At 35.0% G+C, this 144179-nt stretch overlaps 5 protein-coding genes, 5 long non-coding RNA genes and 1 other non-coding gene across 13 annotated transcripts; 5 read left to right on the top strand and 6 right to left on the bottom strand.

Annotated features, from left to right (window-relative positions):
- Positions 1–12805: 12805 nt before the first annotated feature.
- Positions 12806–14748, bottom strand: LOC130469203 (uncharacterized). Its single transcript, XR_008929605.1, has 3 exons — positions 14488–14748; positions 14332–14361; positions 12806–13036 (listed from the first exon to the last, which is right to left on the bottom strand). It is a non-coding gene; the product is annotated as an uncharacterized lncRNA (long non-coding RNA).
- A 5975-nt stretch (positions 14749–20723) lies between these two features.
- Positions 20724–20795, bottom strand: TRNAP-AGG (transfer RNA proline (anticodon AGG)). The gene has a single exon. It is a non-coding gene; the product is annotated as a tRNA-Pro (tRNA).
- An 84-nt stretch (positions 20796–20879) lies between these two features.
- LOC110796911 (uncharacterized) lies at positions 20880–32232 on the top strand. Of its 2 annotated transcripts, none has more exons than XR_008930260.1 (8): positions 20880–21178; positions 21267–21683; positions 22005–23929; positions 24010–24273; positions 24365–24451; positions 30976–31070; positions 31444–31543; positions 31646–31685. XR_008930260.1 is itself a non-coding variant. In XM_056840032.1 (8 exons), exons 1-8 carry the CDS (start codon positions 21094–21096, stop codon positions 32114–32116), a joined length of 3042 nt encoding a protein of 1013 aa, XP_056696010.1. In that variant the 5' UTR covers positions 20880–21093; the 3' UTR covers positions 32117–32232. The 2 variants fall into 2 exon arrangements, 1 of the variants encoding a protein (XP_056696010.1); XM_056840032.1 differs by lacking the exon at positions 30976–31070 and adding an exon at positions 32020–32232 and having other exon boundaries at positions 31646–31712.
- A 2760-nt stretch (positions 32233–34992) lies between these two features.
- Positions 34993–39296, top strand: LOC130470270 (uncharacterized). The gene is made up of 6 exons (XR_008930261.1): positions 34993–35714; positions 36049–36098; positions 36280–36370; positions 36552–36891; positions 38331–38453; positions 38767–39296. It is a non-coding gene; the product is annotated as an uncharacterized lncRNA (long non-coding RNA).
- Positions 39297–40939: 1643 nt separating this feature from the next.
- On the bottom strand, positions 40940–41831 carry LOC130469595 (uncharacterized). The gene is made up of 2 exons (XM_056838973.1): positions 41243–41831; positions 40940–41196 (listed from the first exon to the last, which is right to left on the bottom strand). Exons 1-2 carry the CDS (start codon positions 41829–41831, stop codon positions 40940–40942), a joined length of 846 nt encoding a protein of 281 aa, XP_056694951.1.
- An 8344-nt stretch (positions 41832–50175) lies between these two features.
- Positions 50176–51001, top strand: LOC110796916 (uncharacterized). The gene is made up of 2 exons (XM_022002005.1): positions 50176–50661; positions 50756–51001. Exons 1-2 carry the CDS (start codon positions 50176–50178, stop codon positions 50999–51001), a joined length of 732 nt encoding a protein of 243 aa, XP_021857697.1.
- A 3713-nt stretch (positions 51002–54714) lies between these two features.
- Positions 54715–67349, top strand: LOC110796910 (uncharacterized). Its single transcript, XM_022001998.2, has 8 exons — positions 54715–54902; positions 57941–58345; positions 59031–59151; positions 65385–65700; positions 66558–66630; positions 66711–66801; positions 66878–66957; positions 67040–67349. Exons 1-8 carry the CDS (start codon positions 54849–54851, stop codon positions 67172–67174), a joined length of 1275 nt encoding a protein of 424 aa, XP_021857690.1. The 5' UTR covers positions 54715–54848; the 3' UTR covers positions 67175–67349.
- A 12790-nt stretch (positions 67350–80139) lies between these two features.
- Positions 80140–85332, bottom strand: LOC110796908 (probable 1-deoxy-D-xylulose-5-phosphate synthase, chloroplastic). Its single transcript, XM_022001997.2, has 8 exons — positions 84799–85332; positions 84037–84165; positions 83772–83936; positions 83183–83333; positions 82136–82407; positions 81762–82035; positions 81005–81594; positions 80140–80910 (listed from the first exon to the last, which is right to left on the bottom strand). The coding sequence occupies exons 1-8, from the start codon at positions 84919–84921 to the stop codon at positions 80476–80478; spliced, it is 2139 nt and encodes a 712-aa protein (XP_021857689.1). The 5' UTR covers positions 84922–85332; the 3' UTR covers positions 80140–80475.
- An 11512-nt stretch (positions 85333–96844) lies between these two features.
- Positions 96845–110852, bottom strand: LOC110796915 (uncharacterized). Its single transcript, XR_008930265.1, has 5 exons — positions 110764–110852; positions 110034–110083; positions 109570–109710; positions 109342–109392; positions 96845–97505 (listed from the first exon to the last, which is right to left on the bottom strand). It is a non-coding gene; the product is annotated as an uncharacterized lncRNA (long non-coding RNA).
- Positions 110853–125039: 14187 nt separating this feature from the next.
- Positions 125040–128898, top strand: LOC110796907 (uncharacterized). Of its 2 annotated transcripts, XR_008930263.1 has the most exons (8): positions 125040–125196; positions 125286–125376; positions 126240–126320; positions 126487–126708; positions 126798–126870; positions 126958–127109; positions 128242–128312; positions 128401–128898. It is a non-coding gene; the product is annotated as an uncharacterized lncRNA (long non-coding RNA). The 2 variants fall into 2 exon arrangements; XR_008930262.1 differs by having other exon boundaries at positions 128242–128895.
- Positions 128899–135283: 6385 nt separating this feature from the next.
- Positions 135284–137678, bottom strand: LOC130470271 (uncharacterized). The gene is made up of 4 exons (XR_008930264.1): positions 137534–137678; positions 137182–137429; positions 136462–136526; positions 135284–135438 (listed from the first exon to the last, which is right to left on the bottom strand). It is a non-coding gene; the product is annotated as an uncharacterized lncRNA (long non-coding RNA).
- Between the last annotated feature and the right edge of the window lie 6501 nt (positions 137679–144179).

The following is a 144179-nucleotide window of genomic DNA, read 5'->3' on the forward strand; positions in this document are numbered from 1 at the left end:
GAGTTTAAGTCTGAGAGAGAGAAGTTAAGGAGTTGTAATCGAAGTAGATTACTGTGAGGAACACGAGTTTGAGAGGAACTTGTGTTGGAGAGATTATTGTAATCGAGGCATTACCATAATAAAAGAATTCTCTTCTTGATTAGTATCAAGAAGTTTTCACAATTGTTGTTATTGTCTTCTCTATTCTCAGTTTCTTGATTGTTTCTTAAGTTCCGCAAGAAACTTTATCAAAGTTCTAATTACAATTCACCCCCCCCCCCCCCTCTTGTGCGTGTTCCTACTGGAATAACAGTTGGTATCAGAGCCAGTACTCACCAAAACACAGGAAACCCTGTTTGAGTCAAGTTCCTGAAAGTATGAACTCACAAGAGAAACTGGAAGAAGGTTACTCTACACAAAGGCCACCTATGTTCAATGGCAAGTTCTACTCATACTGGAAGAATAGAATGGAGATATTCATCAAAGCTGAAAATTACCAAGTTTGGCGTGTAATTGAAGTTGGAGACTTCGAGGTAACAAAGACCAATGCTGAAAACGAGGTAGTTCCTAAACCAATGTCTGAATTTTCTAAAGAAGACTTTGATAAATATGAGATGAATGCCATGGCTGTCAAAATCTTGCATTGCGGGCTTGGACCTCATGAACACAACAGAGTCATGGGGTGCAAGAACGCAAAACAGATTTGGGAACTACTTCAAGTAACCCACGAAGGAACTAATGAAGTTAAGCGTTCCAAAATTGACCTTTTGATGTCTAAATATGAAAGATTTGAGATGCTTCCAAAAGAAACTATTCAAGAAATGTTCACTAGATTTACTAACATAACCAATGAATTAGTTTCTCTTGGTAGAATCATTCCCACAGATGAACAGGTAAGAAAAATACTAAGAAGCATGCCACAAGATGATCGCTGGAGAACAAAGGTCACTGCACTGTTTGAGACCAAGGACTTCACCAAGTTCAACATTGAACAACTTGCTGGTTCCTTGATGACACACGAACTGCATCTTGGAGCTGCTGTTCCCGAGAGCTCAAGAAGTCGAGGACTTGCTCTAAAGGCTGAGGAACTCGATGAATCTGAACCAGATGAAGAAGAGGCTGCCATGCTGGTCAGAAGAATGAGAAAGCTCTATAGGAACTTCAAACCAGGAAACCAGAAAGGAAGGAACTTTGCCAAGAAAATCACTAGTTCCAAAACTGAGCAAGGTTGCTTCAAATGTGGAGAAACTGATCACCAAATTCGTGAATGCCCTCTGTGGGAGAACGACAAGACCAGAGGAAAAGGGAAGGAACAGGTCAAAGATCGCTTTAACAAGTCTACCTTCAACAGACCAAACTTCAAGAAGGCCATGATAGCTGCATGGGGCGAAGCAACAGACTCAGAAGACGATGAGGAACAACCAAATGAAGAAACTGCAAATCTCTGCCTTATGGCTAGAACAGAAGGAACTGATCAAGTTCCATCAGAAGAAGTAAGTTCCTCCACTCTTCAGTGTCTCTCAAAGTCAAAACTAATTGAACTGTTGCTAGAAACTCTAGATGATTACAAAAAGCTAAGTATATTAAAAGCACAAAGTGATAGAGCCTTGGAACTCAGTAAAGACCACATAAACTATCTGAACAATATTAGATCTGATGTCCAAGGCAGGTTCTTTGAATTACTAGATAGAAATACCTCTATTAATGAGTCATTCGAAAAAATTAGAAATGAAAACATCCTTCTACAAGTTCAACTCAGTCAATATAAGATGTTTAATTTAAGTTTAGATCCTACAAAGTCCTTGGAAATCAACATGGGAATTTTTAACATCGACTTAGAAAATTTAAACAAAGATCTGATCACCACAAAGGAACAAAAAGAGAAACTGGAAAGGGAACTATCCATGGCCAGGGCACAGAGACAACCACCTAAAGTTCCTCCCAAATGGATTGAGAATGCTCAATCTAAGAGAACAGAAGGATTGGGCTTTAACCATAAAAATAGTCATAAGAAGAAGTATGTGGATCTTCCTAGTGTAAAAGTCTGCTTCTCATGTGGAAGTGGAAGTCACATAAGTACTGAGTGTTCCAAGATGAAGGAACAGGATCAAAGAAACATAAATTATGTAAAACAAAAATGGGTTAAGAAGTCTGAAGTTATAGTTGAAAAGGAACTCGAGGAAACCCGAGTTCCTGTAACTAACCTTTGATCTCTTTACAGATTCTAGTGAAGGGGAACAGCTCGTGGTATCTCGACAGCGGGTGTTCCAAACACATGACAGGAGACAAATCTAAATTCCTCTCACTAGAAGCCTACAATGGAGGAACTGTGACCTTTGGAGACAACATGAAAGGAGAAATTATTGGAATTGGAAAAGTTGGAAGGTCAAGTTCCTACGCCATTGAAAATGTATTTTTAGTCGAGGGTTTGATGCACAGTCTACTAAGCATCTCTCAATTCTGTGACAAAGGAAACTCTGTAAGTTTTACTTCTGAAAACTGTCAAATCATAAACAATAACACTGGGAAGGTTATTTTGGAAGGAACTCGTAAAGGGAACACATATTCTGTGGATCTCAATACAGTTCCCAGGAACAATCTAACCTGCCTCAGTGCCCTTGAAGAAAATTCCCTACTATGGCACAGGAGGTTTGGACATGCTAGTTTCTCGCTGCTTGACAAACTAAGATCAAAGGAACTGGTTCGAGGACTCCCCTCAATCAAGTTCCTAACTGATAAAGTGTGTGATGCATGTGCAAAAGGCAAGCATGTCCGAAGTTCCTTTAAATCTAAGAAATTGGTAAGCACCACAAAACCATTGGAACTCATCCATATGGACTTATGTGGACCAATGAGAATTCAAAGCAGAAGTGGGAAAAAATATGTATTAGTTATTGTTGATGATTACTCTCGCTTTACTTGGGTCATATTTCTAACAAGCAAGGATGAAACGTTTGATGAGTTTGTTACATTTTCAAAGAAAATCCAGAAAACCACAGGTCATCAACTGATCCATATAAGATCAGATCATGGAACAGAATTTGAAAACTACAAATTCGATGAATACTGCAAGGAACAAGGTATGGACCACAATTTCTCAGCTCCCAGAACTCCACAACAAAATGGAGTTGTTGAGAGGAAAAATAGAACCCTAGAGGACATGGCAAGAACCATGCTAATAGCCAGTTCCTTGCCTAGGAACTTCTGGGCTGAAGCAGTCAATACTGCTTGTTACATTATAAATAGAGTTATGATTCGAGCAATCCTAAACAAAACCCCCTATGAGCTACTAAAAGGTATAAAACCCAACATCTCTTACTTTAGAGCCTTTGGGAGCAAATATTTTGTCCACAACAATGGAAAAAGGAACTTGGGGAAGTTTGATGAAAGAAGCGACGAGGCAGTGTTCCTAGGATATGCCTTAAATAGCAAGGCTTATAGAGTTTATAACAAAAGATCTATGTGTGTTGAGGAAAGTGTACATATAATATTTGATGAATCTAACAAAACTGACATAGTACAGGAACAAGAATTTTTCGAGATTGGTTTATCTCGTGCTGCAGAAAATGATGAGGAGTTCCAAATAAGCAAACACACAGCAAGAGGAACTGCTCAACAAAATCAAGAAGTTCCAGTACTAGAGGAACAAGCAGAAAACCAAGAAGATCCAGAAACAACACCAGAGGAACCCCAACAGGGAACTCAGGTCATAGAAGGAACTGACGAAAATGCCACAACACCAGTAGCTCAATTTCAACCTAAACCTTGGAAGCATCTAAAGTCCCACCCAATGGAACTCATTGTGAGTGACATCAGAAAAGGAACTCAGACAAGGTCACAACTAAGGAACTTTTGCGCATTCCACGCGTTCCTCTCCATATTTGAGCCAAGAAATCACACTGAGGCTCTGGAAGATGCTGACTGGATCATTGCCATGCAAGAAGAATTAAATGAATTCAAAAGAAACAAGGTATGGCACTTGGAACCCAAACCAAAGCACCAGAAGGTGATAGGGCTAAAATGGGTGTTCCGGAACAAGAAAGATGAACATGCAACAATCATAAGGAACAAAGCAAGGTTAGTGGTCAAAGGTTATAATCAACAGGAAGGCATTGACTTTGAAGAAACATTTGCACCTGTTGCTAGATTAGAAGCCATTAGAATCTTAATTGCTTTTGCTGCTTTCATGGGTTTTAAACTTTATCAAATGGATGTTAAATGTGCTTTCTTAAACGGTTTCTTAGAGGAAGATGTTTATGTGGAACAGCCCCCTGGATTTGAAAATCCCGAATTTCCAAATCACATTTACAAATTAGATAAGGCTCTCTATGGACTAAAACAAGCCCCTAGATCTTGGTACGAGAGATTATCAAAGTTCCTCCTTCAAAATGATTTTAAAAGAGGTAGAATAGACAAAACCTTATTCTTAAAATCTAGAGGAACTGACTTGTTAGTAGTTCAAATTTATGTTGATGATATATTATTTGGAGCAACTAATGAAAATTTGTGCAAGGATTTTGCAAGCTTGATGAGCAGTGAATTTGAAATGAGTATGATGGGGGAACTCAACTTCTTCCTTGGTTTACAAATCAAGCAAACCGAGGAGGGAATCATGATACACCAACAAAAGTATGTGAAGGAACTCCTAAAGAAATATGAGCTAGAATCAGCCAAAGTAAATCACACTCCCATGGGAACAGCTACCAGATTAGACACTGATCCAAATGGGAAAAGTGTGAATCAAACAAAATACAGAGGTATGATTGGATCTCTATTATATTTAACAGCCAGTAGACCTGACATTTCTTTTAGTGTAGGACTATGTGCAAGATTTCAATCAAATCCAAAGGAGTCCCATCTAACTGCAGTGAAAAGAATACTAAGATATCTCAAAGGAACTGATGACCTATGCCTTTACTATCCAAGAAGTGGATCCTTCGAGCTAAGAGGATATGCAGATGCTGATTATGCAGGTGACTTAGTGAATAGAAAAAGCACATCAGGTATGGTACAGTTCCTAGGTCCATGCATGGTTTCTTGGGGTTCCAAGAAACAGAATACTGTTGCTCTATCCACAGCTGAAGCTGAGTATGTAGCTGCTGCAGCTTGTTGCTCACAAATTCTATGGATAAAACAACAGCTAAGAGATTTTGGTATTATCTATGATTGTGTTCCTATCTATTGTGATAACACTAGTGCTATTTGTATTTCAAAAGATCCGGTTCATCATTCCCGAGTCAAACACATCCACATCAGACACCATTTCCTTAAAGATAATGTTGAGAAAGGTTTGATCAAATTAGACTTTTGCCAAACTGATCACCAAATTGCTGATATTTTAACTAAGCCTTTGAACAGAGAGAAACATGAGAAAATGAGAATGGAACTCGGAATGATCAAGCTAAGGTAATTGCCAAATTGGAGTTCCTCTAAGGCAAAAGCAAAAATCATGGTACATATAGACTATTACAAACACAAAATCTTGTGTGCAAACATAGTTGAAGCTTACCATCGTGGCAAATTCACTCACACTCCAAATGAGCAAGGTAAGCAGTTCCTTTCAAACTAGTTAAGTCAGAGATACGAAATTAAGCAAGTCAAAGTCAAACACAATTTTTTATTTTATTTTCCTTTTATTTTTATTTTTTTTAATTAAAAACCGAATACCCATATTCAAAGAATGTTTGGAACGGTTCCATTGGCAATAAATAGGAGAAACTCTTCACTTTCCACAATCAATCCATGCAACCCCCTTTCTCTCTCTCACACGCCTTCTCCACTGACATCACCTCTCCTTCCACCTATAAAATAAAAAAACCTCAACCATGGTTCTCACAAGCAACAACACTGATCTCACATCCCTCAAACGAAAGAGAAACCCTTCATCACCTGTTCCCATGGATACCTCACCCATTCAATCGCCAATTCCTCTTCGATCCCACAATCCAATGCTCGCAATCACTCAGGGGGAACAAACCAACACTGACATCGAAATGAAATCCCCAATCTCAAACCCTAGATCCTCCACAAGAAAATCCAAAAAACGACGAGTGGAAGCTTCTGGTGAAAACATCGAGGAAACAGAGGAGATTGCTCAAACTCAGGGGGAAGTAAAAGGGTCCAAGAAACTCACTGCAAAGGAAAACAATCTGGTCGAGGGGTTCGCAATCAACTCAACATGGTGTGAAGCCACGAAATTTAAAGAGTTGATGGAAATCCTTGAACAACAAAAGTGGGTAAGTCTGTTGAGTACCTATGCCAAATCCCCCTTAATTCCTGAAGCTATGAAAGAATTTTGCAAGAACTTTGCATGTGTTGATAATGTATGCTCAAGTAAAGTGAATGGAACTCGCATCGAATTTGATGCCTCTTATCTGGAACAGCTGTTTGGTACACCCAATAGGGGTTTTGATATGTGGCTCAAAGGTCAAATCACAGTGACCATAGATAATGTAGATGAGAAAGATATAGTTGGTTCCATTGGAGGAGATTCTAAAGTATCCACCTCCACCTCACACAACTGCTTTTCACCTCTTCAAAAATTACTGTTTAATATTGTGTGGAGAGGTGTAGTTCCTCGAACTCAGAAAAGGAACATAGCAAGTCTGTTTGATGCATGTCTCATGTATTGTCTTGAAAGGAAAATTCCCATAAACTTTCCTGCAATCATGATCAAACACTTATCCACCTGTATCCCCAAATTCAAAATTCCATACTCCTCCCTTCTCACAGAAATCTTCAAAAGCTTCTCAGTTGACCTTAGCCCATACTTTGTGATTCCCTTAAAATCCACCCAAATCCTTCAACTTGAAATGCTCCATCTATTAAATCTTAAAGTGGTTCAGGGTAAAGTCATTAGGGCTGGAAAGGAAGAGAAACAAGATGAGGAAGATCAGGAAGGAATTGCAGTTAAAGAAGAAGTAGAGGAGGAGGAGGAACTCGAACAAATAGAGGTCCCTTTACCTCGAGGGAACAGGAAGAGTGTAGGAAAAAGAAAAAGCATGAGGGTAGCAATGAAGGAGAACAAGAAAAGAGGGCCTGTCTTCATGGAAATAAATGAGGAAGGGGATGTCAAGGAGATGCCCATAGAGGAGGATGCTGTTCCACTGAATCAAGAGGAACTGCCTGAAACTGTTAGGCCAAGAAAAAGGACACCCAGATCCTCCAAAAAGTCCAAAGCTCGTCGTGTTCCATCTGAACCGGAACATGTTCAAGATCATGGGGGTGCCTGGAACACAAAGGATGATCAGATATTGGAGCTAAAGGCAACAGTTGCTCGTCTAGTGGAACTACAGGAGGGAACAGATCACAGGATTAGCTCAATGCAGGCCCACATAGGTGCATTGGTTACAAGTGTCAAGACTCTCCAAAACGATCTTCACCACTACTCAGAACAAGCCAATGCAACTCGTGCCACAATCCTCACAAAGATCAACAATCTGGAATCTTTTGAGGAGACTGTGATAGAAGAAACTGCTGGTTCTGGTTCCCCATCCCAAGCCTAAATCACCCTATCCCATGTTTCTTTTATCTTTTGCCATGGAACAATCTTTTTTTAATTTGCTTTCGGTTTGTATAATTTTCAAACTTGGGTATTTGTTCCATCTTATTTTGACTTGCTTGGTTACACATATCTATGCTTTCTAGTCTTGATCATTACTGCTTGCTTTCAATTTATTGTATGAGTTAGTTTAATACTTTGAGGCTAGCTTAACTTGCCAAACGTTGATCGTGGGGCACTGTGTTTGGAATGGCTATATTTCGTGCTATGCTTTTTGTTGATGTCAACAGGGGGAAGTCATGGGTGCAAACTTCCAAGGCACACTCAATCCAGTTCCTGAATCAATCTCTCTGAATCTCTCTGTAAGCCAAGGGTGCTCCTCTTTCTTCTCTCTAATCTTTCTCTTCTGTTTTTCAATTTTTATGTTCTGTTTCACAATAGTCTGTATAAGTTCTTGTTTGTTTGTACTTACTCTCTTTGTAAAAAGTTTGCAAGTGTTGTCATCACCAAAAAGGGGGAATATTGTTGTTCCTATGTTTTGGTTGATGACACACACATATTGCAAACTTCCTGATTATGGTTGCTAAATGACTTTGAACAGGTATATGCCCAAGTTTCTATTAGGATAGGAACTTGAATAAACTGGTGAAGTTCCTGAGGTACACTTGGAACAGTCAATGGAGTTTCAGAGCTGGAAGTTGTATCTGTTCCAGTTTGAAGTCACAAGAGGAGCAACACAGTTACATATCAAGAGTTCCGAATATCCACAAGAACTATTACAGACTCATAGCCAAGAGTTCCTGTGTTAGCTAGAGAGGAACTCATCAATGTTCCTTGGCTGGAACGTCTGAAGCTTCTGAGTTGCAAGTTCCAGACAAAGGGAAGACATGAAGTCTAGGTAGTCCACTGTACTTAGAATTTTATGTAAATATTAATTATGCTAATGGTATATAGAGTACTCAAGGAACTTATGATTTAATTAGGCCATTTATTTTATTGGAAGCGATTTTTATGGAAAACATTTCATAAATAAAAACAAGTTTTGCATATTTAATATAAAATAGACTTACGTTTTATTTTATTTAAACAAAACTTATTTTCCTAAAAATACTCCTAAGTTTTTGTAGATAAATAAAATCTGTTTTAAAGAAATGTTTTAGGGTTTGATTGAGTCAAATCTCCAACTGCTTCATGGCTGAACGTGGGAAGTGGTCTTCCCCTTGTTCCTCAAGTCAAGGGACGTGGAGACCAAAGTGCTGGCAGTTAGCAGTTGAGGTTTTGAAGGGAACTAACCCTAAGGATAAACACTATAAAAGGGAAATCGTTTTTGGTTTAAAGTACACAAACATTCTGAGAGTTTTTGCTTTCCTAAAAACGTTTTGTCTAAGATTTTCTAAAACAGTTTGTGTCCTAGTTAATTCAAAGTTCCTAAGTTTCTTATATCCTAACAAAAGCATTATTAATATCTAGAGTTATCCAAACACGAATTATATTTTGTATTAGTAAGGATAGAGTTATCCTGTTTAGACTTAGAGTTTAAGTCTGAGAGAGAGAAGTTAAGGAGTTGTAATCGAAGTAGATTACTGTGAGGAACACGAGTTTGAGAGGAACTTGTGTTGGAGAGATTATTGTAATCGAGGCATTACCATAATAAAAGAATTCTCTTCTTGATTAGTATCAAGAAGTTTTCACAATTGTTGTTATTGTCTTCTCTATTCTCAGTTTCTTGATTGTTTCTTAAGTTCCGCAAGAAACTTTATCAAAGTTCTAATTACAATTCACCCCCCCCCCTCTTGTGCGTGTTCCTACTGGAATAACACATTATATGTGTGCTTGTAGGAGGAGGCGATCGACCCTAAGGATGTCCCCTATGCTGACAGGGTTCTCCATTATGTGGACTCAGATGGGGAGCAGGTGGAGGTTACTGTTCCAATGGCCTCTCCTCCGCATCGGACGACGAATGATGTCCTTCCTGATTATTATGCAGTTGTAAGTGCCTTTGTATTTTCTTGAAATTGGTTGCAACTTTGTATCTTTAGAAATTGATCTTGAATTTTGTATGCAGGCACCTCGGGCGAGAGTGCGTCGCTGGATGCTCGTGATTGATTCTTTGAAAAGGCATTGTGTCAGTCTGACCAAGAACCTTGTTGGCAAGAATAGAGAGGTGAGTTTGTTGCCTATGAGGTGTTTGTATTCTTGAAACTTGTATACGGATATATGATGCTTGAATTTTGAATCTTGTATAGGAGCGTCGTCGAGGTCGCAGGGGTTCCGTGGACAGGGGTTCCCCGGTGCGTACTTCGGGAGAGAAGATCGGGCAGAGCTTAGGTCAGGACCCGAGTCCTAGTGTTGGTACCCGTCCGAGGCATTCGGATGTCGATAAGGGAGATGTCCCCATACTTATGCTGAGCCTACCAGGCATTCGTACTCTTTTGGAGTTATGGGCAGCCCGATGCCCTTCACGCCTCCCCCTGGTGCCCATTTAGGACCGAGCAGTTCCCAACCTTGAATTGAATTTCGTTTGCATTGTGTGTGTTTTTGAAATTTGTGGCTATATGTATGCATGCAAAATGAAAATAATTTGCCCATTTTTTCGGGTGTACATACCCACTATAAGCCCCCACTTTGACTGAGGCTTTTTGGTTAGAAAAAGCGCAAGTCAAAGTATATTCAACTTTTGCTTATACACATGCTGATTCTAGCAAAAAAATTACCCATTTTTTCGGGTGTACATACCCACTATAAGCCCCCACTTTGACTGAGGTTTTTTGGTTAGAAAAAGCGCAAGTCAAAGTATATTCAACTTTTGCTTATACACATGCTGATTCTAGCAAAAAAATTACCCATTTTTTCGGGTGTACATACCCACTATAAGCCCCCACTTTGACTGAGGTTTTTCTGGTTACAAAAAGCGCAAGTCAAAGTATATTCAACTTTTTCTCATGCATATTCTGACTCGACTTAGGACGTCGATCTAGGACTAGAATGCTTTGAATTTTGAACAAATTGACCTGAAAATGACCCGGGTATTGATTCGGACTGCTTGAAATTGCGTGGCTTTCGGCTTTTGGAATCTTCAGCATGAATTATTGGGGTTGATCTAGTGCCCAAAGCTATAAAGAGCGTGTACTTGGAGTCATAAAGTGGGCGTTGAGCTCGTCCTTCTTGCAGACCTTGCGTCTGGCGCAGGCTATGGCGCCCACCGCAGGTGGTCCTTTCGAGTACCACCATAAGTGCTGGTTTTTGTATAAATAGGGAGCTTTCCGGATCACATTTCTTGCACCAATCCTTCTCTGCTCTTCTTTACCTTCTACTTCTTCACAAAAAGAAAGCAAATGGCTATATCCTTTGAAAATGCCTTGAACTTTTGGCTTGGTTCGTTAGGCAAACTGGAGAAAAAGGAGTTGGATGGCATGCATCTTGGGGTGCTCGTCTCTTTCCGGTTCGTGAAGCATGACTTGCATTTCATTCACGCTACTTTGGAGGCTTGGGATCCGATTCACCACGTTTTCCGCTTTGGTAACAACGAGGTGTGTCCCGTCCCTGAAGAGTTCGGTGCCATACTGGGGTGGCCCCTCATGATAGAGCCTTGCTTGCCTAGTGTTGAGGAACACTTTTTCTTAGCTTTTGAGAGATATTTGGGCTTGAAGCCCCCACTTTTGAGTGATGTTTTAATGTCCGAGTGGTGAATTTTTCCCTCCTTGTCACTTACTTTGCTGGACTTGATCCCCCCAAGGTCTACCGCTTGAGGGCTTTGAGTTTTTGTATCTTTACTCGCTTCCTTTTTTCGAAGCAGGGGTTTGGCAATGGTGATGCCTCCCTAATTGAGATTGTAGAGCAGTTTGTTTGTGTTAGGGACCCAATGCCGCTTGTGATTGGCAAGACATTGTTGGGCCTTGATATGCTGAAGTCAAACCCCTCTTCCATGCCGCCAGGAAGCCCGGTGCTACTCCAAGTAAGAATCTGGAGCTTTCTTGTATATTGAAATTTGTACTTGTATTTTGAACATTGAATTTTGAATTGCTTTCTTGTATTTTGCCCAAGGTCTGGCTTATGGAGAGACTCATGTTGGTGGCACCACCAGAGAACATGGCAAGCTATAATAGGAAGGGATTCACTGTGCGACCCATGATGTATGGCCAGCTTTAACTGGATGAGTGGCGTTGCGCACTCTCGAGGATTGGATCTTGTATCCGGTTGGTAGTTCCTTGGTGGGGAATTGCTGCTAAGAGATATGCACCTGAATCTGCTGCTTTGAGGGTGTCTAGCCTCCCAATGTTAGTCTTCTACTCACCTGCTCGAGTGATGAGACAATAGGTGTCTACAAGTAGTAACTTGTTAAAAAAAAGCAACTTGTGTTTTGATTAAAAAAATGAAAAAAAAAAATCAAAAGAAGAACTAAAGAAGTAAAAGGATAAAAATAAAGAGAAGGAAAATAATAGGAAAATTTAACCATAATAATGTCAAATGTAGCATGTCTTTTTATTTTAATCCCAACTACAGAAATACGAAGTATAGAATAATCCTAACTATAAGGATTCTCTTCTCAAAACATCTAAAATGATCTTTGAGCTTTAGAACCGGTAAATGTTTATTAATTTTTGTTTTAAATTTTTATTTCTACCGCTCCCTTCTCTATTCTCCCTGTATCAATCAAAGACAAAGCACCATCGCCAGTTCACCACCAAGCAGACTTGTCCTTAGAGTTTTGGTTGCATATATATGCGCAACTAGTCTTATATGCACGCGATGCGTGCGGGATTATATAAAAAACTTAAAATTGTATTATTAACACTAAATATAAATATTGGATAAAAAATTTGTTCACAAAGTTCATATTTAAAAAAATTAAGGTTATAATATACGAGCATACATCTAAATAGTGAAACAAAGTATTCATGCCTTTACATGAGAAAGAATCTAAATCTTATTACAAAAATGAAGAAATTAAATCAATTTGTTGGGAAATGATACATGGAAAGATACAAAATCTTATATGCACACTTCAATTCATTAAATAAGAGAATAGATTTAGTTAAAAACAGAAAAATCGAAATATTAACTGAGTGAGCAGAAATTAGAACGATAGGAACCCATATATCATGTGAAGATATATATCGTGATAAAATGAGTAAGGTACAAAATCTCGAAAAACCACATTTAGAAGGAGAATAAAAGTTTCAATATTGAATAGGTTTATTCCGATTATAATTAAAAGAGTAATGAAGCCTCTTTTATGAATCTATGATGATCATAATCATACGAACATTCAATAGAAATTATATAGTTAGGAACGGGGTAGGCCATGACAGATCACAACAAAATTAAAAGAGATTATGTGTCACTGGATACATTTGACAAAAAGACTGAAGCTAAAATTCTTGAACAACCTATACTTTGAGAAAGAAGCAAAGATGAAAAATTACATCATCCATCAAGGAATCTCTCTGGTTCTCAGGTTTCCTGTTAATTATAACGCTTTAAAAGTTTAAGGGTTATCCCAGTGATCAACTTGGTCGTCATGTATTTCTCCTATGGAATGTTCCTTTTGAGAACCTTTAAAAAAGACAGAGGAAGAAAGAATTAAAAAAAATTAGTTCACAACAATCGAGTACACGAAATATTATACGTTTATACATATTTCTAATCAACCAGAATTATACATGATGTCAGGAAACCTAAAGAAGCAACATAACTTCTCATATTCAGCTTCAGAGGACATCCGTACATAGTCTAACTCTAGACCGGCAAAGAAGTATTACAATCAACAAACCTTTTAGGACACTATAATATAAAATGAAAAGAACAATGCACCGCTTCCGAATAGTTAAAAGCATTGACCATCGCTCGCATCAAAATGGTAAATTCATGTTGGTAGTCAGCGTTTCTAAAACAGTTGGGTCTCAAATACTTACAAAATTATGATATTAACTATTACCTAGTCAATTAAAATATTTTTGCACCATTGGGTTTCAAATATATCTTTCAAAAAAATTCATCTAAGATTTCACACCATTGGATTGTAATTATGTTTTATATATTGCAATTCAACCCATTACCATATATCGTTGAAATTCACTGATTCACATGAAATAATTATCCTATTCCCCACTCCAAAGTCAATCATATATTAGCTCTCCTAGAGTTGGCCTACTCATGCTTGTGACAGTTGGTTCGATCGAGTTCACCCGAAAATCCGTAATGTGGATCAATTGAAACAAAATTAGTTCCATCTAAACAATGACAAACTGCTAAATCATGGGTAACTTCCATAAAAGAAATCAATTGATGGATCCAAATGAAACAAGTTTCATATTCTTTTTTAGGTGTGTAAAATACATTTCTAATCATAAAGCTGGAAAGTCACTAAGTCAGTAATAACAAATAATCAGTCACATCAAATTAAACAATGCGGTTGAGTAGTTGAGAGATAAACCATCAAAATCAAACAAATTTGATTACTATCTAGTCACATGATTCTGAAAATTGCACCTAGAAGCCAAAATGATACTCAATTCCTTCCACCATTTGCATTGATTATTGCTACCCAATACCTCAGATCAAACTCTAATTGACCCTTATTTCCTGATCATTACTCCCCAAGACCTCGGATCAAAACCAAATTGATCCTCATTTCTATTAGATATCACTACCCACGACCTTGGATCAAATCCTTTTTACAACATAGTCTTTTTATGCCTCTTTTCACACAAGATACTGCAAAAAACACCATACATATTTTCTTTAATAACTACCATTCCCATCAAATAACCAAACCCCAAAAGCCAATCAATCAAACAAACAAAAATCTCATCAATTTCAAAATCCAGAAACAAAATTTAACAAATTACCATAAGCTTCACGGTAAATGAACTACATGCCTGAAAATAATCACAAAACGAAAATAAATTTTCAACACCTAATAAAAAAATCCTAATTAATAATTAATCATCAAAACAGGAAAAAAAATCCCCAAATATTTTATTATTCAAATTCAAAATCCATACCTGTATTCATAAGTATCATCGAAGTACTTCTCAGAGTACTAGATCTAACCCATTTTTTTCTTCAATCGCACAAATAAATAAAATTTCTCGAACAAAGCCTAAATATTCCTCTATTAGGGTTTGAGCACCTTATTAAAAACACAAATCAAATACCAATTATAAATACAAATCAAATGCCAAAGCATGTGCAGATTTAAAGAAAAAGATCATAATCAAATCCATTAAGAACAATTTGACAGAAATTTGGTAGAAACGGACTAATTCAAACTCATGATTCTTCAGCTAGAGAGAGAGAGGGAGAGAGAGAGAGAGAGAGAGAGAGAGAGAGAGAGAGAGAGAGAGAGAGAGAGAGGAAGAAATATTATCTTAGCGCTGCTTTGGGACGCGATTTGGTGAGGGACGACGGCGAGGAAGTGTAATCCTAGAAATGACGGCGATTGGGACGCGATTTGGTGAGAAAAAAGTGAGGAGAGAGAAAAGCGAGAGGGGGGGAGAGGATACAAATCGCGATTGGCACGATAGGCTCGGCAAGTAGCGTTAATTATATTTTAGTATTTTACATTGGGGACACCAAAAGTGGGATTACCAAATTAAACTCAACTCTTCCCTTATGTAATAGAGATATAACAAATTAGGGCCCTAGTTAATAGGTAAAGTACAAAATTTGTAACTATATGTAATTTTTCGCTTCGAAATGGAACTTTTTATTACAATAATTAATCAAAAGGTCTAATAAAAAAAAGTTAAATGACATACTAGAAGGAAAAAACACACTAAAACTTAAAAATCAAGTACTAAAATGATCATACTACAAAACGTTGTCTTCGGACATTTCTCGATGCAAAATCACTAATAATAGTGTCTACAACAATATGCTATATCATTTCCTTCTCTACGATAAAATATCTAGACCATTCTACCTTTCTTGCAACACCGACGATCTCAAATAGGTTTTCAATCATTTTAACTTCGAAAAACTTCTTTCACCAAATGCAACAGTCACTGAAAATTTTAAAAGGATTCGATAAGCAATTGAAACATTTGGATAACAATTTGCAGCTTTGACAAACTTGATAATTCTGATGCTGAGATCAACTCATTTACAAGTAAAACATCAATTCTTAAAAAAGATCATCTACATCAACATTCAAAAAATTATTATGAAAAAATACATTCTTAAAATTTGGACTAGATTTTCTTAATTTATCATTATCCAAATATTTCAATCTTTTTATTAAACAAAAATCTAAAAACAATTTCAAAACCCTTTAATTCCTCAAATTTATTTTTCAAAGAAGTTATAGCCATGCATGTCAACAACCACTAGAAAACAATCAACTCTAAAAGATTCTTCGGGTGATTGTATTTCTTCATCATCATTATCATCCTCATCGAATTGTCTTCTTCTAATGATTTGACGTTTTGTTGGAAGTGTTGGCTCAACATTCATATCAAATGCAAGGTTTTTGACAATATTCATGCTAGATTCAAAATCTATTTATATATTTCTAAAAATATGACATACATCTCCCACTTTTTTCATTGTAGCTCCAATGCACATAGATTTAGATAGCAGTTTCTTACTCACAATGTTAAATAGCAAATAAATCTCATACCAAATCACCATGCCAGGCAAAAATTCAGATTTTGATAAGAAAATTAGTTTCCGCTTCAGTTTTTGGCTTGGCATCATCACCACTAAAATCATACAATTCTAACAAAGCTAATCTGATTTGAGGTGCTTGATATCTAACAACTTTAACACTTTTGATTCGACTCTCCTATCGAGTATTACCAAAAAAAAAAAAAAGGTAAACCCATAACATTGTCAACTAAAATTTTCCTTTTTTTAGTAGAATTTGTAAATAATGTATATATGCGTTGAACAATTCCTAAAAAAAGAAATAGCTTTAGTGCAAGAATGTGCCATGCCGGATAAAGTAAGCTTTAGACTATGACAATCACATGACAAATATAAAGCTCTTGGATTTATTTCAAGAAGTAATCTCTTTTGAACCCTTTGGTGTTTTCCTTTTATATTAGAACCATTATCATAACCTTGATCCCTCACGTTATCAATATCTAAATCCAGGGACTTGCACATATTTAACAATTTATTGAAAAGCCCTAATCCAAATGTATCATCTCCTTTTAAGAACTCTAAGAAAAACTCCTCTACTTTTATTTTATTATTTGATACATTTAAGCATCATACTATCATAGTCATTTGTTTTTGATGGCTCACATCAGGCGGGTACATTTAAGGATTACAGAGAAATATTTTTCCCTTTTAACGATCCTTATTATGGCAGTTCTAACACTTCAGGGTTAAATAAGAAATCATCTCGTTTTGAAATTTATGAGCAGGGTATAGTGATGGTGAATTTCTTGGCTTCGAATACGTCTAACATCTTGCATTATCAAATAAAATTCAGCAATCATTTCAACTGCCCACCAAAAAAGTACCATTACTATTCTCATAAAGTTTTTCATTAGGATCACGAAACAACAATTATTTCTTGAAAGACATTTCACAACAAATTTACTTCCTCCGATTTTAGTACTCGCAACGTTTGTGATTTTTACACTATTCACATATTATACTTTGACCAATGTTGGTGATTTATACATAAGATAAAACATTGTCATGTGCGATCTTTTTTGATTCGTCTTAATGTGTATTTTCAAAATATTAACTTTTTATAATTTTTTGTTAAAGAGAATTAAAGATATTAATGATCAAAGTTGTGAATTGGCATGCGTGAAAGTGACAAACGTTGCGAGTAAAAATGAATGGAGGAAGTACTATTTTGATCAAAACTTGTCTCCAACGTTCTCTTTCCTTTGAAATCCATTCTTGCAAATCTTTGTCAATTCATTGATTCGTGTTTAGTCTTAATTTTTCTTCATTCCAAATAATCATATTAGTCATATGCTCAACACTATTCTCATTTTGTTTAAGTCTCTCACTAAGATGTTTCCAATTATCCACCCCCTCATTTGCTATGAGATGTGAATAATTTGCAACTAAACAATATACCCCATCCCCCTTTTTTTTCACCCATTTACTATGGACTCTTATTTCGACCAGTAATGATTGTGCGTAAGGAAAAGGTGAAAAAGTAAGAGAGATGTAATAAATTAATGGGTAATAGTGGGTAAGAAAGAGGGAGATGATAAAATGGTGTAATTATTATGGAAAAAATTGGTAAGAAATGATTGCCAAAAATAGAATAAAGCAGAAGTGCATATGTAGAGGTCATTTCACGCCCCTATCCCATGAGGTCTAATCCTCGTAGGACGCCTTTTGAAAGGCGACTTTGACTAATGAATGTAGGGTTTAACTTGTTTGCGAATGGGTAAATGAATGGGCCAAAGTAGAGAGTTGTCTATGGATATGCCTGGGGAATCCATAAACCTTTACGTGGAATTTGACAAAGGACATTTATGGACAAACTGTTTAGAGACATATCCATATAAAGGCTCTAATATATCAAATTCTAAGAGAACTTGACTCCAAAATGGTCATAAACCAAAGATTGATACGGGGACAAGGTTATAGGTCGATATTGTATCAACCCACCCATTTTCGGTCTCTATCTGATTCACATAACAATTGGTAATGCAACAATTAAGCCTACAAAAATTAATTTAAAGTCCTAACATTAAAGAACTAAGTTGGTTCATTTAACATGTAAACTAAATGATGGTGATCACTTGGTATTATAATTCATTAAAAACCTGGAAACCAATTAAAACTTTATCTTATAAATCGTGATGCGTTTAACAAGTCTTTAATTAGCACAAAAAGTTATAACCCACATAAAGAATGATGCAATCATGATAATATGACATGGTTAAATGAATTAAAATACATTCTACAAAACAAAGGTTAGAATATATTATTCACAATAAATAAAAAGAAGAGTTAAGAAATAAATACAAGGGTATAATGGAGATAGGGATAAAGATTTAATTGGGAGTAAACAAGTGGGTAATTTAGATATTTACAAGGGTATAATGGAGATAAATGTTGGACACATAAGGAAAGATTCCAAAAGGGACTAACAAAAAAAATAACTCAATACGGAAAGAGGACTAACATTCAAGAACGAAGGGAGTACACGAATTGCATAATTTTAGTACAGTGCTACAAAAAAAACCAAGTTAGACATGGACATCTTAATATTAATTATATATGCATATCGTGCATACTGAATTACCTTAACCTATAAAATAAAATAAAAGTTTATATATATATATTTATGTTTATATATATATATATATATATATATATATATATATATATATATATATATATATATATATATATATATATATATATACAAAAAATATACATAAATAAATTAATTAAACTCGAACATTAATTCGAATTTAGCCACAAACATGAGCGACAAAACAGGGGTTCACGCCGAGTCCAAAGTAACCAACCAGATCCCAGGGCACATTGCTGGATTCCAGCGGGCCACACCATAAGCTAGCGGGCCTCGATGGATCAAGCGTAGTGCTGGCGCACACAACCGATCCTACGAGAAACCCTTACTCCTAATTATCGCTCCCTACAAAACACACATTAGTCTTAATAAATAAGATTAATTACACAATTAAGTGCAAATTGATAATTAGCTTAATAAATTGTACCTGCAAAATAATTAAGAAAAAGATTAGCGTTTATTGTATAGATGAGGAAACATTCAGCCTCGTGACATGCAAATTAAGGCCACCATCTTCCAGCATAGAACGCCAGAAGTCGACGACCCGCGCCTGTACCAGGTGCAACACTTTGGAATCCAGTGTGGCCCGCCAGAAGCTGGGGCGGCGCTGGATACCTACGTGAATATTTGTCTCATAATTAATTACGCGAATAAAGCGATTAATACATATTGAATAATTACACGATTCGTGTGTTAATTAAATCTTACAAAATGCAACTGAGTTAATTACACTAATAATAAATGACACACACGAATTCGTGTATTAAAACCTAAAAAAAAACAATGTTAGTAATCATTTAGATAATCGAATTTGTACCTACACATTAAAGCACATGTTAAACGATTTCAAATATTATAAAAAACATGAATTAAATGTACTTAATCACGATAATAATAACGAAGTGAAATGAATTTGATAGAGTCCTCATAAACTTTACCAATGTTGTTTGGTTTTAGGAAATTACGAGCTTTCAATAGAGCGCAATTACATAAGGGACGAATTGAGATTAAATTCGATGAACGTTTGATAAAATGGTTAGTGCAATGTTTAGCATGTAATAAGAAAAATGATTTTTTTTTTGAGAACATTAGTTGAAAAAGACGAGGTTATACCTAACTTCTCAAAATAACAAAAAAAAAACTTCCTAAATACCTAGCCTACTAACTTCTCAAAATAACAAAAAAAAACTTCTTAAATACCTAGCCTACTAACTTCTCAAAATAACAAAAAAAACTTCTTAAATACCTAGCCTACTAACTTCTCATGTAACCATGTAGTCCTCCACCCTAATAACAATCAATCACGTGCATTAACACGAGTACATTCTACAATAAAATAAAAGTAGTTTGCATAATATATAGGTTTGTTTATGTAAAATTTGTATAAATATAATAAAAGTATGGGTACATTCTACAATAATCTATATTATATAAGTGAAAAGGTGAGGTTATTTTAGTAAATCCACTTTTGGTGTCCCCTTGGATTACTAAAATACCATTCACACTTATAGAATAAAGAATATAATGACAACCGTTCGGCTCTATCTACCTTATATGTTTCTTATATTCCACGCATCGCATTTATATTATATTTTTTACATTTAATTTCATATTTAAAATGACATAACACAAATATGTTTCTTATATTCGCAAACATCGCGTGCATATAAGACTAATATAATACAATGAAAGTATGGTACATTCTACAATAAAATAAAATAGTTTGCATAATATGCTTGTTTATGTAATATTTGTAAAATATAATAAAAGTATGTATCTTTTTTTTTTTTTTTTAATTTTCTATAGCAGTAATATTTATGTATGGGTACATTCTACAATAAAATAAAATAGTTTGCATAATATGCTTGTTTATGTAATATTTGTAAAATATAATAAAAGTATGTATCATTTTTTTTTTTTAATTTTCTATATCAGTAATATTTATGGATATCCATATACAATTTTATTTTTAGCAAATAAAAGAAAAAACTTCAATAAACGGGGGCATTCCGAGAATTGAACTCGGGACCTCTCGCACCCTAAGCGAGAATCATACCACTAGACCAAATGCCCTTTGCTTAATCCTAATTAATAAATAATATCATTAATTTAATTAAGGACACTATTTATTTACGACCTTCCCTCCAAAATCTTTCCTCAAGTGCTCAACCATCCCACCGCGGCAACACTCTCGTTCTTCTTCTTCTTCGCTTTGCAGTTTTACACTCCTATCTCCCTCTCTTCTCTCTCCCTTTCTCCTCTCTCCAATTTGCTACTTTTCAAACCCTAATTTGATTGTTCTTCGATGTTCTCGAGGTTAGGGTTTATTGATTTTAGTTTTAAGGATTTAACTAGTTTTTAGTGGAGCGGTATGGGGTCTTGTCGAACTCGTAACCATGAAAGTAGACCAATTATCAAGAATTTGAATCTAAATGTCGGTGGTTCTTCTTCGCCTGGTAAAGTTGCCGCCTTTTTTTCTTAGTTTCGTTTCAAATTTAATTTATATCGTCTATTAGGGTTTCTGATTTTTGAATTTGATATTAGGTGGAAATAAGGTTCCTGTTTGTGATGATAAAATGTTTGGAAATACTCTTCCTTATGAAGACACATTTCGGATTCATGACGAGTTTGACACAGAAGTTATGGATTTCGATGTGGAAACACAACCTCTAGGTTTCGACGACGAGACACAAATTATGGAACTTTCTGGAGAAACTCAAGTGATGGAAGATGACGAGGATGATTGTGTTCAGCATATGGACACTCAGCTGTTAGATATATCTGATGGCGAAGGTTGTGAGTACACGAGTGATATGAAATCCTCTCCAATGGGTTCAATTGATGTTGAGTTACAAGGGAGAAATGGCAACCAAACAAGTGTCTTTGAGGAAAAGGAAACTCCAAATTGTCATCAACAGGATGGAGGAGCTATGCATTCAGATGATGTAGCACAAAGTTCCGGTTAGCCTACTTATTTTCCACTGTTTATCACCTGCATGATCATGAATTCATGAAAGGGGTTGTTTGTTTTTGTGATGCATTGCCTCACTGGCTCATTGTGTATGAGCTATGGTTATGCCAGTGAAGGTAAATTGCTTATAAATTGGTTTCTGGAATTCTAACATTAAGGTGGTGTATGGTGCTGCAAATTCCTTTTCCCTGATTGTGAAAAGTCAACAGATTTGTGACTGGTCCTGCAAGAGTTACTAGTATTTTTTATTTACTGCATTTTATTTATTTATTCTAACTACATTTCTTTTCCTTGATTGAGCCCTTTTTCAGGTCCTGTAAGAAAAGGATTTGCTTCTGTTCGCACAGCTTCTTTACGAGCTGCTGGTCTTGCAGCACGTCAAGCAGCTGTAAAGAATATTGACAGTGGAACTTCTGAACTTCACCCGTTTGATGATAATGACAGAAAATCAATTGCTGAGATTGTTGGTGGAGAAAATGATATAGAAAAATATGGAAAGGAAGGATTAAGTGATGGAGATAAAAGCAACGTTGCCAGATCATTGGCGCGTAAACTTTTTATGGATGAAGATGTTGCTGAAATAGAATCTGATGATTACTTCAGTGATAGAAGGGAAGGCTCGTCTCAATTTCCTTCTTCTGATAACGATGTGGCAGGACTGAGTTATGTAGATTCCCAGGAGCCTGGAGAACTATCACAAGCTAATGCTCTTGAATTTGTTGACAGATTCCTAAACGTTAATGAGTTCAAGTCAGATGAATGTGTAAAGCGTAAAAATGCTGTTGCTGAATTTGTAAGTCCTGGTGCCATTGCAAAAGGAGCACAGAGCATCGCTCAACAAGCTACTCGTAAAAGCACTCATGCTGAAACTTCAGTATATGAATGGGATGACAACCTTGAGGACGAAGGAGGTGGTGATTTTTTCATTAAGAAGAAAGAAGTACTTTATGGGACCCCTAAATCTCATCCAAAACTACGGAGTTTCCAACATCGTGAACTGAGAGGACATCAATCTCTCGGGAAGTTACAAAATGTGAAAAAGAAGCAAAATCTAAATGACTCCAATACAGGCTCTTTTCGTTCTGATTTAAAGTCGATAAATGGTGGAGGGAACTGTAAAATCAAAGACGTGGATCTGGAAAAGAAAAAGTATAATTGCTCAAGCGGGCAATTAGGTTTGGGTTCCTGCAGTCAAGAGACATTAGCAACAGTGCATAATGCTCAATCAGTGGATATGCATAATGTTGGAATTGACACTCAAATGGCCGCTGAAGCTATGGAGGCATTGGCAGCTGTAACTGCATTTGTGGATAGTGATATTGGTATGGCTGATAAGGGTTGTCATAGTGAGAGAGACCAGAATAAAAAAGAAGCTGTGAAAAATGATATTTCAAATCAATGGTCTTCTCTTCAGAAAAGAGCGCGACTTTCTGCAGCAGGAGTTGTTACTAGATCCAGAAGTAAAAGGACTATCAGGACACGTGGACAACCCACCATGGCGAAGTTTGATGTTGGCCTAATTAACACTAAGGCGAAACAGAAAAGGTCAAGTATAAATAACTTTTCGGCAGAGAATAGGAGGAAATCATCTGAAATAGGTCCATTGAGTGTTAACGAGAGTTTGGAACGAATTACTGCGGCTGACTGTAGCAAGGTTGATGGGCCGAGTTGTAGAACAGGAGACATTCAGTGTACCTCTAGCCTGGACCATAGAAGTGGGGAGAAAAGGTATACATGGAGTGCTGACAGGGCCCTGGAAATCAATATGGAATCCATTGCTCGACGGACAAGGGCAAGATCAAGCACTACTCAGTGTGCAGAAATTTCGCAAGATGAGGAAGGTCTATTTTCCTGTCGAATAACATCAGAAGATGATCGCCAGTTGTCTTCCAAGAAGCAGAATGCGGCTTCCCCTCCTGCCAAAGGAACCTTAGGTTCTGCAACAATGCATGGATCGCCCGGAAACTTGCAAAAATCGTCTAACCAAGCGGATACTACCCCTATTAACTTAAGAACTCCTGCAAGTGCAGTTTCGCCCATTTGCATGGGTGACGGATATCATACACCATCTTGTAAAAAGAGCTTATCCCTCAAGAAAGAATTCAACAGCTTAATTGACAATGAGCAGCGAGGCAGCTCTCCCTTTAAAGGTTTGAGGCGGAGAAGAGATATGAATAGTGTTCGTGTTTTGTTTAGCCGGCACTTGGATGATGATACCATTAGGCAGCAGAAGAAGGTATGCTTTTCTTATGGACCCTGGTGTTTAGGCTCGAGTTGAATAGCATTAGCTACAAATGTGTGCCAATCTTGCTGCAGATTTTGTCTCGTTTTGGTGTTTCAGTGGCATCTTCAATTCTGGAAGCCACACACTTTGTTGCTGATATGTTTGCACGCACAAGAAACATGTTAGAAGCTATTGCTTATGCGAAACCTGTTGTGACGCATTTGTGGCTTGAGAGCTGTGGGCAATCTAACTGTTTCATTGATGAGAAAAATTATATCCTCCGAGATGCCAAGAAGGAAAAGGAGCTGGGTTTCAGCATGCCAGGGTCATTGGCACGTGCAAGTCGCTACCCTCTTCTGGAGGCAAGTTTAGTGTCATTTTAAAATTTTATTCTTGTGCCAGAAAAAGTAAATCTACACCAGACTTGTTTACTTATTTGGTATTGACCTGCAGGGTAAAAGAGTTCTGATTACTCCAAATGCGAAGCCTGGCAAAGAAGTAATTTTGAGCTTGGTTAAGGCAGTTCATGGCCAGGTACACAAATTTCACTTGCCACAGTGCTGCTTTGTCTGCACAGCTCCTTAAAAAGAGAATTTTCCCCTGTAGTTATATTTGTTTCAATACGGCATGGCTATTCTGTGTTGGTCTTTATTTGTAAGGTGAATGCTAGACTATGTCTTATCACGCTGAAGCTTTTGACGTAGGTACTAAATAAAAAAAAGCTCAAGGAATTTGGAAAAGAACTTTTGGGTTTTTGTGCTTAAGGCTAATTAGGATGAGCATATGAACTCAGTATAAAGCAACTCGATATGATCAATTTTCAAACATTAGTATAATATAGTCACTGTGTTATAATCCACAAAAGAAAATAAGTAGAGTAGAGAGCAATCTTTCAATTAATGACCAACCAAGTTGAAGGAGCTTTTACATCTCAATTCCTTTATATAGTGAGGATAGAACCCTGCTTTACTCTTAATTACAACCATTAGGTCCTAAAGATGAAGGAAATAAGCATTTAGAGCAAAAATCAAGCCAAAATATCCATTGGGCAATGCAGACTGCAAATTGCTCAGGATCTTCATACAATTTTGTGTTTGACTAGCCCAAGTGCCTTATAATTGCTCCACAATTATTCGTTTGTCAATAGCATTTGGGGCATCCACCTTGATGTATTCCATTTCATCCAGTTGTCTTGCAAGCCTCTTTCGAGCCTTGATCAACTTGTAAAATGCTTAGCTCAATTTCTGAATACTCCTTTGTCTCACATTACTTTATTACACTTCCCTTTTTCATTCGTCCCACATTACTTGTTACACTTCCAAATTAGGAATGACCCATCATTATTATAGTCTCTCTTTTCCCACTAACAATAGTTTGGTCCTCACATCTTCTCTCATTCAATTAAATATTGGCTCCTATCACATCTACTTTTTCAATAAAATAACAATTGATAACCAAACAATCACTTATTACCTAAAAAACTGTGTGCAATGATGAAGGTAACGGGTAATGTGGGTCGGAGGGAGTAGTTAATAGACTTAACGTAGATAAGAAGTAAGAGGTTTGATCCAAAAGTTGTGAACACAAGCCTCAATATCCATCTTTGCGCACAATTTACATCATTCAACCTATGAATATTTTAAAGAATATGCTCCCGCGTTAGTATGGGTATTGGATACACATCAATGCCCAACTTTTAGGACTTGGGGATTTGTTTACGAAATTTGGACATGGGTTGTGGGACCCAACGTATAAAAAGTATTATCTATTGCATGATATTATAATATGACAACGCGTGTATATTGTTAAGTTACAGTTGTTTACTCAAAGGAAGAAAATAATAAATATAAGCCATCTCGAAAGACAAGGAGATTTAAAAAGAAAGCAAAAAAAGTTAGTAGATCAAAATAACGATACGGAGTACTTATTAAAGCATTATGTGTACTAGTTAATTTTTTTAAAAAACTTTTTGCCTAAATAAGTGACTACCAATAATAATAACCATCTTCCCGATATTATTGTAATATTTTGTTTACAAATCTTTTCCTCCGTTTCTCCACAAGGAGAGAAAAGAAGGAAAGAGAAGTTTGAAGATTGAAATTCTTAGGAGAGAAGAGAGAGGAGCTACGAGATACAAAAGGAAGAGGAGGATGGAGCAAAGTGGTGTGTGAATACATACTTTATCCATTTATATGATTGAAGTATTGAACATGGATTTTAGTGTCATGTCACATTGCGTCATGTGAAACAAGTACATCATATAGTTTGTAAGGGGCCATTGGACATTTAGCTTGTAAGCACCTTTATCAATTCGCTTCAGTATTTCAAAGGGGCCATTGGAGAGGATTGAGCTTTCCTTTGCACTTGGAAGGGATTGTTTTATTTTAATTGGAGCTGCAAGCCTGCAACCACATTAGATCATATAACCCTTTTCGATTATTCTCGTGACCTATGGAAACTTCATCTTGGTTTCAATATAATACTTAACTTTAACGATGATCTCACTTTTGGGAAGTAAGGCACCAAATAAAATTGGATGCGAGGAGAGACTATAAACAAACTCAAAAGGAGTAGGTAGTTTTACTTGTTGTATTAATAAGAGACATCTGGTAAGCACTTTAGGTATAATGTCTCTATGTGTATATAAAATCACGGGTTCTATTGCCACAAAGGATGATAGACCTAGCTGTATTTTTCTTCCTTGGGAAAGAGGATATCAATTGTAAGCAATTTGAACTCTGAGAACATTTGATGTCCCTATTCCACATATGCTTACTCAAACTAAGGTTATCATGATTTTGCTCACTTCCTTTGGACTATTGTTTAGACGGGGATGGAAGGCATTAAAGAATAACCGAGTATTAATAATATTTTAAAAGCCTTCCTACAATATAACAAAACTTTTGAAATTTCATGTTACTCAATATATCATGATTTAATTGCTCACGTCCTTTGGACTATTGTTTAGACGGGGATGGAAGGCATTAAAGAATAATGAGTATTAATAAGCTTTTAAAAAGCCTTCCTACAATATAACAAAACTTTTGAAATTTCATGTTACTCAATATTTTTCATAACTCCATAGTGTTTGACTATCTCATGGTAAACTATCGTGGCCACACTGGAAACCTTATCCATCCCAGGACATCAAACAAACTAACAAAGTGGTGATGCTCAATCTTAAACAAATGCTTTTTTTTGTGGTTGGACTTTCTGGCCTTTGTTGTACATGAGGTAATGCAATAATAAAGTCCTTTCTATGCTCTCTCCAACCACAATTCAAGATGGTAAGAGAATCTGTGGTGGTTCTTAAACTATTGATATGCGGTACATATAGAATTGATGTTTTTAACACCTTTAGCCATTAAAAGTCTTCTATAATAACTTTAGGGTCTTTTGATGTAAGAATGTCCCACTAGTCCCCATACTGTCTTGTGCCAATAAAAGTGTTCTTGCATTTAAGGGTCTTAGTCAACCAAAAAGTTCGCTAATTCTCCTTTACTCGGACATTCATTTGGGGAATTTTTTTGGAGAACTTTTCTAAGTAGCCAAAAATGTACGATGTGAATTATTAGAATGGCACTGAACGTATAGAATGGCACATTTGTTTCTTCTTTTGGTGAAATCTTCTTGTAGCACATAAGAACGATGGGATCTCTTTGGGTAAATTTCACCTAAATTTATAACGTCACGTTTAGTGTTTTGCAATTTCGTACAGGAACACTTTAGAAAATCAAACTTTTTATCCACCATATAGAATTTCGTGAAACACAAAGTTACCATGTAGAATTTCCCTAAATTTATTTGTTTTGTGCAAGCTTAGGTACTTTAACACTAAGTACGACAAGTTTACAATTCTTGTAGAAAGAGAAACTGCTACCACAATACTCTTCTTTGTAGAAAGAGGTTTCGTACAAAATGTAAAGAATTGAAGTAAATTATTCATTTGTCATGCCCCACTTCGAGCTTGTTGGAAGCATTGATATATTTCAAGAAAAGCATAAAGCAGAAGTGTTTTAGGACTCAAGTAATCAATAATAAGCCAACTGATCATAAATGGGGACAATTAGGATTTTTTTAATCTTAAGGTGTAATAATTTTGGGTACCATCCGTTTCTTACTATTAGTTGGTGGTAGGTTTTCCCTCGAAAAAGAAAGTAGGTGATTGGTTTAAGCACAATCTTTTAGGACTCAAACAAACAATACTGAGCCCATTAATCATAAATGCGAACAATTACGAGAAATTTTTTATCCTAAGGTGTAATAATTATGTGGACCATCTTTTTCTTACTATTAGTAGGTGATTGGTTGAGCACCTTGTATGAGGATAACTCTTATTCATTTCCAGTCACGTAATATTTTTGAATGGTTTGTCAACACTAGAGAGAGTTAAACTGGGAGCTTTGCTCAATTTCTAGCTATTGTGTGGCTAAACGTTTTCAGGAATTTCTTGTAAAATGATGTGAACCCATGACTCATGTATGGGTGATGCCGATAGGGGTAGGCTAAGATGGATCGTCTCCATCTTGCCTTACCTATTGAGTTCTCATCTCATAAACTTAGCCAATCGTCTCCATCTTGCCTTACCTGTTGAGATGAATTGTCATGTTTGGTTTTGAAACATGGAAACAGAACTCGCCTGTTCAGTTATAGAACGCCCGATTTGTAACGGATTTCAGACCCACCGTTCCAAGAAACCCCGTTACATAATAGTTGAATAGAATTCACACAAAACTCAGCGCATTTCCGTTACACCGTTATGAACCGTTCTTTGAATGGTTCTTTGGCGGTTTTTATCAGATGAACAATTTTGATTGTCGTTGAAGAACATACCTGAATTTTTCGTTGTGTAATTCATGAGTTTATTTAGTTGATGCCGTCTCTTCGGTGTTGTAGATATTTTTAGTCATTGCATGTCGATTTGTAGATAACTTGATAAATAAAATATTAGTGAAGGATGAAGATCTGAAACTTTGAAAGGAAAAAAGGAAAGAGAAATTAGATTTTGAAAGAAAGATGAAGATTAAAGAAGATGATAGTACTGTAGTAGTAAGTACTCAGTAGCTTAGTACCGACTACCTAGAGTAGTCTCTGACTCCCTGTCTCTCTTGGGAAGGAAACTTCCAGCCGTCTCCCTTCATTTATTTTTTTAATTTTTTTGGCAATTAATTTATAAACTTTTTAACAAAGGAATCTTCCAGCTGTCCAACTTATTTTCGTTCATGTTCATGTTCATTTTACTTATTTGTAATTTATTTAGCTAATTCATTTGGTTTTTTCTAATGTAATTAGTGCCGTAAGATAAATTAAACCTTCAAAGGATTCAGTCTGATTGTCTTAGCTAATTAATTCAATGTATTAGTTAGTTGAATTAAATATTTTATACTCCTAGTCAAATATATTAACAGTTTATAATCATATTACTTAATAATTAATAAAATTTTTGTATTTTAAATATAGTGTCCTATATAGAGCATTTACGATAGTTTTGACAATGACATACATATATAAAATATGAGCTTAAAGGCTAAAAAATGACTCGTGTGATTTTTTTTATCAAATTCACGTGGCAAAGTCCGCGATCCATTCTATTTAACCGTTACAAGCGATTTCAGCGACAACGTGACTGTTACCGCGAATGCGACCGCAATTTTTTTTTCATGTTTTGAAAGCTATTTTGCATTCATCACCTTCTTTTTGCATTAGCTTTAAGGGTGCGTTTTTTCACCTGATTTTCAATTATTTTTCTTGAACTTATCTTATCTGAACATATTTGAACTTATCTGAACTTATCAAAAATTCAAAACTTATTTTGGTTATATATTGTACTTGGTTAACCCTTATTTTTCCTGAAACAAATGGAAATAAGGTAAACATAACAGAGTTTAAGTTTGTAACTAAATCTTTCGTTAATATACTTTTGGAGCTTCGTCGAAAGTATTCCTAAAAACAAGTTTTTAGTTCTTAGGTGGCAAACTACGAATCAAGTCTTTGGGAAAGAAGTTTTGTGATATCTTGCAAGTCACACAATATTCTTAACATTTCAAATGCCCTTCTGTGTTTATCAATAGACACAGAGACTTGCCTGAGATCAGGCTATTTTAGATTCCGTTCCTTTATTTGATTTTCTGATTAACAAACCACAAATAAGTGTATTTCGTAATTTTACAATGCCAAGATTACACCGCTTATCACCTTAATAGCTATTATGATCAAGTATGCCATTTGCAGTTCTAAGTTCTAGCCCAATCTAAGTATTCAAGTGGGTTAAGATACCTTCATAGTCATAATGCTGAAACTTGATATAATGATCTTCATCTCTAGGATGTCTCTAAAGTCTTCTTGGACCTCTTCTACCAATGGTGGTCTTTCATTCATCCTCCAGCTCTTGTTGGATGACACAGCGTCACCACCTATCATCTCGCCCTGTAATGCAGATGAATAGTTTACCAATGTTCATAATAACGTCACCACCTATCATCTCGCCCTGTAATGCAGATGAATAGTTTACCAATGTTCATAATAACGTCACCACCTATCATCTCGCCCTGTAATGCAGATGAATAGTTTACCAATGTTCATAATAAGCTGAGCAGCTGAGCTTGGTATATGAATTGATGACTTTCCTTCCTAGCACAAGGGGAAAAGCGTGCCTTAAGTATGGATTCCGTTGAACCAGTTATTGCATAGCAAATGAGTAATGAGTAATTTCTCCTCCTGAGACAACAACGCATAGTTGCATCCTGCTTAAAAACTATCCAATGTGTCACTTCCATTACTATGGACTCAAAGGATACTCGGAGTTCTATCATATTAGAAATTTGATGGTTTCGTGGTCTATCAATTTCAGGAAAATACATTCTTGATTTATCCTGAGACTAATGTCTTTACATCCTCTAGTTTATCACAGCTTTTTTAATCTTTACCTGTAGATATTTCTTGTTATTGACAACAAGTGAGACAAAGGAATCCAGTCGTATTATGATATACTTATTGTGATTATTTATTGTTGGATCATCACACTTACTTAAATACTTTCAAAATGTTTTTTTTTCTAGAGAGAGAATATTGCAAAAGCATGAGGGTCTGATTGGAATCGGCAGACTTATGATATTATGTCTTTGATGCAATAACCAACTTATTCAGGCTGCCTGTAAGTTGCTATTCCCACAAGTTACTTTAACACAACAGCCATTACTCTAATAACATATAATATATAAGAGGATCTGATCATCCACATCCATCGAGAAGGCTTTCTAATATTCCGTACTTATACCATATCTGTCAGCAGAATTGAAGAGTAGCTTTGCATTAGAGGTATAATAAGTCTAGGGCACAATATGTATATTTTGGATCAAAATTTTCTTTCGCTTGATTGTGCTTGCTCAATCATTAAGCTGCTTATAATTGGGTTTATTTTTTTGTCCTTTCTATTAAGTGCTTTGCATACAGTTTCTACTTTTCATGTCATATGGCCACATTTATATTGGAAGATTTACTAAATTTCGACAATGAATGTTTTCCAGGCTGTAGAAAGGATGGGCAGATCCGTATCTAATATCGATGACCTGTTGGTTATATCTTGTGAAGAAGATTTTGAAGTCTGTGTCCCGCTGTTGGAAAAAGGTTAGAACTTTTTACTTAACTTTTTTGTGTCATTTGCAAAAATTGTGGATAGCTTAGTGAAAGAGATTCGAATTTACTGATAAGTGTGATAATTATTTGCAGGAATTGCAATTTATAGCTCAGAGCTGCTACTGAATGGAATTATCACCCAGAGGCTGGAATACGAGAGGTAAATTTTGTTATGTAATTGTATTCTTCTAAAGAATTCAAGTCTAAAAGTAGTCTGTGAATTATTGTCAATTATTGAGAAAGGAAGAAAAAGAAAACAGTAACTGTTGTGAATTTGGCTTGACTCTAAACTCTAAAGTATCTGCAACAAATTCTGTCTACTTGGTGGGTCTGCCCGTTCAATATAGCAAGAAGGCCAAGAACATGCCCTTTTAATTTTAGTTTCCATTCTGAATTTAGTTTAAAGGTTCTTCAGTTCGAATGCCTTTTAGCTATTTGAATATATTGTGTTTTTTTTCTTCTTCCAGATATCGTCTCTTTGTGGCTCATGTAAAGAAAACACGCACAACGTTATGGCTGAAGAAGGGTGGAGAACAATTCCTTCGTGTGACCAAAACTAAGTAGTATTCCCTGATTATGTACTTGTAAATACTTGTTCCATTAGCATGTTTGTGTAGCCATCTGATGTAAGTAGTTAATTCGCTTTGTTTGTTCAAGTTGAAATCTATTTGTTGATTCTTTGTTCATGTCTCATAATAGAAATTTAGGCGAGGTAACCGAGCCATTAGTAGAAAACTCGCCAAGTGCTGCTCATTTAGTAAAAAGGCAGCACTCGAGGGCACTAAAATAAAACTACATTTTCACAAGTGCTGCTCATTTTAGAAAACAAGAGTGTTGCTTGTTTAAAAAAGAGCAGCACAAAAGGTTTCTAAAAATAAACGCAGCACAAAACAAAAGGTTTCTAAACAAGTTTCTCATTTTCCCGCTCCTCCTTCCCCTCAGCAGAAACTTCACAGCACACACTCGCATTCGTACCTTGCCCTTCTCTTCCGCGCTGCCGCCGCGCCTCTGCTCGTCCTCCTTCCCCCGCTGGCGAAGTTCATGGCCACATGCTGCCAATGTTCTCTTTCCTTATCGCTTCTACGTTAATCTAGAAGGGGTCGTTTAAAGAAATTGTAGAAAATCCCAAAAACAACATCGTTCTTTCTTTTCTCCCTCCTTCAATCCTAGAGATTAAGGTAACAAACTTTTTCAGTTCTTAATTTTAATTATTTAATTTAGTTCTATTCATCTTTAATTAATTGGGTGTATTTTCTACTACTATATGTTATGATTTATGAGAAAAACGGCGTCGATCGAGCTATAAAATGAATCAATATCTGGATCGATTAATTTTTGGGAATTTTTGTTGTTTTAATGCTTTATATGATTCTATGTTCATCTTTTCTGTGAGTCAGATTTGGGTTTTTTTGATTTTTGCTGGTAATTTGATATTTAGGTTAAAAATGACTGAAGTGACTAAAAATTACTATTTTGTTGTAGAAATACAGCAAAAGTGCTGTAATTATCGATATTAAAGCTACCAAATTTATTGGGTTTTTGGGGATTGAGCTTAGATGCTGCAGGTGTAATAAATTTGGTTTATGTATTTGAAGAGCTTGCATGCCAGTGGCTAAAAGCTATGTTTTGTTTCCAATTTTGGTGATTTTGCTATGTTTATCAGGGATATATTGTTCTCCTGTCGCGGATGCTTATTTATTTCAAACTGTAAGCATTATTTATAATATATACTATGTTCTTTAAAGGCATCTATTTCAACTTGTGTTGATTGGTTCTCTAGGCCTTGGAATGCAGATACTAAACATGAACCTCAGGGAAGCAGCATGGTTTAATGCTATTCCTTGGGGAGTGATGGCTGTATCGAGCTCTCAGCACCTGATTACTTAACCAAAGCTGGCTATTCCTTATACATGTGTGCAAATGTTGCAGGTAGCTTGTCTCTTCATTCCACCTTAGTTTTAAAAAGCGCGATTTTTTGCGCTTAAAGCCCGAAAGCTCAGAAGCTCACAGCAAAACGCTTCTGCCAGCCGAAGCCTAGCGACATACAAGAAGCGCGCGCTTCCTAGCGCTTCGGTGCTTCTACGGTTCCTAGCGCTTTTGCGTTTCTTGTAGTCTAGGCACATCAGACCCTTCTTTTTTATACAAAATAAAGCCACGTGACTCTAATCTTCTTTTTTAAAGTATCACATGATTTCTTTTTTTTGAAAAGCGAATATTTGGGAAGTTTTTGAAAGCCCTAGTGCAATTTTCTCCTGTAGCCGGATTTCTCTAGCCTTCTCGCTGGATTTCTCCCGTCAGATTCTGAATATTTCTTTCATCGTTTTGATTTCTCTTTTTTTTTTTCCATCTTTTTTTCCCATATTTTCTCCATATTTTCTGAACTTTTGAACTTTTATTATTTATTTCCGGGTGGGCTTCGCCTATTATTTCAAACTGTAAGCATTATTTATAATATATACTATGTTCTTTAAAGGCATCTATTTCAACTTGTATTGATTGGTTCTCTAGGCCTTGGAATGCATATACTAAACATGAACCTCAGGGAAGCAACATGGTTTAGTGCTATTCCTTGGGGAGTGATGGCTGTATCGAGCTCTCAGCACCTGATTACTTAACCAAAGCTGGCTATTCCTTGATACATGTGTGCAAAATGTTGCAGGTAGCTTGTCTCTTCATTCCACCTTAGTTTTAAAAAGCGCGCTTTTTTGCGCTTAAAGCTCAGAAGCTCACAGCAAAACGCTTCTGCCAGCCGAAGCCTAGCGACATACAAGAAGCGCGCGCTTCCTAGCGCTTCGGTGCTTCTACGGTTCCTAGCGCTTTTGCGCTTCTTGTAGTCTAGGCACATCAGACCCTTCTTTTTTATACAAAATAAAGCCACGTGACTCTAATCTTCTTTTTTAAAGTATCACGTGATTCTTTTTTTTGAAAAGCGAGTATTTGGGAAGTTTTTGAAAGCCCTAGTGCAATTTTCTCTTGTAGCCGGATTTCTCTAGCCTTCTCGCTGGATTTCTCCAGTCAGATTCTGAATTTTTCTTTCATCGTTTTGATTTCTCTTTTTTTTCCATCTTTTCCTTCCATTTTTTTTCCATATTTTCTGAACTTTTGAAATTTTATTATTTATTTCCGGGTGGGCTTCGCCTATTATTTCAAACTGTAAGCATTATTTATAATATATACTATGTTCTTTAAAGGCATCTATTTCAACTTGTGTTGATTGGTTCTCTAGGCCTTGGAATGCAGATACTAAACATGAACCTCAGGGAAGCAGCATGGTTTAGTGCTATTCCTTGGGGAGTGATGGCTGTATCGAGCTCTCAGCACCTGATTACTTAACCAAAGCTGGCTATTCCTTGATACATGTGTGCAAAATGTTGCAGGTAGCTTGTCTCTTCATTCCACCTTAGTTTTAAAAAGCGCGCTTTTTTGCGCTTAAAGCTCGGAAGCTCAGAAGCTCACAGCAAAACGCTTCTGCCAGCCGAAGCGCTTCGGTGCTTCTACGCTTCCTAGCGCTTTTGCGCTTCTTGTAGTCTAGGCACATCAGAACCTTCTTTTTTATACAAAATAAAGCCACGTGACTCTAATCTTCTTTTTTAAAGTATCACGTGATTTCTTTTTTTTGAAAAGCGAATATTTGGGAAGTTTTTGAAAGCCCTAGTGCAATTTTCTCCTGTAGCCGGATTTCTCTAGCCTTCTCGCTGGATTTCTCCCATCAAATTCTGAATTTTTCTTTCATCGTTTTGATTTCTCTTTTTTTTTCCATCTTTTCTTTCCATATTTTCTCCATATTCTCTGAACTTTTGAAAATTTATTATTTCTTTCCGGGTGGGCTTCGCCTACTAAAAGCGTGCGCTTTCGCTTTGCGCTTAAGCTCCAGGGCCCTATTGAGCTTTATTGCGCTTCACGCTTTTTAAAACTAAGCATTCCACTCCCAAGTTTACTTTCTAATAGATCATAAACATTTGTGTTCAAGTCTTTAATTTTTGTCTGTTTTTAACAGATCATGCTGTCAGGTTGTAATGTTTACAGTGTATAGGATTTATTGGACCTGGATTATCGTTACTTCGCTTGAATTATGCCAAGTCTCCAGGAGTTGCATCTGTAATTCTTACAGTTGGATTGAGCTTGAGTTCTTTCAGTCAAGCTGGGTATTTCCTCAATACAAGTAATGTTCCCTTCTCTTCTTACAGAAAATAATTTGCTTGCTTGAGCTTGAGACAGTTCTTTCAGTCAAGCTGGGAGCTCTCTGTATGAATTCCTTTATAACGATGGTCTTTGAATAATCTGCTTGCTTAGTAATTATTTATGTGCTAGCCACCTAAGCCATGGAATTTTGAATGACCCCTAGAAAACTAATGCACACGGCGGTGTATCTCTGATATGGTATATGACTTGGCTAGTATTTAGAATCTGCATTTTCTTGTCGTCTACTAAGTATTCACTTTGATAGTTATTTGTTCACTAAGCATATTGGAATTGTCTCATACTTTCACTTGTAGAGGAGCCAGGGAGTTGAGGTCCTTGAGGAATCGGCGAAGTAAATGAAATGGTGACTTTCGAAACTTTATTTTCTGTTATGCAAGTTGTTCCTTGGATTATCAATGTCATAGCGGTAGCCCCTGGTAGGATCCAGCATAGACTACCTATGCGTATTATTGTGTTTTCAGATAAATGACTTCACCTTTCATAGGAGATTAAAAAAAATGTCTAACTTGAGAACTATCTTTCAGAAAGTCATGAGCTGATTCTCGAGAATCTCAACATATGGATTCAGTGTGGATGCTGGTGAAGCTAGAAGGAATAATTTTCTGGAGAATGCTGGTGAGTTTGATTCTTATTAGCCTCATTGGTAAAATGCAGAAGTTTTTAAAACAAATGAAAAGAGGCGCAAACCTCTCCTAGAGTCCTGGGCTTAAGAATCTATTCTCAACATATTGATTCAGGTTATATGTACTGATGCTTAATGTTCTGCATTGATGTTTACTGATCCGTACTGCTGCAGCATACTTCTCTACACTCTGATCTGAACTGCTGCTTCTGGTTACTGCTCTGCTTACTGCTGCTGCATACTGCTCTGCACTCTGATTTGAACTGCTGCTGTTTTGCATCACTTATGCGTCACCAATATGGCTGCTTCTTTCTTTGATGATGTTCGTCTCTTTTAAGAATGAGAGTTATTATGGACTTGACCGTACCTTGGATTTTGGGCTACTACTCAAGACGGTGCTTGCTGTTCTGTTTCTTGTTCCACTGGGCATAAATTATGTTCTCTTAGTTGCATATACTATCGTATTGCTGCAGATGAGGAACTATCTATTTATTTGGAGTGTCTTCTCTCCCAAGTAAGTATCACCCGAACTATTAGTGTTATTTTTTTGTGAAAAAGTAAGTTATGCTAGTAATGGATATAGAATAGAATTACGACCAAGGTACACACTGGACCAGAAAAATAAACATAAAAATAATAAAGCAGCAGCACCTAGCTTGTATTTCCAGGTACATAAGAAAGTGACTTCTTATATTTATACTTTCTCCTTCATCCTTAAGATGCTTTAGAATGGCGCGTGTAGTATTTATTTACTATATGAATGTAGTACTAAAATGTTGCTAGCATGGTAGTTCTCCTTTGGTAGCATGGTATTTCTTTATCTCAAAGAAAGGAACTCGGAATAAAAAGTCACATACACTATTATATCGATTGTTTATACTAGTGTCTAATCTTCGATTTTTGGTTAATAAAATTAGCTATTTACCAAAATAAAAATAACTAATGTCTTTCTTGTTTTGTGTATAATCTTAGGGTTGGGAGCGAAATAAGTCATTTTAGTCAAAATATGATTTGTAATGAGCAAACGAGCCTTAAATGTGCATAACTTGACCGAAGTAGGTGAGAATGAGTCTTAGAAACATTAAACTAAGTCTAATAAACATGTATGGGTTTAAACTACTTATTTAGGTTCATTAGTTGAAAGTTGGGAGTGAAATAAGCCATTTTAGTCAAATATGACCTATAATGATCAAACGAGCCTTAAATGTGCATAAAGTAGGTGAAAATGAGTCTTAGAAACATTAAACTAAATATATTTAACATGAATAGGATTTAGAATATTTATTTAGGTTCATTAGTTGAAAGTTAGGAGTGAAAAAAAGCCATTTTAGGCCAAAATATGACCTATACTTGTGAGAAGCTGCTTCTGTCAAACAAAGTCCTTAGATATTTAGGCATCTAGAATATGGAGTAATGTTGTTAGACGGTCTTTGGGGAACATAGAACGACACCAGCTAAGTCAATAATGGGTTCCGATAGTTATAATATTTTAACAAACGAGGAAAAGTTTATCAAAGCGGCTCAGAGCTGCGGTGTGGTGTACTAGTGTTTCTGGGATGGTGTGGTGAAGATGGTGGCTGGGGAGGTTTGGCAAGGTGAAACTTCCAGAAGGGGTATCGTTTGTAATTAGCCCATTCATTGGCAGAGTCTCAGAAAGCTGTAACTGTTGCCACAAATTATAACAATCGTGTTGTTGAATGCAGACTTGCCACTGTAAGTTAATTTTGAAGTTGACTTATTTCTCTTATTTGCGATGGTTGTAAAATTGTTGAATTCTGCATCAGTTTTATGTTCTCCTAGGCAGTTTTGAACTTATGATGAGATAGGAGCAAGTCGAGCAACCCAAATTAGCCGACGGTTGTTAACGAATGTGCTAAATAGTTTCCTACTTAATGATGCAATATTGTTTTATGCATAGTTATTCTAAGAAATTTGCTTGTTTGACATTTGCAGATTGTGTTGGGTATCAAACTCGGAACGAACCCAAAAGAGGCAGCATCCATTGTCAAAACACTTTCTGATGTTGAAGGCCTCTGTATGTGTCCTTCGCTTGTAGTCATGGCTCCACTGATCAAGGTATGTACCTGTGCATATCTTGCTAACAGTAGTTGTATTTTTATACCTAGTGCATGAAGGCCATGACCCAAGGTTTAGTTACTTTCTGTTATTTTGGGACCGGATTTTATGGAATATGCTTAATTACCATTAAATAGAACGCGCTCGATGTAGAGATAAATAAATTTATTTTTGTGCAAAGTTGGTGTCACATTACGGGTTGGTGTGCACTATGAATTACCTATAGTGTGTAACTAATTCTACTTTTTACTTGGCATAATCACACCTCGTTTTGCCACTAGTATGATGATGCAACCCCTCCCTTTTGTTCCAGGAGTATCTAAAAGAGGAGTCATATACTAGTGAAGATATTGAGAAGATTACTAGTGAAAGTTTGCAATCTCATTATTTAGCAACTCCCCAACTTGTTTAGATGTTTCGAAGGCAGTCCAACACTATAAATTGCATCAGGTAAAATACTACTGATGCAACTATGTTCATATCTCAGATTTTGTCATAGTTGTCAGACACTCGGACATCTGTTTGATTTTATATGTTATTCCTATTTGTATACCATGCTGGTTGTTGCGTATTCAATATTCATGAACTGTTAGCATTTGACCCATAAACAATTTAGATGTAGCTTTGTGGTTGCATTTTATCACATGTCAAGGGTATATTAGGAGTGGCTATTTGACTTTGCTGTCATCATTAACTTTGCTGTCATATCTTCTTTTTCTCCCTCAATGTGCTTCATCAAGAGTGTTATCTCATTTCAAAGACTTGTATAACTGCCTTTCTATAGGTTTCAGAAAACCAAGATCATACTTTTCACATACACAATAGGAATTCCCCTGCTGAACCAATTTGCATAAATGGGATGTTTTGACATGCAGAATGAAATATAACTAAGAAACCACCGAAAGTAATACGAGTGAATTGCTTGAATATTGGCAGAAAATACTTTGAAGGCCAGCAAATGTTTCAGCAAGATAAAAGGACACAGATTAATGACGACTAACACCTGAATACTGAATAGCACTAAATTATAAATGCCAAAACGCGAGGGAAAAATACTACATATAACCCGTGAAGCAATTGTCATACATTTGAAGACATGCACCTATACTTCAAAAAAGAGCAACACAAAAACTGAATAATGTTCCACTGGAATGCAGTAACAAAAACAATCAAGTCACACCAAAACCATATTTCCAATGTATCAATAAATGATGGGCTAAAAATTTGGTTTTTTGTGCTAAACTCTCATGGGTAACTCCAATATTCTCAGATGAGTCTCATACATGGATGGGTAGCTCAAATTTATCAAAGTAATTCAGTCTCATACATGGACGCATAGTTCAAATTTATCAAAATAAGTCTAATAAACACGTAAAGAGTTTGAAATACTTATTTAGGCTCATTAGTTGAAAGTTGAGAGCGAAATAAGTAATTTTAGTAAAAAATGAATGAGTCTTAGAAACATTAAAATAAGTCTAATAAACAGGTAAAGGGTTTAAAATACTTCTTTAGGTTCATTTGTTGAAATTTTGGAGCGAAATAAGTCATTTTAGTCAAAACGTGTCCTATAATGAACAAATTAGCCTTAAATGTGCATAACTTGAACAAGTAGGTGAGAATGAGTCATAGAAAAAACTAAGTCTAATAAACATACACTACATCTGTTTCAAAAAAATCTTTACATTTACTATTTGCACGGACTCCGGTGTAATGTTTGACCGTTAATATATCCAATTCTGTATGACAAAAAATTATAAAAATTTGATATTTATAAAATACATTTTGAGACGAATCTAACAAGATATCTCATGATAATTTTTGATAGATATAATAGTGAGAATTTATGGTTAAAGTTTTGATTATTGGACACTTTTTTCAAAGCGTAAAGAACTTAATGAAAACGGAGGTAATAAGAGTTAAATACTTATTTAGGTTTATTAGTTGAAGGTTGGGAGCGAAATAAGTCATTTCAGTAAAAACATGACATATAATGAACAAACGAGCCTTAAATATGCATAACTTGACCAAAGTAGGTGATAATGATTTTTAGAAACATTTAACTAAATCTAACAAACATGTAAGGTTTAAAATACTTATTTAGGTTCATGAGTTGAAAGCTGAGACCGAAATAAGTCATTTTAGTTAAAATATGACATATAATGAACAAACGAGCCTTAAATGTGCGTAACTTGACCAAAGTAGGTGAGAATGAGTCTTAGAAACGTTAAACTAAATCTAATAAACGTGTAAAAGTTTAAAATACTTATGTAGATTCATTAGTTGAAAACTGAGAGCGAAATAAGCCATTTTAGTCAAAACATGACATGTAATGAACAAACGAGCCTCACATGTAAGGGTTTAGAATATTTATCCAGGTTCATTAGTTGAAAGTTAGGAGCGAAAAAGATCAATTTGGACCAAAGTATGACCTATAATGATCAAACGAGCCTTTTTTGTTTTTTTGAGGGCAAAGATTAGTACACTCCTTAATCAATAGACAATGTATCCATCAGTACATATGGGAAAACCTCCGATGGGCAGTGGTGTTCCCATACTTGGTCAAAACCAAACGACACTAATCTAGCAAGGTGATGGACAACAACATTACCATCCCTTTTGACATGAGACCAACTTACATCATCAAAAGAAGAACCGAAAAATAAAACATCCTCAAGAATTGAGTCTAAATCCGAGAAATAGGTGGTCATTTTGGTTAAGCGAGATATAACACCTTGGCAATTTCCTTCAATAATCACTCTCCATGGCCAGTACTTTCTAGCCAATTTTACCGCAAGCAACACACTCCTGCATTAAGCTTTCGGGAGGCCATTCGCCTCTTGTTCGACGAGAGCCAACGAACACCACATCCCCGTTTGAGTCTCTCGCTACTACCCTCAAGCCAATCCAACCTTGAGCACTTAGAGAAGCGTCGCAATTTACCTTGACAATGCCATCAGGGGGCGGCTTCCAAACTCGAGAGCTGCGACCAGTCGGGACCTGAGCAGTCTCATTGTGGCTTGCAGTGTACTTTCCATGATTTTCGACTAGTCTTAAGACCGTATCTCGGACCAGCAAAGAAGATGGAACCTTCTCATTTCTCCTCCCCCAAACCCACCATATCAAGGAAGCTCCCTTGCGTCTTTTCTGTTCGTCGAGCCCCTGCCAGCGCAATAACAATTCTTTAAAATCTTCCTCTTCGTTCGTGCAGACAAGTTCAGCACTATCACTTTCTTGCCATAAATCAATGGCAGTTGGGCACAAGAAGAGAGCATGATTGATTGTTTCCGTTTTATCATTGCACCATGGGCATCGATCGTTGTCAATCATGTGGCGGCGTTTCAGGAGCGAGTAGCTAGTGTACATGTGCCCATCCTCCATAGGAGGTAGCGCACTTTAGGAATCGTCTTAAACATCCAAATATTGACCCAGGCGTCGTGGTAAATGTCGAAGTTGCAGGACTTTTCTAGCATATAGGCGGTTTTAATCGAATACAGGCCATTGTTGGAGTAAGCCCACGTTAACCAGTCGTCAAGTGCTCCACAACTTATGGGAATTGTCATTATGCACTTGACTTTCTCTCTCATTGAAGTTGGCAGATAAGAACTCAAAATCCCACTCATTCAAGTCATGGTTGATGAGGTCACTTACATAAGTCACCGTCGAGCTCTTTGGTGATAGCACAAAACGACCGAGATCATCTGTTAGCCATGGTTATCATACACATTAATCATGGTTCCGTTACCCACTCACCAAATTAGTCCCTCCTTAACAAGGGCCTTGGAGCCCCAAATACTTCTCCACGAATAACTTCCATTGAGCCCCAAAGAGGCACCCAAGAAATCGCCATTTGGAAAATGTCTCCCTTTCATTACTCGCCCGTAAAGAGAGTCTAGATTAGAAATTAGTCGTCGTGCTTGTTTCCCGAGTAGGGCCTCATGACAAACAACCATGTCTCAAAAGCCCAAGCCACCCAGACACTTTGGAGTGCACATTAAATCCCAGTTGTTTTGCCAATGAACTTTTCTATGTGAGTCTGAGCTTCCCCACCAAAATTTTCCCGTCATCGACCGAATATGATCTATTATTCCATAAGGGATCTTGTAGACCCCCATAACATATGTTGGGATTAATTGCTTGGATAACCAATTTAGTAAGCACCCCCTTTCCGGCTGTCGATAACAATTTCTCTTTCCCCCCTGTAATTTATTCCGGATACGATAATTCAAAGCGGTAAAGACAGAATTTTTCGATCTCCCAATGATGGTAGGGATACCAAGATATTTCTCGTGAACCAGGATTAGTCTCATTTTCATCAATTCAATCAACTCCCCCTGTTTTGACACACAAACACCTTTGCTAAAAGAGACCTCTGATTTTTCGTAGTTAATTTTTTGACCAGAAGCTGCTTCGTAAATGTTGAGAATTTCAACTATCTTAGAGCATTCATTTCGGTTGACTCTAGCAAAAAGCAAATTGTCATATGCAAAAAAGATGTAACTTTCGGCCCATTGCACCCGCACCATGTATACGTTTGTCCTCTGAGGCCTTTCGAATTAGCCCCGAAAAAGCATCTGCAATCATAATAAACAAATATGGTAACAAAGGGTCACCTTGCCTCAAGCCACGCAAAGGAACAACAGAGCCACGGACGCTCCCGTTAATAATGATGAGTACGACACAGTAGATACGCACCCCATAACCACTTTCACCCAACTGGAAGCAAACCCAAGTTTTATGAGTAGTTTTTCCAAGAACACCCATTCAACCCTATCGTACGTCTTGCTCATATCCAACTTCATGGCAATTGTCCCCTTACGGCATTTACTCCTTTTCTTCATTGTATGAAAAAGCTCCATGGCAATAAGAGCATTATATGTAAACAACCTTCCCGGAACAAACACTTTGGTTTTCAGAAATAATCCGAGGAAGTATGGACTTCAACCGCATAATCATAGCATTCGAAACAATCTTATAGAACACATTACACAAAGCTATCTGTAGAAATTCTGCTACTGACTTTGGGGATTTCACTTTGGGGATCAAAGCAATACTAGTATTATTATTAATTGATTTCGGGGAGCAATTACCATTTAAAATACTACACCCGCACCTTTAAACATCGTCACCCACAATGTGCCAAATTTTCTGATAGAAGATGGCGTGAACTCCATCAGGCCCTAGAGCTTTGCAGGGGTGCATTTCAAAAATAGGCGCATATATTTCCGCCTTGTCAAATTGCCTCAAAAGAGCCTCATTTTCACTTGGTGAACCACTGTTTGCACCGCGTTGGCAAAGTACTTTGTTGCAAGTAGCAGATGACGACCCCGTAGATGCAAACATACCATCATAATAATCTTGAATTATCCCCTCAATCACTTCCTCCTTAGTCTACCATGCCCCATTTGAGTCAAAGAGCCCCTTTATTTCATTACATCGTCGTCGTCGAGAGGCCTTATGATGGAAGTATTTTGTATTGCGGTCATCATCCTTGATTTACTCGGGAATGAAGATAAACAACTCTTCAAGAGTCTTTTCCAAAGCCTTACACTCAGCTATACTTTCATCGGACACACTCTTACCTTGGTCTTCTTTTAACGTCCTCTCCACGTCCTCAATTTGTTTGCCTAAATTGGCAAACTTTGTTCCACTCCAGCCTTTGGGCCCTTCGATCAACAACTCAAGTCTCGACATCATAGGCCCACTTTCCGAGCTGACCCATGAGTTACGGACAGCAGCCTCGCAAGATTCATCCAACAACCACGCGGTCTCAAACTCGAAGGATTTTTTGCCTCTGCTCCGTTTCTTCTTTGGACGCTTGAGTCTAGCCATAATAGGTGTGTGGTCCGATTTGAAACGAACTAAGTGCTCAACACCTGAATCAGGAAAGAGTCTACACCATGACGTGTTGCCACAAATTCGATCCAGACGCTCACAAACTTTAGTTTTCTCGGCCAGGCCACACTCCCAAGTGTACAAACCTCCCTCCTAACCCAAGTCTCGAAGGTTGCAATCATCTAGGGATTCCTGAAACTCAGTAATGACTCTACGCTCCGTATCTGCAACTCCCTCGGTCTCTTCATAGGAGAGAATCTCGTTGAAATCACCTCCAACTAGCAAAGGCCCGTCACAGTTCTCACTTAAGTCACGGAGGAGTTTCCAAGTCTATGTTTCCCTACCGTATTCTGCCGCCCATAGATGCCCACAAAACAGTAAGTAATACCGTTCGAAGTTAAGATATCACCGCAAACATGATTGAAAGAAATAAGTGAGAAAGAAACATTTTCACTATTCTAGTAAATACATAAACCACTAGATAAACCAACACTACCCACACCAATAGAACAATCAAAGCCAAACTTATCTTTATAACAGATTTATGGACTATAGTTTCTGAAGAAAAACTAAGTCTGAGGCATAAGTAGAGCACCACCGGCGTAGTGCTCGAACTGAACGAGGTTTGCCCATAACTCGACAATTCCAGCAAAGGGTATTCATTGTTGTTCGTGGGGTTGGCTTGCTCCAAAGCCTGCTACTGCTAATGGAAAGGAATGAATACTGCCCAACAGAGCCGTATAAATTAGATCTTTTTTCGCAGTCAGTCATCACCACATCGTCGTCACATACTGCTGCCATAATACAGCCAACTCGTCTTTTGCTTGACCCTTGTGCACAAACACTGCCTGACCTCTCACCAAGGGCCTTGTGAGAGCCGGGTTTTGGGGTCTCCCATTAACACGAATTACCCGTCTTTTCTTCGGTATCACAACAGCTCTACTGGACCTACATCCACCATCCTTGATTGCAACCTTCTTACTCGAGCTAATCACACTGCCTCCTGCTTCTTCTCTACTCATATGCTTAGAGTTCGCCTCTGCTACGCTGCACATCTCCTTAGGAGAATTAACGACCCCTTCGCCCTTTAACCCTTGGCTCATCGACTATGGAAAAGGAATTGATTACAGGACCTGTTTGACGTTACTCTCTCCAACTGAATGTTCTACCATCTTTTGTTGGCTCCCTAACTTGACAACATCAATGGGTACCTCCCTGAATCCCTTTCTTATGTCTGGAGCAAGTGGGGGGATAGGGGGGCCAGGTTGGTTCACAGCACTTCCCCAGCTCCAAGGAAGCCCTACTCGGGGATGCAAAGTGTAGATGACGAGTCACATCCGGGTTACAATAGGACGATCTTCTCACTTCCTTCTTTGTCGAGACGCTTTCCACCCACTTTCTAGTTTTTTCCCTTTCAACAAAGGAAATGCGAGCTCTTTTGTGAGGTGAAGCTCGAAGGAAAGGCCCATACCTGTACACGATCAGATGCAAATCATCTGAGGGAAGTACGATAACTTGACAATCTCTATCTGGATGCCTCAATCCGCAGAAAAAGCAGTAACCACCAAGCCTCTCATACTTCAGCCCAAGCAATAAGGAGCTATCACGGCCATGGGCAATAGTGCATCCTCTCCGAAGCGTTTCTCAATATCTAGGATAATTTTGATACATATATACCCTTCCCAACCCAAAGGATCAGAGTCATTATAATCCAGGAAACCACCCAAATCTTCCCCAATATCATACGCAAAGGAGTAATTCTTTTTCCCGAACCGGACATCAAGAAGGTGAACCCAGAAAGGGGGATGATCAAATGATCAAATTTATTTCAGACGGTTGTTCATTACCTTTCATCTCTTGGAGCAGAAAAATTTGGCTATCAAACGACCATGGACGACCTTCTAGAACCCTATCTTTATCCTCCTCAAAAAAAAAAATTGAAAGACAAATAAATTTTTCTCAACCATTCTCACAGCAACCCCCTCCTCCAATCTCCAGATCGACGTTAAAGTACGTTTTAGCGCCTTTGAATTGAAGGGTATGCGTGAGAGCATCTTGCCTATGAGAGTAAGCGAGATTTGGCTGCATACTCACATCGTTCACATCTTTGAATTTACCTCCAAGGACGGTGTTTTCCTCTTCCATGAGGTGTAACTTTTTCCAATCTTCTACTAGTGTATCCACCATCGAAGCACGACCAGACAAACGAATTAAATGCAGGAATTGGAACGGACATCCGGTGCAAAAAACTGTAGGAACTCTTGTGTAGTTTAACGAACCCTGCGGAAAACCTAGAGTGAGGGACTTAAAGTATTGCAATTTATGTGCAGTTCGTGTAAAACAATATTTGGATGTGAAAGAACATATCAAACGAGTCTTAAATGTGCATAACGTGACAAAAAGATGACTGTAATGAAGTTTGCCTTAAACTAAGAATATTATACATGAATAGGTTTGAAATTCATTGTTAAGATTTATTATTTCAATGTTAGGAGCAAAGTATTATTGTTAATATTATATGGTACAATATTTATAATATAACTAAAGTTTTTTTTTTTTTTTTGTAATGGTCGATCTTCTTAAGGTATTCAACAATCCAAGGGAGCCGTTTTTCACCACTGAGGAGATAAATGAAGTTCGAGACAAGTAGGAAAACTTCACTACTAGTGATTGTCTGTGATATTGTTGATTTTTATCTTGTAAGGAAATTTTGTGTTTTACCACCTAAAAAAAATCCGAATTTGTGTTTTACCACCTAAAATTCTCAAACTTTTAGATTACCACCTAAAAATATAAATAAAAATTCATTTTAACACCTTTTAACGGTAAGTTAACGACAAAGTTAACGACAATGTTCGTGAAGCCCACAAATTAGGCTTCTCTTTACCCAAATTATGTGATTATCTTTTTTACTCTTTCCCTTCAAATTTTTCACCTTCTTATTTACTGTTCTTAAATTCTCAAATCTCCAAATTAATCAAATTACAAACTTATATTATACAACATGCTTAAAACATTGTGGAATTTTATAAGGGATATGCTATACTAACCGTTGAAGTGGGTTCAATTACGATTTTGTTAACTTTACTATTAAAATGCGGTAAAACGAATATTTTTAACTTTTTTTAGGTGGTAAAATAAAAGTTTGAGATTTTTAGGTGGTAAAACACAAATTTGGATTTTTTTATAGGTGATAAATCACAAAAGATCCATCTTGTAATGAATCTTATAATATGTAGCTAGTTTTCTATTGATTGTAATATAATCGACTTTTAGATTCACAATTATATACTATTTTATTTTATTATCTATATAATTGGTTACTTGTTTTTATTAATGATGTATGGAGGTTAAGTAGTGGAGTGGTTGAATTGTATAATACTAGTCTTATATGCATACTATGCGTGCGAGATTATATAAAAACTAAAAATTGCGTTATGACAACTAATCACAATAAAGTATGTTAGAAAATTGTTCAAAAAGTTCATATCAAGAAAAATTAGATATAATCTCTAGTTAAAAGCATTTACATAGTTAAACAATGTAATACACATATTATATGCGAAAAATCTAAATTATAGTACTAAAGTAAAGAAAATTAACATATAAATAGTTTGTTTTTTTTAGAGAAATTGGAAAAAAAGGATTGAGAAATTAGGTTTTGATAGCGATGAGAGAAAGAATGTCGTTGAGTGGATTATTTAGACTGCTACATTGAGCGTTGTTCCACCATTTGGACTGTAGCATAATTTTTTTTTTCATGAATTAAAATGGAAAGTATTAAGTTGTTATGAATTAAAGGGTTATGAATTAAAATGGAGAGAAATAAGGGATTGTCATCTTTTCCCAAGTTATTAGCAATTTAACATTAACAAACGTACATTATGGAGGAGAAGATTAAATTGATTGACTTTTGACCTTTTTTTTAATTTCTTTTATTATTTTTGTGTTAAAGAATTAGGTTTTGGAAAATGAAAATGAAAAAGGAAAATAATAAAATAAAAAGAAATGTTGATGTCAACGATCCGCGTGGCACGTTAGGTGACAACAAGGCGGTCTTTCCTAAAAATTTGTAATCATCTAGATCTTATAATTTTGAAATAGTTGATTACGATATAAAAATCAAAGAGTTGCATCTAAAACAATTGAGAAATTACGTAGTAGAGTTGTAGATAGATTAGAATACGCAAAATGTTTTTCTCATGTTTAAGAGCTACATATTTTTTTAAGTAGTAAAATATTACTATCTATGGCGGTGATAATTATCGAATTTAGTTGTTAAAGATACTACATATAAAATAGTACAATCAATGGCGGTTATAATTATGGAATTTGGTTGTTAAAATTTATAGAGTATTATATTAATTTTCTTAAAACACTCTTATTCATATTTATTTTATTTTCTAATTTATTTGTATTGTACTTATGTAAGTACAAATAAGTATACTACTTTTAAATTTTTGTAAAAGTCCTACTATGTACTATGTATAATAGATTAATCTATCAATTACATTATACTAAAACAAACACCAAGAGTGACATATGTCACCTCCTAGTGAAATTTTTTCCCTCCAAAACATTTTTTTCTATTTTTATTCATTTATTTGTTTAAATAATTTTTTATGGAAAAGATTAAGTGTATTTGACTAAAACTTTAATCAGTCATAATCTTTTGTATTCAAATATTTTTGAATAATTTTTCAAATATTTTTATAGAAAGCGGTCAAATTATAATTTTATAATATCCATGTGTGCATGAGACCTAATCTAGTTTTTATAAAAGATAATCTTATATTGGTTATATTTGTAATCAAAATATACTCCCATGTACAGAATGCATTTTTTTGCGGCGGGGGGGGGGGGGGGGGGGGGAATGGAAACAAAAAAAAATTATGAGTTGAAAGTTAACGAAATAATTTTAGAATCAAATATTTTAGTTTTTATACTGTAATTTTGCTTTTATTTATATCTATGAGAGAGGCAAATCAGAGAGCGACTTTTGTCAGCTCCAGATTAATTTTCTCTCTTTTAATCTAATATATATAGATAGATGTCGTTTGTGCTAAGTTTTATACCCAAATAGTAAAATACGCTAACTTATAACCTTATACTTCTTCCGTTCCGCAATAGATGCATCTCTTTTCTTTGGACACTATTCATTAACTAACCGTGACAATTATTCTTTCACATTATGTAAAAACAAACATACTCAAGTGAGATATTGTTAAATTCGTATCAATGTGAGAATTTCAAATATCAATTTTTTATAATTTTTACTTCCACGCAATTAGAGATATTCTTCTCAAAAACACTAAAAGAAAAGGGACGGGGGTTGCTTGCTTGAGAGGTTTCGAGTTCTCTCTCGTCAGCCATGGCTAGACCTCGAAAGCGTCATTCCCAACCTTCAGGGAAAAGCAATGCGAAGCAGAAGGACAACCCTACCAAACCAATGACTCGTGCTGCTACGAAGGAAAGCTCGAAAAACACTTCAATGGAGGACGAAGGTGACATTTCTGATTTTTCTGAAGGAAACCCAGATGATCAACCAGTGATTGAGGAGACGATTCTTACCCCACGTTCTTCTCTGATTGATTTGCAACATCAATCGCAGGTTCGTAATGATTTTAATGCATGGCTTAATGGGTTGAGTAGGGGGCAAGATATTCGTACCCATTTTCGTTCTGAAAGGGAAGGGGTTCCAATTGATCCTATGATGCATGATGATAGTAGAACACACCCTACCCCTATTTTGATTGATGAAACTATGATTGAGAATAACACTGAATCCCCTATTATGCGCATTGATTTGGATGATATAGAGGATGAGGTCCAGTACTAGAAATCTGCTGTTGTGTGCTACATTTTGGGAGCTAACCCTCCACAGAATATGATGGAAGGTTTCATTCACAGGATTTGGGGGAAATTTGGGGTAGACAAAGTATCACTTGCTGGACGTGGCATTTTTTTGGTTCGTTTCAAGACCATGGAGAACTGTGACAATGTCCTTAAGGGTGGTCCATATTTCTTTGATTCCAAGCCAATGTATTGCAAAGCTTGGACACCCAGTGTTGATTACACAAAGGAACCTGTGCAGGTGGTGCCTCTGTGGATCAAACTAACTGGTTTAAATGTGAAGTATTGGGGGGAAAGAAGTTTGTTCAAGATTGCTGGTATGATTGGGAAAGCTATTAAGGTGGACCAAGCTACCTTGAATAGAGATAAACTCATGTTTGCTAAGGTCTTAGTGGAGATAAACATGGGACAAGGGTGTCCTAAAGTCCTGCAGTTCATCAATGAGGAAGGTGTTCAGATTGAACAGTCTGTAGAATATGAGTGGCTACCTACAGTTTGCAGTGTATGCAAAGGGATGGGACATGTGAGTGACCAGTGCAAAAGAAAACATCCTCCTAAGCAAAAAAAAAGTCTGGGTGAGGAAGAACAACCAACACACTAGTGTACAACATCCACAGGGTGTTACTACAGGTGCAGCCATTGTTGAAACTGAAGCTCCTACTATCAGTGTTGTTCCTACTGACAGTGAGGGGTTTACTCAAGCATCTGGTTTCAGTAGACAAAGGTGCCAGCAGCTTAGACCAGTAGTCACTAGGAATGCTTTTCAAGCATTGACTGAAGAGATTGAGCCACACTTGGACATACCTGGAAAGGGTTGTGATTCATTAGGAGGGGGGTTGACATCCCCTGATCCTAATGGATAATATTTTGTGTTGGAATGTGAGGGGGTTGAACAGACTTGCAAAACAGAATGAAGTGAGGAAGCTGTTATTTTCTCAACATATAAAGCTGTTCTGCCTCCTAGAAACTAGAGTGAAAGCCACTAAGATGGGTGCAATGTACCTTAACCTTTGCCCCAACTGGTGCTTCACTACTAACCTTAGTCACCATAAAAATGGAAGAATTATTTTAGCTTGGGACCCTGTGTGTTTTGAATTAGACATTATTCATTTGACAGATCAAATCATTCATTGCTACATCAAACCTGTCTCCACTTAAAAGGGGTTTTTCTGCTCCTTTATCTATGGGATGAATGACAGAAAAGGGAGGGAACCTCTTTGGTCCACTCTTAAATGTCTCGCTGGTGTGATTAAAGAAGCTTGGGTAATCATGGGGGATTTTAACTCTATCATGGAATTTGATGACAGGGTTGGTTCTGCTGTGAGATTGGCTGAAATTCAGCCTATGAGAGAGTGTATGGATCACTGTCAATTGAGCACTGTGAAAACTGTAGGGAGGCACTTTACTTGGACCAATAAGCAAGATGGAAGGGATAGAGTGTTTACAAAGATTGATATGGTCTTATCCAATCAAAAATGGGATGACATCTATGAGACAACTGAGGCAATGTATCTCCATGAGGGGGATTTTGATCACTGTCCTATGGTTCTTGTTAGTCACTCTCAGAATCACCAGAATAGACCATTTAGATTTTATAACATGTGGACAAATGCAGACTCCTTCATTCCTCTGGTTACTGAGAACTGGAATAAATATGTTCATGGTTGCCCCATGTTTAGGGTGATTCAAAGACTGAAATGGATGAAAAATGATCTTAAAGAGATGAACAAGCAGGGTTATAATGAGGTGGAAATCACACAACACCAGAAACATCAGCAACTTCTGAAAATTCAATAAAGATTGCATGCCAACCCTGGTGACCCTTTGCTAGCTACAGAAGAGAAATTGGCTGCTACTGCTCACAGATCTGCCCGTGCTAACTATATCTCCTTCCTTCAACAGTCAGCCAAAATGCACTGGTTGGAAAAGGGGGATGAGAATTCAAGAGCTTTCCATCAAAGTGTGAAGCAGAGAAGGAAACAGAACAAGATTTACTCCCTTCAGTCTGATAGTGGTGAATGGTTAACTGATATGAATGACATTCAAACTTCATTCTTGACTTTCTATGGGGCTCTCTTTGGAAAGAAAATGGAGGCTAGAACACCTGTTAATCCTGTCATTATAGACCAAGGCCCAAGACTGAATCAAGATCACAGGAAGCTTCTAAATTGTAGCTTTACCTCTGCTGAAATCAAGAAAGTTTTAGGGGATATCCCTAGTAACAAAGCTCCAGGGTTGGATGGTTACAATAGCCACTTTTACAAGGAAGCTTGGCCAGTTATTCATGAGGACTTTTGTGCAGCCATTATGGACTTTTTCAACACTGGTAAGATTCTCAAAGAAGTCAATGTCACTTCTATTACACTTGTTCCTAAAGTCAGTGTTCCTACCAATGCTGGTGATTTCAGACCTATTGCCTGTTGTTCAGTAATCTATAAATGTATTTCAAAGCTTCTATGTGGGAAGCTAAACACAGTGCTTCCTGATATCATCTCACACAACCAAGGCGCATTCATCTCAGGAAGGTCAATTCTGCATAATGTTTTGGTATGTCAGGATATTGTGAAGATGTACAAAAATAGCCAGAAATCACTTGGGTGCTTGATGAAACTGGACTTGAAGAAAGCCTATGATACTGTTGAGTGGGGGTTTATTGAGGAAATCATGACTGAACTGGGGTTTCCTGCTCATTTCACTCATCTGGTGATGACATGTCTCACCACCACTCAGTACTCCATTCTCATCAATAGAGTTCCTACTCCTCTTTTGCATCCCAAGAGAGGATTAAGACAGGGTGATCCTTTTTCACCTCTTCTTTTCACTCTGTGCATGGAGTACTTCTCCAGGGCTATGAAAGCTGTTACTTGCCACCCTCTTTTCAGATATCACCCTAGATGTAAGGTGCTTCACCTGAACCATCTTTGCTTTGCAGATGACCTACTTATGTTCTGCAAAGGTGATCCCAAGGTGGTCCAACTAATGTTAGATGGGTTTGATACCTTCTCTAAGTCTACTGGTTTAACAGTAAATCCCTCCAAGTCAACTATTTACTACTGTGGGTTGAATGATGCTATTAAGTCCACTATCAGTTCCATCTCTGGTTTCCCAACTGACACTCTCCCATTCAGATACCTAGGGGTTCCAATCAGCCCTTGGAAGCTAAAAGGGAGTGAATGTGACATTATGCTAAAATGGTGGCAAGAATAAAAGTTTGGAGCTCAAGGAACCTTTCCTTTGCTGGCAGGGTTCAGTTGGTGAATTCTGTTCTTATGAGTATTTGTGTCTACTGGGCTCAAATTTTTATCTTTCCCAAGTCTGTTTTGAAAAAGATCAATGCCATTTGTAGAAGTTTTCTATGGTTTGGGAACTATGAGGATATTAGACCTGGCCCTGTGGCTTGGGACAAACTCTGTCAGTCTAAGAAATTTGGTGGGATTGGTTTCAGAAACATTGTGTTATGGAACCAAGCTGCTATTGGGAAACAAGCTTGGTCTATAGCTCAGAAACAGGATAACCTATGGGTAAAGTGGATCCATGCCCTCTATGTGAAAGAAGAAGACTGGTCTTAGTTCATTGCTTCCAATTATGCAAGTTGGGCTGTTAGACTGGTTTGTTTGGTGAAGAACAAGTGTTATGCAAAGCTTCTTTCTTCTGATTGGCTGGTTAAAAGCAGATACTCTATCAAGGAGATGTACTCTAACCTCTGTGATGCTCAACCTCAAGTGCACTGGCACAACCAGGTGTGGAATAGATTCTCTATTCCTAAACACAGGTTCATCTTGTGGCTCTCTATGTTGGATAGATTGAAGACAAAGGCTAGACTTTTCAATGTGGGGGTCAATCTGGATTGCTTATGCCCAATATGTGGTATGCATGAGAAAACTGCAATGCACTTTTTCTATAAATGCAGATTCAGTTCTGACTGCAAGGATGGTATCTTGCAGTGGTTAAACATCAGTTATAGGGGGGACTCTCTGGTTGCTCTCCTTAGATGGTCAAGAGGAACTATAAGGGGGATTTTAGGAGGAAGGTTAGCTACACTGCAATAGCTGGCCTCACCTATCATGTCTGGAAAGCTAGAAATTGTGCAGTTTGGGATCACCTTGTTCCTTTTGCTGCTCACACTGTGAACCTGATCAAGCAAGAAGTCAGATTGAGAATCACTAACATCATTAGTGAGAAAGTCAAGTCCCATGACAGGAACTGGTTCTTTACATTGTAGAGTGCCTTTTGCTTTGTTTGTGATCAGACTGGTTGTAGTCTGTTTAGTTTGCTTTGGTGTGAGTTGGTTGCCTGTTGGCTCCCTTCTCCCCTAGCTTGTTTGTAATCCTGTTTGTGGTTAATATATAAATCTCTCACTTGCTTGCCAAAAAAAATTAGAGATATTAATGTTCAAAGAAGCATGTTGGAATACGTGAAAAAAAAATGATGCATCTATTGCGAAACGGAGATAGTATACCATATGATCAAGTGGCCCATTCTAAACCCACAATTTTAACATATAACCCCATACGGCCATACGGCCATACGGCCCATACCTGATTCCAGAGTGAGTATGTGAAATTGTGAATGACGCTAAGTTGGCACTGGCAGCGTTACAAAATCTTGGACTTTCGATGACAAAATTTTACTGTTTTTGAGTTCCGACAAACATCCAACTTCTCCCTCACTTTCTCTCTCTTCCTTTTCCTAATAATTTCGGGGGAGATAATGCAACAATCTCACGAACTTTGTGTTACAGTTTCCGAGCAGGATTCCGAGCAGGTTATCTCTTTTAATTCAATTTATATTGTGTTTAATTGATGATCATCTAATTGCACTGGTTTTTGGTGATTGCTTTTATTCGTTTTTATTTTTTTGATTTGAATATGAATTTATGTGTTTATTTACTAAGTTATTAACTTGGCTATTATTTTTTAAGCTGTGTCAAATTTCTTGTGTTGTTTTTGCTATTCAGTAATAATAGCGTTAGAGATTAAGTCACTTGTATTAATTGTTGATTAAATCAAACTATTTCCCTATTCTTTCACTGAATTTATGGGTGTATTTGTTATTCCAGTTCTCGCAATTTTAGTGATTTATGATATAACTAGTCTTTTATGCACGCGATGTGTGTGTGAATTTTTAGAATGCATGTAGGCCGATATTGAAAAATTAATATTTACTATCGTAAAATGATTACTTTTTTTTTTTCTTATTTTGAAAGCATCTTAACCAATTTCTTAATACCTATTTCAAGACTTCGTCACTAATCGAATAGTTAAGAAAATGGTATGAAAGATCTATAGCAACAAAAGACGTAAGTTGAAAACTTAAAAATCGAAACGATAGATTGAGATCCACCAAATTTGTTGAGACAATTATGCATGATCATAGTTTGAAAACTAACGCAAATGATGCATAAATTGAAAACTTAAAAAACGAAACGATAATAATTCCGTAATTAACTAATATTCCCACCAATTTTTTTTTCAATAATTTAACGTAATTATAAGAGATTGATTATCAACTTAAAGTCTTTTTTGCAAGTAATTTAAACTTTGTAATTAGTAGGGGCATTAATTAATTAAATTGTGAATTAACTGAGGGCATTATTGTCTTTTTCATAGGAGACACCAAAAGTGTGATTACGAAATTACCCTCAGCTCTTCCCTTATATAATAGAGATTATAGGAAAATTTGGCCTCAATGACACAATCTATAATCATGGTGTATATGCGTAGAACAACACAACCTAACACGAGAACATCACACAACACAAACTATCGCTTAGTGACATAACTGAGTGAATGAAGTTGGAGACTGGAAATTCTGCCAGAAATTAAAATCAAAATAGGAATGAAGTAGATGTATAACCAACAAAAAGACAGATGAAAATAGAAAGTGTTACAAGAAAAACAGAGGTTGAGTATTTTAATTCCTTTATTCACTTTCTACAAAGCTTCGTAATCAGTTGGTCGCCCTAAGTTAATCTCTTTCTGATACTCATCTGCGCCAACAACAGAAAGAAAAGCTAATTAGAGTATAACATTTGATGTTGCTAAACTGCTGGGGGTGGAAATAGGGAAGAAGTCAAAATTCAATAAAAGAATTAAAACAAGGGAGAATAAAAAAGACAATAAAATTGTATGGCGTGATGTTGGGACGTGAAGCATTATCGAATGGTCTTGCACGCACAAGGTGTACAACAACAATATAAGTTTTTTGTAACTTTAATATGTTTTTATTAACTTTTATATTATGAAAAAAGTTGATGGATAAACATTTTAAAAAGTTGTTTGCCTTTCTGTCCCACATGATTATCTTGAGATCAGTGAAGAGCTGGGATAGGTTCCTGCACTAAGATGCATGAAAATTTGATCATGCATTGATTGTGTAATTGTGTTTGTTAAAGCAGCCATAGTAAACAAAAGATTGATTTATGTTTGAGCTGCTTGATGTTTATGGCCCTTTCCCAGATACCCATTGATTCAGCAAGTAGTGAACGTGTAGCATAGCTTTGTATTTATCGCCTGTATGATCTCTCAAAATACCTACTAAGCCAATGTGATGTTTGGTATCCACAAATGGAGCATCCACATGAATCACTGTCCAACTAGAGGTGTGAATAATCCCATGGTGTGGTCTAGGCTTGGAGGGGAGGAGTTCATTTGAGATTTTGAGTTGATTGAAAAGTTAAGAAGGCCCATACATTTCTGGTTGCTTTATGAATAACCATTTCTTGGGTTGGATGGGCATCAGTTTCGAAAACGAAAGGATTTCACACTTCAAAATCCCCACTGCAAATTACAAATCAGCTCAATAATATCCCATGTTGTTCTTTGCAATTGAACTGCGTTGTCTACAATCTACATATTATGGTTCCAGAGTGAACTACTATCAATATGGATAATCTATTACTATATACTAAAAGAGACACCAGGAATGACACGTGTCATCTCCTGGTGCGATTTTTTCCCGCCAAAATGTTTTTTTATTTTTTTACTTTAAAATAAATAAATTACATTACGTTTTTTTAGGAAACGAAGATAAAAATATATTTTAATTACCATAGATGTGTACTGCATAATATATTATTGGAGGAAAGCTAAATCAATATTATTTTTTCCTTTATGATATAATTTTATTTATGTATTATTATAAATTTTTAATCTGATAAGAAATATAAAAAATATTGATAAATGAACTTCTAATGTTAGTCTACTATTAATAATATAATACATGGTAACCGGTAAGTAAGAATGTTAATTAAAATAATAATACATGGTAAGTAGACTAACATATAAGTTTATTTATCAAGATTTTACTCAATTCAAAATATGTTGTATTTGACTAACTCGGTTATGCTCGGGTCTTTTCCAAAATTAATCTTGAGTCATTCGGGTTTGGTTAACGTTGTTAGATCGTTCTACATACAAGTAAACGACTATAATTTTTAACTTTGTATAATAATATGCAAATTTAGTTCATTTGAATATTTTTTTTACACAACTATGAATATATACTTTTTCATATATCCTTTTTACTTTCATGTTTTCCTAATATCACAAGTCTTTTAGTTACTATTAAAATAATAAATTGTTTTAGTAGTAGCCGTGCGTTACACGGGCCCTAAACTAGTATAATTTAAAATTGAGTGATAAGAATCAATGAAAAGTTGCAAAGTTTACTCAGACTGAAGATTGATAATGCTGAATCTAATTTTGCTTGATGAGAATGGTGATAATTGAGTCTTTTTTAATAGTTAATGGTGATGATTGATGAGAATATGGGAATTTCACTGAAATGGGTGTTGCATGTAGGTTAACTCCTCCGATGTGCAAACAGTTAGTGAAGGACAGTCAACTTTAGATTCAAAAAGGGAAATCCCTAAACTTTCTCTTCAGATTCCTACAAAGCCTGTGATATTTACCAATATCCAAGGTGGTGAAGGTTTACTCCGGTCTCAAGTTTCATCAAAATGTGGTGCATCGTCTTCAGGAGGTTTTCTACGTGGATTAAGCTTTAAGAAGAAAACTAATCCACCTCATGGTGAAAAAAGTCGACTCTTAAATTCAAATCAACAAGCCGTCGCAGAAAGTCCAGCTTTGTCCCGGGTTATGTGGGGGACAAGATGTTCTTCCCTTCCAGGACCTGCATTTGAATCACCCCGTTCAGTTGCTACGCCTGCTTCTGCAAGAACTGCAAGTGAAAACCAGAGATCATATGTAGGTTCTTACTTCCTTTCCCTTATACTTAACTTTATCTGCTTGTCTGCCACTCTGCCATATAACTTTCTGTTAACTTTTAATGTATTTGGACTGTATGACCAAACTTCTCCTACTCATGTTGTTGGTTACTCATCCTAGACAAAATATACCCGATTTAAGAAAATGAGATAATTGACCACTTGACCCTCTCTGTTGAATTAAATATTAAATATATGAGAAGAGAGGGGGAATAGAATAACAAATATAAACTGATTGCTCCATTCCACATAATTACAAACTACAACGTAGGAAATATAGTACAAAGATAGAACAAAACAAAGCTAAAAAAGGAACATCATCTGTTTTGATGATCATGTCTAACCCTACTACTAACATGATCTCAAGGTTCTCAACAACCTAACACCCACAGCTAGTTATAAGCGGAAGAATTACCACACTACATTTGACTTAATCAACTAAATAGCATGTGTTCCTATCCATACTTTAATCATCATTCAACACTCCCTGCACTGAAACTAATGATCTTCACCTTTAGGTTCTGAGTTATTCTTTTGGCCCTTGTGCCACTGCGTAAGTTGCTTTTGATTATGAAGCTTATAATTCTTTTCCATGATCCTCTAACTAGCTTGGTAAAAAAAACTGTTGATAGAGAAAATTTTTAATTAAGTTTTTGGATGAGCAGAAAGGAGTCGTTAACAAAAACATTTCAAGGTCCTTATCTGTACCTGGCAGAAATATTGTTATTGTCAGGTCCCCGTCATTCGCGGCCAGTAAGGTGCAGAATCTGTCGGATGTTCATGATGGTAAGTTGCTTTTTTCTTATTTTTATTCATTTTTTCTTTTCCTTTTTCTCTTCTACTTTCTTGAGTAGTAGTAGAGAGTTTCAAAAAGCAGCTCTTGTTTATGTACTTTTATGCTCATCCAAGCATGATTTTGACACTGAAAATGCGCATGTATGGAGTATGTAGATTATGGGCCTTTATTTCCAGTGGTTGTCAACATAGTAGAACATAAGAAGAAATAGGTGGGGGTAGAGGAGACAAGGTCTAGCTAAGAAGCAGAAAACTAGAGGTGATGTTAATTTTCGGTTTCTCAGTAAGAATTTTGTCTATATCCTTTACTGAAAGACGCGTTAAAAAAACTGAAGGTTTTTAAATTTCAATATATATTTATTTTTTCCGGGCAATTAGGTTAATAGATTTCTCACTCACCTTTCTTTGCATTTGAGTTTCTTTTTTAACTAGAAGAGCTGACCTTCAATCACATAGATTTCCAATTGAAAGGGATAAGACTTTTGTTTTAGATTTCACCCGCCCTGAAAAACAATCTGAGAGGGTACAGTTGCGCTGGTTTCACAAATCAATAAGTTAGGTTTCATTAAATGCGAAAACTATGCAAAAAATATTTTGCAGTATGCAAGGGAAATCTGATTATCTGTATTTTCAAACTCTGAATAATCAAAGCACGTAAAATTTCATTATAATTAGCCTAATTTCCAGGTACTAAGGAATATCCTAAAGCTACTTAAATACTTGGATGGAATCTTACATAAGTAGAACAGCCTGCAACTTCTCAAGGCTTTTTCACACGCCTCGTAAGTACAGTCTACTACTTAATACTGTCTAACAAAAGAACTACGAGATTAAGTAAGCATAAAGAAAGCTTATCTAATAATTTTTCCAAGTAAATCTGATTCATCACTTGCTGACATAAGCCTCCGTATTGACTACGGAGTATGTAACAGCTGCTGCCAAAATGTTGATCCAAATGTGCATGATGGATGAGCTTAATGAGCTTAAATCAACAACCTGATGACCTCTTCCTTCCAGGAAACATCTATGACTCGTGGCTTTCCTAATGTAAGTCCATGCATCCATGTAATCCCCTATTAAAGAAGCCGCACTTACCTTGCTATAATTAAAAATAGCCAAATTAGCTGCTCCGTCTTCCTATGTATTCAAGACCATCCTTGTGTAAATTAACTTGAATTTGGACCCCTTCTCAGTTCTCTCAGCAATTAGGTGGTCGGATGTTTTTATGTTCAAAACAAAACGTTTGGGGGCAACGGGTAAACTAGAACGCATAATCAAATCTAAAAATATGAAAATCCTAAGAAAATAGAAACTAATGACAAAAATGAAGCATAATGAAATAAGCATAAAAATAACAGATAAGAAAAGATTTGAACTCTCTTCTCTTTCACAAAAGATGTTTCATATTGCATCAAGCAATTTTACTGAAATTTATATTTTGTTTCATCACAAAGAATCACAATTTACAAAGTCTTTATTATATTTTGTTTCATCACAAGGAATCACAATTTACAAAGTCTTTATTATAATCTGGAAAGGACGTTTTGTTTTGAATTGTATTCTGAGCTCTTTATCACTTTATGTCCTCAAGAGGTCTTCTTGAAGATGTGAACAATCCTTTTTTCTCATTCAACTAACTAACTGAAGCAGTAATATCTTTAAATGAACTTCCTATGTAATGAAATTAGGCCATTGAACCTTTGGACCTCAGACATGAGACACTATCTCTAGTTCAGTCTGCATTCTGATAGCTTTAATTTTCTACGGATCAGTGTATAAAAAGGCGCGCCTGAGGCGCAAGGCATTTGGAGCCAACGCCTTTTGTGTTCTGGGCGAGGCGATTTCAATGAGGCACAACTAAGGTGCACCCTTGACGTGCAAACCATTTTTTCACAATTATTTTTTACTGTTTATTAGGTGCGCTGATAAAGGGAAAAACTAGGTCGTTGCTAGTCTTACCTAAATCAATCTAAATACCTAAACTAACAACTAGAAGCAAGTAGAGTGGCAAGCAAGGGTCGAAATCCACGGAGATTTGCGGGTTTCGTAGCTAAAAGTGCTAACATAAGCTAGTTCGAAGAAGGGTTGTTTGTTGAAGGGAATGTAAAAACTAAATGACTAAAATGAGATGCAAAGATTTAAAACACTAGGGAATTGGGTTCACTAAGGGGTACATGCAATAGGGAATAAAAGATTACGAACAAATTAGAACCGCAAAGACAAGTCAAAATGGAATTGGTTTCTTAAACTACTCACAAGGCCATAAATCATGCTCCCACATCAATTCAAAGCTAGGGAGAAAACTAAGAAAATTCAACCGAAATCGTACGACGCAAAGACTCACGATCCCTTTCTAAGTCAATGCATTGTTCTCCATTGACTGAGCGAAGTTACGTCTAACCAAGCTAACAACGGATAAAAGTCCTCCAACTCATTCATTTAATTGCAAGGACTAGAAATTCTACCTTAGACCCAAACATGAAAACTCCTAGGCTACACCCAAACCCCTAGATAAGGAACTACTCACACATGGAGTTGGCCACGAATTTCAACATGATGTATTCAATAGAAGCATGCATATCCAAATAGTCAAAGCAAAAATCCTTAACCAAATAGTCTAGCCTAACTTCATCATGGAAATCAAATCTATAAACAAAATTATCACCAATAATGCAATCAATACCACCAAACCTTGAAAGATTAGCCAAGGAATCAATAAACCTAATCATAGAAGACTAGAAGAATCCTAAATTCGACAAGCAGGTAGAAAAGGAAATATGAAAGTGCCTATTTTTAGGGTTTATCATTAATGAGAAAAATAAAGGAGGCAAAGCAAAAGAGACTAGAAATAAATGACAATAAATGAAGGCAAAGGTTGAGAGTTTTACAAGGAAGCTTCAATCCAAAACTTGAGGAGAATCCTCAACATGCATGAGCAATTAATGAAGTTCCTTGTTTTTTTCTCTCTCTAAAACTTTAAGAAGTTCTGAAAATAAGAATGTAATGAGGTCCTCAAACAATTGGGGGAAAATGAGTATTTATACTCTTTCCTAAAAAGGACAAAAGAAATTAAGATATAAAAGAAACTGGGGTTGTGGGCGCACCAAAGGGGTGCGGGCGCACAAATGTGGGTCTTCAAGGGCGCACCCAAAACGGGTGCGGACGCGCCGATGAGTGAGAGAAAATAAGCAATCCTAAATCACGACAAAGGTGCGGGCGCACGCCTCTGAGGTGTTGAAGCGCAGTGAGGGCGCACAAGGAACTTCACATTCTTCTATGGAGGCCGTTGCAGGCGCACCACTTTTGGTGCGGGCGCACTTTGCTCGAACCTTCAAAACAGCTACAAACAAAACCTCTTGAAGATTTTTCTACAGAGGGGTCTCCCGTCCTGTGCTGGCGCACCGCTTTGGGTGCGGGCGCACCGCTCTGCAAAGCTGAAATGGACATTTTCAAAAAGTTCCTGCAAATTTTCTTGATTATGTGCGGGCGCACTGAAATCGGTGCGGGCGCACCGTTTTGCAAATGAATTAATTGCTGAAATCTCCTATGTGAGCTTGTGCGGGCGCTTACAACTACGTGCGGACGCACCAAATGCTTGAATTCTCTTCTTTTCCTTTGGAGTCGTCCAAGTTCCTACAAAATTAAAATAAACGAATAAAAACGAAACAAAACTAAGGAAAAACAATATAAACTTAGAATTTAAGAATTAGACTAAAACTAAAAATATAGGCAAAATCATAGAATATAAGAAGAAATGAGAAGGAAAATTAGAAGAAAAAGATAAGAAAATAACGACTTAGAGCGACATAAATGTCGGTCATCAAACTCCCCTAAGCTAAGCCTTTGCTAGTCCTCTAGCAAATCAATCATGAAACGGAGGATAATGAGCTTATTAAGAGATAATTTACCAAGATCTAAAAGAATGGACACTAACTCACTGTCGTATGAATCACGGTTGCATTTAAGCACATGCAACAAGCTCTTTGAACCCCACGGTCGCTCATGAGGGCGAGTGGGATCTCGCAAGGGTTTTCTAAGAGATTGACCCATAACTCTCCCAAAAATGGTCAAGGCAAGACCTAAAAGAAAAGAAAACTAAAACAAGCAAACAAATAAAAAGAAAAACTACAAAAGTTCTAGAATTGGGCGTTTATTATGGAACAAACAAAAGAGAATGCAAATATTTCTAAGCCAATAAATGAGTGCACGCTAATAGATGTTCAAAGGTTGATTGAAACATTCACATGCAAAGTGTAGAGAACTAAAAAGTTACACTCCTCTATCCCCCACAACCATTCTTACCGCGTCCCGTCTCTAGATTCAAATCCGCCCTCAAGGAAAGCTTCTCATGACACCACGAAGGTGCCGGAAAAGAATAGAATTTCAAGAGAGAAATGAATGCTACACGACACTTTTGACATGACTAACTCGCTCCATAGGTTTGACTTATTCCTTCCTCCACCGACAATGACTCAACTCTTCAAGGTCAAAAGGACTTTTAGGTCAAAAAATTTGGGATTTGGAGCTAAAACCTAAAGTGAAGCATCAAAATGAACTTAACTCAAGAAGATAGGACCAAAATCATACTATACCACTTATTTGGGGTCTCCCCAAGCTTATTCAACAAACAAAACCAAACTAACACATCTTTTTGCACTTTTCTTTGCTTCCTTTTTCTCTTTTTTAAAATGCGAAATCCACAAACTAGTTGGTCTATTTTTACGGCACAACCAACAATTGCAATGCTAAGCACTAAGAATTTATTTTCTAGTATGACATTTGGAGTCTTGACTTAATTCTTTGTTTGTTCTTATTGTTGGTATTTCATCCATTCCCTAGCTAGAAAACTACTCCCTCCGTCCCGGAATACTTGACCTGTTTTCCTTATCGGGCCGTCCCTTAATACTTGACCTGTTTCTAAAAATGGAAATATTCTAACAATATTATATTATTTCTCACTCCACCCCTATTAACCCAACTACCCCCTACTCCATACAAAAAATAATTAAAAATTCAACCCCTACTCTCCCCCAACCCCACCTCTTAACTCACCTCCCACTAACTACATTAAAATAATATCCCACTATCAACTACTACCTATTAAATTAAATAAGTCAATTCAAGTCCCTTAAACTCTGTGCCGGTCAAACCGGGTCGAGTATTCCGGGGCGGAGGGAGTACTCACTACCCATGGAAATACACAGAAAAATTAAGCATTGTCAACTTAACTAATAAATAAGAAAGAAAATTTAAGAAAGCATTCAAAAAAAGCACCAAAAATCTCATAAACAAAGATCAAAAGTTGTAAAAGAAAATAGAGTAGATATTAGGAGATAATATACTCAAGAGTGAAGATGCTTTCTATGAACTCCAGTTCCAAGACAGCGCTTTCCCAAGCACTTCAGTTCTTTCTGACAATGTTCTTTGGGGTTGTATGAACGGGAACAGTCCTTGAGATGTGTACCTGCACAAAGAACACACAAAAGTAACCAAAGACTTGTCAAATATCAACAAAGATAATTAAGAGATACAATTTTCCCTCCTAAGCTACAAAAGCAACAAAATTGCACACTAAGCAAAAAAAAAAAGGATTGAAAATGAAAAATAAGATGTAAAACACCCTGAAATAAGGGTAGTGTGGGCCTTTGGGGGCTTCATCCCACTCAGGCACCCATCATCTTGACATTGTGGAAGTGCTTTTAGAAAGTCTCAACTCATTACGTTTGCAGGAACTTTGCTGTGACAGACTAATCTTATACTTGGATGATATGTACGAGCTAATTTCTGAAAGAAAAAACACTTTTTCAAAATCTCCAATGCTTGACAACCTGAAGTAACTGTCAATTCTATCTTCTATTTTTTTGGTTGACAATCAAGAGAAATATCCAACTGTTTCTGCAACTTAAAGTTGGTAAAATTTTGTTAATCGTAGTGAATCAGAATATTAGTCTCATGTGTCTTCTTCAGTAATTAATTTTTTTTGTTGTTGTTGCAACAATTGTGTTACTTTTCCACTGGACATAATATTGCACCTCTTCTACCAAGAACTAATCCCTTATCTGCTGCCAATATAATCCCTACAACTGCAACATTGTTTTAAAATGGAACAATTTCTGTATTATTGGTGATGTTTGGGGTCTTTACCTAAAATTGATGTGTAGGCTAGTTTTTATTAATCTCATTGTTGATGTACTCTAACATAAGTAATTTGTCTTTATGTTCAGACCAAATAACACCTGGTTCACCTAGTTGTGATAATGATGAAGAGATTCCTGAAGACGAAGCAATTTGCAGGATCTGCTTTGAGGCTTGTGAAGAAGGAAATACTCTTAAGATGGAATGTAGTTGTAAAGGTGCCCTTCAGTTAATACATGAAGATTGCGCGATTAAGTGGTTTAGCATTAGGAAAAATAAGAATTGCGAGGTATGTGGGCAGGAGGTTCTAAATTTACCAGTGACCTTGCTTAGATTTTCCTCTGATGCGCAGAGGAACAATGGGCAGGACCAAAGTCACCAAGCTCTAACTTCTCGATCTATTAGGTGAGTCATGTTTTTGATGGTATAATGTAGCTTGTATTTGTATAGTTGGTTGGTTCAGTTGTAGAATGCGTGTTGTAGGTGCAAGGTGTATTGAGAGGCGTTAGCCTCATCGCCTCAAGCAACCTTAGGCGCAATGAGGAAATAAGGTGATTCTGAGACGTATGAGGCGCACATAAGGTTCACTTGATGACTTGAGCACATCACTCAGCTGTTCTTCTTATTTGTTTGGTCTTCTCTGTTTTCTGTACATATTCTCCTTAACAAACCAACCCTACTTAAGAATGACATCAAAAGACCGTAACTTTGGGATAAAGGAAGCATAAAGAAATTATGAGGTTCTTTTTAGTATAGTGTTCCTCATGTGCATGATATGCATACGACGCTTTGTCTTCGTGCCTCTGCTCTTGTATTGGCTCGCATTGCTTAAGGTTTAGCTCTCTAATAATAGGAATAAGAATATTAACGAGTGTTTAAGTCCTTTGAGATGTAATCAGTTACTATAACGATGATGGGTGATAATTGATTAAATTGTCTCTAGGATCTGCTCGGCTACGGTTACATTCATTCCTTTTTCTTTTTGAAATTCTGTTGTATTATTTGAGCACTCTACCTATCTGAACTGATCAATTGGATTACACAGATAAAAAATATGTCACAATAATTGAAATTTAAGTCAAGATATTAGCAACTAATCAGTCATTTTCTTGTTTATACCTATATGAACTGATCAATTGGATTACACAGATAAATAACGTCACAACATTTGAAATTTAAGTCCAGATATTTGCGACAATCAGTCATTTTCTTGTTTTTACATTTTCTAATGCTGGTACTATTTTTGACATTTCTTTGTGTAGCGCTTGGCAAGATTTTGCGGTGCTGGCCTTAATTAGCACTATATGCTATTTTTTCTTTCTTGAGCAGCTACTGGTAAGATATTATTGCTACATAAATAGTTGGTCCTTTTACTAAGATGTCCCTTTAATTCCGTCTTCAATTGCCACATACAGATCCAAGACTTGAAGACTCGAGCAATTGTGATAGCAGCACCATTTGCATTTACGTTAGGCCTTGTAGCATCAATGCTGGCTGTCTTCATAGGTATAGTCAATCCTATCGAATGTCAATGACTAATTTGCCAATCGATTTTATTAATGTAGGCTTCTTTTGCTTCCAGCAATTAGAGAGTATATATGGACGTATGCAGCTGTAGAGTTTGCATTTGTAGCCGTTATCCTTTGTATATTTTACAATGTGGTGAGTGTTACAGATTTTTTTGATTCGCGAGTATTTAATAAAATTGGACAGGCTGCTAATTGATATTTGTTTGTGGTTGCAGCTTCATCTAAATGCAGTCTATGCTGTGCTTCTTTCATCAGTGTTGGGATTTTCATTCGCCTTGAGTCTTAACGCTTTGTACATTCGTTTTTTTTATTGGAGGGTTCGTGCTCCTGAGAACTCCACCAGTGTATGAATTATGAGATTGAGTATCTGTGTATATTGATTAAATGTAAAGTTTTACTGAAAACAGAAAATATGCAAGCTGCCCCCCATGCCTCGAGCTGATTTATTATAAATTTTTCCAGATTAAACTTGTATTTTTTACAAGTAGAAAACTAGAAATTTTAATTTTAAAAAGACTTCACATACCTCTTCTTCTTCCATGTTTTGTGTCTCTTCTTGTAGTAAGAGGGTAGATTTTATGTATAAAAATAGACAGGGAAGGAATTAGTTGGGACTGCTTTCTTGGAAATATGTTGACAGATTTGCAATGCCCTCCACCAAAAACTAAAGTCACGTGCAAACTATTAAAATGTAGAGCCAATATTCTAAGTACTTCATAGCCACTTTAGTGATTAGTGATTACCATCATATTTGTGGGATGGAGTGAAAGTGGGTGAAAACAAAAATTTCGAATTAAGCTCCATATAATTTACTACTATCAATTCATAACCAAAGACATATCATCAAACGACAATTAATAGTTTTTTGTCATGAAATTGATGATTTGCAATCCTAGTAGAAAAGATTATACTTAACAAAATAATAGCCCACTTACAAATATATGAGTTCGTTTTTTGTACAATTCGCTACCATTTATGTTTTGAAAAATAGTTTGACAGCATAAAAATATGTTGTTTTGTTGCCATTTATGTTTTGAAAAATACTTTGGTAACAAAAAGAAAATGTTGTTTAATTTTGAGTTTTTATTAGTTTAATCTTTACTAATCATATGATCAACAATAATTAGATTTGAAAGATATACTACAAAAAATTTACAAAGTACCCGTCACAATAACTTTTTACCGACTTTTATCGATAGTTATTATAATTTATCTTTTATAGTTTAATAAAAATTAGGTATGGTGGAAGAGAGTAAAATAAATTTTTTAATTGAATGTGAGAGGGTGTGGGGCCAATAAATTTTGATAGTGGGAAAAAAGAGCTAATAAAATATTAGTGGTCAATGCTATCAAATAAATTAGGATAATTACATTGGGATGGACAAAAAGAATGAAATTGAGACGATTAAATTGAGACGAGGGAGTATAACATAAACATGTGTTAGTTATGAAGTTACCAATCTATAAACCATATGTCTCTTCCAATATTACTAAAATTACATTATAACCAATTAAAATTGAGATAATTAAGCTAAGATAATATACAAAAACTTATATAACACGGAATTATCTATAAGACCAACTTATTAACTAATAGTTGTACTTTATAGGAAAACTAGTTTAGGGCCAGTGCAACGCACGGCTACTACTAAAAAATTTATTATTTTAATAGTAACTAAAAGACTTGTGATATTAGGAAAACATGAAAGTAAAAAGGATATATGAAAAAAGTATAAATTTAAAGTTGTGTAAAAAAAACATTCAAATGAACTAAATTTGCATATTACTATACAAAGTTTAAAATTATTGTCGTTTACTTGTATGTAGATCGATCTAACAACGTTAACCAAACCCGAATGACTCAAGACTAATTTTCGAAAAGACCCGAGCATAACCGAGTTAGTCAAATACAACATATTTTGAATTGAGTAAAATCTTGATAAATAAACTTATATGTTAGTCTACTTACCATGTATTATTATTTTAATTAACATTCTTACTTACCAGTTACCATGTACTCCGTATTATATTATTAATAGTAGACTAACATTAGAAGTTCATTTATCAATATTTTTTATATTTCTTATCAGATTAAAAAGTTATAATAATACATAAATAAAATTATATCATAAAGGAAAAAATAATATTGATTTAGCTTTCCTCCAATAATATATTATGCAGTACACATTTATGGTAATTAAAATATATTTTTATCTTAGTATCCTAAAAAAACGTAATGTAATTTATTATTTTAAAGTAAAAAATAAAAAAACATTTTGGCGGGAAAAGATCGCATCAGGTAATGACACGTGTCATTTCTGGTGTCTCTTTTAGTATATAGTAATAGATTTGGTAATATTAATCCAACCTTTGGCCGATTTTCTTTTAGTAAGACCACCTATGGCATATTTTTTAATAATCCCACCTTTGCTACCCGACGACTTTTATTGGGCCTAAAAGGTAATAAACCTGTTGTAGGTGGTAATATATCCCTACGTAGTAGTACTCTCTCTCTCTCTCGATATATCCAGTCATCTGAAGGAAATAATGCCCTTGGTCCAAGTATGCATTCTATGTTAAGTCTAATAAATACGGTTCAGTATTAATTAACAAGTTAATAATTCAGTGAGATCAAGTGAGCTGAATGCCTGACTAGAGGCCGCTTCAGTTCAAGTGGAATTAATTATATTAATCCACAGCTTACTCTTGACTGAACCCGTAGGGTCACACAAATAGTACGTAAACGGATCAAGTATTTAATGGCATTAAATACTCCATCTATGGATATTCGGAATCGACGGATCTTGGTTTCAGTGGGAGCTGAGATCGTCACAGGCAAGAAATGAATACTCCGGAAACGATGATATTACCGGAAACGGAAATATGGATCGTATCGGAAATATAAATATTATCCAAGTCGTAGATGTTGCCGGAAACGGAAACATGGTACGTATCGGAAAATATTATCGGAAATGGAAATATTGCCGGAATCGGAAATATTGCCGAAAACGGAAATATTATCAGAATCGGAAATATTATCGGAATCGGAAATATTATCGGAATCGGAAAATAATTCCGGAAACGGAAATATTAAATATTTGTTCGAAACGGAAATTGATTCCGGAATCGGAAATATTGAATATTGGTCGTATCGGAAATGAATTCCGGAACCGGGAATTTAATCGGAAGCGCATCGTACGAATAAGCATCGGGCGAGCTTGCTAGACGCAAGGCCTAGCACGAAGCTAGGCCCAACGCCTAGCAAAGCCCGCGCATGACCAAAGCAAGCAAAGCCCAAACGCGAGAGCAAGGCCTAGCACGAAGCTAGGCCCAACGCCTAGCAAAGCCCGCGCATGACCAAAGCAAGCAAAGCCCAAACGCGAGAGCAAGGCCAGCAGGCGCGCGCCCCTCGTGGGCTGCGAGCACTTGCTGGGCCTGGGCTCAGCGCGCGCGCGCGCATGGCGCCCCTCGTGGGCTGCTGCGCCTGCGTGAGTGTTTGTGCTTGCGTACGAAACCTTGATCGGTTAGGATTCGTATAAGATTGATTCCCTAAGTCTACTAGATAAATTAAGTGATTGAATTTTAGATTAATTTAGATTCACTAAATTGTTTCCTAGTAGGATTCTAATATCCGATACCCATGCCCTATAAATAGGTGATCAATGCTCACAATTTATATCGAGTATTCAAGTATTCAAAGTGATTTTTGAGAGCAAAAATTCAGTCATACAATTGCCTATAAGTGCCGAAAATTCTAAGTACCTTAAGGGCGATCCTAGTTGGTCAAGCTTAAGGCGGATCCGGACGTGCTGTGGACTATCTACGGAGGGACGACACTTGGAGTCCTAAAGACTTGTTCTTGTTCGGTTCGGGCGCAGCTAGGGAAGGCACGCAACAAAGAGTATGCATCTAAACTATGCTAAATGATTATGTGTAAATAATATGCTTTCTTGGTGGATTTATGGTTTTTCCGCATGATTTATGAATTATCATATGTATCATAACCTAACAGTGGTATCACGAGCCTCTTATTATTTTCATAATCTAAATTGCATGAACATGGTTAAATATTACAAATTTGCAAGAATTAAAAGGGGTGATTAATTTTCGTAATTGTTAATTAATTGCAAATTGCGTTTATTTAATTATACGTACGCAGTTTTTCGGCAGTTTCTTCGTTACTCATCCAAATCGCGTGATTTTTGTGTCAATTCCGCATGTAAAAGGCATTCTAAAATTTTGACAAAAATAATTATTTTTCGGCCGAAGCCAGAATTCTCAAATTCGAAGCCTAACTATGACTTTTCGGAGGTTTTAGTTTTTCGAATTCAAATGTTCGTAAATTTAAGATGTTAAATTAAATATTTGCGATTCTTGTTGATAAATCTTGAATTTTTGATTGACCTACTGTATATGTTTAACAAGTTTGAATGCCTAGCCTTGTTAATTATGCAATCTAATTTGTAATTATGATTAATTTGTTGAAAATTGGAATAATTTAGAATTAATTTGATTTTCATAATTAGTTATAATTTAATTAGATACCTATGATTAAAAACCACCATAAAAATTGTAAATTTATGTTAAATTTTAAATTTTTATGACCTAGACTTGAATCCATGTTAATCGGAAATCAATTGAATAATAAATTTTCGATTTTTCGCCCTAAAATTATGAAATTAATATTATTTATTAATTTGTCATTAATTTTGAATATAAATTTTAAATTTTTATGCGATTCGCTCATATAACTTGCACGCACAAAGCAATGGACGCTACGTGTTACCCTTAAGGGGTGTTGTATAGTGCGGGCATGTGACGACGAGCAAGGGAGCTCGTCGCCCATGCGGTACGAATGCAATGAGCAAGGCCATGGTGCACGAGCACAAGGCAGCAGCCCTGCCTTGTGTCGTGGGCTGTGTGCAATGGGCGAATGGGCGAGGGCGAGAGCAAGGCACGAGCAGTCGCGTGTGGGCAGCAAGCATCGATCGCTCGCGCGCAGCGAGCGTTATTGTGCGTGCGACGAGCGCTGCGCCCAGTGATGGCGTGCGAGTGCTTGTTGCGACGTGCGAAGAGCGCTGCGCCCAGCGATGGGCTGCGGCAGCATGCTTGTTGCGTCGAGCGCTGGCGCGCGAAGCGAGCACCAGCTCGCGTGATGCCTTGCGATGGTGAGCAGCAGCGATGCGACGCAGCGCATGGGCTGCGCGCACATGGCCAGCGATGGCTGTGTGCGTGTGGCCCATGGGCGTGCGATGCGTGGGGTTGTTGCGTTGCGATTAGATCGTTTTGAAATTTTAATTTGAAATTTTCAGTTTACGTAATTTTGATTAATTTTAAAATTGATAATTTAAATTATTTTCTTGGATTTTAATTTTGAATATTGTAATTATAATAAATTTTATTTATTCTAATTATTTTACTAAAATTAAAATCATGAATTAATTTAAATACGACTGAAATTAAATTAAACTTTTGGATTCAATTATAGATTTATATGAGCTTTAAATTTTAATTAAATTTGTATGTTTCCGGTTAGACTAGAAATACATTTTTATGTTTAAAATTAGTAAAGAATATGAATTTATTGGTTTAAGTGGGAGCCCCTTTTAGTCATAAATTCTTGATTAGATCTACAAATCCTTAAGGTTAAAACAACTCGATTAGAATTAATAAGGACTGAATAATTTGTAGATTATTGGTGCCCTTGATTAATTGCTGCAAATGTTTATGTGATGCATAATGTGTTTTACTAACCAGCTATGTGGGCCATTCATGATAATGAATGGGTGAATGGTATATATTGTATATGTACTGTTTTGCAGGTTATGAAGTGACTAGTATGGCCCAAATAGGATAGAAAATATGGTCTGCGTACCATTAATTTGAATGTAATTGGTCTAAAGTACCAAAGTTGTTTTTCAATTCAAATATGGTCTGCGTACCATCAAATAGTTGTAATTAGTTTTTTAATTATAGCTTATCCTATTTGAAGAAAATGGTGCCTCCCACGGAGATTTTCAAGACGGACTTTGAAGTTAAAGCTTCAAGATGAAGTCGGGCCATACTAGATCACATTTATCTTATGCATGTTTTAAGTTATTTATTGCTTTTAAATATGTCTTAAAATGCATGAGATCAAAAGCTTGATTATGTTGCATGATTAAGGATTTTAGTTCACTTAAAATCTAACTAACATAGTAAGAGCCTTAAGTTCCAAACTTAAAAATTGAGTTAAAAGGTGCCATGCCAAAATATACACTTGCTTGGATATCCTTTACATCAATCTAGTAATAGTTTTCGCTCAGCGAGGTGTTACTTATTGGTCCTAAAGGGGCAAGGTACACAAATAATTGTGAGTACATGTTAGTTTTGGTGAAACTCAACGATATAAGTAAGGAGTCCTTTTATGTCGTGGCAAAATCGATAGGTTTACCTAATAAGTTCTTAGACGTACCTATCAACCAAGAATAGTTTCTAGACTATTAGCAAAAGGCTTTTGCTTACCTAAGATGTTTTAGGATTAAGTCGACAAACTGTGCTTAGTTCTTCAATGATTTTAGGATCTTGGAATCATTTTATTCACACCTGCCGGAACACATAACTTGAATAAAATGCTTAATGAACATTGAATTATGCATGTATGCTAGAATTTAAGTTTATTAAGAGAAACTGTGAATGGTTATTTATTTGTTTATTCTTTTCAATTGTAGTTTTAACTATGGCAAACAACAATCAAAACATCATCATGGGTTCTGAGCTTATGGTCAAGATGAACCTAGCAAATTTTCTTGAATGGGAAGCTAAGCTAGTTGAAATAGTCAGACTCAATGGACTTGAGTATGTACTGACCAATCCCATGCCAAGCTACTATGCCAGAGACATGACCCCTGAGAGATTTTACGCCTGGGATGCGGATCTCAAAAAGGTTATGAGTCTCATGCTGAACAATATCCCTGATGATTGGGCTAGAAGGTTTGTAGCCTATGAACCTTTTACGCTCATCAAGAATCTGAGGGATATCTGTCGTGGAAGCACGGAGGACAGGGACCTGAACGTCCATGAGTTGATTGAATCAATGTCTGGTCTAAAGGTTAGTTCTCCCAACAGGTGTTATAGGATGGAAGTCCAAGAAACACATGTTCAGCTCCTTCGCACTAAACAGAGGGTAGGCGTCCCACTAAGGTTCCATGTGGATCTTATGCGTTCATACTTTGATCGCCTAAGTCTACTAGGAACACCAATAAGCGAAAGGATGGAAGTCTCTATCTTGCTCAATTCACTACACAGTGGGTTTGGTCGCTTCAAGCAACTATACCTAAGTGAACCAAGAGAAGAAACAGTTGCAGAATTTGTTCACCTTGTCAGAAAGGCTGAAATAATACTGGATTGTGAAGCCAAAGATTTACTCAAGGCTAGAAGGAGACCGTTCAAGAAAAGTGGAAAGTCCAAGGGCGATGCTAAATCAAAGCAGGACAAGTCCACATCAAGCTGTCTTTATTGTGATGGAATAGGCCATTACAAAAGAGAATGTCCAAAGCTAAAGGAAGATCAGAAGAACGGAACAGTCGTTCCATCTTCAGGTATTTTTGTTATAGACTGTATACTTGCTAATTCAACTTCTTGGGTATTAGATACAGGTTGTGGCTCACACTTATGTTCCAATCCACAGGGACTAAGAAGAAGTAGAAAGTTAAGCAAGGGTGAAGTCGACCTACGAGTGGGAAATGGAGCACGGATTGCTGCATTAGCTGTAGGAACTTATTATTTGTCGTTGCCCTCCGGGCTAGTTTTGGAACTGGAAGAATATTTCCATGTTCCAAGTCTTACTAAAAACATCATTTCAGTTTCTTGCTTAGATGCTAAGGGATTTTCCTTTTTAATAAAAGACAATAGTTGTTCGTTTTATTTTAAAGAGATGTTTTGTGGATCTGCTAGATTAGTCAATGGACTTTATTTATTAGATCACGACAAACAAGTATATAACATAAATACCAAAAGGGCCAAAAAGGATGATTCAGATCTCACCTATCTGTGGCATTGTCGATTAGGCCATATAAACTTGAAACGCTTAGAAAGACTTCAAAAGGAAGGAATTCTAGAACCATTTGACTTAGAGGATTATGGTAAATGCGAATCATGTTTACTTGGCAAAATGACAAAGCAACCTTTCTCTAAAGTTGGAGAAAGAGCAAATGAACTATTGGGTTTAATCCATACAGATGTATGTGGACCAATGAGTACAAATGCTAGAGGTGGTTTCAGCTACTTTATCACTTTCACTGATGACTTCAGTAGATATGGTTATGTCTACCTAATGAAGCATAAGTCTGAATCCTTTGACAAATTCAAGGAATTTCATAATGAAGTAGAGAATCAATTAGGCAAGAAGATTAAGGCACTGCGGTCTGATAGAGGCGGTGAATATCTGAGCTATGAATTTGATGACCATCTGAAAGAATGTGGAATTCTATCAGAATTGACTCCTCCTGGAACACCACAATGGAACGGTGTGTCGGAACGGAGGAACAAAACCTTGCTAGACATGGTCAGGTCAATGATGGGTCAGGCCAAACTTCCATTAGAATTTTGGGGACATGCACTAAATACAGCTGCACTCACTATAAATAGAGCTCCGTCTAAAGCTGTCGAAAAGACTCCATATGAGTTATGGTTTGGAAAGCCTCCAAATGTGTCTTTTCTTAAGATTTGGGGATGTGAAGTATACGTCAAACGATTAATTTCAGACAAACTTCATCCAAAATCTGACAAATGTGTCCTTGTGGGCTATCCAAAGGAAACAAAGGGGTATTACTTCTACAATAGTTCTAGAACAAGGTGTTTGTTGCTCGAGATGGTGTCTTTTTGGAGAAAGATCACATTTCCAAAATGACAAGTGGGAGAAAAGTAGACCTCGAAGAAATTCGAGTCGAACAACAAACTCTAGAGAATGCTCAAGATGACATTCAGGATGAAACTCAGAGATCTTTAGAAGAATCTGGTGAGAATCATGGTCAATCTAGAAATGTTACCCCGCGTAGATCGCAAAGATATAGATCTCAACCGGAAAGGTACTTAGGTATTTTGACGAACGAGAGCTATGACGTTCTATTACTTGAAAGTGATGAACCTGCGACTTACAAACAAGCTATGAGGAGCCCTAGCTCCAAGCAATGGCAAGAAGCCATGCAATCTGAATTAGACTCCATGTCTGAAAACCAAGTATGGGATTTGGTCGATTTGCCAGATGGCTACCAAGCCATTGGAAGCAAATGGGTTTTCAAACTGAAAAAGGACAAGGATGGGAAACTTGAAGTTTTCAAAGCTAGATTGGTTGCAAAAGGTTACAGGCAAGTCCACGGTGTGGATTACGATGAAACCTTTTCACCAGTTGCAATGCTAAAGTCTATTCGGATAATGTTAGCAATCGTTGCATATTACGATTACGAAATATGGCAGATGGATGTCAAAACTGCTTTCTTAAACGACGTTTTAACAGAAACTGTGTTTATGACACAGCCTGAAGGTTTTGAGGATCCAAAGAATGCTAAAAAGGTATGCAAGCTAAAGAAGTCAATCTACGGATTGAAGCAGGCATCCAGGAGCTGGAATATACGTTTTGATGAAGTAGTAAGTGACTTTGGTTTCATCAAGAACGCAGACGAATCTTGTGTATACAAGAAGGTCAGTGGGAGTAAAATTGCTTTCCTAGTATTATATGTTGACGACATATTACTTATCGGAAATGACATTCCTATGTTGAACTCTGTCAAGATTTGGCTTGGGAAATGTTTTTCGATGAAAGATCTAGGAGAAGCACAGTACATATTGGGCATCAAGATTTACAGAGATAGATCTAAAAAGATGATTGGACTTAGTCAAAGCACTTATATCAATAAGGTGCTTGATAGGTTCAAGATGGCGGACTCCAAGCGAGGCTACCTACCCATGTCTCATGGAATAACTCTAAGCAAGACTCAGTGCCCAAAAACACTTGATGAGCGTAGACGAATGAATGGGATTCCATATGCATCATTGATTGGTTCAATAATGTATGCTATGATATGTACACACCCGGATGTTGCGTACGCACTCAGTGCTACGAGCAGATACCAGACAGACCCAGGAGAGGCACATTGGACTGCTGCCAAGAATATTCTGAAGTACCTGAAAAGGCACAAAGATGACTTCCTGGTCTATGGTGGAGATGATGAATTAATTGTTAAAGGCTATACGGACGCAAGTTTCCAAACCGACAAAGATGATTTCAGATCACAGTCTGGGTTTGTCTTCTGCCTCAACGGAGGTGCAGTAAGCTGGAAAAGTGCTAAGCAAAGCACCATTGCGGATTCTACAACTGAAGCGGAGTACATTGCTGCACATGAAGCAGCAAAGGAAGCTATATGGCTAAGGAAGTTCATAGGTGAACTTGGTGTAGTCCCCTCCATTAAAGGACCAATAGTGTATTGTGATAATAACGGAGCTATTGCACAGGCAAAGGAGCCTAGACACCACCAGAGAGTCAAGCATGTACTTCGTAGATTTCACCTTCTACGAGAGTTCGTTGAAAGAAAAGAAGTCGAGATAAACAAGATTGGAACTGATGACAACATATCAGATCCATTGACTAAACCTCTGCCGCAGGCGAAGCACAACTCGCACACTGCAGCTATGGGAATCAAGCATATTGGAGAATGGCTTTGATATCCCTGTTTAATGTTTTAAAGTTTTAGAGTTTAAATCTTTGTAAAACATTATTGGTTAATCATTCACAATAAATGAAAAGAATTCATTTTCCCATTTAATTTGTGGTTTATTAAATGATGAGTCCCTTCAATTTGACGATATATTCAAGATAGACTGTCAGGACCAGTCCTGTGACTAAGAAATGTCTATCAAGTGAACTTGAATGTCAAAGGTTGAAAATGGTCCCTAGTCGGAGTTTTCTATAAAATTGGACGCATAGAAAACGTTAGACGACTAGAATGCAAGATGACTAGTAGTTCTGTTTCTTGAACTATGTGGACATGGCAATGTCATAATCATTTGCATAGATACTTACTTTGGGAAGACTAGTATCCGACAAGACCTATGAAACTTTACTGTAAGAGATGAAAATCTGTCATAAGTAAATTTCATTAAAATTATTAGACACTAAATCCTCAATACCTGAGTGATTTGAGATTACTTGTTTGAGAACTGGTTGTTTTGACGTTGACCAACCGTCGCACCGTAAAATGAGGCTATAAAGGCAACGCTCAGGTAATCACCTATCAAACGAAGTCTAATCTCAAGATCGCAAGATTGGGATTGTCCTCCCATAAATCGGGATGAGATGCTTAAAAGTTGTACAAGGCCACTCGGAGAGCTAGAAACTGTGAAATGCATGGCCGTGCTCGGATGAATCATAGGCTATGATTATCTGTTTATTTGATCAGTTGAACTCTGAAACCGAGGAACACCTCTGGACATAATAAGGATGACAACTCTTACGTTATGTTCAAGAGCAAGCATCGAGCGACAAATGAAATAGGAAATGCACACTTGTCCCTAAGGACAAGTGGGAGACTGAAGGAAATAATGCCCTTGGTCCAAGTATGCATTCTATGTTAAGTCTAATAAATGCGGTTCAGTATTAATTAACAAGTTAATAATCCAGTGAGATCAAGTGAGCTGAATGCCTGACTAGAGGCCGCTTCAGTTCAAGTGGAATTAATTATATTAATCCACAGCTTACTCTTGACTGAACCCGTAGGGTCACACAAATAGTACGTAAACGGATCAAGTATTTAATGGCATTAAATACTCCATCTATGGATATTCGGAATCGACGGATCTTGGTTTCAGTGGGAGCTGAGATCGTCACAGGCAAGAAATGAATACTCCGGAAACGATGATATTACCGGAAACGGAAATATGGATCGTATCGGAAATATAAATATTATCCAAGTCGTAGATGTTGCCGGAAACGGAAACATGGTACGTATCAGAAAATATTATCGGAAATGGAAATATTGTCGGAATCGGAAATATTGCCGGAAACGGAAATATTGTCAGAATCGGAAATATTATCGGAATCGGAAAATAATTCCGGAAACGGAAATATTAAATATTTGTTCGAAACGGAAATTGATTCCGAAATCGGAAATATTGAATATTGATCGTATCGGAAATGAATTCAGGAACCGGGAATTTAATCGGAAGCGCATCGTACGAATAAGCATCGGACGAGCTTGCTAGACGCAAGGCCTAGCACGAAGCTAGGCCCAACGCCTAGCAAAGCCCGCGCACGACCAAAGCAAGCAAAGCCCAAACGCGAGAGCAAGGCCAGCAGGCGCGCGCCCCTCGTGGGCTGCGAGCACTTGCTGGGCCTGGGCTCAGCGCGCGCGCGCGCGTACGGCGCCCCTCGTGGGCTGCTGCGCCTGCGTGAGTGTTTGTGCTTGCGTACGAAACCTTGATCGGTTAGGATTCGTATAAGATTGATTCCCTAAGTCTACTAGATAAATTAAGTGATTGAATTTTAGATTAATTCAGATTCACTAAATCGTTTCCTAGTAGGATTCTAATATCCGATACCCATGCCCTATAAATAGGTGATCAATGCTCACAATTTATATCGAGTATTCAAGTATTCAAAGTGATTTTTGAGAGCAAAAATTCAGTCATACAATTGCCTATAAGTGCCGAAAATTCTAAGTACCTTAAGGGCGATCCTAGTTGGTCAAGCTTAAGGCGGATCCAGACGTGCTGTGGACTATCTACGGAGGGACGACACTTGGAGTCCTAAAGACTTGTTCTTGTTCGGTTCGGGCGCAGCTAGGGAAGGCACGCAACAAAGAGTATGCATCTAAACTATGCTAAATGATTATGTGTAAATAATATGCTTTCCTGGCTTTATGGTTTTTCCGCATGATTTATGAATTGTCATATGTATCATAACCTAACATCATCATCATCAATTCATCACCATCTCGTTGATTTTTTCACCGGTTTTCGGTCACTTAAGCCCAATAAAAGTCGTTGGGTAGTAAACGTGGGATTATTAAAAAATATGTCGTAGGTGGGATTAATAAAAGAAAATCGCCCAAAGGTTGGATTAATATTACCAAATTTTCCTACTTTATAATCAAATAATTATGTTTATTAATTATATTTCCAATCAATTATGTTGCCAAGGTTTAGTTAATGTATTAGTTCATTTTCCAGAAAATCAGGTAAAAGTTTAATATATCAATGTTTTTTTTCTAATGATTTGAATGATAACATAGTGCTCAAGTAAATTTTACAAGTTGGAAAAAAAAAAAGAATGCACAATACATAACAAAAATAACATAATTAGATAAACCTAATCGATAATTAAATTACCTTAGGATGGATATTGTTTTGCCCAAATGCAAATGGTACTTCAAAAAACTATGTACATCTCTGGTAGTTATGGCTTTATCTTGACAAAGAAACAAAATACCATATCTTCCTTGTATGGATTTGAGAACATCTATAACATTCCGAAGCCTTGGTGATCTAGCTACCATGTTACATTATCTGTGGTTTTATGCTCTATATAAAAACATGCCTACTTATGTACCAATCTAACACTAACAGTGATGATAAACAATCACAATAGGCGAGAAATCATTAAAATGTTGTATTCTATCTATGTCATGACTTCAAGAGCTTCTCTTGTTTTGCCAAGGATATTGAATACTGTTGCAGCAATATGTGATGGTGTAAGTCCAGCTTCAGCTAACTGGTCTCCTGGTGCACCATGTTCAATGTATCGATCTGGAAGAACCAAAGGCCGCCACTTTAGGTTGCCATCGAGGATGCCATCAAGCGCCATAAATTGTGCAACATGAGATCCAAAACCTCCAATGGATCCTTCCTCAACGGTAATTAGAATTTCATGAGACTTTGCTAGATTTCTAATCAGTACATGGTCTAATGGTTTGCAAAACCGGGCATCTGCTACTGTCAAACGCAAACCACGAGATTCAACTAAAGCTGCTGCAGCCACACAGTACTGGACTGCTGTTCCATACCCTAGGAGTGCCACTCTCTCTCCTTCCTTCAAAATCCTGCCTTTTCCTATCTGTAACAATTCATTTATTATTATTATTAGTATTATTATTCAATATTCATTACCATGTAGAGATTGTAGGAGTACAAATTAATCAATCAATTACCTCAAGTGGAGTGCCTTTGTTCCCAGGTGGCAACTCTGTACCAATTCCATTTCCTCTGGGGTAACGGAAGCAAGATGGTCTATCATCAATAGCAGCAGCAGTGGCAACCATGTGGAATAATTCTGTCTCGTCTGAAGGTGCCATTACTATCATATTGGGGAGGCATGCCATAAATGTTACATCAAAGGCACCACAATGTGTAGGCCCATCAGATCCTACAAGCCCTGCTCTGTCCATAGCAAACCTCACTGGTATCTTTTGTAAGTCCACATCATGAACTACCTGATCATATGCCCTTTGCATGAAAGATGAGTATATTGTACAAAATGGTTTCAGACCTTCACAAGCCAATCCAGCAGCAAAAGTTACAGCATGTTGTTCAGCTATTCCAACATCAAAGCACCGTGATGGAAACCGTCGTAGAAAGAGATTTAAGCCTGTTCCACCACCCATGGCTGCATGAATAGCTACTATATCTTTGTCTACCTCTGCCTCTGCAACTAAAGCCTCCGCAAAGTAACTTGTATAAGACTGTGTACTTGATTGGCCTTTGAACTGCTTGCCAGTGGCTGGATCAAATTTCGTCACCCCTATATCATGATAAATGATTTTTCAAATTGTAAACTGATAAAAGTGTGACAAAATCAATATTTAATATTAAAAAGAAAAGTAATTAATTTAGTAGAACTGTGGTCTAATAATAACCAACATTTGGGATACTATATACAAACCAATTGTATCAGTAAGATGTATGTACCGTGGTATTTGTCTGCAGCTTTCTCTGCATAGGGGTATCCTCTTCCTTTTTCTGTCACAACATGGATAAGCACTGGACCTGTGGTTTTTGTATTCTTAACCTCATTAAGTATAGCTACAAGATCATCTACATTATGACCATCAACAGGTCCAATGTAGTAGAGTCCCAACTCTTCAAACAAAGATGATCCTGTACCACTGATCATGCCTCGAGCATACTCATCAACTTTGGCAGCTAGCTGATACATGGGCCCTCCTATTTGTTTGGTTACTCCCTGCAATAAATTCAACAATGAGTTAATGACACAAACCATTATCCATGCCAATCAAAAGTAGAAGCATGACTCTTTCATTAGCACCGTATTTACACAATACCTTGGCAACTTCTCTTAATTCTCGAAGAGGCTTGTTTGATTGCAATCTACTCAAAGCACTGCTAAGAGCTCCAACTGGAGGAATAGGCCCGTCCAAACTGGCAGTGGGTAAAGAGACCTGCTTGTTGTCATTGAGAATGACAATCATATCAGAATCCAAGTATCCCGCATTATTCATTGCCTCGAAGGCTTGGCCAGCAGTCATAGCACCATCACCTATGATTGAAACTACATTGTTCTGTCTACCCTTTAGATCCCTTCCTACGGCCATACCTATACAAATAATAACACACCATTAATCTTTAAAGGTAAGAATTATAGACAAATATCAAATTAAGATGAAATTATTAGCCTACGGAAGAAAAATTTGTCATGCAACAAAGTGACAGAGATGTGCATTGCCATAATCTTTCTGAATACAATAGTAGTTGCCAGATGCAATGCTGTGATGGATTATGAAATAATTCAAAGGATCTTCTTTTCAGAAGAAGGTTCTATTTTCTGCAGCTGCTTCAATGATTTACCAAATTTGGAGGGTAGGGAATGTGGCAACTCGGCAACACAAGGTAGATGGTGTAGATAACACTGTAAATGTGTAAATATCATTATGAGCACTGTAAAGAATAGTGTGTCTAGGGATCATAGTCAAGAAAGTTAGTTGCAAATATAGAAATTGGTTGTAATAAGGGTTTCTGTTGAGGCCATTTTTGTTCTCTGTAGGTCATTGGGGTGCTGTCCCTGGTCAGAGACTGAGAGATGTGTGTAATATTTGAAAGATTAGTACAGCAATTACTTGCGTTCCAAAAAAATGAAAATTAGGTAATTTAAAAGTACACGTTAAGGCGAATCTAACAAGATATTACTTGACAATTGTTTTTATTTATGTATTAAGAGTATAAACACGGTGAAGGTTCAGTCAATCTAGCCAGAGAAGTTGAGACCAAATATTAGAAAATTCAGAATAGAACACCTAATTACAAAGCATAAGGCCATGAATCCAAGTAAAGAATAGTAATGCAGGGAAGTGATGATAAAAATAGGAATTTACCCAATCCAGCAGAGATACTGTTTGAACTATGACCTGCACCAAAGGCATCAAATTCACTCTCCTCACGCTTTGTAAACCCTGACAAGCCATTCGTCTGTCTCAGTGTTCTCATCCTATCTCTTCTTCCAGTCAAGATCTTGTGTGGGTAAGACTGCAAATAATGAAACATACATATTACCAGATATAAATATCAAGCAAAAGCCTTATCCATCATACCCCTCTACAAGAATGTTTTACTGTTTTATTCCTTACATTATCTAAGAAAAAAAGCCATTTCTTTCACATAAAATAAATTATCTAATAAGTATTCATGTTACAGTTTGAAAGGACAATTTAACTTTTAATATATTTGATTAATTGAATTAGGGATTTTCCATTAAAGCTTTTACAATGGCAGCAATATTATTGTAGTCAATGCAATAAAAGATCAATACCACTGATTAGATGTAATGACTGAAACGCTAATATCAATAGTGTAGATCTTTTATTTCAAAAAATACATTACTAAAAAGTTCACTGAATAAAAGTGTCAAACTCAACATCGCTTGTCATTCAAAACCGCAAAGAAGAGTTAGTTTCACGTCAATACCTGATGACCAACATCCCACAATATCTTATCTTGAGGTGCATTGAAGACATAATGAAGAGCTACAGTGAGCTCCACAACCCCAAGGCTGGAACCAAGGTGACCACCAGTTTTAGACACATTGAAGATCACATCAGACCGCAACTCATCTGCTAATTGTTTAAGCTCCTACATTGACAGTTATCAACAAATTTCACTGGGTTTAATCAACTTAATTACTGCTCTACTGTAGTAAAAACATCGAAAACATACAGACAGAAAGATTTACCTTAACAGATAAGTTTTTCATATGAATGGGATAGTTAATGGTGTCCAAAAGGGGAGTAGGCGGTCTTTCTGAGTAATACTCTCCACTTTCTGTCAATGATGCCCTAACTTTACAAGGCTTTCTCTTCACCTGAAACAAAATAAATAAAGAAACTCATATTCTGTCTCTGTCACAAAATTATGGCAAAAACTTGTAATTATAACTCATCAATTCTAATTCATTTACAAGTATAAGTTCAACAAAAAGGCAGAAATGGTGAATCAAATTAAATGGTCAGACCAAATATTTGGTAGATCACAGACCGTCTGACCCAACTCACACAAGACCTACTCCAAGATTAATTTGAAGGAACTAAATTCCAGCAAAAAGGCCAAAACCAAGAGAAAAGATTAGATTGTAAACTCATTTGTTTGATGTAAATAAAATGAATTAACTCGCTTTTGTCGCAAAATCACTCATCATTTTAAACAAGGAACAAAATTTTACCCAAAACATGCAAAACATAAGATTTTTCAAACTCAGTTGATGGAAATGAATGAAATAACTCATTTCTTTATCACAAAATAATCCATCCGTTCCAACTACCAAGCAAGAATTTACAAATTTCTACACATGTCATTATAACAAAGAAGCTAAGTTCTAACAAAAACATACAAAAACATCAAAATTTCAACTCATTCAGATGAGAATTTAGGCAGTGCAACAACCTTAAGATACTGAAATTTTAAGTAAATTTAGTAGAATAAATTCGAAAAAACAAACCTGATTAACCTTCAGTTTAGTTAAATTTTGCAGATTTTTGCTCCATGTAAATTGAGGCTTGAGCAGATCTGAACTAACTACTGGACTAAAATGTACAGCCAATGAACAAGAAAAAAAGGCCATTTTCAATTTCCAAACTTCTCAAAGAAAAAAAACCACCAAGAAATCCTCAATTTTTATCAAAAGCAGAAAGAAAATTAAATTGTTAATCAAGATCACATAACAAAATTAATCAATCAAAACAACCCAGAAAATGGGATTTCCCAACTCAAATAAAAATGATTTGCAAAAAAGGAAATGAAAATAATAGAAGAAAAAGGATGATTTGTGCGGTAGGCAATGAAGAATGGTGGCACAAAGAAGCAGGAAGAGAGTGGGCAGTGGGGGGGAAATGATGTAATTGGCGTTACCACTTAAAAATGTGCACTGCCCATGCTTAGGCTGATTTGTGTACGATGTGATGATGCACTCTACATATCCTTGATTGGACCACGTCATCAGAAATCTTCAAGTGGATAGAGAGAAAAGATTTCTTTCTTGGACTTTCTCATTATCCTATTGGATGGATTCCTATTTATATGTGTGTGAGCTCTTTTTATTTAGTTTAATTATTCTTAAATCTTAATGAGGTTTTGAATTTCAGAACTCAATGTGTTTGATTAAAATTCACTAGGTATATCATTAAAGCAGAGTGGTGAGAAATAAGAGGTATTCGGACCTTAATCATCAAATTATAACTATTCTATACTAAGCTAAACTAGGTAGGAAACTACCAAAACATGAAATTAAACTACCAATAATAGGAAAATTATACTAACAAAAAGGAAAATATTAAAATATTTAGGCAATTTGAATAATAATAAAAATAGAGAGGGAAACTAAAATTATAAAAATAAAACCATGTGTAACACAATTTTTAACCCTTAAAAAGTGAGAGCATCCTCCTTATGAACAGTAACACCCACTTTACTTTATTTTTTATTTTTTTTGTTCTTACTTTTTTTATTTTTTTAATATGTTGAGTTGGTCTTTCCTCTTACTGTACGGGTGTTCCCTTTCTTTCTCCTACTACCACATTTCTTTTCTGATTTATTACCCATAAAACTTTCAATACCCATCTTTATAATTAACCTTTGTTTTCCTCTTCAAAATTAAAGGTTCAATTGTGTCGTCCTGGACCTCTGTAATCGACAATTCTGGAGTTCTTGACTTCCCTTTCACTCTTCAATCCGAAGTAAGTTATCTATTTTTTCCTCAATTGATTTGTTTTCACTGGAAATTTGAAATGGGTACTCTAGGGTTTTGTTGGTTTCCCTTTTGATTAATGGGTCACTCGTATTTTTGCTGATTATGTATTTAATTGTGAATAACACGCTATAAATTGATGTTGGTTCAGTACAATTTTGCTAGAAATTTTGCAATTTATGTGCTTGTTAGCAATGTGTAGCAAAAGGGTAACTTTTATTTTTGATTGGAAGAAAAGGGTAATTGATAAATTGAGGTAGTTGTCTAGTTTGGGATTCGTGTTGGTGGTTTTCTTTTAATCTTCTATTAATTGTTTGAGTTGAGCACATTTCCTTTCTTATTTCTAGCTTACCCATGAAACTTCCAATATCCATCTTCAGAAGAATCGGTTGGGATTTTGATGACTTTAACAAATAAATTTTTATTTAATATGAAAGCAACCACCTCGAAAATGACTGGGTGAATAGAAGAATATAAAATGTACGGAGTATATAATTTATTGGCCCACCAAACAACAAATTGCAATTTAGGATTTTAAGTAGTCCGTAAATATAAATAATGGAAACTTTTTTCGCCTTGATGTATTTATTTGAGGATTATGTGTAGTGTGAACTGTGAAGCTTGTCGGATAATTGATGTTGCATCATTTTATTAATAGTGGCCTATTGTTCAATTGAGTGTTGCCTAAGGGTCATGTATCTGACCTATGTCAAAAGATAAACGAACTTCACACGTCTACAAAGACATATGGGATTTGTTGAATTTGATAAATTGATTCATATTAAATATATCTACTTTGATATAATCATACACAAACCCTTTCGGGTGTATTATGTATGCCTCCAATTAGTGCTAGTTCTAATTAATTATGTTGAATTCTACTTTTTTTTATTGACATCTTGCTAATTAATTATGTTGAATCCTACTAATTAATTATTTCTAACTAATTATGTTGAATTCTACTATTCTCGTAAATATTAAATTTTATAATCTGAAAAATAAATTGCAAAGTAATATTAAAATTCATAAATAAAACTTTCGTTAATAAAGTACGAGATTAAAATTTTAAAACGAATTTTAAGCTAATAAAAATAATTAAACTTAATTAATCGAGTTTTGAAATTTCCGGGGTATTACATCCTTACCCTCTTAGAAAAAGTTTCGTCCTCGAAACTGGAGCTCGGTAGAACCTTGGATTAATTGGCATTGAAAACATACAAACAAGTCATTTAGTTTGACACACAAGCATGATATAAAGCATGCTTATTTATACATTGTTTCGTTTTTAAGCGAGTAACTGAGGATATTTAGATTTCATTTGCGCTTCGACTTCCCACGTGGCCTCGAATGTCAAGTGATTGGCCCACAAGACTTTAACCATTGAAATCACCTTGTTCCTAAGTCGCTTCTCTCTACGATCAAGAATTTCAATTGGTTTCTCTTCATACGTAAGATCGTTTCTCAGCCATAAGGGTTCGTGCGTAATCACATGCCTTGGATCAGGAACATAATTCCTTAACATTGACACATGGAACACATTATGCACCTTTTCCAAGCCGGTCGGTAAAGCTAGTCGATATGCTACTGCACCTACTCTTTCTAGTATCTCGTATGGCCCGATGTATCTGGGGCTCAATTTCCCAGATTGACCAAATCTCATTATTTCTTTTGTCGGTGAAATCTTTAGAAACACATGATCTCCAACTTAAAACTCTAATGGTCTTCTTCGTTGGGCTGCATAACTCTTTTACCTACTTTGCGCTGCCTTCATTCTTGATTGGATTAGAAGGATTTTCCCTACTCTTTTGCCTACCTTGACAACTCCATGAACTTATTTGCGTACTCCAAAACACTCATTGCTCCTTGTTGCAAGTGGAGAAATTCATCTTCCTTTTGTTTCCTCAAGGATGGTGGATAAAACTTGTCTCTCATCAACTTCTGAAGTTGGTTTCAACCAAATCTAGGCTGATTCTTTCGTTCCTTGTTAACTTTCCACCATAATCATGCTTGACCCATTAAGTAAAATACAACAAAATCAACTCTCCATTTCTCAGGGCATTGTAGGGTTTCATACAACTGATCTATGCGACTTATCCAATCCTCGAACTCAACTGGATTGGGCTTGCCATCGTAGGATGGTGGATTAAGCGATGAAAAATTCTTGAACATCGATGCACACTCGTTCTCGCTTACAACTTTCTTTTCCCGAGAATCTTGAACTAATTCAGCCAACACTGCGCTCACATTTTCCAACCGTTCCATTCTTTCCTCACGGCCATCAACATGAACATACTCCTCGTGAGTAATGTCATTATCATCGTGAACATGAAACTCGTCGTAAGCTCCATTTGTAAAATCATTGTTAGCTTCGATAGTCGACATTCTGCATAACATGGCTTATCTGATTGAAGAGAATAACAATAGAAAATAAGCCCTTTTTTCCCGTTCCTACGCTCACACTCATATTCATTTTAACTTAATCGTGATTTTAGAAAATTCGTCTTAACAAATTTAATTCCTTAAAACTCTTTGCTTAAAGTCTAATTAATTATATTACGTGCAAAACCCGTAAGATTTAGCACTAGTGGTCCAGAACCTTTGCTCGGATACCAAACTATAACGTCCCGACCTCTAATTCATGGAATTAAGCAACAGAATTTACCTAATTCGGTCGGGACATTACCGCCGTAACTCCCTCTTGGGAATTACAAGGCAAACATCATAATCTAAGCTATTAAAACTCCAAAATTAACATAATAATCCTTTATATTCCCAAAATAAAGTACATAACTTACCGAAGGTCTTTAATTAAACTATTAAAACTTTAAGCATAAACTAGGTGAAATTTTTTTAAGTGAAATTCCTCGCCACTACTCGTTTCCATCGTCCATCGGTACCTAAAACAGAAAACAAAACGGTGAGCCGAAGACTAAGTAACGAACTATTCTAGCAACGTAAATTCATTTCATTATTCATTTTATTTAATAACACAGGGAGAATAGAATAATGTAAAACATTTAATAAAAACATCATATTTAATTCATTCATAAACTTTTAATTAACATGCTAGATGTCAGCAAGTACAAACTGGTGAAGGAATTCTCCACTAGGGCCTGGGCCCATAAGAGCATGGGCTCATCATCGAACTGGTAACATTGGGCCTGGGCCCGAGCCTGGGTTCTAAATCCATGGGAGCCTAGGCTCGTAATCCATGGGTGGACAGGTGTCATAGGTACATGCATGACCGAGAAATAGAAATATGATAGTTTATATACTGCTAGACAACCTAGGTTTTTCACTTTCTTTTATCATGTTGTATTAATTTTACTAAGCCTTGGCTTTTGTATTTCAGTTGGAATAACATAACTCTTTTAGATCATAAAACATCATTTAGATCCTAGGATCAATAAAATATCATTTCTTTCATGGCATCACATAAACATCATTTTATGAGAAAACTCAATAAAATCATATTATAAAGAATAATTCAATAAAATCATAATTCGTTTCCCGCAATCCATAAAACATATCAAAACATTTAGTTCATAAAATTCAATCTTAACGTCATAATTTCATAATCACATTTATAAGGGAATTGCGGGTACTAGCAATAGTTGTTACCTTAATTCCGCATTATGCTAAGCCTTGTCCTTGGTTCGTTCTTTAGGAGCTCTGAGTCCGAATTCTTTCAAAAGATTAAGTATTGAATTAATATATTAACACGATAAATATTGTAAAATTTAACATTTTCTAAATAATATTTTTAGTTTATAAATTCATAAATCTATTTTCATATAATATTATTATATTCCATTTTAAGTCAATAAAATATAATAAGTTCCTGAAAATAACAAATAATTATTATTAGTCATTTATATAGACAAACTTTGAAATACTTATCAAAAATTTGGAAAAAAACGAATAATAATAATATTTGAAAAGAATAGAATTAGATCTTACCAAAGCCCAAGTAATTTAGCATTGGGTCGGCCCGTTTATGTTTTAATTGAGCCAAAGTTCCAGAATTTGGTTTCCTGACTTGTGAAAGTCGACTAAAGAGGAGAGCAAGAACATAGCCGAAAAGGAAGAAGGAGAGGAGGGGCTGCACTGACGTCGCTGCTCGGGCAAGGTGGAGGACGATGTGGTTGGTTCTGGGCGGCGCAATGCGCTGGTGCTGCGGTGTCGGGTGGGGGTGGCTTCGTGGAAGAGAGGGGGGCGGAGGAAGTTGAGCGCAGAGGAGAGGGACGGAGAAGGGGATGCTGGGCGCGGGGGAAGGGACAACGAAGGGTGGTGGTGGTTCTGGGTTGTCGGAGCAATAAGGGGGGTGGCGGTATGGTGGTTGTAGGCGGTAAGATTGGTGGTGGTGGTGGTTCGGTTTGAAATTACAGGAAAGGTGAGAAATTTTATGGATTTCAATGGTGAAAATTGCAATTGATTGATAATCTGATTTGTGTTGCATTCGGGATGATTGAGCAGCTATTATAGTTGTTATGGGGCTCTATGGATGCAACAACTCAGCTTGATTGCATTGACAAGTGGAAGAGATTGAATCAAGGAAATTGATGATTAAAATGAGCTATTCTAGTTCTAGATTTCCAGATATTTAAGTAGGTTTGATGAGTATGGCTTGAATTGCATTGTAGTGGTGACAAGTAGATTGAGTTGCCTTGTGGTGATGACAAGTAGAAAGTGAAGGTTTTGACCTCCATAGCCAAAGTGACGTGAAGAAGAAGAAGAAGAAGAAGAAGAAGAAGAAGGGAAAAAAACAAACTGACTGGTTTCATTTAGGTGCTAATAAGGGTAGTTTAGTAATTTTGGGCTAATTTTCAGAAATTAATTACTATTAACTGGAATAATTATTAGTTTTCGAAAATAATTTTTATAAAGTGCAAGTAATTAAATTTAGTTTCTGAATTAAATTTGTCATTAACGAAAACGTTGTAAAATCTTTTATAAGTTACGAAATATTTAAACGTAATTATTCTCGTAAATATTAAATTTTATAATCTCAAAAATAAATTGCGAAGTAATATTAAAATTCATAAATAAAACTTTCGTTAATAAAGTACGAGATTAAAATTTTAAAACGAATTTTAAGCTAATAAAAATAATTAAACTTAATTAATCGAGTTTTGAAATTTCCGCGGTATTACAATTTAAGTCAAAATAGACTATGGTCATTAAAAATGTACATAATAGTAGCAACATTACATTTCACCAAAATAGAGTATGATAATTAAAAATTCCTAATTAATGGATAATATCCACTACAATAAACAACATCTTAACCAAAATGAAATACAAAAGGTCTTGTGCGCACTAGGTGTACAATAAATTTATTGTACACCAAGATAACTTTTACTCAATATTTTGTAACTTTAACCTAGTTTTGATTAACTTTTATATTAGTAATAAAAAAGTTGATAGATAAACATTTTAAAGGGTTAAATGATTAATTTTATACATTATTTGTCATTTTAAAGAAATAAGTTTTACTAAAATCAAAAAATTTATCACTAAAAAATACATAACTTTTACATATATAAGCTTAACTTTTAAGCATTTTGAGTTAACTTTTACTTTGGTGTACAATATTTATTGTACACCCATTGTAAATAAGAATTTGTGAATGAAATATTTGGTGTGTCATAAAGTGAACACAGTAGATACAAATACTACTAATCCAATTTATCCTAATACTCAATATTATTATACCTAATACCAAAATAATTGCATTGGTGCAATTCCAGTGAGGAGAATCATAGTTGCGAAGGGATAGATAATTATCTTAGATGACTAAGGGCAAAAAGATGTCCTCAAGAACATGATATATTTTTTTCTCATAAGATGATAGTGCTAGAAAATAGTCACCATTATCGCTTTGTCATAGAAACTGCATACATTGAAACACATATGTTTTACCCATTTCCTTAACTTCTCTCAACCCGTTTAGGGCTGCAACTACTTGCATGTGTGTACTTATTAGCTTGGATAGGTATTGGGTATCCTCCGTCAATAATTAACATATTCAATATATCTAAGCAAGTTTGAACATCACTCTTGGTCTTTTTGGCATCGTTAACACTTCCTTCACTCTTATGCTTCCCCCTTTTATTGGTTTTGGGGAACTCTTTCTCTCTTCATTATAAATTTAGAATCACCCTTCTCCTGGTCTAATTGGATATTCTTATAATCATCTTCACTATCTCCAGAACTTTCACTCTCATCCACATCCTCAATGCCTTTGCGTAGCAGTGATTACCCACCATTCTTTCCTTTCTCACACGCCGGAGAATAAATATTCTTGCTACTTGCAAATAATCCCGCGTAAAGGCTACAAAGCAATGCCAAATGAGGTAAAGGCCTTATAAGGAACCTATTATGCACAAATTTAATTAACTACACAAACTAAGCCAATAATAATTAGTAGTATGTAACTACCATTACTATATACCTCAACAAAGGAGGTCCATCTCTCATTAAGGAAAGTTGTGGGAAACTAGTAACACGATCGAACCCAAGTCCGGTCCACTTCAATTTCATTTCATTCCAAATCTTGAAAATCATTATTAAATCATCATATTTGTTTCTAGCTCGCCTTTCATCAAATTCCTTAACTTTGCCCCAATTAATTTGTCTTTTTTCCTTTCCCCCCCAACTTGCAGTTGAATGCATATCTCCAAAAACATTATGGTGTCTTCGTCACTCCAATACACTCTCTTCGTAGGAGCAATTAGGAAGTGAATATACTACCTAAATATTTTATTTAAAATGAATTATATCATAACTATCAAAATAAAATAAAACTACAAGGCTATTTTTATCATTTGATCGGTAGGTAAATAAGGATTACGTGAACCAAAATAGATTGTACAATTGATCAAAGTACGGAGTAAGTAGTTCACAAGGAATGATATTAAAATTAAAAAACATTTGTATCTCATTAGAGAATGATATTTAAAGTCAAAATTATCCTTGTCGAAAAGTGTGTTAATGGATGATGTACTTACGGGCATGACAAGAATTAGATTGTAAAAAAATCATTTGTCATTACCAAAATCACGAGATTGTAAAAAACAACAAACACATCAAATTCATTACCAAAAATTAAAATAATGAGAAAAAACTACCCAATACCCTATTCTTAGGAGATCAAAGTACCTTAATTAGAAAATAAATTATATTTTAGCAAAAAAAATAAATAAATAATGCATGAGTGCAATTGAAATAGGTAGATCAGAAACTATCTTACGAGATTGTAGTGCGGCACCGATCATTAGTTGCAAAAGACGTCAATTAGCTACCATCTTCAAGAGGAAGACATGATGAGAGAGAAAAACAAAGAAAATGAGAGGATGGTAACAAGAGGAGTTGGAGTACAATTGTAACACCCTAATAATTCCTTGGTTTTACAAAATCATTTTCTCACTTAAATATAATAAAAGAATTACTGGAATATTACCGCCACCGTGATAACGGTTAAGGCTAGTACCGGAATAACGCAGCGGAAATTAACTAACTTTAAAACATAATAAATATAGTTAATGGTCTTTAATACAACTTGAAGCCTCAAAGGCCCAAGCCAAAAATCCAACTTAAACAAAATAATCCATTTACTAAGCTTTGTGTAGAAAGTTATTAAAAATAGAGTTTAACAAATAATGCAAGTATAAAAACTCTCTCAACATCCACATCCCTAATGTTGACTTTAATTGAAGTCACTTCTAGGAATCCTGCTTAGTAAATGCTACTCCCCCACAACGCAAGTGCAATTGATGGATTATCATAGGGTCATTATGGCCAATGCCATGACCACAAGACATGAAAGCACGTAATCAACAAAATCTGAGTACTACAAGCTAAAGCGATGCCTAAAACTAATCACGTTTTACTCTCAAAATTAAATAATTTAATCCACGTGCAAAATCCACATCCATAAACATTCAATAATAGTACAACACTCGACTCTTGACACGATTCTTGACTTTACAATTTAATTACACTAGAGGAAAAAACTTGATAAGTTGCTCTTAAAAGTGGCTTATAAGTTGCCCTTCGTAAATGCCACCAATGGGGGGGGGGGGTCACTTTTGTAAAATTATCAAAAGTTGCCCTTAACAAGGGCAACTTATAATCTTATAAGGTGCCCTTGTTTGCAATAAGGGCACCTTATGTGAAACTTATAAGTTGCCCTTGTTGCAACAAGGGCAACTTATACGCTTCACATAAGTTGCCCTTGTTGCAAACAAGGGCACCTTATAAGCTGCACATAAGTTGCTCTTGTTGCAAACAAGGGCAAATTTTTGAGTTTTTTTTTTTTTTAAAAAAAAATCTGCAATATAATTCCTAATATTCTGCAATATAATTTCTGATTTTGCAATATAATTTCTGTTTCATCAAACATCAGCTTGACATTCTCAAAAATTATATAAATTTCAAATTTCCAATAATATTACAAAATTAATTCAAATGTAATTAACTAAATCGATAAATAACAAAATAATGTAAGAGTCACGAATAACTACAAGCCTGCTCTATTTATTACACTGAGGGTAGTTCACAATCGTTGAAGTAAATAGCCCACTTGTCTCGAACTTCATCTAACTCCTTTTTGGTAAAGGGCCCCTCCCTTGGAGTTTAGAAAACTTTTAAAAGAACACCGTACATGCAAACCAATAAATTAAATTAAGTTTCATATGTGAAAACAAAAATTATATTGGTCGCGAAAACAATTATATTGGCCAAAAATGACATTTTTGAACCCAACTACCAACAAACGAACCTCTTTCCACATTCTAACCCTTTTTCATGATTTATATGATTAGTCAGATGATTATAAGACTCATTTTAAGTTCGTTATGCACGCCTATTGGTCATTTGGGTCGATATAGGTCATTTATGGCCAAAAAATGGCATTTTCGATTCCAACTACCAACAAACGAACCTATTTCCATATTCTAAACGTTTTTCATGATTCATATGATTAGTTATATGATTATAAGACTCATTTCAAGTTCGTTATGCACGTCTATGGTTCATTTGGGTCGATATAGGTCATTTATGGCCAAAAATGGCATTTTCGATCCCAACTACCAACAAACGAACTTATATTCAAATTATAAACCTTTTTAATGATTAATATGATTAGTTATATGTTTATGAAACTCATTTCAAGTTCGTTATGCACGCCTAAGGGTCATTTGGGTCGATATAGGTAATTTATAGCCAAAAAGGGCATTTTCGATCCCAACTACCAACAAACGAACTTATATTCAAATTATAAACCTTTTTAATGATTAATATGATTAGTTATATGTTTATGAAACTCATTTCAAGTTCGTTATGCACGCCTATGGGTCATTTGGGTCGATATAGGTCATTTATGGCCAAAAATGGCATTTTCGATCCCAACTACCAACAAACGAACCTATTTCCATATTCTAAACGTTTTTCATGATTCATATGATTAGTTATATGATTATAAGACTTATTTCATGTTCTTTATGAATGTCTATGGGTCATTTGGGTCGATATAGGTCATTTTTGGCCAAAAATGGCATTTTCGATCCCAACTACCAACAAACGAACCTATTTCCATATTATAAACCTTTTTAATGATTCATATGATTAGTTATATGTTTATGAAACTCATTTCAAGTTCGTTATGCACGTCTAAGGGTCATTTGGGTCGATATAGGTCATTTATGGCCAAAAATGGCATTTTCGATCCCAACTACCAACAAACGAACCTATTTCCATATTCTAAACGTTTTTCATGATTCATATGATTAGTTATATGATTATAAGACTTATTTCATGTTCATTATGAATGTTTATGGGTCATTTGGGTCGATATAGGTCATTTTTGGCCAAAAATGGCATTTTCGATCCCAACTACCAACAAACGAACCTATTTCCATATTATAAACCTTTTTAATGATTCATATGATTAGTTATATGTTTATGAAACTCATTTCAAGTTCGTTATGCACGCCTAAGGGTCATTTGGGTCGATATAGGTCATTTATGGCCAAAAATGGCATTTTCGATCCCAACTACCAACAAACGAACCTATTTCCATATTCTAAACGTTTTTCATGATTCATATGATTAGTTATTTGATTATAAGACTCATTTCAAGTTCGTTATGCACGCCTATGGTTCATTTGGGTCGATATAGGCCATTTATGGTCAAAAATGGCATTTTCGATCCCAATTACCAACAAACAAACCTATATCCATATTCTAAATGTTTTTCATGATTCTTATGATTAATTATATTATTATAAGACTCATTTCAACTTCGTTATGCACGCCTATGGGTCCTTTGGGTCGATATAGGTCATTTATGGCCAAAAATGGCATTTTCGATCCCAACTACCAACAAACATACCTATTTCCATATTCTTAATGTTTTTCATGATTCATATGATTAGTTATATGTTTATGAAACTCATTTCAAGTTCTTTATGCACACCTAAGGCTCATTTGGCTCGATATAGGTCATATTTGGCCAATAATGGCATTTTCGATCCCAAATATCAACAAAGGAACCTAAGACACTTTCTAAATCTTTTTTTTATGTTTGATATGCTTAGTTAGAGGTTACTAAGATTCATTTCAAGTTCTTTATGCACATCTAAGGCTCATTTGGGACAATATAGGTCATATTTGGCCCAAAATGGCATTTTCGATCCCAAATATCAACAAATAAACCTAAGGACACTTTCTAAACCTTTTTTATGTTTGATATTCTTAGTTAGAGATTACTAAGATTCATTTCAAGTTCTTTATGCACATCTAAGGATCATTTGGCTCGATATAGGTACATATGACCTATAATGACCAAAACGAGCCTTAGATGTGCATAAATTTACCAAAGTAGATGAGAATGAGGATTGGCAACCTAATACTAAGTGAATTAAACATGAAAAGCGTTTAGAATTCCTATTTTGGTTCATCAATTGAGACTTGGGAGCGAAAACGACTATTTTAGTCAAAATATGACATATCGTGTATGTGAAAATATGATCTCGGTTTTCTGTAACCTATAGAAAGTCAGTTTTAGAAGTATTGGGATTTTATTTCAAATATTTGACTGATTTTGTGTATGGCTAATGATGAAATTAAAATAAATAAATAAGAAATTGTAGCTAAAATGTGTTTTTGAAAGTTAAATAAATTGTCCACCAACTTTAATCTTCACATATTCTTAGCTACCTCAAAGTAGCCAAAAAAAGTGTTTGAAAGTCTATGGGAAAATATAAATCATAGAAAATCAATGACAAACCCACATAGACATACAGAATACACACCTTTAGATTTAAAGCGTTCATTTCCTTGCTGCGAACCACTAAGACAAAAACTCATGTTTGTCCCATGCTCTTTTTCCCTATCTTTCCTCCCATAACTAGTATCCACGTTTCACAATTTGATTATTATTCACTGTACCTAGGGTGTTCCTGCATCAAGTAAAAGATACAAAATGTGGTGGTTAGAACATTCACACAAGTGCAGCAACCAGCAACAAAAAATATAGCAGCAACAACAACAATAATCAAGCAGCAGCAACAACAATAATCCAGCAGCCAGCAACATTGCACTAGTGCAACAGCAGGGAAGCAGCAAATCAGTCAGCAGCAGATCAGATCATGCAGATCAGTCAGCAATAAATCATGCAGAACATTCAGACCAGATCATACAGATCAGTCAGCAACAGATCATGCAGATCATTCAGCAACTGTCAAAAGAATCCAAAATCTACTATAACTTGCATATAAATCAGAAGACAAAAAGCTTTAAAATTAACCACAAAAGAGAAACTTACTACAAAATCTCTAAGATATGTGCAATAATATTACATGTGAAGATATCTGTTTTTCTGTTTTCTTTTGTGCTGTATGCATATATTTTAGGTGGGTTAAGGTCAGGAAGCCCTTCCTAGACGGTATGCTTGCCCTCTCCTTTCCTTGGGTGAGGGTATGCCCTCGTCGCCCCGTGTATGAGTTTTGGTTATTAATTAATTTCTTACCTTTTAGCCAAAAAAAAAACATGTGAAGATAAAAAGAGAGCATGTAGCAAGCTGAGATGCTAATCTACAGAACTAAGTTGTTTAACAACATCAAATAGCTAATTATCTGCTCTTTTGAGATCCAAACTAAGGAAATTATAGTTATCCAGATACATCTTCAGTTTTTATGTTTACTAAGAAAATTTACCATGTTGATCGACAATATTTTCCATGGAGGTGTAATGCATTGAGATTTGAGTATAGGAAAAGGGTACATTAGGAAGTGCCATACTAATCCAGTTATTAGTTATGCAATCTATTACAGGAGGGAGTGAAACTTTAGGCTAAAATGTAGAATGTGTTTTTTTACTATTGGTTACCGAGTAATCCATGTCATCTAAAAAATACTTCTAAGGTCTTTGCAGAATTTTTCATAGGGAAGAAACAAGCAGTTCGTAAGTAGTTCGTGATCTCACTCAAGAACTCAAAAACCACCTAGTCGCTTTCATAGCATTACCAATGGATTTAACTTAGTCTCCAGTCCAGGACATATACTTGCCTTCAGTCACTAAGAGGCCGATTTCATTCGAATTTCAATTGAAGTGGCAAAGGAATAAGAAAGCCAACGTCTTTACGTGTTCTTTATAAAGTACAAGGCAAGCAAGTCCCAAGTCACAACCATCTAATATACATGCCTTAATCATACTTTATGAAGGAAATAATGCCCTTGGTCCAAGTATGCATTCTATGTTAAGTCTAATAAGTGCGGTTCAGTATTAATTAACAAGTTAATAATTCAGTGAGATCAAGTGAGCTGAATGCCTAGCTAGAGGCCGCTTCAGTTCAAGTGGAATTAATGATATTAATCCACAGCTTACTCTTGACTGAACCCGTAGGGTCACACAAATAGTACGTAAACGGATCAAGTATTTAATGGCATTAAATACTCCATCTATGGATATTCGGAATCGACGGATCTTGGTTTCAGTGGGAGCTGAGATCGTCACAGGCAAGAAATGAATGCTCCGGAAACGATGATATTGCCGGAAACGGAAATATGGATCTTATCGGAAATATAAATATTATCCAAGTCGTAGATGTTACCGGAAACGGAAACATGGTACGTATCGGAAAATATTATCGGAAATGGAAATATTGCCGGAATCGGAAATATTGCCGGAAACGGAAATATTGTCAGAATCGGAAATATTATCGGAATCGGAAAATAATTCCGGAAACGGAAATATTAAATATTTTGTTCGAAACGAAAATTAATTCCGGAATCGGAAATATTAAATATTGTTCGTATCGGAAATGAATTCCGGAATCGGGAAATTAATCGGAAGCGTATCGTACGAATTAGCATCGGACGAGGCCTGCCAGACGAAGGCCCAGCACGAAGCCGGGCCATCGCCCAGCAAGCCAGCGCGCCACAACGCACCAGCCAAGGCTGCGCCAGGCCCACCGCAAGGCAGGCCCAGCGCGCGCCAACGCTGCGGCAGCGTATGGGCCTCGTGGCAATGGGCTGCGAGCTCGCGGGCTGCGCGCGCGCGCATGGCGCCCCTCGTGGGCTGCTGTGCGTGCGTGTGTGTGTTGGTGTGCTATACGAATCCTAAAGCTATCAGGTTTCGACATATGATTAAATTCCTAAACCTAAAAGGATGAATTAATTAAATAAGAATTCTATTAGGATTCTAGTCTAATTAATTCGTATCCTAATAGGATAACGATTCCCTTTCCATACCTCTATAAATAAAGGCCTAGGGTCATTATTTTGCAGAGAGTATTCAAGTATTCAAAGTGATTTTTGAGAGCAAAAATTCAGTCATACAATTGCCTATACTAGCCGAAAATTCTAAGTACCTTAAGGGCGATCCTAGTTGGTCAAGCTTAAGGCGGATCCGGACGTGCTGTGGACTATCTACGGAGGGACGACACTTGGAGTCCTAAAGACTTGTTCTTGTTCGGTTCGGGCGCAGCTAGGGAAGGCACGCAACAAAGTGTATGCATCTAAACTATGCTAAATGATTATGTGTAAATAATATGCTTTCCTGGCTTTATGGTTTTTCCGCATGATTTATGAATTGTCATATGTATCATAACCTAACAGTGGTATCACGAGCCTCTTATTATTTTCATAATCTAAATTGAATGAACATGGTTAAATATTACAAATTTGCAAGAATTAAAAGGGGTGATTAATTTTCGTAATTGTTAATTAATTGCAAATTGCGTTTATTTAATTATACGTACGCAGTTTTTCGGCAGTTTCTTCGTTACTCATCCAAATCGAGTGATTTTTGTGTCAATTCCGCATGTAAAAGGCATTCTAAAATTTTGACAAAAATAGTTATTTTTCGGCCGAACCCAGAATTCTCAAATTCGAAGCCTAACTATGACTTTTTGGAGGTTTTAGTTTTTTGAATGCAATATTTCGTAAATTTAAGATGTTAAATTAAATATTTGCGATTCTTGTTGATAAATCTTGAATTTTTGATTGACCTACTGTATATGTTTAACAAATTTGAATGCCTAGCCTTGTTAATTATGCAATCTAATTTGTAATTATGATTAATTTGTTGAAAATTGGAATAATTTAGAATTAATTTGATTTTCATAATTAGTTATAATTTAATTAGATACCTATGATTAAAAACCACCATAAAAATTGTAAATTTATGTTAAATTTTAAATTTTTATGACCTAGACTTGAATCCATGTTAATCGGAAATCAATTAAATAATAAATTTTCGATTTTTCGCCCTAAAATTATGAAATTAATATTATTTATTAATTTGTCATTAATTTTGAATATAAATTTTAAATTTTTTATGCGATTCGCTCATATAACTTGCACGCATAAAGCAATGGACGCTACGTGTTACCCTTAAGGGGTGTTGTATAGTGCGGGCATGTGACGACGAGCAAGGGAGCTCGTCGCCCATGCGGTACGAATGCAATGAGCAAGGCCATGGTGCACGAGCACAAGGCAGCAGCCCTGCCTTGTGTCGTGGGCTGTGTGCAATGGGCGAATGGGCGAGGGCGAGAGCAAGGCACGAGCAGTCGCGTGTGGGCAGCAAGCGAGCTGCGCCACAGTGCGCACTGCCTCGCGCAAGCGTGCGGAGCCTCGCGCGCAGCGAGCGCAAGCTCGCGTGCCACGAGTGCTACGCCCAGCATCGATCGCTCGCACGCAGCGAGCGCTATTGTGCGTGCGACGAGCGCTGCGCCCAGCGATGGCGTGCAACGTGCTTGTTGCGACGTGCGACGAGCGCTGTGCCCAGCGATGGCAAGCAGCTTGCTTGTTGCGACGTGCGCCGAGCGTTGCGCCCAGCGATGGGCTGCGGCAGCATGCTTGTTGCGTCGAGCGCTGGCGCGCGCAGCGAGCACCAGCTCGCGTGATGCCTTGCAATGGTGAGCAGCAGCGATGCGACGCAGCGCATGGGCTGCGCGCACATGGCCAGCGATGGCTGTGTGCGTGTGGCCCATGGGCGTGCGTTGCGTGGGATTGTTGCGTTGCGATTAGATCGTTTTGAAATTTTAATTTGAAATTTTCAGTTTACGTAATTTTAATTAATTTTAAAATTAATAACTTAAATTAATTTCTTGGATTTTAATTTTGAATATTGTAATTATAATAAATTTTATTTATTCTAATTATTTTACTAAAATTAAAATCATGAATTAATTTAAATACGACTGAAATTAAATTAAACTTTTTGGATTCAATTATAAATTTATATGAGCTTTAAATTTTAATTAAATTTGTATGTTTCCGGTTAGACTAGAAATACATTTTTATGTTTAAAATTAGTAAAGCATATGAATTTATTGGTTTAAGTGGGAGCCCTTTTTAGTCATAAACTCTTGATTAGGTCTACAAATCCTTAAGGTTAAAACAACTTGATTAGAATTAATAAGGACTGAATAATTTGTAGATTATTGGTGCCCTTGATTAATTGCTGCAAATGTTTATGTGATGCATAATGTGTTTTACTAACCAGCTATGTGGGCCATTCATGATAATGAATGGGTGAATGGTATATATTGTATATGTACTGTTTTGCAGGTTATGAAGTGACTAGTATGGCCCAAATAGGATAGAAAATATGGTCTGCGTACCATTAATTTGAATGTAATCGGTCTAAAGTACCAAAGTTGTTTTTCAATTCAAATATGGTCTGCGTACCATCAAATAGTTGTAATTAGTTTTTAATTATAGCTTATCCTATTTGAAGAAAATGGTGCCTCCCACGGAGATTTTCAAGACGGACTTTGAAGTTAAAGCTTCAAGATGAAGTCGGGCCATACTAGATCACATTTATCTTATGCATGTTTTAAGTTATTTATTGCTTTTAAATATGTCTTAAAATGCATAAGATCAAAAGCTTGATTATGTTGCATGATTAAGGATTTTAGTTCACTTAAAATCTAACCAACATAGTAAGAGCCTTAAGTTCCAAACCTAAAAATTGAGTTAAAAGGTGCCATGCCAAAATATACACTTGCTTGGATATCCTTTACATCAATCTAGTAATAGTTTTCGCTCAGCGAGGTGTTACTTATTGGTCCTAAAGGGGCAAGGTACACAAATAATTGTGAGTACATGTTAGTTTTGGTGAAACTCAACGATATAAGTAAGGAGTCCTTTTATGTCGTGGCAAAATCGATAGGTTTACCTAATAAGTTCTTAGACGTACCTATCAACCAAGAATAGTTTCTAGACTATTAGCAAAAGGCTTTTGCTTACCTAAGATGTTTTAGGATTAAGTCGACAAACCGTGCTTAGTTCTTCAATGATTTTAGGATCTTGGAATCATTTTATTCACACCTGCCGGAACACATAACTTGAATAAAATGCTTAATGAACATTGAATTATGCATGTATGCTAGAATTTAAGTTTATTAAGAGAAACTGTGAATGGTTATTTATTTGTTTATTCTTTTCAATTGTAGTTTTAAATATGGCAAACAACAATCAAAACATAATCATGGGTTCTGAGCTTATGGTCAAGCTGAACCTGGCAAATTTTCTTGAATGGGAAGCTAAGCTAGTTGAAATAGTCAAACTCAATGGACTTGAGTATGTACTATCACATCCCATGCCAAGCTACTATGCCAGAGACATGACCCCTGAGAGATTTTACGCCTGGGATGCGAATCTCAAAAAGGTTATGAGTCTCATGCTGAACAATATCCCTGATGATTGGGCTAGAAGGTTTGTAGCCTATGAACCTTTTACGCTGATCAAGAATCTGAGGGATATCTGTCGTGGAAGCACGGAGGACAGGGACCTGAACGTCCATGAGTTGATTGAATCAATGTCTGGTCTAAAGGTTAGTTCTCCCAACAGGTGTTATAGGATGGAAGTCCAAGAAACACATGTTCAGCTCCTTCGCACTAAACAGAGGGTAGGCGTCCCACTGAGGTTCCATGTGGATCTTATGCGTTCATACTTTGATCGCCTAAGTCTACTAGGAACACCAATAAGCGAAAGGATGGCAGTCTCTATCTTGCTCAATTCACTACACAGTGGGTTTGGTCGCTTCAAGCAACTATACCTAAGTGAACCAAGAGAAGAAACAGTTGCAGAATTTGTTCACCTTGTCAGAAAGGCTGAAATAATACTGGACTGTGAAGCCAAAGATTTACTCAAGGCTAGAAGGAGACCGTTCAAGAAAAGTGGAAAGTCCAAGGGCGATGCTAAATCAAAGCAGGACAAGTCCACATCAAGCTGTCTTTATTGTGATGGAATAGGCCATTACAAAAGAGAATGTCCAAAGCTAAAGGAAGATCAGAAGAACGGAACAGTCGTTCCATCTTCAGGTATTTTCGTTATAGACTGTATACTTGATAATTCAACTTCTTGGGTATTAGATACAGGTTGTGGCTCACACTTATGTTCCAATCCACAGGGACTAAGAAGAAGTAGAAAGTTAAGCAAGGGTGAAGTCGACCTACGAGTGGGAAATGGAGCACGGATTGCTGCATTAGCTGTAGGAACTTATTATTTGTCGTTGCCCTCCGGGCTAGTTTTGGAACTGGAAGAGTGTTTCCATGTTCCAAGTCTTACTAAAAACATCATTTCAGTTTCTTGCTTAGATGCTAAGGGATTTTCCTTTTTAATAAAAGACAATAGTTGTTCGTTTTATTTTAAAGAGATGTTTTATGGATCTGCTAGATTAGTCAATGGACTTTATTTATTAGATCACGACAAACAAGTATATAACATAAATACCAAAAAGGCCAAAAAGGATGATTCAGATCTCACCTATCTGTGGCATTGTCGATTAGGCCATATAAACTTGAAACGCTTAGAAAGACTTCAAAAGGAAGGAATTCTAGAACCATTTGACTTAGAGGATTATGGTAAATGCGAATCATGTTTACTTGGCAAAATGACAAAGCAACCTTTCTCTAAAGTTGGAGAAAGAGCAAATGAACTATTGGGTTTAATCCATACAGATGTATGTGGACCAATGAGTACAAATGCTAGAGGTGGTTTCAGCTACTTTATCACTTTCACTGATGACTTCAGTAGATATGGTTATGTCTACCTAATGAAGCATAAGTCTGAATCCTTTGACAAATTCAAGGAATTTCAGAGTGAAGTACAGAATCAATTAGGCAAGAAGATTAAGGCACTGCGGTCTGATAGAGGCGGTGAATATCTGAGCTATGAATTTGATGACCATCTGAAAGAATGTGGAATTCTATCAGAATTGACTCTTCCTGGAACACCACAATGGAACGGTGTGTCGGAACGGAGGAACAGAACCTTGCTAGACATGGTCAGGTCAATGATGGGTCAGGCCAAACTTCCATTAGAATTTTGGGGACATGCACTAAATACAGCTGCACTCACTATAAATAGAGCTCCGTCTAAAGCTGTCGAAAAGACTCCATATGAATTATGGTTTGGAAAGCCTCCAAATGTGTCTTTTCTTAAGATTTGGGGATGTGAAGTATACGTCAAACGATTAATTTCAGACAAACTTCATCCAAAATCTGACAAATGTATCCTTGTGGGCTATCCAAAGGAAATAAAGGGGTATTACTTCTACAATACATCTGAGAACAAGGTGTTTGTTGCTCGAGATGGTGTCTTTTTGGAGAAAGATCACATTTCCAAAATGACAAGTGGGAGAAAAGTAGACCTCGAAGAAATTCGAGTCGAACAACAAACTCTAGAGAATGCTCAAGATGACATTCAGGATGAAACTCAGAGATCTTTAGAAGAATCTGGTGAGAATCATGGTCAATCTAGAAATGTTACCCCGCGTAGATCGCAAAGATATAGATCTCAACCGGAAAGGTACTTAGGTATTTTGACGAACGAGAGCTAAGACGTTCTATTACTTGCAAGTGATGAACCTGCGACTTACAAACAAGCTATGACGAGCCCTAGCTCCAAGCAATGGCAAGAAGCCATGCAATCTGAATTAGACTCCATGTCTGAAAACCAAGTATGGGATTTGGTCGATTTTCCAGATGGCTACCAAGCCATTGGAAGCAAATGGGTTTTCAAACTGAAAAAGGACAAGGATGGGAAACTTGAAGTTTTCAAAGCTAGATTGGTTGCAAAAGGTTACAGGCAAGTCCACGGTGTGGATTACGATGAAACCTTTTCACCAGTTGCAATGCTAAAGTCTATTCGGATAATGTTAGCAATCGCTGCATATTACGATTACGAAATATGGCAGATGGATGTCAAAACTGCTTTCTTAAACGGCGTTTTAACAGAAACTGTGTTTATGACACAGCCTGAAGGTTTTGAGGATCCAAAGAATGCTAAAAAGGTATGCAAGCTAAAGAAGTCAATCTACGGATTGAAGCCGGCATCCAGGAGCTGGAATATACGTTTCGATGAAGCAGTCAGTGACTTTGGTTTCATCAAGAACGCAGACGAATCTTGTGTATACAAGAAGGTCAGTGGGAGCAAAATTGCTTTCCTAGTATTATATGTCGACGACATATTACTTATCAGAAATAACATTCCTATGTTGAACTCTGTCAAGATTTGGCTTGGGAAATATTTTTCGGTGAAATATCTAGGAGAAGCACAGTACATATTGGGCATCAAGATTTACAGAGATAGATCTAAAAGGATGATTGGACTTAGTCAAAGCACTTATATCAATAAGGTGCTTGATAGGTTCAAGATGGCGGACTCCAAGCGAGGCTACCTACCCATGTCTCATGGAATAACTCTAAGCAAGACTCAGTGCCCAAAAACACTTGATGAGCGTAGACGAATGAATGGGATTCCATATGCATCATTGATTGGTTCAATAATGTATGCTATGATATGTACACGCCCGGATGTTGCGTACGCACTCAGTGCTACGAGCAGATACCAGTCAGACCCAGGAGAGGCGCATTGGACTGCTGCCAAGAATATTCTGAAGTACCTGAAAAGGCACAAAGATGACTTCCTGGTCTATGGTGGAGATGATGAATTAATTGTTAAAGGCTATACAGACGCAAGTTTCCAAACCGACAAAGATGATTTCAGATCACAGTCTGGGTTTGTCTTCTGCCTCAACGGAGGTGCAGTAAGCTGGAAAAGTGCTAAGCAAAGCACCATTGCGGATTCTGCAACTGAAGCGGAGTACATTGCTGCACATGAAGCAGCAAAGGAAGCTATATGGCTAAGGAAGTTCATAGGTGAACTTGGTGTAGTCCCCTCCATTAAAGGACCAATAGCCCTGTATTGTGATAATAACGGAGCTATTGCACAGGCAAAGGAGCCTAGACACCACCAGAGAGTCAAGCATGTACTTCGTAGATTTCACCTTCTACGAGAGTTCGTTGAAAGAAAAGAAGTCGAGATAAACAAGATTGGAACTGATGACAACATATCAGATCCATTGACTAAACCTCTGCCGCAGGCGAAGCACAACTCGCACACTGCAGCTATGGGAATCAAGCATATTGGAGAATGGCTTTGATATCCCTGTTTAATGTTTTAAAGTTTTAGAGTTTAAATCTTTGTAAAACATTATTGGTTAATCATTCACAACAAATGAAAAGAATTCATTTTTCCATTTAATTTGTGGTTTATTAAATGATGAGTCCCTTCAATTTGACGATATATTCAAGATAGACTGTCAGGACCAGTCCTGTGACTAAGAAATGTCTATCAAGTGAACTTGAATGTCAAAGGTTGAAAATGGTCCCTAGTCGGAGTTTTCTATAAAATTGGACGCATAGAAAACGTTAGACGATTAGAATGCAAGATGACTAGTAGTTCTGTTTCTTGAATTATGTGGACATGGCAATGTCATAATCATTTGCATAGATACTTACTTTGGGAAGACTAGTATCGGACAAGACCTATGAAACTTTACTGTAAGAGATGAAAATCTGTCATAAGTAAATTTCATTAAAATTATTAGACACTAAATCCTCAATACCTGAGTGATTTGAGATTACTTGTTTGAGAACTGGTTGCTTTGACGTTGACCAACCGTCGCACCGTAAAAGGAGGCTATAAAGGCAACGCTCAGGTAATCACCTATCAAACGAAGTCTAATCTCAAGATCGCAAGATTGGGATTGTTCTCCCATAAATCGGGATGAGATGCTTAAAAGTTGTACAAGGCCACTCGGAGAGCTAGAAACTGTGAAATGCATGGCCGTGCTCGGATGAATCATAGGCTATGATTATCTGTTTATTTGATCAGTTGAACTCTGAAACCGAGGAACACCTCTGGACATAATAAGGATGAAAACTCTTACCTTATGTTCAAGAGCAAGCATCGAGCGACAAAGGAATTAGGAAATGCACACTTGTCCCTAAGGACAAGTGGGAGACTGAAGGAAATAATGCCCTTGGTCCAAGTATGCATTCTATGTTAAGTCTAATAAGTGCGGTTCAGTATTAATTAACAAGTTAATAATTCAGTGAGATCAAGTGAGCTGAATGCCTAGCTAGAGGCCGCTTCAGTTCAAGTGGAATTAATGATATTAATCCACAGCTTACTCTTGACTGAACCCGTAGGGTCACACAAATAGTACGTAAACGGATCAAGTATTTAATGGCATTAAATACTCCATCTATGGATATTCGGAATCGACGGATCTTGGTTTCAGTGGGAGCTGAGATCGTCACAGGCAAGAAATGAATGCTCCGGAAACGATGATATTGCCGGAAACGGAAATATGGATAGTATCGGAAATATAAATATTATCCAAGTCGTAGATGTTACCGGAAACGGAAACATGGTACGTATCGGAAATGGAAATATTGTCGGAATCGGAAATATTGCCGGAAACGGAAATATTGTCAGAATCGGAAATATTATCGGAATCGGAAAATAATTCCGGAAACGGAAATATTAAATATTTGTTCGAAACGGAAATTAATTCCGGAATCGGAAATATTAAATATTGTTCGTATCGGAAATGAATTCCGGAATCGGGAAATTAATCGGAAGCGTATCGTACGAATTAGCATCGGACGAGGCCTGCCAGACGAAGGCCCAGCACGAAGCCGGGCCATCGCCCAGCAAGCCAGCGCGCCACAACGCACCAGCCAAGGCTGCGCCAGGCCCACCGCAAGGCAGGCCCAGCGCGCGCCAACGCTGCGGCAGCGTGTGGGCCTCGTGGCAATGGGCTGCGAGCTCGCGGGCTGCGCGCGCGCGCATGGTGCCCCCGTGGGCTGCTGTGCGTGCGTGTGTGTGTTGGTGTGCTATACGAATCCTAAAGCTATCAGGTTTCGACATATGATTAAATTCCTAAACCTAAAAGGATGAATTAATTAAATAAGAATTCTATTAGGATTCTAGTCTAATTAATTCGTATCCTAATAGGATAACGATTCCCTTTCCATACCTCTATAAATAAAGGCCTAGGGTCATTATTTTGCAGAGATTATTCAAGTATTCAAAGTGATTTTTGAGAGCAAAAATTCAGTCATACAATTGCTTATACTAGCCGAAAATTCTAAGTACCTTAAGGGCGATCCTAGTTGGTCAAGCTTAAGGCGGATCCGGACGTGCTGTGGACTATCTACGGAGGGACGACACTTGGAGTCCTAAAGACTTGTTCTTGTTCGGTTCGGGTGCAGCTAGGGAAGGCACGCAACAAAGTGTATGCATCTAAACTATGCTAAATGATTATGTGTAAATAATATGCTTTCATGGCTTTATGGTTTTTCCGCATGATTTATGAATTGTCATATGTATCATAACCTAACACTTTATTGGGTGATCAATTAAGATTCTAATTACATTAAATTCATACATTTTTTACATCAAATCATAGAAGAATTAAGATTTTGGCAATCACCTTGATAATCTCCACAAGCTGGTCGACTCCGCTCTCACCAGGGAATAAAGGCTGCAAGCAAGCAAACATGTACCATGGTTACGATATATATATATATATATATATATATATATATATATATATATATATATATATATATATATATATATATATATATATATATATATATATATATATATCAATATAGTCTTAAATACTTAACAACACTCCTTGAAATGAAAAACATACTTGTCCAAGCAGCAGTTCAGCAAGAACACAACTCCTAGACCAGATGTCAATTGTAGTTGAGTACTCAGATGCTCCGAATATCAGTTATGGTGCACGATAGTATCTGGAGCATATATAAGATATGTTTGGCTTTCCTTTCACCTGCCAATTTAATTGTTTTAAGAGTATAAGGGGGCTGAAAGTTGCTCTGACAAACAAGTCCAAGTTCACAGGGTAAAGGTGGCCAAGATGAGGATGTTTCATTGACGTAAAGACGCTGAGCTCACCTAGTAGTCTAGTACCCTACTGATCCGACTATATGGAGGTGATAGGGATAAGGCTTGCATACATTTGGACTCCCACGCCCAACTGCTGAGATCAAAATCATTTGTTTTTTGCTTTTGTTCTAAGATAACAAATCAAAGTAACAATAAATGAGCAAAATCTATAAAAAAAAAGCATATCACAATTGAAAAAAACTAAACCTTTTGAGAATTACTCTGACCGGCAGAAATAATTCAGCAACTCTTCCTTCCTGAAATACACATAACCAGTAACCAATCAACAAATCATAGCTTGTTACACATAACTTCAACTACTCAATCAATCATCACTGAAATACACATAACCAGTAACCAATTATCAACAAATCATAGCCTCTGAAAACTGTAAACAGTTTAGATTTCTTTTTCAGCCATATCCAATAACCCTAAACTTTTGAATAATCAATGCCAACTACAACTACACACAAATATACCCAAGGAAAAATGGGACATGACAGGAGCATACAACATTACAGAACTAAAACCTAACAACAAAAAGTCCGAGACTTTCATATCAATTAAATAGAAAAGATTAAGAAAATTAACGAAAATCAACACTAAATCAACACTTTAAATCAACACTAAATCATATCTCCGACGACAGGAATGGTACTAGGAGGGCATTGACAATTAAATAGTCCCATTCGCTGCAATGTAATTAAATAGGAGACAATTGTCAATGCCCTCCTAGTCCCAGATGATCTCCAAACCTGCAAATTAAATACATCATTAAAATAAAATTTTAAAAAAATCAGCAGCAGACCTTTCGGTTGTTGAAACTTGGAAGTTTGATGGAGATTTGATGGAAGCAAATCGACATTATTCAACAAAAATGGAGTTGCTGCATTTTCAGAAATTTACAACTGACTTCAAGATATTTACATTAGACTACCTTTGTCAAGGCCAGAACTGCCCAAGACATCACATCTCCAAAATCACATCCTAGAAAATCAATTCCTCAATACTTATTTGATCCACCGCAAATTCTACCACTGTTTTTCAACCGCAAATGACAGAAGAACGATTAAAATATAACCAAATGCAGAAACACAACTTTTCGACCTCGCTTCTATAAAGGTCGTCGACCTATGACGACTAACTTTTTAATTTAATCTAGACCGTTTATTGATTTCAATTAAATCTAAACCATCCACTTAATTTTTCCTTTTTACTACCTTGTTTGTCTACAGTAAAAATAATTAACTAGTTTATATTTAATATTAAGTGCCTCAAATTTTGTTATTTAATATCCAGTCCCTACAAAATGTGTAATCATCAATTCATCATCATCGACCATTATCATAGATCATCATCGAACTGGCCTCATCATCATCCATCATCACCATCACACGATCTTCAATTCACCATCATCTTCGATTATATTACAACAAAAAATGGTCCACCATTTTCAATCATCTTCCAAGAAAATATAAATAAATTGTCTTCATCATTCTTTAAAATTATCTTAAACCAAATTCGTTGAAGCTCGTTTAAGTAAAATGCTTCAAATCATTATAATTTATTGATTAATAGTCTATACTATGTACCAATTCAATGTTATAGCGGATTAATTATTAATTTCTATGGTTATGAGTTTACTCGCACTACAAGAATTTGTATCTTTAACGACAACCTAATTACGACTGGTCAAAAATCCCGTCGCAAAAGCCTTTTGCGACGGGGCTAACAACCAAACAATGACGGGAATAACCGTCGCAAATGTCTTTTACGACGGGTTTATGACGGATTTACGACGGGATTTTCTATTAACGACGGCCCCTTTTATGACGGGTTCGCGACAGGAAATCCCGTCGTTAATCAACGATTATTGGCCTTTCGCGACGGGATTTCCCGTCGTTAATAGTACAATTTCTTGTAGTGTCGATTTCTAATATTGATAATCTCTTGTCAAGAACGTGGCTTAATGAATTGGTTAAGTTATTTTTTTTCTTCTATTATTCAGTTTCTCCATTGATGATGCTTAAGGACTTAATCCTCCATTGATGATGTATGAAGAACTCAATTTCCTCATTCATGTTTATTTAAGAAAAAGATAATTAGGTTAAGATTTTATTTTTGTAGCCATTCCCAAAAGAGGCAAGTTTAGTATCTTTTTAAATATAACAAACATTAAAAAACTTCATAGAAAATAAAAACTAATTAATAAATTTAAAATTCACAAATATCAGTGGATACGCTTTATAAAAAAGAATCGTTAATACCATAAAGTTTACCAAGTTTTTTTAGGAAAATATAGGAATTAATACTACGAATTATCAAAAAATAATAAATATTTACTGACATAATAAGTTAATTATTTTAAATTTTGACTTTAGTGCCCTAATAATTATTATTCTAAAATTTTCTACTACGTAGATTCATATTTTAACAATAATAGAAAAATAAAAATAAATAAAAATAATTAACCCAAATTAAATAGATAAAATTAGTTACTTCTCTAAAAATGCTGAAATTACAAAATTTAAAAATTACTGATAATCTTACGCTGATATTTTTGAGTGAAATTATAATTATTTTAAGATTTGATTTTTGTGGCATAATTATTATTTTCTAAAACTTGCTAGCTCCGAATTATTTTTTACAAATGTAAATTTAAAAATTAACAAATTAAATTAGTTATCAAAATTAAACATATTTGATCAGTCACGCAAAAAAAAAAAGAAAAAAAAAAAGAGGACACTATTAAAAAAAGTTAATTATGGAAAGATAATTTAGAGAAAATATAATATGTTCAGATTTAATTTTTTTGGCCTAATTTATTTTCTAAAATTTTCAAGATTTCTATTTTCTAACAAAAGGTCTTGTGCGCACAAGGTGTACAATAAATTTATTGTACACCAAGATAACTTTAACCCTTTTTTTTGTAACTTTAACCTAGTTTTGATTAACTTTTATATTAGTAAAAGAATTGATAGATAAATATTTTAAAGGGTTAAATGATTAATTTTATACATTATTAGTTATTTTGAAGAAATAAGTTTTTACTAAAATAAAAAAAATTATCACTGAAAAATAGATAACTTTTACATATATATGCTTAACTTTTAAGTATTTTGAGTTAACTTTTACTCCGGTGTACAATATTTATTGTACACCCATTGTAAATAAGAATTTGTGATTTTCTAAAACATAATTTACTACGTACAATCTATCTTATATTATACTAAAAGAGAGAAAATCAATGTGGTGATGACAAATGTCACTCATTGATTGGCCTCTCTTTTAGATATAAAAAAATTATAAAAAATAAAACATTCTATAATTATTTTGTTAACTTTCACCTCATAAGAATATTTGATTCTATTTTTCTTAAAAAAAATTCACTCTATACATGGGAAATATTGTGTAAATTATCTTTTATATACTTTCATAACAAATATAACCAATTTAAGATTATCTTTTTATAAAATGAAACATTACTATTGTTTAGACATTTAGCCAACGATATAAAATCTCGATTTAGATAGAACATCATATAAATAATGACATACGAAAACTCATTCCGTAAAATGAGGACTAATTTATTTATAATTAATATACTCATTATCGATTAGGAAATTCTTATTTTAACACAATTAAATGACACGTAAAAATATAATCAATTAGTGCAAAAGATGTATTTAATTATTTTATCAAAATAAACCAACACATACTTAATCATTCTTATAACAGTATATCAAGCTAGCTAAATAAGGTAAAACAAAATTGAAATAAAATATATAGCTAAGTCTAAAAAATAACTTAAATTTTTAAAATATACATTGACATTTTACTTAGGCATGTACTCCCTATGTTCCATAATGTTCCTCACTTTTCCATTATGCGCGGTCTCCAATGCACTACTTTGACCGTTAATAGTTTTAATTTCGCATTTGTAAAAATTATAAAAAAAATAAATTTTAGAAAGTTTATATTGAAACAAATCCAATGATATCCCACAACTTAATATTTTTACTCTGAATTATACTATTAATTACGGTCAAAGTTTTTAAACTTTGACCATATGAATAGTAAACATGAAGAACATTATGGAACAGAGGGAGCACTATGTATCTACTAAAGTTTAATTTCTAGCACAATTAAAAAATCGTGAACTTTTTGTCTTACAAAAAATATACACTTTTGATTCATTAATTTAATAACCATTTCCTAATTATGTACTACGAACGTTTTATAGACAAATGTGTCAAAAGTTGGTGGGAAAATTTGCACAAGGAAGTGACACGTGTCACTTCTGGTGTTTATTTTAGTATAATGTAATAAACATTATACTACGAATAATTAATCCATTATATGGAGCACGTAGTAGTAATTTTATAAAAATTTAAGAGTAGACTACTGATTTGTACTTACATAATTAAAATACAAATAAATAAGAGAATCAATCAAGTCTGAATAAGATTATAAGATTGTATAAATAAATTACTATAGTACTCTATAATATTTAAACAACTAAATTTGATAATATAACCGCCAATTATTCTACTGTTTTATATGTAGTATATTTAGCAAATAATTTCAATAATTATCACCGTCGTTGATAGTAATTATGTAACTTTCTTAAACATGAGTAAAACTTGCGTAATCTAATATATCTAATACTCTATTAGTAATAATTAATATAATTCGTATATATTTTTCCTAAAATCTTCTAATTATTTATGGTTATAATGGATCATACTGCGAATTACTTATTTACTTAGGTCAGTAAATTTCTTAATTTAAATATATATCTATATACACTCTCTGTTTTTTTAATATTAGTCATCTTTTGACTTTTTCACCCGTTTCAACTCAATATTTAAACGTAAATATCTCCAAATATGTATGTTAAAAAGCATAATATTTTGATATTGTTAAACCAAACATTGAGACGAACAAAATAAAATATCACATAAATATGTTATGAAATACTTATTTGAAATAAATTAGAAGATTTTCTTCAATTGTGAATAGTGACAAGAAAGATTCCAGATAGGACTAATATTAGAAAATAGAAGGAGTACTCCATATATTATAATAAAGAGAGGCAAATCGACGTGGTGATAAAAAATGTCACTCTCTGACTTTCCTCTCTTATGACGTAAATAGTCGAGTATCATGTTTTGTTTATAAATTGTATCATACTACGTATAATGGATGTGAATAATGTATAATGAACGTTTACCATTGATCGTTTATTATTTGTAATCCAAAGAAAAATCTTTGCATGAAATTTCTGAGAACCGATCGACATAGAAAATCTTATAATAGTTGAACATGTACTATCAATTAAATTATTACAATACTATCAACTTTTTAAGAATTTGTGTCATATAATAAATCAGGATATGCATAACAAACGATAACTCTTATTTATCTATGTCGCTTTTAAATATATTTTTTTTTATCAATATTATAGCTAATACAATCAATTAGAATACTTCGTAATAAACTTATGTCGATATATTTAAAAGTTAGTTGGAAGAAAAAGTGGATTGTTTATCGAACATAGGGATGTCAGATTGTTAGTGAGACATATTTTTCGGAAGAACCCCTGATGGATCCTCTCCAAGTGGGCAGGGATGGAGGAAAGTTTGGTGGGTGGTGGGGGTTAAAAATGTATACGCTGTGGTTGACGCCTTGACGGGGCAAGAATGAATTTTAAATTGGACCCGCCTGCGTCTCTAATCCTCCATCTAATTGATTATGAATATATTAAATAAAATTTACTACTAACTTATACTCCCTCCGTTTTATAATGTTCCTCACTTTTCCATTATGCGCGGTCTCCAATGCACTACTTTGACCGTTAATAGTTTTAATTTCACATTAGAAAACATTATAAAAAAAATGATATTTAGAAAATATATATTAAAACGAATCCAATAATATCCCACAAGTTAATATTTTTACTCTTAATTATACTATTAATTACGGTCAAAGTTTTTAAACTTTGACCATATGAATAGTAAACATGAGGAACATTATGGAACAAAGGGAGTATATTATAATGTTTTGTGTATTTACTCAATATAATTACTCTAATTAGACAAACAAATTGTCAAAGACTCTAGAATAGAGTTGTAAAATTCAAAACTTCTTTCCCAAAGTTGAGTCTGTGTGTGAGTTTGAGGCGGGTGTAGATACACGCAAGGGGGGTGATGAAGAGGGTATGAATTTTATTTTGTACCTCTCGAGACGGGGATTATGAGGGTTGGATATCGTTCCATCGTGGATGGAGGGGAGAACTGTAGGCGGACACAGGTGTGCAGGCCCCGCTGCAGGCCCCGCTTCCTAAAAGTCATCTTTAACTTAGTAAAGTAAATGGTTTAGGTAGGTGTTAAGAGATCGGGTAATGAAGTTGATTGAGAGATTATGCGAGTATTAAGTGAGTATTACGTACTACCGAAATAATTAGGAGTGATGACATAACTTTGTGATTGACACAAGTGGTGAATGAGAATGAAAATAATTTTATCTATGTACTCTTATTTGTTTTAATTGGTTTGATAAATGAACTAGCAATGATAAATTTACCAGTAACAAATTTTAATTTGGAGAATATATATAATCTCTATTTGGTCATAATTTCCTAACAGATTTCATACAAATTTATGTATAGATTAAAAAAAACCGTGCATCGCACGGGTACTATACTAGTTTTATTGAAAATCAGCGATTCCAAAAATTAATAAAAGGAAATCCTAATTGACAAAATCAAACTAGTTAAATCTAATGCTAAAATTACACTATATTTCGTATAAAACAATGAAGCTAACTACTTACTAGATTCTTCTACTTGACTAGAGAAAAACTAGGATAATTAAAAATTTAAAATTAATTTATTTCTTAATGTTTTGTATTCCAGTCATAATCGAAGTTATGGAATTAAAAAAATTGACATCATTTATTTTTATCAACCGTTGATGAGGATTGAGGAAAAATTACCGAAATTAAAAAAAAAATCAATAAACATCTTCTTAAAAGATAAATATGTCTTTAGGGGTGAATAATCACATGATTTGACAGGAGTAAGTAATTATGTTTAGATTCATGCGAGGAAAATATAATTATGTTAAGATATTTTTTAGAGAAAGATAATTATGTTCATATTTGATTTTTTGCCTAATTATTACTCCGTATTTTCTAAAGTTTGCAAGATTCTTACTTCTTAAATATTTCACCATATATTTTTTAATTTTTTTTTACAGTTGCGTATGTGTTAGAGCAAGATTAGCGCTGGTCTGAGCAATAGTCTGAGCAATAGTCTTATTGAGTATTAACTTAAGACCTCCCATTTAAGTGGAAGAGTATGACAAAAGTCTGAGCAAGAGTCTTGGAATTCCAAGACTCTACTTAAGACGTTTAAATTGTAAATTCAATCTCAATTATTATTATTTTTTATTTTTTTTATTTTCATAAACTTTAGGAGTCTTGAATGAGTACGAGGGGTGAAGTGGAAAAATTAAGTAAATCTGAAAGGGTCTTGACAAGAATCTGATTAATAAAAAGACGATGTGGAAGTCTTAGCTTATACTAGCGCTAATCTTACTCTTATGTTTTGTATTTCGTACTAAAGAAAATATTTGACCATGCCCATAATTCGCTTCTGAGACAGAGCTCGCACAATGTCCAAATTAGCCATAAAGGTGAACCGGGTGGTAACACCAAAAAAAAAAAAAAAAAAAAAATTATTCTAAGACATTTCAAAAGAAAATATTTTAGTAATTTTATTCCACATTTGCAAAATTCGTATTTTTATAAATATATTTTTCTACATATATGCTTTTTTATATTTTTTTTGGCAGCTGCATATATTTTTATATAATATACTAAGAAATATCACTATATTATACTTAGTATCATATAAAACGTATAAAAAATATTGGGTACATACTTTTTAGTGGAAAACACCAAATAAAAAATCATTGGGGAAGCGAAAGAATAACTCCGCACTCCCGCAAGAAATTATAATCTTATAATTTTCCTTAATACTCAATGAACTTATAATTAAAATTTTGGTAAACATAAAAATCAAAATAAATTTTGAGTATAATTTAAGCATCTTTTAAATGTAACCTAATTATTTTGAAAAGGTTATTATTCTTAAAGCTTAGACTAATCACAGTTGTAGAAAAAATTATTATACAAATTCATTCATTTGAATATTTTTTCATGGGTGATGAAAAGGTCATTGTGTATAGAATAAATATGGCTATAAAATAACTCTATAATTATATTTAAAAGTAATGAACGAATAACACATGCTTTTTTGTGTTTTTTAGCTTATATTTTCTATGCAATTTCAATTCTACCATTACACAAAATTTTTAAAATAAATTTATACTTATTTCTCATTTAAGTTTTTAAATAATAATATAATATAACTTAAACGTAAGAGAATGAGTATTAAGAGAATGAGTAATATAATATTAATATTTTACTTTTGTCTGCTAGCATGTATTTGCAAGTCGATCAAGAAAGTGTGTGTTTAGACTCCCCTTTTTCTCTCTTCTCTCTTCTCTCTCATCTTTTAGGGTTTCAGTTTTCTTTGCTGTTTAGGCCGGAAATAGTCTAATTTCTTCGGAAATTAGACTATTTCCGACCCTTATTCTTGTTTTTTCATTGTTTTCCCTTTATGTTTTGTCTTGTTTTGTTTTTTCCGTTGTTTTGTTCCCAATTTATTCTTGGGTTGTTCCCAATTTATTTGGGTTTTTCCTAGAGTTTTATAGGTTCTTGATTCTCATCCATGGATGGGAATTTTTTTAGGGTTTTTAGGGTTTCAATAATTGGGAAGGAGATTTGGATTCATACAGGTTTAGGGTTTATCATCAACTCGTCAATCAGAACAATTCGTGCGCATATTGCGAAGGGCTCTACTTGGAAAGATGCGAAAACATCGAAAATCACTGCTCGCGTTAAGCTAGAAGCGGTGGAGTACGAGATGTGCTTTACGATGCAGAATAGTAATTGTTTTGATTGTAACAGTTATGTATTTTCTTTGAATCTGTGGTATACAGATCTATTTTATTATTGTAGATGCCATATGGCTGATTATTAATGAAATTGTTCTTCCCCGTCAAAAAAAATATAATATTAATATTTTGAGATTCCTCACGTACTTATTACTTGTGAGTCATCATATACATGAAATAAGGAGCTCAGAGTCATGTTAAATAATTAAACCCCACGTAATCTAACGACAAAAATATATTCGATCTTTTTTTATGGTCTTGCTAAATTATTTCTTTTATCGACTTTCAACTCTGTTACATAATTTTTTATACTTCGTAAATAAATTTAGGATTTCCTATTTATCATTCAGGAATTACCAAATGATAACATCAAATAACTTGAATATAAGATAGAATAGTATTTACAAATGTCACAAGGTGTATATATGTAATTTGCGCATTCTCACATTAAATTATGACTATATATATGTAAAATATTTATTGTTAATTAATTAAATGATTTAAGATTTAAATTTGATACTCCAAAATTAGGTTAGTTGTTACCAAATCCTTAGGGACTTCTCATTTTTTAATTTGGAGTTACAAAATGATTAACATACAATAACTTCTATCTCTTAAGAAAATAAGTAGTGCGTTCGAGCCTAATCTTTTTGGCACTTTACATGGTATTCAAGGTAGCTTATTATTCCGGAAAAGTCATATTATATAATGCGCAGTATTTAATTAGGGACTTCAATTCCAAATTGTGTTTTAATAGTTACCATTTTTTTACGTGAAGTACCTAGCTATTAGCTAAGCACTGTCAAAGGGAGTGTTTACCAATGTTAATTATAAATGATGAATACTGTGAGACTCCTTATCTATTTTTATGCATTGCTGTACATAAACATGAAATAAGTGATATCAAGGTCATGTTAGACAATTAAACTCGATGTAACGTCATATGACTCACATCTGATAAATTTTTATGGCCTTGCACATTTCTTCTATGCACTTTTCACTCTAGCGTTACCTAAAATTTTACACATAATTTACGTTTGGGACTTCCTATTTATCATTCAGGAATTACCAAATAATAACATCAAATAACTTGAGAGAATAGTATTTACAAACGTCACAAGGTGTATATATGAAATATGCACATTCAAATAGTAAATTATGATTATCTATATGTAAAATGTTTATGGTTAATTAATTAAATGATTTAATTACTCCGTAATATTTAAGATTTAATTTTTGGACTCCCAAATTAGTTTAGGAGTTACCAAATACTTTGGGACTTCTCGTTTCTTAATTTGGAGTTATCAAATACTTTGGGACTTCTCGTTTCTTAATTTGGAGTTACCAAATGAAAAATGTAAAATAGTTTATAGCTCTTAGAAAAAAATGTATATTGTGCTCGATCGAATCATTTCGACACGTTATAGAGTGGTAAGGGTAGATTATTATAAGGAAATTATCAAATTGTGTACTCCCTCCGTCCCTTAATACTTGACCCGGTTTGACCGGCACAGAATTTAAGGGACTTGAATTGACTTATTAGTTTAATAGATAGTGGAGTATTATTTTAATGTAGTTAGTGGGAATGTGTAAAGGGGTAGAGTATGGGTTGAATTTTTTATTATTTTTTGTATGAAGTAGGGGGTAGGTGACTAGGTGGGTTAATAGGGGAGAGTGAGAAATAATATAATATTGTTAAATATTTCCATTTTTAGAAACAGGTCAAGTTTTAAGGGACGGCCCGATAAGGAAAACAGGTCAAATATTAAGGGACGGAGGGAGTAATATTTAATTAGGGACTTCAATTCCAAATTGTGTTGTAGCAGTTACCAATTTTGTTTACGTGAACTACTTGTTAGACATTATGAACCAGAGTGTTTCCCCATGGCATATAAGATCAATACTATGAAACTCCTTATCTCTATTTTTTATGCATCACCGTATACACAAAATAAGTGATTTCAATGCCGTATTAAGTAAACTCGGTGTGACGTCGCATGACTCACATATGAGATTTTTATATGGTCTTGCATATTTCTTCTATGCACTTCCAACTCTACTGTTACCTAACATTTTATAAATTAATTTACATTTGGGACTTCTTATTTACCATTCAGGAATTACCAAATCATAACATCCAAACAATTCCACTTGCATGGACCCGGTCCACCATAAGATTATCATGGACCAGGGTAATTAGGTAATTTTAACAGTGAGTAAATTATAGAAACTGTAGTTTCTGTAAAGTAACTATATCTCCAGAATAATAACTATGAACATAATAATGATAAGAATAACTATTCTATCCAAAGAGTAACTATATCATATAGAAAAGTAATTTTAACTGTAAAACAATTACTACTATATATTCATTCTTGCAGACAAAAAGAGTAAATTATAGAAACTATAGGTTCTGTAAAGTAACTATATTTTCATAATAGTAACTATGAAATAAATAATAATAATAATATAGTAATTTCGATGAGAACAATTATTCTATCCAAAGATTAACTATATTATATAGAAAAATAACTTTAGCTGTAAAACCATTACTATATTATAAAAATAAACAATATGATATAGATGGTTTAGAGGTCATATAGTAATTTTTTTTCTATTATATATCACATAATTACTGAAATATAAAAGAGTAACTATATCAAAAGTAACAGTAATTATAACTCTTGAACAATAATAAAGAAAACATTACTACTTGGTTAGTTGTTTTAGCTACGACATTCTAATTCTTTGCATCTATTAAATAAACCATGTTAAACTCAAATGTTTTTTGAACTAAAAAATACTAATCGACACGTCCACGTGGACCACGTCTCTTTTTTCCACCAACACATCATGTCCTTCCTCTACCATGTTCTTGGTTTCCATTGTTGTCAGGATTTTCTTCTTCTCCTTCTGCTTTTGTTTTCCTTGCAGAATTTATTCTTTGCACGATTTCAATTCTGGGTGCATCATCTTTGTATTTCTGAATCAATAATATTTAAATTAAGTTAATAATTTAACATTTAAATATGAAAAAATAACATAGTAACTATGTAAAACGTGTAGTTTCTATTATGCATCATATAGTAACTCTTACAATTAACGATGGTAAAATACTTGCAGAATTGCATATATAGTTATTGTTATTGTTATAGTCATATAGTTACTGTTAAAATAATATAGTCACTTTTATTAATAATAACATGGAGTACAAAGAAAGATCATAAAAAGAACATAATGATAAGATAATAACTATTAAAAATATATAGTTACTATTATACATGATATAGTAACTCTTAATATTAATGATAGTCATATACGAGAAGGTTGTAGATATAGTTATTGTTATGATCATGTAGTTGTTGTGATCATAACATAGTAACTCTTATTACTAATAACATTGAAGACAACAAAGAACATGAAAAGAACATTATAATATACATAAAAAACTATACCAAACATATAGTTACTATAATACAAGATATAATACCTATAAATATTATTGATGGTCATTTAGACACAGAGTTGCAGACATAATTGATGTGATAATAATATAGTAACTCTATCCATAATACAGTAACTATATCATTAAAAATATAGAATAACATAAAAACATGCACATAACATAATAAACTAACATAGTACCTATTTCAAAAATATAGTAACTATATAAAACGTACAATAACTATTAAAGAAAATAAACATATGGTAACAAGTCATGATAAAATAAACATAATATCTATTTCAAACATATAGTAACTATATAAATAATATAGTAACTATTGAAGAAAATAAACATATGGTAACACATCATGATAAAATAAACATAGTACCTATTTCAAACATATAGTAACTAATATAATAATATAGTAACTATTGTACACATATAGTAACCATTATAATCACACAACAACTAGCTTAACATATAGTGACTATTATTATAATATAGTAACTATTGTACAAATATAGTAACCATTATAATCATATAGTCACTATCTAAGAAGCAGACAAAACTATACTCGAAATAACATATTACATAATGTAATCGTATAGTAACTATTATTTATCAAAAAGTCACTATAAACTGTTCTTAACATAGTAACTATCTTAAACACATAGTTATTGTTTTAAATTTATAATAACTTTCTAAAAAATATAGTAACTATTTTAAACACATAGTTACTGTTTTAAATTTATAGTAACTTTTTAAAAAATATAGTTACTCTAAAAACTACTACTAACATAAACACAATGAATATTCTAATGACTATTAAAAACATTATTTCGCAACATAAATTAAAGGTAACTATATCATTTATATACTAACTATATGAAACACTAACCCTAATTTCACCCAAACAACAAACACTATTTCTACCTCTTGTGCTTTGCTGCATCAATTCTTAAAGTTCACAGTCTTTGTCTCTTTTTTCTAAATTTAAGGCATTATTTCTTCTTATACAAATGATATTGTAAAGTATTTTTGGAGATTCGTCACTAGATAGTGCAACTTTAGGACCTGGAATAACATGTGGTTGATACTTCGTATTATTTTCTTATACAAATATCAAATATATAATAACTATATAAACCATATAGTAACTATATAAAACATATAGTGACTCTTATTAAAATATAGTAACTATTGAACACATATAGTAACCATTATAATCATATAGTCACTATTTAAGAAGCGGACAAATACATACTCTAAATAACATAGTACATAATGTAATCGTATAGTAACTATTATTTATCAAAAAGTCACTATAAACTGTTCATAACATAATAACTATCTTAAACACATAGTTACTGTTTTAAACTTATAATAACTTTCTAAAAAATATAGTGACTATTTTAAACACATAGTTACTGTTTTAAAGTTATAGTAACTTTTAAAAAAAGTATAGTTACTCTAAAAACTACTACTGACATAAACACAACGAACATTTTAGTGACTATTAAAAACACTAATTCGCAACATAAATTAAAGGTGACTATATCATTTATATACTAACTATGTGAAACACTAAATCTAATTTCAACAAAACAACAAACATTTCGAATCACTCAACAAAATATTAACTATTGTACACATATAGTAACTGTTGTACACATATAATAACCATTAAAATAATATAGTAACTATTGTACACATATAGTAACCATTAAAATTACATAGTACCTCTTTAAACCATATAGTTACTGTATTACTCATATAGTTACTATTTAAAATCGTGAAGTCACTGATCGAATTCGCGAAGTGAAAACTATATTTCGGTAAAACACAAACATTAATTTCTTCAAAACAACAAATATTTTCAATTTTAAATAAAAATAGACTTAAAATTCTTTAAAAAACAACAAACCGAGATGTGATCTCTAAAAATTCTTGCGAAGATTTGTAGGCGAGCGCAAATTCTTCGATTCGATTTCGGCAACGACGAACCTCCTTCTTGATCTACTACTTCCTCCAATTTTTCCTCATCAAATAGATCCAATCATAAGAATTATAAGATAATTACGAAAAAAATCGAACAAAACCTAGAAATTTGGGCTAAATTTTGAAAAGCATAGAGAGAAAATGAAGAGAGAGAAAATGAAAGAGAATGAACAGAATGTAGATCTGAATTTTTTAAAAATAAAAAAGTTCAAAACGTATATAAAGTGGGCTAGACACAAATCGCATTAAAACTCTTCAAAACACATAGTAACTCTTTAAAACACATAGTTACTGTAATACGCATATAGTTACTATTTAAAATTACAAAATAACTGTCACGTGACAGTTACATATGTTACCCATAAAAATTACTCCGTTGCCCTGGTCCACGCTAAGTTAGCATGCACCAGGTTTATATTAGTGTAAATACATCAAATAACCTGAACATAAAAGAGAATAATATTTACAAATGCCACAAGGTGTATAACGAATATGATTATTTGCGTATTCTCACAGTATGTATATATATATATATATATATATATATATATATATATATATATATATATATATATATATATATATATATATACACTCAAATGAGAAGGGAGCTTAAAATGAGAAGAATGAGAAGCGATCTCATGCGTTTGCTAAGATCAGATCTAACGACTCCTATCGCGTTTCAGTAATGGCATTATTGTAAATAAAAAATCGGCATCATCATCAAACAAAAGAACGATTGTTTTCTCTCTCCTGGCTTATGGTGCTCCATTTTCTCTCTCCTCACGAGTTCCCTCCCAGAAGCTCCTTTGTGATTTCTCCTCACCACCACCGTCTTTCTCACTTGTTGCAACCACCGCGCCGCCACCATCTCCACGCTTCCATCTCTACGCCTTCTCTTATTGTGAGTTATTTTTAGTGTTTTATTAAATTTTAGGGTTTTATTAAATTTAAGGGTTGTGGTTCCTGTTGAAATTTGTTGCAATTGAGTAGGTTGTCTCCCGCCTGCTGCGAGCTTGCGACCACCGCGCCGCCACCTTTTACATGCTGCCACCATCTACGCGTCGCCTCCTTGTTGCAATTGGTGAGTGAATAGTTGCTGATTTATGTAGATTTTAGGGTTATAATTTGAGTTTTGTTGAGATTTATTGTTCATTTCATGATTTATTGTTATTCGTTCAATTGATCTTTCTCCCTCTAATTGTTTTCTTCGAATTGTAGATACTATGTTAACTTAGGTCGAATTGCATTTTCAATTGAGTAGGTGTTGTGATTGATTTTTGTAGTATATTTGAATAATTATGTTTAACTCGAATTGGATAGTAAATTCAAAGTTATTTTAGATGTATATGATTATAAAGATTTATATTTTTCTTATTTTGTTCAATTTTTTCTCATTTTGAATGAAGGTGTGCCTCAGTGTTGTCTAGTTTAATTGATAATTAAACTACAAACATCATTTTATCCCCTCTTGCTCATTTCGGACTGTTGAATCAAATGAGAAAATTATTTTAAAGTTCAGTTGCTCATTTAGAGAATTGACATATATGATCCAAACATTTTTAAACTCACGAACTACTTCGTACTATAGTTGGTATAGTCTCTTTGGTTGTACCATGTTCAGATTGAATCACGTTAACATCACTAGTTCATTATCCTTCGGGTTTCATGTTGTGGGTACCAAGATCAATTTCCTCTGCAATCGTAATTCACGATTTTTTGGAATAATTTTGAAGCACTCCCACTGTATTAATTTTCTTCTTAGGAGAAGGCATTAGCCTTCTGTTATATCTAGTGTAGCTAAAACATATACGGTGTAGAAGAATATATAGCCCTGTAGGAGATATATGACTTATATAGAAGGACGTTTAAGCTGTCATTTTTATCATTTTACATTGTGCCTCTTACCGTCTTAATCTTCAAAGACCTTAGCAATCTTCTCAACAGGCATGAGGGGCATGTAATTGGTAACTCTGTAACCCCTCGCAGCACCCATTTGGAATTTGACATTTCTGGCACAGGACTTAAGTAAGTTTTACTCCTTATATGTGTAACTCATTACATCAATTATGCTTCCTCATTATGTTTTCGTATGTGTCGTGTTCGTCATTTAACTTCTTAGGAAGTCTTGGCACACTAGTTCTTGTTCTCTGATTGTAATGTGCTTTTTATTTCCTTTCCTGGTATGAAACAGGGGATCATGTTGGTGACTACTGTGAAAATCTTGTTGAGACTGTGGAGGAAGCTGAAATGTTACTGCCTTACTGGGCTGGAAACCTGATACTTACTTCTCTATCCATACTGATAATGAAGATGGTACTCCTGTTGCTGGAACCTCACTACCACCGCCATTCCCACCTTGTACTATAAGGCAACTCTCACTCGTTATGCAGATCTATTGAGCTCCCCTAAAAAGGTATGTCATTTCCTATCGACTTGTCAGACCTTCTTTATCAGTCGTATCTTTCTTATGACTTTATTCTGACAAATGTTTTTTCTTTTCAGTCTGTTTTGCTAGCATTAGCGGCTCAAAAATGAAGCCAAACGGCTGAGATAGCTTGCATCCCCCGCTGGAAAGGTGAAAAATCTTTTCACGCCATTTGATTAATGTTATGCCTGTAACTTTTTCTCGTGACTGGTAAATAAATTAAGTTATGTTGTGCAGGACGAATATTCCTAGTGGGTAGTTGCGAGTCAGAGGAGCCTCCTTGAGGTTATGGCTGAGTTCCCTTCAGCAAAACCATCAGTCGGAGTTTTCTTTGCAGTAGTTGCACCACATTTGCAGCCAAGATTCTACTCCATCTCATCCTCCCCAAGGTAATATAATCTCCCTCATTCTCAGTGAAATTATTATTGACATTAAGTTAAATTCTTGTCATTTTTGCATTAAGCATTGTGCTAATTTGTTGAAATGAACACTGGCATTGTGTGGATGTATTTGTTCCTAGTTCTTTCAAAAGCAATCCCCTCTTAGCAATCTTCATTAGAGTATATGAAGAAAATGAGAGAATTAGGACATCCTATCTCTCATTTGGTCTTCAACCGTCTCATAATTCTTCATTCCTCCCTAGGCTAGTTGAACAGTTTAGGACTTAAGCAGGTATGATAATTCGGCCTACAATAGTTCATAGAACCAGTATGAGCCCAGAGAAACTAGAGTACATAAGCAGGATAGGAATCAGGTATGAGCCCAGAGAAGCTAGAGTACATACGCTAAATGCCTTGTATTTTATTAAGCAGGTATGATAATTTTGCATATTTATTTTTCTGCTCATCTGATCAAATGAGAAAAATAAATTTACTCATTTGTGCAAATGAGCAAAATAAATTTACTCATTTGTGCGAATGAGAAAAATAAATTCACTCAAATTCAATGTGCATAGGTTTGCAAGTTCAATAGTTTTCTACTTTGATTTTGTTATTTTGGGTTGACTTCACTGATTTGTTTTGATTCAGTGATGCTGCCCTGCTTAGTTAGTAAATGGCTGAACAGAAGTTGAGGGTTCGGTTTAAAAAAGAGTAACATAATCTGTATCATTTCAGAACTCTGGCTGCTGTCATATTGTTTAAGTACACATACATTTTATAAAAATATATACTTTCATGTGGTCATGCCTCATTATATCATACCTTATCTTCAATCTCACGGTCACTGCTATTCAACCGCATAGGATTTCAATCTCCTAATGTTAAAGGTTTACTTTTCTGAATTATTTTAACAGGAATGACAGGACCTGTTCTAAATCAAAGAGTTATTCTGAATTATACTGCATAAAATAACTACTCCCTCTGTTTCTAATTAGTTCACTTTTTTACGAAATTTCCATCAGAGTTCTTTCTCAGTCATTCCAAACAATGTTGTTTGGCTCTGATTCTTTTCTAGTTGAAGTTGTTTCTCAATGAGAGCATGTCCTAGTTATATGAGCTTTACTACATCTTGTTCTTGCAGGGTGGGGATGGTTTGCTGAATCTAGCTCGTAAAGTCGTAATGTAGTCATAAGGTTTCAGTCCTCATGTGAGGTCATGAGTTTAAACCCTTGTATCTTTATATCAAGGCATAATTTGTTGTTGAAGTTCAAGCATTAGACTGACTAATGCTCCATTACAGGGATGTGTCCATAGTATTTCCAAGTTTTGTTGAAAATAAGATAATGTTGCTCTGAAGAAATTTAATCTGCCTTCGGAAAGATGTTTCCAAGGGAGTCAGTGAGTCCAAAATGTGTTTACCTGTGGACAATTTGGTGTGTTTAGCCGTTTTTAGTAGTCTAACTGCAATGATAAACCGCGCTGAAGCTTGGAAGATCACCCGCAAATGAAGCATCATGTGGAGATTGATTCCCAGAACAGCTTTTTTTCAGAATTTTGCGAGGCTCCTATATATTTCATCGACCTAATTACTGTATGAATATCAACTACAAATTACAATTCAGATATTGTATGTTCAGATGATTCGTAATTTCAGTATTAACCACTTTACTCGGCTGTTTGTCATCGGTTATCGGTTGGGTGGATTATTTGTCCTAAAAGGGTGCATCCCTTGTTGAAATGTTACAACTATGAACCTATAGCATACCTTTCAAAATTATTTTATTCATTTTTATTAGAAATGAAGATTAAAGCATGATTTGCTAAAACTTACTATAAACTGATGGATTCGGCAAAGAAAAGAGATATATTTTCTACAGAGGGAAGAGTCAGATTCCTAATAAAACCAAAGAATTGCGTAGAAGAAATTCCCACTAAAATTTGCTAAAATGTAACATGACATTCAATTAGGGCCTCAGGAGTCATTTCTTCAAATATATATTTTATGAGAACATTAGAATAGCATTAAATCTTCTGTTGTATTACAAATGAAGGATCGTAAGCTAGAAAAATTTCGAAATGTTTAATCGACAAAACACTAGAGCATTGCAAATGCACAAAAGATGTGTGTTTGAATCCCACGTGGTTAATCTTAACATTTGGAGTTTCGGGTGAATATTATTAAGTTCTTCTTGAGGTTTTATATTCCAAGAAATAAGAATAACTAACTATTCTTATTTTTCATGGATGATCAATGACCGGTTTAATTAGTGCATACAAAAATTTAAAAATTAGCAAATATTAGACACAATGAGCAAAAGTTTTGAATGTTAACAAATCCGAACTTCTAAATTAAAAAATGAACAAAAACATTTGCTCATTTGTGTAAACTACAAAAAATGAGTAAAAATATTTGCTAATTTGTGTAAACTATAATATTTGCTCATTTAGACACAATGAGCAAAAATTTAAAATCAGAACATTAGTATTTGCTCATTTTTTATAATTTACACAATTGAGCAAATATTTTTGCTCATTTTTTTAAGTTTACACAAATGAGCAAATATTTTTGCTCATTTTTGTTAGTTTACATAAATGAGCAAATTTTTTTGCTCATTTTTAAAATTTTAAAGTTCGTGTTTGTTAATATTCAAAACTTTTGCTCATTTACAATGAGAAAATATTTAAAATCAAAACTATAATATTTTCTAATTTTGAAACAATGAGCAAAAGTGTAAAGTTCGGATTTTAATATTTGCACATTAAGACACAATGAGTAAAACTTTAAAATATGAACTTTAATATTTGCTCATTTTTTATCGTTTACGCAAATGAGCAAACATTTTTGCTCATTTTTTTAAGTTTACACAAATGAGCAAATATTTTTGCTCATTTTTGTTAGTTTACATAAATGAGCAAATATTTTTTGGTCATTTTTAAAATTTTAAAGTTCGTGTTTGTTAATATTCAAAACTTTTGCTCATTTAGACACAATGAGCAAAAATTTAAAATCGAAACTATAATATTTGCTCATTTAGACGCAATGAGAAAATATTTAAAATCAAAACTATAATATTTTCTAATTTTGAAACAATGAGCAAAAGTGTAAAGTTCGGATTTTAATATTTGCACATTAAGACACAATGAGTAAAACTTTAAAATATGAACTTTAATATTTGCTCATTTTTTATCGTTTACGCAAATGAGCAAACATTTTTTCTCATTTTTTTAAGTTTACACAAATGAGTAAATATTTTTGCTCATTTTTGTTAGTTTACATAAATGAGCAAATATTTTTTGCTCATTTTTAGAATTTTAAAGTTCGTGTTTGTTAATATTCAAAAAAATTTCTCATTTAGACACAACGAGCAAAAATTTAAAATCGAAACTATAATATTTTCTAATATTGAAACAATGAGCAAAAGTGTAAAGTTCGGATTTTAATATTTGCACATTAAGACACAATGAGCAAAAATTTAAAATCCGAACTTTAATATTTGCTCATTTTTTATAATTTACACAATTGAGCAAATATTTTTGCTCATTTTTTTAAGTTTATACAAATGAGCAAATATTTTTGCTCATTTTTGTTAGCTACATAAATGAGCAAATATTTTTTGCTCATTTTTAAAATTTTAAAGTTCGTGTTTGTTAATATTCAAAACTTTTGCTCATTTAGACACAATCAGCAAAAATTTAAAATCGAAACTATAATATTTTCTAATTTTGAAACAATGAGCAAAAGTGTAAAGTTCGGATTTTAATATTTGCACATTATGACACAATGAGTAAAACTTTAAAATCTGAACTTTAATATTTGCTCATTTTTTATCGTTTACACAAATGAGCAAACATTTTTGCTCATTTTTTTAAGTTTACACAAATGAGCAAATATTTTTGCTTATTTTTGTTAGTTTACATAAAGGAGCAAATTTTTTTGCTCATTTTTAAAATTTTAAAGTTCGTGTTTGTTAATATTCAAAACATTTGCTCATTTACAATGATCAAATATTTAAAATCGAAACTATAATATTTTCTAATTTTGAAACAATGAGCAAAAGTGTAAAGTTCGGATCACAATGAGTAAAACTTTAAAATCTGAACTTTAATATTTGCTCATTTTTTATCGTTTACGCAAATGAGCAAACATTTTTGCTCATTTTTTTAAGTTCACACAAATGAGCAAATATTTTTGCTCATATTTGTTAGTTTACATAAATGAGCAAATATTTTTTGGTTATTTTTAAAATTTTAAAGTTCGTGTTTGTTAATATTCAAAACTTTTGCACATTTAGACACAATGAGTAAAAATTTAACATTGAAACTATAATATTTGCTCGTTTAGACGCAATGAACAAAAATTTAAAATCGAAACTATAATATTTGTTCATTTAGACGCAATGAGCAAAAATTTAAAATCGAAACTATAATATTTGCTCATTTAGACACAATGAGAAAAAAATTTGAAATCCGAACTTTAATATTTGCTCATTTTTTATAATTTACACAATTGAGCAAATATTTTTGTTCATTTTTGTAAGTTTACACAAATAAGCAAATATTTTTGCTCATTTTTGTTAGTTTACATAAATGAGCAAATATTTTTTGCTCATTTTTAAAATTTTAAAGTTCGTGTTTGTTAATATTCAAAACTTTTGCTCATTTAGACACAATGAGCAAAAATTTAAAATAGAAACTATAATATTTTCTAATTTTGAAACAATCAGCAAAAGTGTAAAGTTCGGATTTTAATATTTGCACATTAAGACACAATGAGCAAAAATTTAAAATACGAACTTTAATATTTGCTCATTTTTTATAATTTACACAATTGAGCAAATATTTTTGCTCATTTTTTTAAGTTTATACAAATGAGCAAATATTTTTGCTCATTTTTGTTAGTTACATAAATGAGAAAATATTTTTTGCTCATTTTTAAAATTTTAAAGTTCGTGTTTGTTAATATTCAAAACTTTGCTCATTTAGACACAATGAGCAAAAATTTAAAATCGAAACTATAATATTTTCTAATTTTGAAACAATGAGCAAAAGTGTAAAGTTCGGATTTTAATATTTGCACATTAAGACACAATGAGTAAAACTTTAAAATCAGAAATTTAATATTTGCTCATTTTTTATCGTTTACACAAATGAGCAAATATTTTTACTCATTTTTCTTAGTTTACACAAATGAGTAAATATTTTTGCTCATTTTTTATAGTTTACACAAATGACCAAATATTTTTTTATATATTTAAAATACGAACTTTAATATTTGCTCATTTTTTATAATTTACACAATTGAGCAAATATTTTTGCTCATTTTTTTAAGTTTATACAAATGAGAAAATATTTTTGCTCATTTTTGTTAGTTACATAAATGAGAAAATATTTTTTGCTCATTTTTAAAATTTTAAAGTTCGTGTTTGTTAATATTCAAAACTTTTGCTCATTTAGACACAATGAGCAAAAATTTAAAATCGAAACTATAATATTTTCTAATTTTAAAACAATGAGCAAAAGTGTAAAGTTCGGATTTTAATATTTGCACATTAAGACACAATGAGTAAAACTTTAAAATCAGAACTTTAATATTTGCTCATTTTTTATCGTTTACACAAATGAGCAAATATTTTTGCTCATTTTTCTTAGTTTACACAAATGAGTAAATATTTTTGCTCATTTTTTATAGTTTACACAAATGACCAAATATTTTTGCTCATTTTTTATCGTTTACACAAATGAGCAAATATTTTTGCTCATTTTTTATCGTTTAGACAAATGGGCAAATACTTTTGCTCATTTCTTATAATTTACACAAATATTTTCTCATTTCTTATAGTTTACACAAATGAGCAAATATTTTTCTATTGAAAAATATTGCTCATTAAATTTTTATTTTTGCACATTTGATTTTTTGTTTTTGCTCATTTAAAATGTTTTTGCTCATTTGAATATTATTTTACTCATTTGAATATTATTTTTTTCTCTCATTTTCACAGATGATCAACTTTTCCCAAATTCATGTTCTTCTTCCTCCTCCTCTTCCATTCCAGATCTATTCCAATATTGTAAATTACACCTGCAATTGTTCCCTCTTCGATCACCACCCACCAACCCACCGACCCAATCGCAATCCAACAGCTGCTTAGTCGAAATTTCAACCTAACCTCAACCACAATTGAATCATTCGTCTTTCTCACCTATAATTTATTTGAACAGAAGATCAAAAACCATCTTCTTCGCGAACTGCAACCCGTTTCCTCCATTGATGATACCTTCATACATTCACCGTCTTCTTCTTCACCTCTGCCTTCCTCCACCGCCGACACTCATCCGCCGCCAACAACACCATGAACTCACCTCATTGTTCTTGTTATAGCACTAAATACGAAGTATAAAACTTTGATTTGCTGCACCTGCAATATTGTTTTGATGCTCCAATTCCATTTTAATACTTTACTACGGAGTATTTGATTTCCCCAAAAAATCACACACACAAAAAAATGAAGCGCTCTTCTTCCTCAAATTCAACTACAACAATTGATATACTCCTCAAATTCATCCCTCTATATGTTTGTGTTTCTTAAAATTAAGGAAATCTTGCAATTGAAAAAAAAAGAGAAATCACCTACTGTATGTGAGATAAGCAATAACAAAATGGAGGAGAGAGAAAGAAGGGATATGGGGGTTTGGTTTGGTTTGGGTCTAATTTTACGGCTCATTGGTTCAAAGAACTGAGTGTAATTTTTTTTTTATACCGGTTTGTATTATTTGCAGCAACAAAATGTCAGTCGTTAGATTGATTTAATTGTACGGATGAGATTTCTTCTCATTCTTCTCATTATAAGGATCTTCTCATTGGAGGGGGACCCTATATATATATATATATATATATATATATATATATATATATATATATATATATATATATATATATATATATATATATATATATATATATATATATATATATATATATATATATATATATATATATATATATATATATATATATATATATACATAATAAAATATGTTTATGATAAATTACATTTCCAAATTAGGTTAGAATTTGCCAAATATTTGGGGACTTTCCATTTCTTAAATAGAAGTTACTAAATGAAAACATTAAAATAACTTCTCTTAAGAAAATGAGTATTGAGCTCAAAACCTCGAACTTAATCACTTCGACACGTTATAGGGTGTTAAGGGTAGATTATTATATGGACATTGTCAAATTGTGTAACGTTTATTTAGGGACATCCAAATTAAATTTTGTTTTAGTAGCTACTAATTCTTTCCATGAAGTACCTATCATAAACTATCAATAAGAGTATATATTTCCCCATGACATATAAGACCAATACTATGAAACTCGCTCTCTATTATTTGGATATTATTAAACGTCGATTCGGTAAATTTCACTTTCTCTTACGTTCAAGTTATTTAGATTTTATTACTTGTTAATTCCTAAATATGCAATAGGAAGCCCCAAGTGTAAATTTATTTATAAAATTAAGGGTTACGCTAGAGATGAATGAAAGTGTAGAAAAAATAAGCAACACAATTAAAAACCTCATGTGTTTCATGCGACGTTACATATGGGTTAGTTATTTAAAACGACCTCGAACTGACTAATTGAAGGAAATAATGCCCTTGGTCCAAGTATGCATTCTATGTTAAGTCTAATAAGTGCGGTTCAGTATTAATTAACAAGTTAATAATTCAGTGAGATCAAGTGAGCTGAATGCCTAGCTAGAGGCCGCTTCAGTTCAAGTGGAATTAATGATATTAATCCACAGCTTACTCTTGACTGAACCCGTAGTGTCACACAAATAGTACGTAAACGGATCAAGTATTTAATGGCATTAAATACTCCATCTATGGATATTCGGAATCGACGGATCTTGGTTTCAGTGGGAGCTGAGATCGTCACAGGCAAGAAATGAATGCTCCGGAAACGATGATATTGCCGGAAACGGAAATATGGATTGTAACACCCGACAATTCTCTCTTTTCTAAAATAATCTTTTAATATAAAACGTAGAGAATTATCAAGGCATTATCGCCCGTGTGAAAACGTAACGGCTTATTCAGAATTTTGCAGCGGAAAACATAAAACTAACTGTAGGTTTATAAATAATCGATTACAGGTTTAGTCCCAAAAATCATCCAAAAAAAATAAGGAAATATAAATAGTACGACAAGTTTAAAGTCCCAATTAACAAACCCAAGTCAACTTAGCAAATCAAAACTAAATACAAGCTCTCTATTCCCGATCCCAATGATGCAACATCTTCAAACCTGCAGATGGACAATGCTTATTGATCCTTAGAGACTGCTCACCAAAGATTGGGTCATCACAGGATCAATAAGGCATAGCCATGATCAACATGCACAAGCAAAAGCACGTAATCAGCAAAGCTGAGTACTACATACTAAATCGATAATAATCCTAACATGATTCTATTAAACGAACAATCCTAACATATTACTAAATAAAACATAAGCAAGGATAATCAAGATATGTTGACTTGAAGACTATATTTGACTGAACTAGACCTTTGTATCATTAACATTATTTTAATTGAAATAGTCAATGGACTGAGTTGTCTACTAGAAACTTCTTCTTCTTCACTAAGGAAGACGAGGTACGGGCGCGACTCCGTAAACCCCAATGACCTGCGATATCGAGGGACTTTTGAATAAAATAGAACCGGTGATCAATCCGGCCCCAGAAAAAGCCATAGGCGACCCATGACCCCAACTCCTGATTGTCCGACACTTTAGACGTGCACAGTCTAAAGCTATTGCTACTCATGTTCACTTTACATGACTTAACTTTTAATACTTGGTTATGACTCATCAAACATAAATATTATATTCAACAAGTAAACACAACTTCTTTTATCTTTGAATTAAGCAAGTGATCACAGAGATGTCACACAAGACTTATTCCAATTAATTCAACCTTTCCTTTAATACTGATCAACCCCTCTATATGGGTATAAGGTTTCAACTTACTAAACAAGGTCCTCGGCCCTTATAAAGTAGTGAAAAGCTAAAAGGGAACAATAAACAATCAATCTGAATCAATATATATAAATAATAATCTAATGTTCCCAACCAACATGTTCGCATCAATCATCCATACCAACATGCTATAATTCTCATAACGAAATATATATGCTTAACATGTCCATCCAACAATATTAAACATGCACTTTCAACATAACCTAGTTCATCAACAATTTCAACATAACCAAGTTCCTTAATCATTTCGACATAACGAAGTTCATGAATCATTTCAATATGGTTTCAACAAATCACACTCATTCCAAGCACACAGGTATGTACGTACCTTGTGTAAACAAACTGATAGGCCACTTTAACACTTTCAAAAGTCGCCTAGAGAGAATTCTCCGCCTAAAACAATCAAGAAACGTACCCAAATCAATTCCTAATAATTTACAGCAACACTAACGTATTCTAAATACATCCTAAACCTATTTAGAACATTCCCCAATATCGAAACTTAATTAAATAATCTCCAAGCATAATAACTATTAAACTAATGATCCCAAAACGTTCTAAACTCCAATAAAACATCCCTTTTAAAATTTCCAGCAATATAGAATAATTTCAAACGTCCACAAAACATAATCAACGTTCTTAAAATCGTAAAAATAATAGCTTTAATAATATATAGTCATTCTATTATGATTTAATCATTAAAAACCTTAAAAATTCACACTTTAATAATTAAAAACTCTTTTTTCAATTCAATTATGTAATCTGAAAATTAAATTATTAATTAAGCATAGTATGTAATCTGAAAATCTAACTTAATCATAAAAGCTTATAATTTATATTCAAGAAACATGAATTAAATTATTAAAACTCCATTAAAACCCTAACTTAACGTAATTAACAAATCTGAAAATAATTAAATTAGTTTCAACAACATATAATCTGAAATTTCATAACTTAATCATAAAAATCATAAATTTAATTCAAGAAACATAAATTAATTTAATAAACAAAATTAAAATAATTAGTTACTTAGGGTTTAAGAAATAACCAAAAAGAGAAGAGGGAAGGGTTGGTCGGCGGATAGATCACGGCGGCGGCAAGGCGGCGGCTTGCGGAGGTTGTCAGGCCTGGTGGTGCGTGCGGTGGTGGTGGCTGCCGCAAACAAACCGAAACAAGAGAATGCTGTGCTTGCGTGGAGGAGGAAGGAGGGACGAGCAAGCCGAATGGGCAGGGCCACGGCGAAGGTGCAGGTGGTGCGGTGCGGTTGGCTTGGTGGTCGCAGCTGGGCCGCGGCGGCTGTGCAAGGAAAAACAGAAGCTTGAGGAGGGGAGAAAAACGGGGATGAAGAAGAAACAGAGAAGGAGAGGAAGGAGAAGGACGACGAAGAAGAAGGAGGTTACCAGCGACGGAGGCGGCGTCCGACGGTGGTGAGGTGGTGGCTGCGCAAGGAGGAGCAAACGAACGTGAAGGAGGAAGAACAGAGAAGGAGGTTTTTGCTTTGTTTTAGTTTTCACGTGAAGTTGAATGAGAGGAAGGGAGTATGGGTTTATTGGTTTATACTATTGGGCTTTACCCATTTGGGCTAGACTTAGGATATTAGTTTTAGGATTTGAATTTAAAACCGAATGAGATCGTTTTCTAAATTCAATCGATTTTCGTAATTCGAATTCTTTTCAACTTAAAATTCAAACATTATTTTTGATTGCACAAACCGTTAAAATATTTAGAATATATTTAAATAAAATTAAATATACATTTGATATATAAATATAATAAAGTTCAAAAATCGTTAAATATTTAGAACATACTTAAAATAAAATAAATATACGTTAATTATATATTTATTACTTAAAATTCATAAATTCTATTTAAATATAAATAATATACGTTAAAATATATTAATAAAATTTATAAATTTACGGGGGATTACAATCTACCCCTCTTAAAAGAAGTTTCGTCCCGAAACTTGACACGAAATTTCCCACATTTTCCCCAAAAGCTTTTAACTTATTCTTACTAGAGAAGTACTTGTGCCACCTATGTGCACTCTTTTGCCAACTCAAAGCTGTTTGTGTTACTCATGAACACCTTTTCTTATGCGGAGAGTCTATTTGTCTTGCCTAAACTTGTAAAATTTGCTAAAATAAGCATACAAATGCATAAAAATGCCATAAAATAGGTGAAAAGCGCGAATTTCTATCGCATTCTACCCCCCTTAAAGAAAACGAGTTACGCCCTCGTAACTCACCTCAGGGAATAGCTAACCAAAATTCTCTTTCGACGAATTCTATTCTCAAAATTCCTATTTCATTAAAACTACTAACTTTAGACTTTTCACAACAGATGACGAAACAAAAGAACAAGTCACCCACGAACTAAATAATGCTTAACTTGCGCGGAGTAAATAGAAAAAGTACCAGAATCTATATCGGCAGATCGTTCATCCTCATTCTGATTCATCATGTACAACTTTCCTGGAGCCTTATTCGGGTTGTTGTTATCATTTGCAGGCTTATTATAGTTCTCTTGATTGTTTTGTGCCCCTCCAGGCTTTGAATTTTGACCTCCAGACTGGTTAAACCTCACTTGGTTTCCACCTCCATTACTATTTTGTTCCTTTCTGTGTTTAGTGAAGCACTCATACTCCCTATGTCCCCTTTTTTGACAATAGTTGCAGGTCACTAATTCTCCTTTGCAGTTCTTACCAGGGTGATTGTTACTGCACATCTTGCAATGATGCACTCTCTCAGATGAGTTCGAGTTGTTGTGGTGCCCCTGATTGTTTCCTCCTTGGAAATTTCCATTTCCATTCCCATTTCCGTTTCTATTCCTTTTAAAGTTTTCTTGGTTACCCCCAGCATTAAAATCTTTTCTCTTTTCCCCAATTACCACAGTTTTCTTGTCCCTTCTATACTGTAGCCCATAAATATGAGCAGCTCTCCCGTACACTATGTCTAAGGATGTAAAAGTTTCACCACCTAATCCCAGTTGAATTTCATCAGTCAGCCCTTGCTCAAACCTTTGAGCCTTTAGCTCCTCAGTAGCTACCACCTCAGGTGCAAACCTCGATAAAGTTATAAACTTGCTATAGTATTCAGCAATAGTCATATTCCCCATCCTAAGGTTGATAAACTCCTGCGCTTTCTCCTTTCTCATAAAAGGAGGATAAAACTTCCCCCTCAAGGCAACTATGAATGAATCCCAATTGAATCCCTCAGCAGCACTTAGTCTAGTTCCATTTTCCTTCCACCAAAGGTCAGCCTCATCTTTCAGGTAAAGGACAGCTTGACTTACTCTCATACTCCCAGGGCAACTTACAGCCTCAAATAGTTTCTCAAACTCCCTAATCCAGTTTTCCAGGAAGGTTGGGTCGGCTTGCCCCTTGAAATACGGTGGCTTAACCTTAGAAAGTCTTTCAAACATTTCCCCTGCAGAGTCGGGGCGCTCAGTTCTCTCTTGGGTTAGCTTTTCCGCCAAGAGGCGAATCGCAGCAGCTAGATCATTGTTGTTGGCCATTCTAGAACGCGACCTGCAATTAGTATATTCTACTTTAGGTTTGAAACATCACTTACGTTATCCCATACAATTTAATACTTGAATTGACCATAAAGATCGCCTCAACCAACAATGTTCACATTAATACACATCATTTACGAATGCACGACAATCGTTTACGAAGGTGCAACGATCGTCTATAAGATGCAATAATCATTGAAAAAAAAATCATCCTTAATAATTCACGAAAGACATTTACACACTATACATAAGGCATAACATTTTGAATTATATTGGTCATGAGGGTCTAGATTGGCCCTCACTTCCTTTATGTACTCAAATCATTTAATATTATTGTGGCAATTAAATTGATCCACAATTCACACTGAGTATGCAACCAATAGAAAAATTAATCCATGACGTGTTACCTAAAGGTTGGGGTATTATGGAATCCTCAAAATAGAATAAAGAACATTCCTTGAAAACTTTAACTTTTATTGCCAACTCCATAAAGGTTTATTACATCCTTCAAAATAATAAAGAACATTTCAAACTTCAATAAACTTAAGCCTTAAACAGTTGTAGCTTTGCTACTTATTCTTTAAAACATAAAAGAGCTAATTAACTATTTATGACTTCAAAATATTTGTGGCCTCTTGCCTATCCATTGCTCCTGAAACTTGCGAAGTGAAATTTAGATCTCAAGATTATCGAACTCTTCTTCAGGGTCTTCATCGGGGTCTTCCTCAGGGTTTGCATCTTCACCCATGTCTTCATCTTGATTAGGCTCACTTGCCATCTCCTGTTCACTTTCGAGCTCTGCATCCGAATCACTAGAGATCTCAATGGTTGGCTCATGAGCCGATGGGTTAGGATTCTCTGCCTCAACACCTACATTCTCATTCTCCACAGCTACATCATTTTCCTCTAGGTCATTATTTACACTAATTCCCATAGGTTCTTCTGTAACTGAATCCCCAACATGACTCCCTACGATTTTACCGTCTCTAAACCCACTTTCTGCCGCTTCAATAATGGTGGTCAGAATTTCTGAATCATATTTCCATCTACCATCCCAAGTTCCATATTTAGCCAAGTTTGGAGTTCCATTATCAGAATGCATGTCTTTAAACTTTTCCTTGAGTTCTAGGTATGGAAATTTGTTAGGTAAGCAATTAATGATAGTGGCTGCTATGATATCCTTTCTCATTAAGATAGGTTGCCCTTGAACTTTAGCATAATATTCACATCCAAACACAATTTTCTTCACGTAAATATCAGGGGTTTCTATATCAAGTTTCTCGAAGGATCCTATGTTGGTATACTTGGAAAGAAACATTTTATTCCTGAAATAAACAATTCAAGGTCTCACTAACGATTTTCCAGCCAAAACATAAACAAGGTTCAATAAACAATAAGTTTTGTGGAATCAAACAATTCTTTATGCACATGTAAATGTAACACTTAAACAATTAGCACGTGCACATACATAACAATCAAGTTCTTATCATTGACTAGCTACTAATGCACATATAATTCTATCTTATATGCCCTTCTTATACTACCCATCTCTCATAAACTAAAGCATTAGAATCATTTATATAACGAAATAAAAGAACGAAAATATAATAAAATTATAACATAGAATAATAACATAAATAAAATATAAAATAAATAAAGTAAAATAAATTAAGGAAATGCATAGCGAATAAATTCGAAAATAAAGTTATTAATTCGAAAAAGATTTATATTTCCTAAATAACGAATTCTAACTCTTGAAACAACTTTTTTTTAAAAAAAAAAATTTGAACTCCTTTAAGAAAATGTATTCATATTATCTTTTTATTTATTTGTTTGAATAATAAATAATAAGAAAAATAAAAATGTCCAAAGTATCACTTTAACTTGGAAAAATAATTTGATTTCGAACGTAAATAAGGAATATCGTATACTTTCAAACAAGGTAAAATGAAATCGGCCCCCCAAAAAAAAAGTACCAATTTTTGAACACTATAATACGTAGAATCTCGATTTTTAAGAAATTTATTTTAAATAACTAGATAGTTAGGCGCCTAAAAATTTATTAAAGTAAAACCTTAGCTTCTAGATACCACTTTGTAACACCCCGAAAATTCTCTCTTTTCTAAAATAATCTTTTAATATAAAACGTAGAGAATTATCAAGGCATTATCGCCCGTGTGAAAACGTAACGGCTTATTCAGAATTTTGCAGCGGAAAACATAAAACTAACTGTAGGTTTATAAATAATCGATTACAGGTTTAGTCCCAAAAATCATCCAACAAAAATAAGGAAATATAAATAGTACGACAAGTTTAAAGTCCCAATTAACAAACCCAAGTCAACTTAGCAAATCAAAACTAAATACAAGCTCTCTATTCCCGATCCCAATGATGCAACATCTTCAAACCTGCAGATGGACAATGCTTATTGATCCTTAGAGACTGCTCACCAAAGATTGGGTCATCACAGGATCAATAAGGCATAGCCATGATCAACATGCACAAGCAAAAGCACGTAATCAGCAAAGCTGAGTACTACATACTAAATCGATAATAATCCTAACATGATTCTATTAAACGAACAATCCTAACATGGTACTAAATAAAACATAAGCAAGGATAATCAAGATATGTTGACTTGAAGACTATATTTGACTGAACTAGACCTTTGTATCATTAACATTATTTTAATTGAAATAGTCAATGGACTGAGTTGTCTACTAGAAACTTCTTCTTCTTCACTAAGGAAGACGAGGTACGGGCGCGACTCCGTAAACCCCAATGACCTGCGATATCGAGGGACTTTTGAATAAAATAGAACCGGTGATCAATCCGGCCCCAGAAAAAGCCATAGGCGACCCATGACCCCAACTCCTGATTGTCCGACACTTTAGACGTGCACAGTCTAAAGCTATTGCTACTCATGTTCACTTTACATGACTTAACTTTTAATACTTGGTTATGACTCATCAAACATAAATATTATATTCAACAAGTAAACACAACTTCTTTTATCTTTGAATTAAGCAAGTGATCACAGAGATGTCACACAAGACTTATTCCAATTAATTCAACCTTTCCTTTAATACTGATCAACCCCTCTATATGGGTATAAGGTTTCAACTTACTAAACAAGGTCCTCGGCCCTTATAAAGTAGTGAAAAGCTAAAAGGGAACAATAAACAATCAATCTGAATCAATATATATAAATAATAATCTAATGTTCCCAACCAACATGTTCGCATCAATCATCCATACCAACATGCTATAATTCTCATAACGAAATATATATGCTTAACATGTCCATCCAACAATATTAAACATGCACTTTCAACATAACCTAGTTCATCAACAATTTCAACATAACCAAGTTCCTTAATCATTTCGACATAACGAAGTTCATGAATCATTTCAATATGGTTTCAACAAATCACACTCATTCCAAGCACACAGGTATGTACGTACCTTGTGTAAACAAACTGATAGGCCACTTTAACACTTTCAAAAGTCGCCTAGAGAGAATTCTCCGCCTAAAACAATCAAGAAACGTACCCAAATCAATTCCTAATAATTTACAGCAACACTAACGTATTCTAAATACATCCTAAACCTATTTAGAACATTCCCCAATATCGAAACTTAATTAAATAATCTCCAAGCATAATAACTATTAAACTAATGATCCCAAAACGTTCTAAACTCCAATAAAACATCCCTTTTAAAATTTCCAGCAATATAGAATAATTTCAAACGTCCACAAAACATAATCAACGTTCTTAAAATCGTAAAAATAATAGCTTTAATAATATATAGTCATTCTATTATGATTTAATCATTAAAAACCTTAAAAATTCACACTTTAATAATTAAAAACTCTTTTTTCAATTCAATTATGTAATCTGAAAATTAAATTATTAATTAAGCATAGTATGTAATCTGAAAATCTAACTTAATCATAAAAGCTTATAATTTATATTCAAGAAACATGAATTAAATTATTAAAACTCCATTAAAACCCTAACTTAACGTAATTAACAAATCTGAAAATAATTAAATTAGTTTCAACAACATATAATCTGAAATTTCATAACTTAATCATAAAAATCATAAATTTAATTCAAGAAACATAAATTAATTTAATAAACAAAATTAAAATAATTAGTTACTTAGGGTTTAAGAAATAACCAAAAAGAGAAGAGGGAAGGGTTGGTCGGCGGACAGATCACGGCGGCGGCAAGGCGGCGGCTTGCGGAGGTTGTCAGGCCTGGTGGTGCGTGCGGTGGTGGTGGCTGCCGCAAACAAACCGAAACAAGAGAATGCTGTGCTTGCGTGGAGGAGGAAGGAGGGACGAGCAAGCCGAATGGGCAGGGCCACGGCGAAGGTGCAGGTGGTGCGGTGCGGTTGGCTTGGTGGTCGCAGCTGGGCCGCGGCGGCTGTGCAAGGAAAAACAGAAGCTTGAGGAGGGGAGAAAAACGGGGATGAAGAAGAAACAGAGAAGGAGAGGAAGGAGAAGGACGACGAAGAAGAAGG

Source organism: Spinacia oleracea, chromosome 3, assembly GCF_020520425.1.
Source record: "Spinacia oleracea cultivar Varoflay chromosome 3, BTI_SOV_V1, whole genome shotgun sequence".
Classification (NCBI taxonomy): Eukaryota; Viridiplantae; Streptophyta; class Magnoliopsida; order Caryophyllales; family Amaranthaceae; genus Spinacia; species Spinacia oleracea.

Excerpts from the sequence above, each read along its gene's own strand:
- LOC110796911 (XM_056840032.1), top strand. The coding sequence starts at position 21,094 with ATGGGGTCTTGTCGAACTCGTAACCATGAAAGTAGACCAATTATCAAG. Across the intron at positions 21,684-22,004 it reads TGATGTAGCACAAAGTTCCG|GTCCTGTAAGAAAAGGATTT; the intron begins GTTAGCCTACTT and ends GCCCTTTTTCAG. Across the intron at positions 31,713-32,019 it reads CAGAGGCTGGAATACGAGAG|ATATCGTCTCTTTGTGGCTC; the intron begins GTAAATTTTGTT and ends TTCTTCTTCCAG.
- LOC130469595 (XM_056838973.1), bottom strand. The coding sequence starts at position 41,831 with ATGGAGGATGGGCACATGTACACTAGCTACTCGCTCCTGAAACGCCGC. Across the intron at positions 41,197-41,242 it reads GCAGGAGTGTGTTGCTTGCG|GAAATTGCCAAGGTGTTATA; the intron begins GTAAAATTGGCT and ends TGATTATTGAAG.
- LOC110796916 (XM_022002005.1), top strand. The coding sequence starts at position 50,176 with ATGGAAGGTTTCATTCACAGGATTTGGGGGAAATTTGGGGTAGACAAA. Across the intron at positions 50,662-50,755 it reads TATGCAAAGGGATGGGACAT|GGTGTTACTACAGGTGCAGC; the intron begins GTGAGTGACCAG and ends CAACATCCACAG.
- LOC110796910 (XM_022001998.2), top strand. The coding sequence starts at position 54,849 with ATGCAACAATCTCACGAACTTTGTGTTACAGTTTCCGAGCAGGATTCC. Across the intron at positions 54,903-57,940 it reads CCGAGCAGGATTCCGAGCAG|GTTAACTCCTCCGATGTGCA; the intron begins GTTATCTCTTTT and ends TGTTGCATGTAG. Across the intron at positions 58,346-59,030 it reads GTGAAAACCAGAGATCATAT|AAAGGAGTCGTTAACAAAAA; the intron begins GTAGGTTCTTAC and ends TTGGATGAGCAG.
- LOC110796908 (XM_022001997.2), bottom strand. The coding sequence starts at position 84,921 with ATGGCCTTTTTTTCTTGTTCATTGGCTGTACATTTTAGTCCAGTAGTT. Across the intron at positions 83,937-84,036 it reads TGAAAAACTTATCTGTTAAG|GAGCTTAAACAATTAGCAGA; the intron begins GTAAATCTTTCT and ends CTGTCAATGTAG. Across the intron at positions 81,595-81,761 it reads AGCTGCAGACAAATACCACG|GGGTGACGAAATTTGATCCA; the intron begins GTACATACATCT and ends ATCATGATATAG.